Raw genomic sequence first — 129951 nt, forward strand, 5'->3', positions numbered from 1 at the left:
AATGGGGGGTCGAATAGAGGTGGTTAGGTGAATTTTTGAGAAGTGAGGTGATCGAAAAATGGCTGCAAAGATGGAGGTTTGTGAAGTCTAATGGTCATCACTTTTTGGCGAATGGAGGGTGGGGAAAGGTGAGGAGGAAGCAAGGAAAGGAAGAGGGCTATTTTAGGTGGAAAGGTAGCTAGAAAAAGGTTAAAAATGTCGGCAACGACGTTTGCTAATGTGCGTCGCCCCTGGCTACAATGCACCAGTCATTATACATGGATGCTACAGTGTCCCACATATGTGTCTGTCACCCACCTTTGGTTTCAAGAGTAAAATAACTATTTTATCATTTGATCATTACATTAAACGATTTTCTGTTAATTTAAGGGTCAAACTATCAAATTTATGAAATCAAGGTGAAAACCTAGGATGGGAATATTGAAGTTTACTCTAAAAAAAAAAAGCTATTGGTTGATGTGCCATCTCATCCGCAATTCAATCATCACATAAATTTGTATTTGTAAAAAAGAAAAAGAAAGTGTGACAAAATTGCATGCGCATGAGAAGCATACTATTGCATGCATGTTGATGTTGGTGATGTACGCCTTAAGATTAAGAGACAATCACAAGTTTCAGAAATTCTTTACTTGCATGCCCTCCTTTAAACTCATTTTCCCGAGAAAATAAAAATAAAAATAAAACAGTGAAAGGTCAAACACTTTGCTTGCCTTGTACTTTTAGTAGCAAATGTTACTTGTTGATTCCAATCTCAAAGTTACCTGGTTTACTTATTATACTTTGTCTTGGAAAATGAAACTTTGGGCCGCACGCATGTTTAGTCTAACGCCATCATACTGCTATGGATAATGCCAGAGTGCTTTTGTTCTTGCCATCAATCTTCGGGTTATTTACAAACAAAATTTGGAGGAAATCTTTTCAAACAGGTCCCACTTGTGTTGTGCTTTTGTTCACTTAAAAAGAGTTCCGCCTGGGATTTTTCCAACAACGTCATTTGGGCTTAGTTTGGAGCCCAAATTTCTTGCACTTACAAATACTCAGTAATTAAAGATCAACTTTGATTGCATATTTCATATGTGAGATGGGGTATTTCAATCTCATTTTGTCTTCTAACCCTTGATTCAGAGCTTTAGAAAATTTTCTTTTTAATTATTTTATTCATCTCATCAGTTGTGAGCTTTTCATTTACGTGTGTAATTGACTTGAGATTGTGGGTTAAGCCACTAAGGAGTGAGTAGGGGGCTCAAGCCCCCACTGACTTTGGGGAAATTATAATTATATACTTATACTCTATGTTTTAACATTAAGACCCTTTATTTTATTTAATCAGAATAGCCTAAATTCAAGTATTTTCACCACTTTTATTATTATTATTAGTTTTTCTGAAATATCAACTATATTTTAATTTTCTATCTTGTGAATAGAATATACAAATAAAAGAGTTCCTATTATATTAATCTCAAATTGATTTTTCTCCTTTTTGACCTAATTTATCTTTAGTACATGCACATGATAATACATATTCCCAAATAATAATAACTTGTCAGATGATTATACATATCTAGTATTTCCTTTCATTAAGAATTTTAGTTTTAAAAAAACAAGAGTTTTATTATTATAAACGGTTGTTAAAAATTTTATAAAATTAGGAAGTTTCCTTTAATGCAACTCCTAAAAAAATAAATGCACGTTATAAAGCATAGAATTTTTTTTTTTTTTTTTTTTGTAAAACAATATAGTATTGATACTTAACGCTCAAACAACTCTTTTACTAAAGTAATAATGAATATAGTAATAATAAAGGTAGTTTCCTAACGGGACATTTTAGTTAAATACAAATTATCACCCTTTAATTTCTTAAATCATGATAATAGGAGAAATTTATTTTTTATTAATTGCACAATCTGGATTAAAGTAAATAATTGTTTATCTATGTTGATGCTGTAATTTAGATTTGTGGTAGAACTATATATAGTTTGTATAAAACGTATTTCAATATGGATGATGATAAATAAGAAATAACAATATCAAAGAAAAATTATTTTAAGTGGTTGTATGCTGAGCAAATCATATTCCACTTTCTTCTATTGCTTTTTGTGTTTTCTCTTGCACAAGTACGACTTACGAAGTTTGAATAAAATTAGTCTCTTTTTGAGTAGAGAATAAGCTTATATACTGTTACAATATAAACTTGTAATAAAGTTAACCGGCAACACCAATGTTGATTTTATTTTATTTTCTAGGCATGTATTAAAATGAAATTTCAAATTTTAATATCTTTGTATTAGATTGTGTGTGGGTAATGGTATAAGCGTACTTTTTACTCATTAGGGATAAATTATCATTTTGTAAGCTACATTGTGATAGCAAAAAAAAAAAAAAAAAAAAAAAAAAAAAGCAATACAGAACAATGGATTTAGGATTTGATTAACATCTGAACTATTTAAAAATCATTTCTTTGTGTGATTGCAGTTTTAATAGGTGTTACCATCCATCTATTGATCTAGCATCAAATATTTGAGTTTTATACAAACTCCTCCGTAGATTCACCTTGAATTGTATGTATTTCTCTTGGTGCAATGTGCATCAACAGTGTGGCAAACAAATCGTTATATGAGTAGTGTATTTGTACACTAAAGAATATTAAAATAATTACAATCTGCTTTGTTTTAATTAAACTTAATAACTGATTTCTAATTAAATATCTTGTAAGTAAACGTTCTGTATTTTTTTTTTAATATTCACACTATACTTTCAGATAAAAGAGTTTTAGTGAGTGTTGAATAACTAAATAATTTCATTTTTATATGTATTAAACTTGGCTATGTAAAATTATCTCTAGTATTTGACGTCGTTTGAGACTTTTGGTGTATTAATAAGAGTTTAGTTCGAATCTCACAATAACTAATAGAGCTTCATTGGAAGTTTACCTTCGTTAACTTCAGGCCGAACACCCTTGATACAACAAAAAAAAAAAAAAGAGCAGGGGTTTTTTAATTATGAGGAAAGTTTTTTGAATTTTACATGACTTAAACATGGATGTCAAGAAAAATAACATACATTGAATTCTTTAGCGAAATGAGTTTTGGATGACTTATTTAAATACGAAAACAAGAAGACTCCTAGGTCTAATTTCAAAGAAAAATTGTGTATGAAGAACCTATCATACAAAACTCTATGTAAATCTTAGTCTTGGCAGTAATTCCACTACATAAACATATCCAAAGAGTTCCATATTATAAAAGAATCAATAAGTTTCAATGGCCAAGAATTCCATAATCGTAATCTTAAACCATGAAACCCTATGGCTAATCTAATAAACGATCAAATGAATATATTTCAAAAAGTTGAGCAAATTACCATATTCACATGTCCTTGTTGATCCTATAATTCTTCTCTGTTTCTTTTTTCCTACTGTTGGATGGTAAAACATGCAAAATAGAGGATAAACACACGTGTCCCCCACGTGGGTCTTCACCTAGTAGAATAAGCTTGCAAGGGAAGGCATAAAGCCGCCCTTGCCAAAGCCAAGGGCCCGCTTGCATGAAGAGAGCTTTACCAATAAGAATGCAGCCCAATCTTCTTCTCATGTGTCCGTTTGCATGAAGATTACTTCACCCATTAAACAAGAATGTGGCGCCACATATCTAGTTGCATGTAAATTACATCACACCTAAGATTATCTCTAGAACACTATTAAAAAAGGGTCCTCACCTCGCACTAGAGATATCAACATCATCTTACTCTGAGAACTATTTTCTTTGTAATCTTAGCAATAAAATATTAGTGGACGTATATATTGCTTATTACTTTTAAACCACTTTAAAAATCGTTCTTGTCTATCTTTTATTCACTCTTTCGCATTTATTAGCATATCACTCATTTTTCACACACAAATCTCACTAAATCCATCCATTATAGGATCTTACAAAGATCATTTGGATAGACTTTCCGAAGGATTGCGTATTTCTTATTGGTGTCAAAAACCGCATAAACACAAACCGCATAAACACCTAGGGTTTGCTCTTTTTTGTCACCATGATGTACGTAAAAAAAATAAACTTGGGAGGCTTAATACAATGTATATACTTAGGGCTAGGGTTTATTTTCTTAATCTTTTAGTAATATTATTTCTTCATATACACGTATTTCCTAATGCCTTTAGAAAATACATATGCTCTTTTTTTTTTTTTTTTCCCACTTGAAATAGGAAACATCCTTAAATTCCACCTAATAAATAATACCTTTTCTTAGGGGTGTTACATTCATGACCCTTTGCACGCCAGAAATAATATTTTCTTCTTCCTTTTCTATTATTACGATGAAGGTGATTGACACTTTTGAAGATGCTGTATGTTGATGGTGTGGTTGCACCAAAGAGAAGTAAGTAGAATCCGTGATGTGAAAACTACACAAGAGATTGTATGAAATCTGCTATTTAATGCGAGATCAAAAAATGAATGAAAAGCACAAACAAAAGATTTTAAAGTTTGCTTTTTGTGTTTTTCTGCATACAATTGCAACTTGCGCAAAGTATGAATGAGACGTCCAAAAAGAGATCCTCTAATTTGGGTGAAAATTCAACTTATATATTGTTATAATAGCAAACTTGTAAATAAAATTAACCTTAAGGGGGAGTTTGGATCATATAATTATTTTTTATTATGGGGGGATATAATATTAAGGGAAAAATAGACCACCTTGAAGATTACTGAGAATGTTTAGGAAATGTGTTTGATCGGTTCGAATAAATTGGTGAGTAATATGTTTGGTTGGGAGGATAAATAGGTGGGTATGTAATATAGATTACTAAATTGCCCTCATTTTTAAATATTAATATAATATTATTATTTTTTGAATAATTTTTTTAACCCCCTACTTTTCGGATTTAACAAAAACACCTCAGCAACCAAAAACATTTTAAACTTAATAAAAACACCCCTACCCACCCCAAGCCATTGCTGACAGCTAGCCACCACTATCGACAGTGCCATAGATATGTCTGTTTCACGACCAAAGACCTGGCCATTTCCGACCATGGATCTGTGATCCATAGTCGGAAAAGGCCTCACCTGTAATAGTTCTCTCTAGCTAGTATACTTAGGAAATATATAAAGTGAAACTCACTAAACATATTATAGGAAATATATATGTACATAAATATAAGGTAGTGGGTCCAAAACTAACTTTACTTTCATGTACTTTCATATACAGATTTTTACATCAAGTAACAAAATCACACAAAAATAAATTCGACAGTGTTGCCAAACCCTTTCGCTTTTTGACGTTCCCACCGACCCCTTCTCATCTACTACTTGCAAACATTGAAAACAACTGGGTGAGCACTAATGGCTAGGGTGTTCAAAAGAACCGATTGGAACAGGAACTGGCGGGTACTCGAGATTTGGTTCCGGTTCCTATCGGGAACCGGCCGTCAACGGGTAGGTTCCAGTTCCAAATTTTTGGAACCATTAACCATTACTATATGGTTTCAGTTCCTATAGTATAGGAACCGGAATAGGAACCGGGAACCGAGACTAGTATAAAATAAAATTAAAGAGTAGGGGGTTAATAAAAACTTTTGTAGAAAAAGTAATGTGAATACATTTATATTTATATTTCATAACATTTAAAGAAAGTTGATTTGACTTTTGAGAATCTATCTTTACAAAGTAATGGAGTTTGTAACTTTGAATTTATAATTTGTAATTTTATTTTTGTTAACAAGTGCCCGGGGGGGGGGGGGGGGTATGGGTATTTGTAAGTTTTTAAGTGTTTTTTTGTCATTTTAAAAAATTTTGGGGGGTCATTGTAATTTTACAAGGTACCCAAAACCGGAACCTATAACCGTTCTAGGTACCTAGGAACTGGAACCGTTGATTCCGGTTTCGGTTCCAAATTTCAACGAACCGTTAGTTCTGATTTCAAGGAACCGTCGTTTCCGATTTTAGTTTCGGTTTCTTTAAAAAATGCAGGGTATCCGAAACCGAACACCCCTACTAATGGCTTAGTAAGTAAACCTACTATGCTACTCTTCTATCTCCATTGCTCATATTCTGAATTTCTTTCCTTACATCAAACTTCTCTTTTCTTCTCTGCTCTTTCTAAAACTCTAGTTTCTCATTTACTCAAGATAGTGGGAATGATATCATGCATAATATAATGCATATGCACAAATGCATAGGGTATGCATTTTCTTTTATGTTTCTCTATTTTCTATTTCTTTTTCTGTGTTTCTTTCATTTCTGTTTCTCTTCTTTCTTTCTATTCTTTGTTTTCTATTCTTACTTTGTATTCTTTCTTTCTTTTCTTTTCTATTCTTTCTTTGCTGATCAGACTCGGTTGAGGCATGAATTCAGAACCCTGACCGTGTGAGTGTATTCTCAAATTCTTTCTGGGTACAGTCCTCATTCACATGCACTTCTAACGAATTTTACAAATTCTTCTTTCTTATTCCGAGGTCGCTCACTGAAGGCGGCGTGCATGTGGGACTAATCACTCACAGGTTCTCCATTGCAACAACCTTCTCTTCTCTTCTTTAAAATATATATATATTTTAATAGGTTTCTTTCTTTCTCTTTGTTCTTTAATGCTCTTTAATGCTCTTATAAGTATATATATATGCATGTAGATGGGCTTATGCTTGTTATTCTTTCTAAATTTACATGTTTAGATGCAAAAATGCAATATAGCATGTGAACATGTCATTCTCTACCATCCACAAACTCATATCAAGAAAACAAGTAATCATATTCATGCATACACTTCTCTTTGACATTTCATCAAACAATTAGTATGTACACATAAACGCTAAATTGGCTACACTACTATATCTCTCTCAAGCCACCAATATTTGGAGCAAAACTCCTTAAAATCAACATCAAACCTGGCCAAGAAATCACACTTCATAATTCTACTCAAACTTTTTCATGATTCATTCAACCTTCCACCAAACACTATATACTCAAACACTATTTCTCATGGCTGAATTCTAGCCATCATTATGTTAGAGTAGGTGCTCTAGAGCCAATCAATTATTATGGAATTGATTCTTTGTAATAATGTTCATTGATTAATAAAAGGCATTTTATTATATATCGCGTAAATCATCATTGTATATATTGATATATGTCCTTAGAATGGTAGAACCATGATGAGAGTATCAAGTGTTTCAAATCTTGATAGTGAGAACCCTATGAGTACATATGGTGGCCATTCTAGAAACGTCTGTAGCTCTAGTATTATTCTGAAGTAAGGGCATAGATAATACGGTAAGACTATCATAGTTTTGAACGACCCTGTCAAATGGTAGTAACTGATCTTACTTGTCAAGGTTGTTTGGTGACAACCTAGTGCAATACATGGGTGCTTGTTGTAGGCAAGTTCACTGGACTGACCCACCAAAGGATTCCATATGGATGGTAACCCCAGTGTCTGTGAAACAAATCCTCTAACGAATGGTGGTGCTTGTGATCATTAGACTTGAGATCACCGGAGCGCCTTATGCACCGATTGATGTAGTTTGACACTAGCCCAACACAGTTCTATTCAGAGCTGTCAATACGGTAGTGATTGGCTGCATCAAGGAGTGTATCAAGACTATGGTGGATCGACAGAGGATTCATCACTCCCAAGTACGGAGGAAGTTATCTCACGGTGCAATTCAGTAAATGGTAATGACACTAAAACTGTGGCCATAATGGGATTGAGTTGTTGCTTTATCCAGTTTATAATTCCGGTCATTGGTCCAGTAACTGAATATATACATATCGAGAGTAACTGAGATTGACACTATTTCTATGCCTCGGTCTTGTTGAGATAACGGATGATGAAAGGATTTGATTGTATGATAACCATATCGTTGATAGGTAGCTGCTTCGCTGAATCCGAGTCTATCAGGTGGCCATGATGCTTTGCTAGGGGCCAATCTTGGTATGTGTGTAATGAGACGATTAATTGGTGTTAATCGCGATACTACACACTGTCGGTATGATAAGGAGCCTACGGGTCACACACATAGAAGATAATTTAAGAACCAGTTTATAAGAAGGGCATTTTCATCTTTTTAGGAAAAAAAGTATTTTGGTAATCTCACAGTGAAATTAAATTTTCTAAGGCCGTAACCTTTATTTAATTTGATATTAAAATTATCTAAGTGAGATTACATTTAAATATGTGTTCGCATATATTTAAATAAATTATCATTATTGTTAAATGTTAATATATATATAATTGAATTTAATTAAGATAATGGTAATTAAAATTAAAATATTTTAATGGGGCTGTTTGGATACAAGGGGTGTTTGGGTTGGTACCCAAGCCCATTCCATGATGGAATAGGCCAAAGTGTGCACTATATAAGTGCAATACTTTGTGAATTAAATTAAGTTTTTCATTCAATCATTTAGACTAAAAAATTCCAGCCCCTTCTCTCCCATGCCAGTTTGCCTTTTTTGTTTGAATCAAATCTCTTTTGATTTCATCTTAGTTCTTAAGGCTAAAGGTTATCTTCGTGTGGACTACATTGGTTCGATCCCATTCTTGGATCGGTAGCGAAATCCGTTCAGAGACAAGTTGGAGAGCCTCCAAACGTGGGTATGATTTCTTAAACTCTAAACTGATTTTTCTGCAGATTCTAATATAATATATAAACTGTAAATTTGTATTATGATCTTGGATCTAAGGAACAATCTATGATGTAAATAATTTTTGTTTTCCGCTGCCTTGTATGATTGTTTCCTAACACATTCAACATCTATTCCATTAACAATTCTCAACATATAAACACATACATACATATATGAATTTCTCTTCACAGTCATTGCACAACCATAACTAGGGTTGAGTTTACTTACCTTAGATATGAGCAACCCAAACACTTTAGTCTTCCTTTGATACAGCTCTCTTTCTCTTAAATCCTATGAACATAAATTATAAGAATTCAACACTTTAAAAAATTAATCTCACATCTTAGTGCAAGAATCTTATCTAGGGATGCTTACGATTGAAATTCCACCAAAAATGAACCAAACTCTATGACTTTCCTTGGAAATTGATTGAAGAAATTTGAGAGAATTTGGGTGGAGAGTGGCGTGAATGGAAGGAAAAGTGGCTAGGATCTCATTCTTGCATCCTTAATATAACATAATAATACTGCTAGATTCCCATTTTACCCTTGCACTTTCTATAAAATTCCATCTATGTCCTTTAGTCAATTACAATAATGTCCTCACTTCCATTGCATTCTCCATGTAATTCTACTTCTTTTCACTCCCCACACTTTCAACTAATTATGAGTGGAATGACCATTTTGCCCTTAAGCAAGTTTTCCAGAATTTTCTCAAACATTCCAGAGAGTTCTTTGCCCTGGAGAAGTTTGTATTTTTTGCCATGAATTTGGGCAAAAAGTTCATTGCCGCGGCGAAGAGTGAAAATGCCAACTTCAATGCTTTCACCTTGGAATGAGTAATACAAAGGGCATTAAAACATAAAGAGAGATACATACCTCGATGTGGGTGTTACATCACTTGCGCACGGCTGGCCATATTCGATCGGTTGTACGCCATTATGGCAACTTTTGGTAGCCTCCGGCGGCGGCTGGCAGTGGTGGCCAAATCTGGGTACAACAAAATTTCGTGGCATTTCTATAAATAATGACAATAACAAGGGCAATGTCATCCGGAAAATTTAAAAAGTGAGGACAAAAGGGTCTGCATGAGTGAATTAGATGTTTTGTAAATATTAACAAATATAAGATTAATTTGGACTAAATGCTCAACTGTTTAGGGGCAACAGGGGACACAAAATTAGATTACCTGGGAAAAGTTTTAATAACTAGGGAAGCTAAGGGTATTTCTTAGTAAGGGTTTTTTGTTAGGCGACGGTGAAGATGTTTTCAATCTGGTGTTTATTCTGTGTGCACAATTATTTAGTTCTTTTGGAAGAAATAAGGCAAAAATAATCCATTACAAATTGAAAAGCAAGGAATGCAACCTGGATTGTAAGTGACACAAACAAAATCTGTAAAAAGTTAATATCATCAAGTGTACACTGAGTATAGAGGATTTATAAATTCATTTGCATAAGTTGAATTGCAAGATTGTGTTAGACAGTGCTAATCCAGGTGATTGATATTTTTGGTTATTTCCATCAGGTTCAGTCTACCAATTGGCAGATGAATGCAGAAATATCCATAATTTGGACATCAAGGGTATGTTTGTTTTAGTATTTTGGATAGTATTTTTGCAAAAATAAGAGTTGGGTGATAATAACGAGGTAACATTTAAAAATTATAAAAACACCCCCTAGGTTTGTTAATTTACTAAACACCCCTGTAATAAAAACATTAAAAATTATAAAAACACCCCCACCCACCCATTAAATACCGGTACCCGACCACCACCGTCGGAGGATGGCCAGCTTGATCTAGCCGGTTGTACGCCGAGATGGCATTTTCTAACCAGATTTACCGTGGATTTGATCGGAAAAGACCATATCTACTGCTAGATCTGGCTGCGTTTGGTCGTCAACGACGGCCAAAGATATGGCCATCATTGATGGTCAATGATAGCCATATCTTGCCATCGTTGACGACTAGTTACGACCAAATATTTGGTCTTTTTTTGCCAGATCCACGTTGGATTTGGTCGAAAAAGGCTATATTGGTGTAGTATTGGCTAGATCCAATCGGTAGTGTATCATTATACCAGATTTTGACCACCATCCGACGGTAGTGGCCAGAATCTGGCAAATATAGGTGGATAGGGGTGTTTTTATTAATTTTTAAATTTTTTTTAAAGTGTTTAGTTAAATTAACAAATTTAGAGGTTTAAAAATAATAAAATAAAATAAAATAGAATTTTCAGAATAGAAAAATAAGTGGGTACTTTTAGAATTATAAGAATAAGGTAGTGTAAAAATATTAAAGCGCACGGAGATATTTCTTGCAAAACGTTATTGACAAATGTTGACACTTGTTACGAATTTTACCAAATAAAAAAAATGAAAGGTAATGAGATGTCCTGAAAAAGAANTGCGCAAAGTATGAATGAGACGTCCAAAAAGAGATCCTCTAATTTGGGTGAAAATTCAACTTATATATTGTTATAATAGCAAACTTGTAAATAAAGTTAACTTTAAGGGGGCATTTGGATCATATAATGTTTTATTATAGGGGGATATAACATTAAGGGAAAGATAGATCACCTTGAAGATTACTAAGAATGTTTAGGAAATGTGTTTGGTTGGTTTGAATAAATTGGTGACTAATATGTTTTGTTGGGAAGATAAATGGGTGGGTATGTAATATAGATTACTAAATTGCCCTCATTTTTAAATATTAATATAATATTATTATTTTTATTATTTTTTGAATAATTCTTTTAACCCCATACTTTTCAGATTTAGCAAAAACACCCGAGCAACCAAAAATGTTTTAAACTTAACAAAAACACCCACCCCAAGCCATTGCCGACAGCTAGCTACCATTACCGACAATGCCATAGATCTGGCTGTTTCACGGCCAAAGACCTGACCGTTTCCGACCATGGATCTGTGATCCATAGTTGGACAAGGCCCCACCAGCGCACGACTAGCCATATCCGACTGGTTGTATGCCATTATGACAACTGTCGGTAGCCTCCAGCGGCGGTCGACAGCAATTGGCAATGGTGGCCAGATCTGGGTACAACAACATTTCGTGACATTTCTATAAATAATGATAGCCATATCTTGGCCGTTTGCGCCATTATACCAGATTCCGACCACCTTCTGATGGTGGTGGTTGGAATCTGACAAATGTGGGTGGGTGGGGGTATTTTTATTAATTTTTAAACTTTTTTTTGGAGGTGTTTAGTTAAATTAATAAATTTAGGGGTTTAAAAGTAATAAAATAAAATAAAATAGAATTTTTAAATATGTATTTTCATAATTATAGAAATAAGATAGTGTAAAAATATTAAAACAAAGGCAGATATTTCTTGCAAAACGTTATTGACAAAATGTTGACACTTGTTACAAATTTACCAAATAAAAAAATGAAAGGTAATGAGATGTCCTGAAAAAGAAGAAAAGTGGTAATTATGGGTAGAAACATGCTTTTAATTAAAGTGCTTTTAGAAAGCTAAAAAGAAGAAGAAGAAAGTTTGGACAGATAGATAAATGAGCTGAGCTGAAACTGAAATTGATTTGGTCTTTTGAAATTGGATTTTCTTTTGTTGTTGACATGACAATTCCTTTTCTCTTCTTGCCACCTCCCACACGCCACAACAAATGCCCATTTTGTTTTTCTTTTCGACATTCAATATTTGTATTTCTATATTACTTGCAGATTTTCCATGATCAAGTTTTTATTTTTCAAACTATAAGACGCAATATCTCACTCTTTTATGTAATATGCAATTCATATTATGTTTTGACTTTAGAAATGATACTAATTTTAGTACTTATTCTAATGAATATGTAATTCATATCAATTTAGTTTTTTGACTTAAAATAGTGATACAAATTTTTATTGTTAACTGTCTCTAGGTAATTGAGTGGTTCAATAGAGACTTTTGGATGTATTACTTAAGAAATTATGACTTCAAGTCCTTCTTTAGGTGTTAATAGAAGTAGCCACTGAAACTTTTATCCAATCGATAATTTTAAGGTCTCTAAAGATTAGTTAAGGTGCATATATGTTGGCCCAATCATCCCGACAAAAAATATTGAGATAAGCAAAAGAATTTGATTTGTTACGTTTAGTTCCAAAATATAAATGTGTTTGTTTGTGGGGTCTTTTAAAAGCTAAAAGATAAGGAGAGGAGACATCATATATGAGTTTTGATTTTCTGAAAGTGGGGGGAAGTTTGCAGAAATTCAAAAGTAAAATAAAGTAAAATTATGATAGTGATAGATAATATCTAATCTCATGTTGACTCAAAATCTCCAATAAAATGCTTTGCCTTCATTCATAAGTTGGAGAATGTTTGTCATGATGCATGCTAACTTGCGCATCTAACCAATGCTAAACTAAGCCCAGTAATAAAACACAAATTACACAAAGTCTAAAAAATAAAAAGTGGTACACGCGTAAAGTGTATATATATATATATATATATATATATATATATCAATGACACTTTTTTTTTTTAACATTTCCCCCCTAATATTTAAAAAGAAAAAAGAAAAATGAGTGCCGTTTTATTCTATTATTATTTATTTTATGCATATGTTAATTTTTGGTTATGTTTTGGCCTTTTTGGAATACATACTAAGATAATTTTAATTTTAATTATATTTTATAAAATAAAGAATGTAAAGCAAGTGGTTAGACATAGACAAACATTATAAGCTAACTTTATAGCATTTAAGACAAATTAAGTGCTAGCTTGTAAAGTTGTTGCCTTTTTCTCACTCTCACCAACAAACAAACAAACTTCATCAAAAAGAATTAAACATTATTAATAATAAGAAATAATAACAATTTCGTCCCTGAAGTTTGGTGTAAAACCTTTGGTCCAGTAGAGTTTTTTTGATCTGTAAAATTTTGGTTTAAATAACAATTTCATCCCGAAGGTTGGCTAGCAAGAGGGAGCAAATTGTTTGTTATAGGGACTAATACGTTACCAAAAAATTCTACTGGGCTAAAGGAGAATTACAAATAGTTTGCTAGAATGCGCTGATTGTTCTTGAACTTTGGCCTTGGATGCTTCTATTACTATACTCCATTCCTCGGTTCTCGAGCTCTGACTATGACCCTTTTCCTCTCTGTAAAGCATTAATCAACATTATGGATTAGACAGTCAGAGAACCCTTAAAATCAATTGCAACCGATCTAAAACTCATGGTAATGTTTTTAGTTTTCTTTCTCTGTTGCAGAAGATTCTTTCTTTCCCTGTTAATGTTTTGAAACTCTCAACTTAACCAAGTTTTCAAGCCTCATTTACTTTCCCAGTTTCTGTGTCAGTACCATTGTCTTCTTGTCTTCTCAAAACCCTTTTTTTTTTTTTTTTTTTTTTAAGTCTTTGTCTTTCTTTCCTTGTTTGCTTGTGAGATACCAAGGTTTTGGAGGTGGGTTCTTTTTTGTCTTCTTCACAGACTACCCCATTCACGTTAAATATCCGGGAATGGGTGAGTTGTAAGTATGAAAATATAGTTTCAGGATGTGGGGTTTTGATATTTGGGTAAAATTGAGCTGTTTTGTTGAGTAAGCTTGAGAAATTTTGTGAAGAAGTAAACAAGAAAGCAAGCTCCTTTTGAGATGTCTGTTTTCAGCTCTGAGGGTATTTGTGCGTGTTTTGGATTATTTCAAATTTAGTGTTTTTTTTTTTGTTTTTTACTTGTTTTTAGTGTGCTTTAGTGAAATAATTTTTGTATATAAGGTGTTTGGATTGTTAAGAAAGTGAAAGAATTTAGTTTAAAATCTATAAAGTTTTGATGTGGAGGTGTTTAGTTAGTGTTGGCTTGAGTAGAAACTATGGTCTTTTGAACTGAGCGTAATCTGAGAATTTGGTCTTCGTTTTGGTGTATGTATGTAAGAGTTTAAGTCTTTTATTACTTTGGCTTTTTATTGATATAGTTGAATGTTTTGGTGTAAAAATTCTGAAAATTGATCCTGCATCTTGGCTTGTATTGTGTTGTAGTTTGAAGCTGAAGTGGATGGATTGCTGAAAATTTGTTTTGGTGAGAGATGGGTTGTGCTGCATCAAGCATTGATAAGGAAGAGAGAGTGCAAATATGCAGGCAGAGAAAGAGACTAATGAAACAGTTGCTAGGGCTTAGAGGAGAATTTGCTGATTCTCAGTTGGCTTATTTGAGGTCATTAAAGAACACTGGAGTAACCCTTAGGCAATTTACTGAATCAGAGTCACTAGAGATTGAAAATCTTCCTTATGGCAGTACATTGCGGGCCTCACCACCTCCTTCATTGCCTCCTTCCCCGCCCCCACCACCTCCGTATAGTCCTGACTCGAGGAATGTTGATGATAATCTAAAAGATGAAGTTATGCACGAAGAGGGCATAGAAATCAATGAAGATGGTGGCAGTACCCCGCCACTTCCTGTTCCCCGTTCATGGGAGTACTGGGATCCTTTTCCTTATTCTTCAACTCATGAGCAGTCAAGTAAGTGTGAAACAGTGGAACAATTTGATGAGGAAACTTGGGCAGAAACTAAAACGGACTTTGAGGAAGATGATCAGGAAGAGGAAGTTATTTCTAATACAGTCACTGAGAAGCCACCGCCTGCAGAACTTGTTGCTGATAACTTAACAATGACGAGCTTGTATACTAAAGACGCAGCTGATATGGCCATGGTACCATGGAGGAGGAAGACCTTGGATGGTATCATCAAGGAGTTAGACGATTATTTCCTGAAAGCGTGGGCGGGTGGAAAGGAAATAGCTGTTCTTATGGACATCAAGCACGGTGACACTTTTCTTCCACAGAATTTCAAAGAAAACAAGAGTAAATGCTCTCTCTTTATCAACTGAGCATTTATTTGATACACACATATTGCTGAATCTTTATATTTGGATGGCAGAAACTTGAAAATGGTGAAGTTTACCAAATAAACTTACCTTTATAGTATTTAGTTTGGCATTCAATGCACTCTATTCTTAGCTAGATATTGTGACAGAATTGGTTGTTTACAGTATATGTAAAAATGTATGGATCGGGATAGCCCAAAAAACAAGAACAAAAGCTAACTAAAGACAGATGACATTAAAAAAGTCCTTAAATCCACAAAAAACGCTAATTTATCATCTTATGGTTAATGTAGTATTGTTATTGCTATTAAAACTTTAATTTAAAATTCTGTAGCAATTAGCTGTGAAAGGTTTTCTTTTGTAAAATATTTTAGGACTGAGTGATTTATTATGCTGCAATTATCCACGCTACAATAATTTTGTACTGCTTACTGTTTTTGTTGTATGTATGTGGGTGTGTATTGCAAGTCAATTGTTGAGTTTATGATGATGGACTCTTGCAGTAGTTGTCAAAGTTCCTACTGGAAGTTATCATAACCATATGTTTGGCAGGGAAGAGGAGCAATTCCCCTAAGGTCTTTAGTTCATTGTCATGGAGCTGGTCTTCCAAGTCACTTCAATTTGCACAAGGTGCTTTTGGTATGTGTGGCTCTAGTGAACCATGCGGGCCTGGAGCTCATTGCATCACTCTTTCCAAACTATATGCTGCAGAGCAGAGACTTTACAAGGATGTAAAGGTGAGAATAATATTTGACTCATTATTAGGAACATCTGAGCATGAATTATCTTAAAGTGCGCTTCTTGAAAATATGATTTTCCCCTTGGACTGAGGTTTCATTGTTGCATCTTTTGATTTCATTAACTTAATGAGAAAACTGGCTTGCACTCCCCACCTTTCCGTCGAACATACTAATAGCAAGAGCTAAAAATTTTGTGTTGATGCCTTGATCTTTTGCTTGAAATTGTTTAGAGTGAGTCTGCCAATATCTGATATTCAAAGAAACGCTGGTTTAGCTTTTGTTCGGACCTTTGGTTCAATTTTTTAATCCTGCTTTCTTATCTCTTAAATAAAGTTTTCTTTGGTTTCCCACTAAGGGTTGGTTTGGTAGTGTAAATGATGGATACACGTTCAATTGTGCTTCATTTTCTGTTTCATTCTACTTGACCATCATATTATGTAGGAGGAAGAAATCACTAAATTAGAGCATGAAAAGAAATCCATGTTATTACAAAAACAAGAAGATGAAAACTACAACTGGATCAAGACTGAGAAAACTCGAGTGTGCGTTGAGAATTTGGGGACTGAAATAAGACGCCTGCAACATTCAGTAAGTGAGACGCGTTCATCAATATTGCAGATCATTGAAGAAGAGCTGTATCCTCAGCTGGTTGCGCTAATTTCAGGGTAACATTTGTAACACACTGATATCTATCATACTCTTGGTCAACTGGGATTGGCAATACATTGACATAGGGATGGATGCATTTATAGAACCCGCTACTTTAGTAATGGGTGCAATTTATTTTTATTTTTCTTTATAAAACTTTAGTAATGGGTACAATATTTTAATTTTAATTTAATATTTTTATACTTTTATCTAAATATATATTAGTTATTGTAATTGAAAGTTCTTTCAAATAATTAATAATCAGCAGGTACTTGGTAGTTTGAAAACCATATAACATTAAGTTCATTCCAAATTCATTTGTGTGAAATCATGAATAGTTTGGCTAATGACTTCCCTGCCTCCCAAAGAAATGGCTAACGATAAAGAAGTTTTGAATCACAGCATTGCAGCATTTAGATAAAAGAAGCATGCCAAAAGACCATTCATGTACTCACTAGGTATATCTCCACTGATATGCCAGTTTCGAGGTTAAACTCCCAAAAGGCTTTAGCTATTCTTTGACATTGGTGAAAGCTTAGTGTCTTTGACGTTGGCATGAACATCTTTTGTTTCTTTCAGAAAAGGAAAATCATTTATAATGGATATCTTGGTTGAAACGTTACAGACTGATGCATATGTGGAGAACGATGTATGAATGTCATCAAGCTCAGAAACGTATCTCTCAGCGATTAAGTCATTTAAATGATAATCAAAACAAGGACTTTACTACTGACTCCCATCTACAAGCCACAGCTCAGCTTGAAACGGAGGTCACTGCCTGGTACATCAGTTTCTGCAAACTTACGAAATCTCAACGAGAGTATGTGAGAACCCTGTGTAGGTGGATCCAACTCACTGCTTGCCTTGTGGATGATCAGCGGAGTTGTAACTCTTCTGCAATTCGTCGGCTCTGTGAAGATTGGCAACTTGTTTTTGACAAATTACCTGATAAGGTACTTTCTCGAGGACATTCTTTTGTTATTATTTTGTCACAAGTGTCGCTGCTTCTTCTTTCCATGGAAGTGATTTTGACAGCAATGAAAGGTATTTTTCTCGTAAAAGAGGGATAGAGAGAAATGGTACAGTTTTAAGATCTCTTGAGATAACGAGAAATGTAGGACGCAAATGTAGGACGCATTTTTAATTTTAATATGGAGCTGTTCCATCTTTCCATGTAGGAGTCTTCTACAAACCGTTACACGATTGTCTCATAAAATTTATGCTGTAAACATTATTTCTGTCTAAGATCTATATCTTATAATAACTGTAACTTTCATTTCAAAATTTTGGTGCACTCATCCTTGTAATCTCTAGTTTTCTCTGTTGGTACTGACTTGGGGTCGTAATTTTGTTGTATGATGTGCGTATAGGTGACCTCAGAAGCCATTAAGAGCTTTTTATCAGCCATCCAATTGATTTTCCGACAGCAGCTGGAAGAACGCAGTCTGCACAAAAAGTCTGATAGACTTGAGAAAAGGCTTCAGAAGGAGTTGAACTCTCTTGAGGAGATGGAGAAAAAGCTAGAAGGGAGCTTACCTGATGGAGTTGACCCCTCCAGTTTGAGCCCCAAGCATCCTTTCTCCCTCAAGAGTGCCAAAATTGAAGCTTTAAGGAAGCGAGTTCACACTGAAAAGACCAAATATCTGAACTCAGTCCAGGTTACCAAGGACATGATTACGAATAACCTGAAAACAAGCCTACCCTTTGTATTTGAGGCATTGATGGGATTCTCAAAGGATTCTGGTCGGGCATTTGAGGCCATTCACAGCCGCATCAATCAAGCAACTTGTTCGGATGCATCGGAAACCTCAACAATCTAAACTTGTTTGAATCACAAATGAAGCAGGTACAAAATTATCCAATCAATTAAAATTATGTTGCTTAAATTATCGGTGGCATTGGAGGATGTTGATCAAACTACAACAAAGTTTTGTTTATATTAGAAGATATTGGTCTGTTGATAGTATTAGAAGAATGATTTCGTGCTAATAGGAATATCTTTTGTTATGACCCTTCTCCCCTCCCACAAGCATGTGATTTTATCATTTTAGTTGATACCAAAAGGTGAGAATGTTAGCCCTCTTCCTCCCCCATTTAACTAAACAAATAGAGGAAAATATTGCTACAACCAAAAGCCTTATAGCATGGTCTAAAAAGCTACATTACAAAATTGAGAATAAGGATATGATTGTAAGAAGTTTTACTCTCAATATTTTGTTGATCATTACAATGCAAAGCCACATTCCAAGATAATGGGCATGACTAGCTAGTTTCTATGATTACAATTGCACAATTTAATTACTCTATACAATTGGACGTTTTATTCAATAGCATGGTTTAAAGCCAACTTGAATACCAGAAATTGGCAATGATACTTAACTTTCAATATTGTCCCAATCTAGAGGACTTTCTTCAAAATCATCCTCAAATTCTTGAAGCCTGTATTGACCCAACCTGCCCATCATAGCAAGACCTGAAAAAAGAAAAAAGAAAAATTTAATCAGGAGTANCACATTCCAAGATAATGGGCATGACTAGCTAGTTTCTATGATTACAATTGCACAATTTAATTACTCTATACAATTGGACGTTTTATTCAATAGCATGGTGTAAAGCCAACTTGAATACCAGAAATTGGCAATGATACTTAACTTTCAATATTGTCCCAATCTAGAGGACTTTCTTCAAAATCATCCTCAAATTCTTGAAGCCTGTATTGACCCAACCTGCCCATCATAGCAAGACCTGAAAAAAGAAAAAAGAAAAATTTAATCAGGAATAGCAGCCTAAAATAAAATTTATCAACCAAGTTCAACATTTCGCCAAAAGAATCTAATGGTATTAAGATTGTGCAAGTTTTCTGTTAGGATCTTACATTGGAAGAGAAAAAAGTGGACGTGTGGGTTATAAGGGCATGGACACCCTCTCTGAGTAAGCCGATTTTCCAAGAAGAGTTTTACCCAAACCCATGAAAAACTCATGGCTCAACTTAATTGTTTGAGTTGTTGGGGTGGAGTCCTATCAAATAGTATCAGAGTATGATCTTGCGCCCACGGAACGTAGCCTAAGTGGCAGGTTGACCTTAGCCTTGGGCTGCTACCTCGAGAAAGGGCATGGAAGCCTGAGGGAAAGGTGATCCGCATAGTCACCTACGGGGTAAAGAGGCCGAGGTGGATGTTGGTTGCGAAAGCATGGTGGAATGTTAGGATCCCACATTAGAAGGGAAAAGGGTGGACGTATGGGTTATAAGGGCTTGGGCACCCTCCATTGGCAAACGGGTTTTCCAAAGAGAGTTTTACCTAAGTCTACGAAAGACCCATGACCCAGGGCAATTGTTCGAATTGTTGGGGTGGGTTCTTATCATTTTCATGTTAGCTTATTATGGATTAAGTTGTGTGCTTGCAAGAGTATTGTGTACCTTCAACTATTCTATAGAGAGCTGACCACCATCCTTCTCTGGAAACTTGGTACTGCTGTAGAGACTCATCTATATCTTTATCATGCTTTCCTCCTATAACGCCTTGCAGTGTTATAACTGCATCTTTCGTTTTCTTGAGGATATCATTCTCGTCCGCGATATCCAGCCTTTGAAGGTCATTTTGAGAAGAAGTGAGACTAACAGCTAGAGCAAATTGTGCAGCAGCCGCCCAGCGAGAACAGGCCAGCCATCTCCTCTGCCCATCTTGCCTCTTGCTCACTTCTCTGCCTAACTTGTTTTCAAATACTATGCTTCGTAAATACTGAGCATTTGCCGGCCCTGTACTTTGAACCATCCTTGCAAATGCACTTTCCTCTGTTAATAGCAGCGCCGCTGGCGTATCATGCTCTAGAACCTGAAGGATAGGTCGCAAGTTCTTAACTAATGAATGAACACAAAACTAAATTAAACTCACACAATGATTTGTTATCTGAAATATGCCTCCAGGGATATACCTGGCCAGCATCGAGCACAAGTATGCGGTCACAGTCAATTATGGTGTTTAGTCTATGAGCAATGATCAACATTGAGCATGATCTGAATTCTTCACGGATGGTTCTCTGGATAAGAGCATCCGTTAGGACATCAACAGCTGCAGTTGCTTCGTCGAGAACAAGAATCTTGGATCGCCGCAGCAACGCTCGAGCAAGACTTAAGAGTTGCCTCTGTCCAACACTGAAATTCTCTCCTCCCTCTGAAACCTGGACATAAGTGAAATTGCATCTTGGTCAGCACTTACTTTCCTCATTTAAGAGATGATAAGTTAAACATTAGCTTTGGTTTCATAATTGCAAGATAAAATTTCAGGAAGAGAATTCACGTTCATACCTCAGCATCCAGACCAAAAGAATTCTTCCTGATGACATCTTTCAGATGTGCCCTTTCTAAGGCCTCCCAAAGATCAGCATCATTGTGCTCACTGAATGGATCAAGATTAAACCGTACAGTTCCTTGTGAAACAAACATGCACACCAATTAGAATGATACAATTTATTTGAAGAAATTTTTATTGCAAAACATCACAAAAACATCGAAAATAAAAAAAATGGAGATTAAAAACAGTAAATACCTGAGAAAAGAACCGGGGATTGTGGTATGATACTAAGAACCTTCCTCAAGTCAGTCAGTCCAAACTCAGCAAAATCACAATCATCAATCATAATTCTTCCTCTTTCAATTTCCACAATTCGAAATAAAGCATTAAGCATGCTGGATTTTCCTGCACCAGTTCTTCCAACAATTCCTACTTTCTCACTTGGGGAAACAGTAAACGACAAGCCATGCAAGACCGGAGGAAGTTCAGGCCTATAACGCAGAACAACTTCCTCAAACTTCATTGATCCTGATGAAGGCCAACCGGGTGGAGGGCGGTTGCTCTCAATCACATCTGGAGCTTCAGAAGGTAAATCTATATATGTTCCAACACGCTCGACAGAATTCAAACTATTTTCAGCTCTGCTTGCTTGTCTCAATACACCACTCAACAGATTGGTGATATTTAAAGTATAACTGAGAAGTAGACCCATTGTAGAAGCATATGCAGCTTGGTTCCCTGATTTTCCATTCTGCAGGACTGCAAATGTTGCTGTCAACCAAATCATGAGGCCTCCTAATGATTCCAACCTGATGGTAAGCCAACGGTTCGAACTAGTATTTGCAAGGGTGAATCTGATGTTATTATCCATCGACTTTCCATTAATGTAGGCCATCCTATCATATGCTTTATATGCTCGAATGCTCAACAAGCCATTTAGTGCTTCTCCAAATTGCGCATAAACAGGAGATCTGGTAATGGAATCTAAGCGTTTCACTTCGCGAGATGTACTCTGTAAATAGCAAATGGAGATGGTTATTGAAAGTCATAGAGTCAAGAGCTAGTTAGAAGAAACTATAAGCGCTGGAAAGCAAATTGTTATTTAGTAAAGAATGGGAACAGATTATGTTCCCCTGACGGATACTACAGATAAGATTGAGCTTATATGCATCCTCATATATAATTAAGCATGACATATCGACCACCATCCTCTTCCAGCATTGGAAGAAACTAAGAACTTATATAGACAACTAAAAACTATTGAATAGAGTTTGGTCTTGAAGACCATCCTTTTCCAGCATTGAAATTAAGTTCTTATGAAACAAGAATATCACCCTCATAGTTCTAGACAATTCGATGAAAACACGAATTCCAGTGTCCAACATAATGATTCCTAATAAATACAGGTTATTTATGATGGTTGAGAAAGGCAAAAAAAAAAATTAAAATTAAAATTAAAAAAAAAAATAAAAAAAAAATTAGATGAGAAGATAGTAAATTTACCTGATAATATAGATAAGCTGCATAAAACAAGATGAGAAGTGGCATTATGGCCCATAGTGATATTGTGCTCACAATGCCTATCAACACAAACGTTGAAAGGAGCTGCCACACTTGTCCCACAAACATATTCACAAAATTGGCAACATTGCGATCTATATCACCTAGATCTTTTGCAAACCTATTGATTACACGCCCAGTTGGATTGGTGTAAAAGAAAAGCATTGGAGCTCTTAGAATAGCATTTAGCATGCCATCATGCAGTCTTCTAGCTGCAGAAGACTTGAAATGATCAACCAATAAGAGTTCGCTAGCGTCACAATCACCTGAATCCATCAAAAGAGTATGTTTTAAAACCATGTAACAATTATGAATATTTTAATCTTTTCTCCTTTTCATTCTATTTTAATTAACTGCAGACACACCTGACCAAACCCAAGAAGTGCATAAATGAGAATATAGTATGTGGGATTATAGGTCTGTGAAGTGCTTTGATCTGTCCAAACACTTAACCAAGTGCTACTTGAAATTCGAAGAACTTCAGTCGATAAGTAGCATGTAAATAGTATCATAAGTACCCAAAGGCCTCCTAATGCATTTTTGTACCTGCATATAAGAATAATATATCAATACAAAAGATATCAGTTGAGTTTAGTATGTGGCTGATCAAAACTACTTAAAATTTTGAAGCAATTGAAGATAAAAAAAACAATGCCCTATGTTACCTCATCAAAACATTCCAACTGCCTATTCCTGTTTCCCGTTCTTCTTGCTTAATAAGAACAGATTTCCCTCCTTTCCCTTTCTTTGTGTTGCATGCATTTTTAGCATACTCCTCCTCAAGCACCCCATTAGCAGTTCGTTTAGAGGCTTCATGGTTAACATTTTTGGTGACATCATTTCCTTCCCAATCTTCTTCCGTTTCTTCCATTTTCCCTGCATTTTCCATCAGATTTTGGAATAGCTGGCCATGTTTGGAAAGCTCCTCAAACGTTCCCTCCTCTTTAATCATACCTTCAGAAACCAGAATAATTCTGTCCACTTGCGGAAGAAAATGTAGTTGGTTTGTAACAAGTATCCTTGTCTTTCCACGCAACTCTTCCTTGATGCAGCTGTTAAAAACCTGGTGACCAACATGCACATCTAGGGCACTTAAAGGGTCATCAAATACATATACATCCGAATTAGAATAGACAGCCCTGGCCATAGAAACTCTCTGCTTTTGCCCACCACTAATATTCACCCCTCTTTCCCCTATCTCTGTGAGGTCACGACCCTGAACAAATGAAGGTAAGATAATTATCTGGGCATTCTGGATTAAGAAAGTAGCTGCTAAGATATAAGTTTGTATGTGCACTTACAGGAAGTAAGTCAAGATCATGCTCCAATGCAGTCACATCAATAGCCTTCCAATATTTTGTGGAATCAAACTCAGACCCAAATAGAATGTTTTCGCGTAACTGAGATGACAATACTGAAGGTCAGAAGTGTGCATAGTGCAAAGAGATAAGTTTGAAATTCGCTAGAAAGCAAAAGAAGATTGAAACAAGTAGACAACTATAGAGTATCAATAGAGCATATATGAAATCTGTAACTTACAGTAGCATTGAAAATCCATGAAACTTGAGGAACATAGGCAACAGTTCCTCTCATAACAACATTTGCATCTGCCAAAGGAGGTAACTCCCCAAGCATTGCTGATATGAGTGAGGTCTTTCCTTCTCCAGTTCCACCAACAATTGCGACTAAGCTGCCAACCAGTATGTCTAAATTGATATCTGATAACGTGGGTTTCTGAGACTGAAAAAAATAAAAGAAAAGAAGAAAATTCAGACGCATGTACGAAAGGAGTAAATTTTGAGTATCCAGAGGACTACTGAAATCATTGAGTACACTAGAACTTCCATAATATCAAAGTAAAAGCATGGTGCCCTGAGTGATATATATTAGGCCTTGTCTCTATTAAGCAAGTTTTGTTGATCGGTTGAGCCAGGGTTTTATGGAGTTCCACATCAACCAAGTATTTTGATCTAATATCTTTTCATGTCTACAGATAAACTTTGATAGAACTTAAATATGTAGAACATGAGGGATATTACTTACTTCTCAGTGTAAAAAATTGATAATTTGATACAAATATTCAATCTTTAACTTGTAATGAATCGTGGTATCATCCGGAAAATACCACAAGTAAAATTATACACTAAAAGCAATCATTACCTGAGCTGCAAAAACATAAGCTGAAAAAACATATTAAACTTATCCTTGTAACTAGAGAAAAAAGGGTGCAGAAGTTTACCTTTGAGTCCCAAGAAAAGAATCCATTTTTAATCGATACAGCAGGAAGCCCTGGTTCAAGTGGTGGATTTGGCACTAGAATTCTCTCTTCAGCTAAAAGTAGTTCCTCTAGACGTTGTAACGATACATTAGCATTTACCACCTGAGAAATTACCATATCTATGTTTGAAAAATGGGAAAGTAAACCAGAGACAATTTGAGTGCTAGTGCAATAATATTGTATTCTTGCAGCCAAGTTAAGAGTGTTGGGTTTCTCCCATCCAAAGTTAAAACAATCTCATGTGATGTTTCTACCTAACTATTGGCAAGAATGTGTTGGTTTCAACAAATAATATAAGACAATATGTAAATGTGAAATAACACACGAAGTGCGGGTGTACAAGAGGCGTGGGAAGAAGCACCAGGAGATCAATAGTGTTAAAAGAAGCAACTAAAGTGTGAATTGAAGGTAGTGGGACAGGTGGCGAAAGATTACTGGGGGAGGGATAAATTCTGTTAGGAGAAGAAATGAATAAAGGGAGCAGCAGAGGAGTAAATAGGCATCGAGAGAGAAGTTAGGAAAAGGGGAGGTAGCTGGCCCTCGAAGTCCAGCATATCTGTTTCTATTATATTCTATTATTGGTTTCTCTTATTTTCATTGTTGGTTAATTAAATCCGATAGATCTTATATTTGAGATACTATCTAGATTGGTGTAATACTGAGTTATCAATGAAATACACCTCTTCTGTTATTCTAGAATTCTCGAGGTTGCAATGAATTGCTGTTTGTTTCTGTTATGAGCTATTGTGTGTGTGACTGACTAAGAAGTCTGGGTAGGTTCGCAACAAATTGGTATCAGAGCAGGTGTGTGTGGGTTATGGTAGCAACAAGAATTGAATCTAGGCTTGAAAATGTGGAACGGGAGGTGACAAAATTGGGCGTGGATATGGGGACGATTCGCGAATGCATGGTAGAGATACAGAGTTGGATGAGGAGAAAGGATGAAGAAGAAGCTGGACGTGGGGAACAGAATTCATCCAGAAACGTGAGAAATCAGGAAGGAGAAAATCAAAACAGAGCAAGTGGATCAGGCAGTTTGGGACAAAGTCAGAGTGAGTTGGGAGGAAGGAAACTGGAATTACCCATTTTCGTGGGTGAGGATCCTTATGTCAATAGAAGGCCATAAATTATGCCATAAATGCTGCATTGTTAATAGCTATTAATCTAGGCTGTATATACTCTCATTAATAGGAGAGGAGATTTAGCTTACCATGTTTAGCTTCCTAAAATCACTCTAGATTAGCATGTACAGATTTAAGTTTCCTTGTATAACTGGCAGTCTTGCCTATATAATGAAAGATCTTCTGAAAAGAAAGATAATTCAAACCATTTTGTTATGGATCAGAGCCATTCTCTAAGAAATCTCAGTCCTAGTTTTCTCAGCCATAGCCTTAGTATTTTGGAGAAGTCAGATAATGTTTGTGTCAGATTCACTGGCAAAAATTATGCTGCTTGGAGTTTCAATTGGAGACCTTTCTCAAGGGTAAACGCTGTGGGGACATAAGATGGCAGCAGCAACGGGGGATCTACTGCAGAAATGTCTGTGGCTGACAAGGCAGCTTGGGATGCCAAAGATAATCAAATCATGTCCTGGATTCTTGGGTCTATGGAGCCACATCTGATTCTTTCTCTGCGTCCTCATAGGTTTGCAAAGGCTATGTGGAATTATCTCAAGCAAGTCTAAAACAAGACAACAATGCTAGGCGCTTCCGCAGTTGAGTTGGCCATTGAACATACTCAAGGGGATCTATCAGTTCAAGACTACTACTCTGGTTTTCTGACGTTGTGGAATGACTATTCCGACCTTGTTACAACCAAGGTTCTGCAGAAGGATTGGAGGCAGTACAACTTGTACACAAACCAGCCAAAAAGACCAATTTCTAATGAAATTAGGCCTGATTTTGAATCTTCGTGCCTCTCTAGTTAATAGGATACTGTTCCAACTTTGGAGGCCTGTTTTGGAGAACTCTTGCGTGAGGAACAACGCCTCAATACTCAGAATATTATGGAGCAGTCTCGTGTTGCTTCTAATACGTCTCTGTTGCCTATGCTGCTCATGGCAAGGGGAAGGGTCGTGACATGAGCACCACACAGTGCTATAGTTGCAAGAAATATGGCCATATTGCTCCTAACTGTCCTCAGAAATTTTGTAATACTGCAAGCAGCCAGGGCACATTATTAAGGACTGTACTATTCGTCCTTCACGCTCAACAAGGTCTATCATGCTGTTGTTACTGGTGACTTACAGCCAGCTCTGCCTGCTGCTACTGCTGCCACGTCTGCTGTTGCTTTACAGCCTCCACACCTTTTCTAACTAGAGAAACAGTGCAAGAAATGATTGTGAGTGCATTTCAGCATGGGTCTTCAAGGTACTGGTTCTTCCTCTCCCTCTTGGATCTTAGACTCAGGTGCTTCTAATCATATGACTAATTCTCTCCGGTTTAAGTAATGTCAGAGAATATTGTGGTCTTCACATATTCAAACAGCCAATGGTACTGCTCTACCCATTGTGGCAGTTGGTGATGTATCTTCTTCCTTTAAGGATGTTCTTGTATCACCTAATCTCTCTGTGATTTAGTTTCTGTTGGCCAGCTTGTGGACCAAAATTATGATGTACATTTACTCATGGTGGTTGTGTTGTGCAGGATCAGATGTCAGGGCAGTTGATAGCGAAGGGGCCTAAGCATGGACGTCTCTTTTCTCTACAAATACCTGTTCCACAAGCTTACTCTTTCTCTGTACTATCTTTGCTTTGTAATAAGTCTAGAGTGTCAAATGAAGTCTGGCATAAGCGTCTTGGTCATCCTAATTCTGGATTCTATCTTATTTGTTGAAATCTGGTTTATTGAATAATAAAGAGCACTCATCTTCCACTGTGTTTCCAGATTGTGCAACTTGTAAACTTGGCAAAAGTAAGATTTTACCCTTTCCTTCTGAAGGAAGTAGAGCCACCCACAGTTTTGAGATCATTCATAGTGATGTCTGGGGTATTAGTCCTATTATTTCTCATGCCCAACACAATATTTGTGACATTTATCGATGACTACAGCAGATATACATGGGTGTATTTCTTGCGGCACAAATCAGAAGTTTTTCATATGTTCAAATTGTTCTTAGCTCTTGTTGACACTCAGTTTTCAGCTGCTGTTAAAATTCTTCGGTCCGACTCGGGTGGGGAATATATGTCACATGAGTTCCAATCTTTCTTGCAATCTAAAGGTATTATCTCTCAACGTTCTGTCCATATACTCACAACAAAATGGAGTAGCTGAACGAAAGAATCGTCATCTTTTAGATGTTGTCCGGACAATGCTCATTGAGTCTTCGGTTCCTCCTACCTTTTGGGTAGAAGCACTTACCACAGCAACCTTTCTTATAAATAGACTTCCTTCCCAAGTTTTGGATTCGAGTCTCCATATTTCAGGCTTTATCATCAAAATCCTACCTATACAAATCTTCACTTTTGGGTGTGTATGCTTTATGCATCTTCCTCCACGGACAGAAACAAACTTTTGCCCAATCCATCCGTGTGCTTTGGGATATAGTGTCAACAAAAGGGTTATTTATGCTACGATCCAAACTTAATCGGGTTCGTGTTTCAAGGAATGTGATCTTCTTTGAAAATCAATGGTTTTTTCCTATGTCTTCCTCACTAGAGTCTTCCATTGCTTTCTTGCCTTCTTTGATGACACTTTTAGTGTCCTAGTACTCAGATTGAAGGTTCCAGCAGGCATGGTATACCAGCGGAGACCTCCAGTGCTGCCCCCTTCTGCTCCTGTCTTGCCATCTGCTCCTTTGCGCCGCTCCTCTAGAGTATCGGGTCCTCTGACCGTTATGGATTCCGTCACTTATAACAGGTACTACTACTTCTGCACTGTCTGCCACTCTATCTTCTAGCTATTCCTACTGGTTACTCACAGGCAGTTAAAGAGAAATGCTGGCAGCAGGCCATGCAGGAGGAACTATGTGCTCTTGAGGCTAATAAGACTTGGGAATGTGGGTTGTCCTGCAGGTGTGACTCCACTTGGATGTAGTGGGTCTATTCTATTAAGGTAAGTCTGATGGTAGTTTGGAAAGGTACAAAGCCCGCTTAGTAGCTCTTGGAAATAATCAAGAAAACGGAGTAAATTACGAGGAAACCTTTGCTCCGGTGGCCAAAATGACCACCATTCGACAATTTTGGCTATTGCCGCTTCTCAAAATTGGGGTTTGCACCAAATGGATGTGAAGAACGCCTTTCTTCACGGGGATCTCAAGGAAGATTTTATATGCGTCCTCCTGCAGGTTTACTTTCCACCCCTACTTCAGCAGGGTGCAAGTTGCGTCGCTCCTTGTATGGTCTCAAACAGGCCCCTCGTGCATGGTGAGAAATTTACTTCTACCCTACTCAAGTTTGCTTTTCTCAAAAGCAAGTTGATGCATCTTTGTTTCTTCGCAAAACTGAGTGGTGTTGTCATTCTCTTGGTGTTGTTGACGACATAATCATCACGGGTACTGATTCGGTTCTGATCTCCCAATTAAAGCAGTATTTACAGGCTCTTTTCACATGAAGGATCTGGGATCTCTTACGTTTTTTCTGGTTTAGAAATTACTGCTGGTTCACATGGTATTTTCCGTCACAGCACAAGTATGCCAGGATTTGGTGGCTGCTGCTGGTCTCCAGGACTCTACCCCTCTTGATACTCCCATGGAACTTAATCTCAAGTTGCGCAAAGAAGAGGGTAACTTGTTATCAGACCCTGTAGCCTATCGTACGCTGGTTGGCCGCTTGGTCTATCTTACAATTACTAGACCTGATATTTCCTATGCAGTCAACAAGTAGTCAGTTCATGGCTTCTCCACGACACCTTCATATGGCTGCAGTTCGACGAATCATTCGCTATGTCCATGGACAAGCTTTGCGGGGACTTTCTATCCCTGGTACTCACTTGATCTGTAGATATAGTGATGCTGATTATGCCGGGTGTAGTGACACTCGAGTTCTATTACGGGTTGGTGTATGTTTCTTGGTCCAGCTCTTATTTCTGGAAAAGCAAGAAACAGGACCGGTTTCTAAGTCCTCTACTGAGTCAGAATATAGGGCCATGTCCCAAGCTTGTGCTGAGATACTTGTGCTCCGAGGGCTATTGGGGAACTTGGCTTCTCTCCAGGTGGTCCTACTTCTCTTCATGCAGATAATACTAGTGCCATTCACTTTCAGCCAATCCCATCTCCACGAACGCACTAAACATATCGAGGTTGATGCCACTTCATCGTGAGGCATTTGAAGCTCAGACTATCTCTCTTCCCTCATGTGTCTAGCAACCTTCAATTGGCAGATATTTTCACCAAGGCTCTCACACGGCAACGGCATAATTTTCTTACAAACAAATTGATGCTTATGGATAACCCGCATCAATTTGAGGGGGGATGTCAATAGAAGGCCATAAATTATGCCATAATTCTGCATTGTTAATAGCTATTAATCTAGGCTGTATATACTCTCATTAATAGGAGAGGAGATTTAGCTTACCATGTTTAGCTTCCTAAATCACTCATGTAATTAGCATGTACAATTTAAGTTTCCTTGTATAACTGGCAGTCTTGCCTATATAATGAAAGATCTTCTGAAAGAAAGATAATTCAAACCATTTTGTTACCTTAGGGTGGATCTTAGAATTGAAAGGTATTTTTTCATGAAGGAATCCCTGACGAAGGTAAGCTAACAGCTGCGGCAGTGTGCATGGAGGGGAAGCCATTAACTAGTATCAATGGATGGAAGTCAGGCACCTGTAACTTCGTGGCCATCGTTTAAACTTGCTTTAATTCAAAGATCAGCGGATCTCAAGAGAGTAGCCTTATGAAACTCTTATGGCCCTGAAGCAAAACAGTACAGTGCTGATACAGAAGAAGATTAGAAGCTGAGCTGCTTTGCTGGTGGAAGAGAAAGAGAGATCCCGAACGCTGCGTTTTTGAATGGTTTAAAGGCAGAAATTCGGGCTGAGCTGAGGTTGATCCAGCCCACTTCTCTTCTCCAAACAATATAGAGGGCCCATAGAGTAGAGGAGCGTAACTAGGCTTTGGAGGAGCTTAAGACAGGTCCAGCAAGAACCAATAGGTGGAATGGGTCTGGATTAAATGTGGGTCAAGCAATCTTGGATCCCGAGTTTCAACCCGACCTAACCTGACCCGGGGATTCACTAAAAGCCCCAATTTTGACTGAATCCCTAAAATCGAATTCTCTCAAATTCATTCTCAAATTCAACCAATTCATTCTCAAATTCCGGGCGACGAAACGTAGATGGTACTGCCGTAGGTTCATCGGTGAATTCCTCTCCTCGCGAATACACCTTACAACCTTCAGATCCTTCGACAGAACCATCCACCGCGATGTGAATTTCCTTTTCGAAAAATGACGGAGGCCGAAATACAAAGGAAAAGAGAGAAAAGGGTTGTGCTTCAAGTGTGATGGGAAGTATTTCTTTGGCCATAAGGTGGTGGAAACAGTTTCAAGTAATCCTTGTTGATGAAGAAGAAGAAGATTGGATCTGGGGGACGTGGAAACCAGTGAAGTAGCGACGACAGAACAATCCAAGGTAATGTTGAACTTTCCCTTAGCTCGGTTGTTGGAATCAATGGCCAAAAACAATGAAGTTGAAGGGAAGTATTATGGGTCAGGAGGTTATTATCTTGATTGACAGTGGGGTTCCCACAATTTCATTAGCCGAGAGTTTGTAAAGAAGTTGGCTATTGCTGTAGAAAGAACACAGGCGTTTGGAGTGAGAGTTGGAGATGGATATAAAGTCGATGTGAGGGAGAGTGTAAGGCAGTACGTTTGGAAGTCCAGAGGGTACAAATAATTCAAGATTTTTTTCTTTGACATGAGTAGTGCAGATGTAGTGCTAGGCATGGCTTGGTGGAAACATTAGGGGAAACTACAATGAATTGGAGGAAGTAGGTAATGAAATTTAAATTGGGTGAGGAAACGGTGACAATTATAGGGATCCTGCACTTAGCAAAACAATGGTTTCCTTGAAGCCATGATTAGAACGTTGAGGAGTGAGGGAACTGGATATATGGTTGAATTTGGGCAGCTGCAAAAACAGTCAGATGAAGAGGCCATGTCAGTAGCAAGCTGCTTCCATGTCAATAGAAGGCCATATATGCCCTAAATTCTGCATTGTTAATAGCTATTAACTAGGCTGTATATACTCCATTAAAGGAGAGGAGATTGATTTAGCTTACCATGTTTAGCTTCCTAAAATCACTCTATGTAATTAGCATGTACAGATTTAAGTTTCTTGTATAACTGGCAGTCTTGCCTATATAATGAAAGATCTTCTGAAAAGAAAGAGAATTCAAACCATTTTGTATTCAGTGTTAGAAAAATTCAGATCTGTATTTGAGCCTTTACCGGAATTGCCCCTAGTAGACCCCAGGATCATGCAATTCGGTTAATACCAGATGCCCAACCCCCAAACCTTAGGCCTTATAGATATCCGTTTTACCAAAAAAAAAAACGAAATTGAGAAGATATGGGGAGATGTTAGCCTCAGGAATTATTTAGCCTAGTATCAGTCATTTTTCCAGTCCGGTGCTGTTTGTTAAGAAAAAGGATGGTGGTGGAGGTTTTGGTAGATTATAGGGCACTCAATAAACTGACCATCCCCGACCGATTTCCTATTCCGGCCATTGATGAATTGTTCGATGAACTTGGGGGAGCTGAGGTATTTTCCAAGCTGGACTTAAAGTCAGGCTACCACCAAATCGAGTGCGATCTGAAGACAAGACAAGACGGCTTTCCGCACTTATGAAAGGCATTACGAATTCCCAGTTATGCCCTTCGGATTGACCAACGCCCATCCACATTCCAAGCTTTGATGAATGAGGTATTCAGGTCTTACCTTGGAAATATTCTGGTTTTTTTTGATGATATTCTTGTGTACAGCAAGTCAATGGAAGACCACATGCAGCACCTCAGTCTCACATTTCAAAAGCTACGAGAACACCAATTAGTGGCCAACCGAAAAAAATGTTTCTTCGGCAACCCCAATTAGAATATTGGGCCATTTATTTCAGCAGACGGATTGGCTGTGGATCCCTCTAAAATGAGAGTATTGCGAGTTGCCCCGCCCGAAAGAATTAAAACACTCAGAGGGTTCCTTGGACTGACTGGGTACTACAGACGGTTTGTAAAGGGTACGGTAAAATCGCACTTCCCTGACTACCTGTTAAAAAAGGATGCCTCATTTGGGGTGAGCAACCTCAAGCCGCATTTGAAGCTCTGAAATCTGCCTAACCAGTGTACCAGTGCTAAGAATGCCGAATTTCTCTAAACAGTTTGTATTGAAACGGACGCCCGGGTGTGGGTTGGGAGCTGTCTTAATGCAGGAAGGGAGGCCTCTTGCATTTCTCAGTAAAGGAATGTCTGCCAATTCAAAACTCAAATCAGTTTATGAAAGAGAATGATGGCTATTGTGTTGGCAGTACAGAAATGGAGACATTATTTGTTAGGCCGATGCTTCTCATCAGAACTGACCAGAAAAGCCCCATTTCCTTACTGAACAGAGGGTGCTGAATGAAGACCAACAGAAATGGGTGTTAAAACTACTCGGGTTACAGTTTGAAATACAGTATTGACCCGGCCAGAGAAACAAAGCCGCTGATGTTTATCCAGGCGGCCTGAAAGTGTGGAAATTAACGCCATATCAATGGGCTTTTTCGGACGGTTGGATGAATTGGAAGAGACCATCCAAAAAGATGACAAGTTGCGGCAAATCACCCAGCAGCTTATGGTCGACCCTCATTGCCATCCTCCTTTCAAGTAATGGGTAGACACCTCAGTACTAACAGGTTGGTTGTCCCGAAACAAAGCCTCATATTCAAAAACTTTTGCATGAATTCCACTCATCCCCGATTAGAGGTCACTCTGGATTTTTCAGAACTTACAAACGGTTGATGAATGTGTTTATTGGGATGGAATGAAGAGGGATATCAGACGTATGTGAACTCCTGCAGTGTGTCAACAGAATAAATATAAAGCATTGCGGCCAGCCGGATTACTACAAACTCTCCCTATTCCTGTTCCGGTTTGGGAAGACAACTCTATGGACTTTATAGTGGGACTCCCAAAAGTGCACAATGTGGATATATCCTGGTGGGAGTCGACAGACTCACTAAATACAACCATTTCCTCACACTCAGACACCTTTTACAGCAAAGGAAGTGGCAGCAGCATTATTAAAGATGTAGTTAAGCTTCATGGGTTCCACGAACGATTGTGTCGGATCGCGAGTCTGTGTTCATGAGCCATTTTTGGGGAGAATTGTTCAAGCAGGCTGGAACTAACTTCATATGAGCTCAGCTTATCATCACAGACGGATGGGGGGGTGTAATAGGTGTTTGGAATCTTATCTCCGCTGTTTTGTGGGAAATCAGCCTCGGCAGTGGCCTCACTGGATTCCGTGGGCAGAATTCTGGTTCAACACTACATATAGTAGCTCCACTGGTATGAGCCCTTTCAAAGCTTATACGGATGAGATCCTCCAGCATTGCTGAAATACACAGAACATAGTTCTCCGGTGGATGAAGTTAATCAACAAATGCAGACCGCAACAACATTTTACTTGAGCTTAAGGAAAATTTGCACAAAGCTCAAAACGCATGACAACTTCTGCCAATGAAAAGAGAAGGGATGTCCAGTTTGAAGTGGGAGAATCGCCACCTGAAGCTACAACCTTACCGTCTGAAATCTCTAGCTTTCTGCTGCAATGAAAAGCTAAGTCCCAGGTTTATGGCCCTTTCCAAGTCCTTGAGAAAATTGGATCAGCGCTTACAGGTTAGAACTACCAGAAACTGCCCGTATCCATAATGCATCATGTGTTAACTTAAGAAGGCCAATTTTCCATCACCACATATTCAACCTCTTTCGGATTCGCTGAATGAGGACTTGGTTTAGTTGTTGAACGGAGGAAGTGCTTAAGCTCGCAGGTTATCAATGGGGAAAGGAGGTTCTGTTAAAGGAAGGGGTTACCCCACCATGAGAATACTTGGGAAGAATATGACACCTGAAACTGCAATTTTCTTCATTCCACCTTGAGGACAAGGTGGCTCTCCCTCGGGAGGGTATTGATACAACACGCGAAGTGCGGGGGGTACAAGAGGCGTGGGAAGAAGCACCAGGGGATCAAAGTGTTAAAGAAGCAACTAAAGTGTGAATTGACGGTAGTGGGACAGGTGGCGAAAGATTACTGGGGGAGGGATAAATTTGTTAGGAGAAGAAATGAATAAAGGAGCAGCAGAGGAGTAAATAGGATCGAGAGAGAAGTTAGGAAAAGGGGAGGTAGTTGGCCCCGAAGCCAGCATATCTGTTTCTATTATATTCTATTATTGGTTTCTCTTATTTTCATTGTGGTTAATAAATCCGATAGATCTTATATTTGAGATACTATCTAGATTAGTGTAATACTGAGTTATCAATGAATACACCTCTTCTGTTATTCTAGAATTCTCGAGGTTGCAATGAACTGCTTTTTGTTCTGTTATGAGTATGTGTGTGTGACTGACTGAGAAGTCTGGGTAGGTTCGCAACAAAATGTAAGAGAGGGAAAATAGACAGTACCGACTTAATAAATAGGAAGCATGTTTAAAGGAAATCTAGCACGCAAAACGAGGGAGTGATGTAAATGCTGCGGGTGTCAAACCCCACCCAGCAAAGTGAATGTTCCAAATGAAACCACGCACAGACAACTGGGATGCTATTCAGTATAAAACTGTTAAACTGCAATAGAAGGGATCTAGTTAAAAGAATATAAAGTTATAATGAGATAATCAATGGCCCATCTAAATTTAAATTTAAAACGGTATATTTTCTGCATACTAAGGGATCATCCCTACGGAAATGATACATCATTTACTACTTTGATGCAACTATACAGAACTGCCTAAAGAGTATACTAGTAAAAGGCAGTGACACCATTGATAGGACATTGATAGAAGAAAGAAGATAGTATTTAAGATTGTGTTTCACATCATACCGCAGAAAGTAATTGTGCTTTACGAAACCATGAACATCATCATTTCGCATACTTTGAACTCTAGATTGGAAGCTCTTCTCCCATGCATAGCATCTGAAACATTTCCACATAGTGTTGAAAATCACTATCAAACATAAAACTTTTCAGAAATCTAAAGGCAATGCTTGTAAACAATCATACTTTACGGTGTCATGCAGCCAGAATTTCATTCATGAGGCTGACTCTTTTGTCAGTCCGTTGCAGTCCTTCCTAGTCAGTTTTCGCATTTTGCTAATGACGATTGTCTGTTCCATAAACCAATGAGAAAATTATATAGGATAATTAATGAAAGACGAGAAAAATGTTAAGCTTGAAGAACACTGATTATATCTACATTTCCTGATTTAAGCTTAGTTCAACGAAGGGCACAAAAATAGGCACGAGAATGTCTCACAAATACAATGTTTTAGCCAGGGTAGAGCAGATGTTAAGTGCATGGTGAAAATTGCAAATGGTAATTTACTATCAAAAACTGATATCCTTTACTTATGCTCTAACAGTAGTTTTAGCCTTAGAAAGTAGTAGCATGTACTTTGGTACACACAGTTTTACTAGAAAGTTACTACGTTCATGACAAAACAAGATCTGCAGAAATAATGACAGAGATTTGACAAGGACAGAAATTTCTTACCTGTACTGGGACCATGAGCATTAGCATCAGTGATCCAAGGAGTGAAGCAACACCTAGTTGCTGGTAAAGAAGAACCATAGCTATTGTGATACGGAATGGAGCTGACCATAACCCATGAAGTTGTTGGCTTATTTGCTGAAAGAAGTTAAGGATGCATTAGTAAAAATTCAATCCCCTTTCCCCCACCCCAACCCAGGCATCTGGAAACGGTGGTAAAAAAAAAGGGAAGTAACCATAGCAGAGTTGCAGATTGTGGCAACATCACTTTCTATCACTGGAAATCTTGAAATGTATCACATCATGTTAGATCATTGCATCTGCATTTAAATGTGCCTTGGATGTTTCTTGCTAAGTGAACCAGCGATTCAGTTTAAATTATGTTGCCAATCAAAAAGTGACACTAGGACTATCGTGCAATCATCTAACTCAAACCACCGATAAGCAACTAAGGACTTTATGATGCTGCCATGCTGCTCTAAGATCAGACTTGTATGCTTTAACCACTACTGGAAAGCTTGATAAGTTATCACCTAACCAAAAAGCTTGAATAAATAGGTACTAGTCCAACAGTAGCATTTACTATATAAGTTCTAACAAACACCTTTTTGACCAAAGTATAAGTTGAAAATTGTTGTAGTTAATCATGCAAAATCTTACAGATATTGCATGATTAAGTGTATAAATCTATAATAGGATATTAAGATTGTAATCAATAAATATTAGGAACAAATCTGTAAAATAGGAAGTTAGAATATTTATTTCCTAGATTAAATTATTTATTTTCTAGATTAATTATTTATTTTCCTATATATATTGATGTATAATTTGTCAATACAATATAAAAAATATTACAATCAGTTCTCTGTTTGTAACATGGTATCAGAGCAATTCTAGGTTGGTTTTTTTTTTTCAATTCGTTTTTTTTTCTTTTCTGCCGAAGTGAGCATTATTTGTGAGTCACCCTGGAGAGTGCCCTTCCCGGCTTCGTCTTGTTATTTTCGGAAATTCTGTGTGACTAGTTCCTCAGTATCTCAGCCAGGTCAGAACAGTTTTGTTGGTATCAGTTTTGTTGGTTTCTGTTGGTATAGAGTTTGTTCTTTGAAGAGTTTTTTTTTGTTGGCTATTTTCGTCTTCTTACCATGACTGATAAGTCTATAATTGATATGGTTCCTGTAATGTCAAAAATTACGGAACATAAGCTTAATGGGTCTGATAACTATTTTGATTGGAGTAAGACAATTCGTCTTTATTTGCGAAGCATTGGTAAAGATGATCATCTCACCAAAAATTCGTCTGAAGACGATTCAAAGCAAACATGGTTGAGAGAGGATGCCCGGTTGTTCTTGCAGATACGGAACTCCATCAACAGTGATGGATTTTGGCATTTCTACGTCTTCTTCTGGATGGGTTTATTTGTGTCAGCTTGTTTGGAGCTCAGGTTTTACTCTTCAATCCCCTCTATCTTTAGTCGTAATTTTTCTTTATTTCGTAGTCCTTCGAATTTTGAATGCAAGTTTATGAATTTTCTGCAAAATTGAGAAAATAATTGATGTAGAGTAGTATGGTTAATGGTAATGCCTCATTGCGGTCCCATAGAAATTCTTTCCAGAAGTTTAAATTGAGAAGCAACATAATAATACATTATTATCTTAAACAGACATCCTTCCAAAGAATCAACCCAAAAATAATGAAACAAATGGGCCACAAGATGGCCCAATAAAAGCAGAGAAAGAGACCTCTGCCTCTCTGCTAATCAGAAAAGTACAATGGATATTTAAGTACAAGGCTTCATTTCTCGTGTCGCTAAATTCCCATTCTTTCTTAAGTACACTCACAATAAATACTTTCGTTTACTGTACAACAAATTTTTTTGGGATGGTTAATAACTTTACTGATATTAAGATTAGCTTTGGTTATTATAACAATGAAGAGAATAGTATAACAATGTTGCAATTACTTTGATTGAAATTGCAGTGGATAGTGGGCTTCTGAGCTTTTGGCATCGAGGGGAGGTACGTGCATCAAGAATTGTGTATTGCCGTGGCATATTTTCCTTGTCTCTACACATATGGTTGCTGTGGCGACTGCAGAACAGGTCTTTTAAGAAACTGACATTTTTACAAAGCAGAAGAAGTGTATCAACATGTCTAGAATCCATGGTTGTTAATAGTTTAGGACTGGGGTTAGCCTTGCTTAGTGGTATTATAATTTCACGCTATTTCGCCCAGTACCATGTTCACCAAACTAAACTCAAGTACTCAAATTCCGGGCTTCTCTTCTTGATGAAAGAAGAGAAATGATAGATCGAATAATTATAGATTCATGTAGAAGTATGTTTTATGTGCTAAGTGTTCATTTGTTTTTTGACAGTAAAGTTGATAGATATAACTAAAAGTTTTGGTAACATTGTGGAACAAAATGATGATGGCTCTGAATTTCCACATATTATGTGGAGCTTTTAACTTTTACTGGCAAATTTACTGTAAAGAGTTAAAACGAAAATTTACTATAAAGTAAAACGATTTTGCGGTGCAATGCATATAGAAGACTTGACCAAGAACTTCCAATTTATTATATTTTCAGAAGGAAAAGATAAAGAAAGAAGTCAAGGAGTTTGTTTTATGTGTTAAATGGTGGAAGTACAGTGAAACACCTACTAGAATCTATCTAGTATGACCCTAAAATGAAGGTATTTGTTAATATACTGAGTCACTAGTTTCATTTTATTTAAAAATTTTATAACCTAGGATCAGTGATCCAAGGTATCACAAATCCCACATTGGAAGCGCGTCGGGGAGATCTTAAGCTTATAAGGGGGAGTCCCTCCACCAAATGGGTTAGCCTTTGAATGTGAAACTCTCACCTATGAGACTGGTATCAGCGTAGACTCGATCTTCTTTCAGTGTTCGGTCAAATGCCCACAGAAGGAGTGTCTGCGTGTGATAATGGGTCTGGTTGAGAGTGAGATGGATGAGTTGACAGGGCATCCACGTGTGATAATGAATCCCCACAAGAGTAAGATGGTGGGTAGGCAGGGTCTCCCATTGTGATGATTGGGTGGGGTGTGAATGTTACGGATCCCACATCAAAAGTGTATTCTATTGAATTTTTACTAATTAGCAGTAAACCACAGCAAATAAAATAGTGCAAGAATGCAACAAAATAGTAGAAGAATTGAGAGACAACAGCAAAACACAACGATACAATAGTAAAAAGCAACCACCAATAGCAAAACACAACAAACACAACAGCGTCAAGGCGTGCAAGCACTATCCTTAAAATCATTTCGCCCCTGGAAGGATCTTCTCAATGCAAATGGCTTAGATACAGACCGGCCTCCAGGATACAATGACGCTTCCATTTAAAGTGCCTTTAATAGAAACTTAGAACAGTATAAGTAAAATAGAAGTGGTGAGGAGAGCTGGAAAAATAAAAATGTAGAGGCAAGATGAATTCTCTCAAGTAGGAAAATTGTCACTGCATAAAAGAGAATAAACACCCCCTTTTATACTTGCCTCTACTATGTAACAACCATTTTTTTAATTTTAAGATTGAATCTACCCAACTTTATAACAACCATTTTTAATTAAAAAAATGAAATTGCCCAGCCATGATGAATTGTAAAGTAACTGAAGCAATTGCAATTGCATTCAAGTCATAATATTCCAAAATTTTAATTACATTCAAATCATAACAGTCCAAAAATTTAATTAAAAAATTGGTATTTTGAAATACCATAATAGCCCAGCTTTTATAACAATCCCCCACATATTTCAAATAACCAATCACCACTGATTATAGAATTTAATGTTTATTAGTTGGTGTCTTTCGGACTGTGAACCAATCATTGAGCAACTAAATATGAGTTACAGAAATTTGGTGAAACTAAGTTTCGATGAACCAAAATTTCTTTATGTAATTCAGAGGATTAGTTCCTTATACTAAATTCTCTACATTGTATACTGTTCTGCATGTATCACTTTGGCCCTATGCTAGCCTGGATTTCATGGTGCTCTAAGATGCTTCCTAAGCTCTCATAGGAATCGACCAAATTCCACACTCACATAGGTGAACCTCCATAAGGTGTGAATTGCAGTTTTTCACACCGGTATTATGTTGGCTATGGATTTCATTAAGAGTAATTTTACTCACCTTATTCACTGCAATCAGTATTATCTCGCCATAGGGAGGACTCTCTATATATAAATTTGATAATACTTATCAAGACAACAGGACTTGTTATTACCCTTATGAACCTACTTCTTAGGATCTCCAATCAATAGGTAGGTTACCATCACTCTTGCCTTATGTTTAGGCATAGTCCCATCCCCCTTAACGTGTATTCCACTGATCTCCTACTTAGTGGTTTAGTGAGGATTGGCCAAATTTAACTCGGACTTCACAAAATCTAACTCACTATCCTAGATTCTAGCAGCTACTTTATAATGGTATTTCTTATCCAGATATGTCGCTTTTCCATTAAAATTTTGCTCTTTGCTCTCGCTATTGCGGCCTAACAATCACAATGGATTGATAATGAAACAGAAGGGTAGTTTCAATGGGAAGATCTGTTAAGAAATTCCTTAACCACTCAGTCTCAGAACATACTTGTTCTAAGGCGATAAGCTCAGACTCCATGGTAGACTGAGCATGCAAGTTTGTTTGGAAGACTTCCATGACACACCACCTCCACCAAGTGTAAAGATATAACCACTTGTAGATTTTATTTCATCAAATCTAATATCCAATTGGCATTGGAATATCCTTCTAATATATGTGTTGTACTTCCAAACGTTGGCCCATAATCAATGGCGCCCTTCAAATATCTAATAACTCTATCTAATGCTATCCAGTGACTTTTATCAAGATTATGAGTATACCTACTCATCTAGTGAACGCATAAGCAATATCAGGCCTCATACTATTCATTAAGTACATAAGGCTACCAATGATTTGGGCATATCATTTTGACTCACACTGTATTGTATATTTTTCTTAAGTTGAGTATTTCCATTATAAGGAGTTGAGATAGTTTACGGTCTAAATACCCAAATTTTTTTAAGAAATTTTCAACATAGTGCTATTGTGAAACTTAATACCATCATTTATCTTAATGATTTTAATCCCAAGAATACATTTGTCTCTCCCATATCCTCATATTAAAATTGAGGCTAGAACTCTTTACTCTTAGTCTTAACTATCACATCCATATTAGCACTAAATATTAATATGTCATCAACTAGAGACATATTATCACATAAGTGTTGTCTTCAAATGATTTATAATATACACATTTATCTGAATCATTAATTGTACAACCATTTGAGATTAACACTCATTGTTTTGGTGCTTGTTTAAGTCCATAAAGAGACTTTACCATTTGCACACTTTATACTCATTACTTGGGATAACACAACCCTCTGGTTACTTCATAAATTTCTTCATCCAGGTCTCTATTAAGAAAAACTGTCTCTATTAAGAAAACGTCTTTACATCTATTTGATGTATATGTAATTTGTAATTGTAGCTAAAGCAATTAACACTCTAGTTGATGCTATTCTTTTTACAAGAGCATAAGTGTCAAAATAATCTATACTTTCTTTTGTGTATAACCTTGACAACCAACCTTGCCTTGTATTTATCAATTGATCCATCAGTCTTTAATTCTTTTTAAATATCTTTTGCACCCATTTGTTTTGTTCTTGGAGGCAAATTAACTACTTCCCATGTATGATTACTCATAATGGACTCATTTCATTATTTACTAGGGCGAGCATGGGTAGCGGGTAGACCCGGAACTGACACTGTGTGGGTAGGTTCTGATTCTATTTTTTGGAACTGATACTGTGGCGGTTCCTGTTCCGGTTCCTACATGTGGAGATCGGAACCGAAGCTGGACCTGAAAAAGAACCTGCAGCGATTACCCTGTTTTAGACCCTGGGTTGAAATAAATATCTGAGAAGAATGAGGGTTTATTGTAGTTTACATATAAAAAAATTAAATGGAAAAAGTTAAATTTCTACAATAACCTAATTAATATATACAATTATACTTATTACTATAAACTATACCGTATAAAAATTTAATATTTATAATATATTAATATTAAAGTTTTGATTAATTAAGTGTATAATGGAATTAGGACCAATTAAAAGTATTTTAATGTTATTAAAGAATTATTTTTGAATAAAATAGTTATTTGATTGAATGATAATATAATATCTAATTATTTCCTCAATTATCAGTTCTAAGTATATATGTAGTAAATTAGTAATTAATTAATTATATAAATAAATTGATAAACATTAATCACATTACTAGTTAAATGATTACTTAATCAATTATAACATTACATTATAGTTAATGATTACTTATTAATTATAAGTTTATAACATTACATTATAATTTAGTACATTACTTAATTAAATAATTAGAAATTTAATTAATTATAACATTACATTATAGATTTATAGTATAATTACTTAATTATTAAATATTACATTATAAAAATGTATACTTAATTAATGATTAGTTAATTATTATAACTTCCATTATAGACATTAGTACAATACTTAATTAAATGATTAAAAATTTAATTAATTATAATATTCTAAAGTTATAAATATGATTACTTAATTCATTAAACATTACATTATATTATGATCACATAATTAATTATAACATTACATTATATTATGATCACATAATTAATTATAACATTACATAATAAATGATTACTTATTACTATGACATATATTATAAACATGATAATTTACTACATTAGCACAATCTTATTAAATATTAGAAATTTAATTAATTATAACATTACATTATGAATTTATATTATGATTACTTATTAATTATAACATTACGTTATAAACAAATGATTACTTAATTAATGATTAGTTAATTAGTTATAACATTCCATTATAAACATCAATACAATACTTAATTAAATATTAGAAATTAATTGATTGTAATATTATATTAAAGATTTATAGTATGATTACTTATTCACTATAACATACATTTAGTATGCTCACATATTTAATTATAACATTATATAATGAAATGACTACTTAATAATTATGACATTATATTATAACATTAGTAATTTACAAATTAGTACAATACCTAATTAAATGATTAGTGTTGTAGATAATCCTGTACGTGACATTTTATCTGTGTCGGTTTCTACAATTGCATCCGAGTCAACATTTTCAACGAGTGGTCAGATTGTTGAAGACAGAAGATGTTCTTTAACTGATAAGATGATTGAAGTGATAACGTGTTTACGGGATTGGACTCATGCAGAAAGAAGACTACAACAGCACCCTGAAGATCCCGAACTACTTGAACTCTTTAGGAATACATATTTGAATAATGTAACTAGTGTTGACGATGAAATTGAAGATGAATAATTTAATAAAAAAATTTATTTAATTTTTTGTTTGTGAAGCGTGAATGTGTGAAATGTGAATGTTACATTTATGTTAAAAATTAACATTAACTATTAATTTATTATTTTTTAAAATTAATTAAAATTTTAGAAACTTACTAATCAACCCCTAAAAAATACTAAAAACCCCTTATAAAATTTCGTTTTGCCCCAAAAATATAAAAAAAAATTGAGGGGGGAAAATAAAATTTTTCAAACTCTGTGGGACCGGTCCTAGGACCGGTCCTGGGTCGATGGGACCAGTCCCGACCAGGCCTAAGGCCTGGTCCGGGTCCTGGTTTTTCTCATGGGCCTGGACCGGTCCCAGGCCCATGAGAGACTGGTCCCATTTGGGACCAGTCTCAAGGGACCGGTCCCTTGCCCAACTCTACATTCTTGTACTAGTCTTCATTTCTACGTTTCCTTTTGGGATATTATCAATTAAGGTACAACCTTTTAAGACTAGCTACAATTAGGGGACATCTAAAAACGATAAAACAATTTAGATGTCTTTGATTTTTTTTTCTTCATGACTTTTTTAAGTGAATTTAGTTCTTCAATCTAAATCTAATATGTTTTGAAAAAAAAAAAAAAAAAAAAAAAAAAAAAACCAAAACCAATTTTTTTTTCAAAGGAAATCGAAAAAGCAAAAAATTAAGAAATTAAAAACTAAAAGAAATTTTAATAAAATAAAAAAACTATTATTTTGTAAAAAAAAGATAATTTAAATATTTTATTTATTTTTTTAATTATTATTTATAATTTGATAATTATAGTTTTTATTATTTATTTTATAAACAAAAATAATTTAAATTTATTCAATTACGTCTTTACCCTTATATAAAGTTAATTTTAACCCTAACATTGAATACTAAACTGTAAGGTAATATTTAATGTAAAACAATTTTTTTATATAAATAAATACTTATTTGTATTTATTATATTAAAGTAGAAGATTTCAAATAAAGTACATGGATCCTTGAAAGAAACGGCACTTAATATTTATGTGCAAACATTACACACGAGTTACGAAATCTTCCCAGCAGAAGTCAAAGTGCTGAAAATGGGGTGCAGCTCGGAGCCATTTAATTCAGAAAATTTTAATAATTATATTAATACCCGTACGATATTAATCAATTTATACTAATACATTAATTAACTTTTCTGCTTTTCTTTTCATTCCATTCTCATATAACGAGAAGTTGTTTGACTAAAGGGTCCAAGGGAAAAGCACCCATTCCTTTCATTGTTCCTTTTTTTATAGCTTTCAATTCTTATTGTATAAATATATTTCAAAAAATTAGTAATTAAAAAAAAATTATAATTTTTTAATTTCAGTAAAATTCATTAAAATCTGTACATATTTTAATTAATCAACTTTCTGAAAAAGATATATTCTTTATTTTCTTTTTCTTTTTTATTACATCAATTAGTGGAGTGGAACTGTGGAAGTGCTTTTGCCCAACTCACAATGCTGCATTGGCAGTTTAAAATAGTAGAATACGTTATATTATTATTCATCATCAATCCTTTCCAAATTAATAAACAACTTTTAGAAAAAGCACTTCTTTACTCCACTCCACTGCAAATAGTGCTTGCTTTGGGACTAGTGCTATGGTAGATCCAGAGCTCAGTTGTCGGTGGCTCTAAACAATCCACTCTCACCTCAAACTAAAACTGCAGCCCACAACAAACACTCCCACATGGCCACTCTCTCTGCCTCACTACTTCCACTCTTGTTCATTGCAAGAATATCAGGGCTTATAGTTGCAAGTTTGGTCATTTTATGGGCTCTTGCTTTCCAGTCTAGTTTCCTTCCTCCTTCTTCTTCTCAGGAAGACCTCGTTTATGCGGTAACTACTCTCTTTTTCTGCATGCGTGTTTTTTCTTTCTTTAACAGCATAATTCAAGAGCTAAAAATGGTGTGGGGTTTCCTTGTTTTAACAGGTTCTTCATCCTTTGTTGATGGTGATCGGTTTCATTATCATCAGTGGAGAAGGTAGTGATGACATGTAATACTATATTGCAGTTAATTGTAGCAAGAAAATGCGTGATTAGGAAAATGGGGTTTGAGTGTTGTCTGTTTTTGGTTGTCCAGCAATTCTGGTGCACAGATGGTTGCCTGGCTCTAGACATTTTAAGAAATCAGTACATTTATGTCTTCAAGGAGTGGCTTTAGCTTCTGGGATCTTTGGAATTTGGACAAAGTTCCATGGCCAAGATGGAGTTGTGGCTAATTTCTACAGTCTTCATTCTTGGATGGGTTTAATTTGTGTCAGCTTGTTTGGAGCTCAGGTTTTACTCTTCAATCCCCTCTATCTTTAGTCGTAATTATTCTTTAATTTCGTAGTCCTTTGAATTTTATGAATGCAAGTTATGAATTTTCTGCAAAATTGAGAAAATAATTGATGTAGAGTAGTATGGTGAATGGTAATGGCGTAATGCCCTCATTGCGGTCCCATAGAAATTCTTTCCAGAAGTTTAAATTGAGAAGCAACATAATAATACATTATTATCTTAAACAGAAGCAGATTTATTTAAAATTTTTTTTTTTTTTTTTGGGGGGGGGGGGGAGATGATATTTTCAATAGTTTTGTAACGTGTAGGGTATCATTCTCCTGCAAAAGAATCAACCCATAAAATAATGAAACAAATGGGCCACAAGATGGCCCAAAGAAGAAGCAGAGAAAGAGACCTCTGGCTCTCTGCTAATCAGAAAAGTACAATGGATATTTAAGTACAAGGCTTCATTTCTCGTGTCGCTAAATTCCCATTCTTTCTTAAGTACACTCACAAATGAATACTTTCGTTTTACTGTACAACAAATTTTTTTGGGATGGTTAATAAACTTTACTGATATTAAGATTAGCTTTGGTATTATATAACAATGAAGAGAATAGTATAACAATGTTGCAATTACTTTGATTGAAATTGCAGTGGATAGTGGGCTTCTTGAGCTTTTGGCATCGAGGGGAGGTACGTGCATCAAGAATTAGTGTATTGCCGTGGCATATTTTCCTTGGTCTCTACACATATGGGTTGGCTGTAGCGACTGCAGAAACAGGTCTTTTAGAGAAACTGACATTTTTACAAAGCAGAAGAAGTGTATCTAAACGATGTCTAGAATCCATGGTTGTTAATAGTTTAGGACTGGGGTTAGCCTTGCTTAGTGGTATTATAATATTCACGGCTATTTCGCCCAAGTACCATGTTCACCAAACTAAACTCAAGTACTCAAATTCCGGGGCTTCTCTTCTTGATGAAAGAAGAGAAAATGATAGATCGAGATAATTATAAGATTCAATTGTAGAAGTATGTTTTATGTGCTAAAGTTGTTCATTTGTTTTTTGACAGTAAAGTTGATAGATATATAACTTAAAAGTTTTGGTAACATTGTGGAACAAAATGATGATGGCTCTGAGATTTCCACATATTATGTGGAGCTTTTAACTTTTACTGGCAAATTTACTGTAAAGAGTTAAAACGAAAATTTACTATAAAGAGTAAAACGATTTTGCGGTGCAATGCAATATAAGAAGACTTGACCAAGAACTTCCAATTTATTATTATTTTCAGAAAGGAAAAGATAAAGAAAGAAGGTCAAGGAGTTTGTTTTATGTGTTAAATGGGTGGAAGTACAAGTGAAACAACTACTAGAATCTATCTAGTATGACCCTAAAATGAAGGTGATTTGTTATAATACTGAGTCACTAGTTTCATTTTTATTTAAAAAATTTATAACCTAGGATCAGTGATCCAAGGTATCACAAATCCCACATTGGAAGCGCGTCGGGGAGATCTTAAGCTTATAAGGGGGAGTCCCTCCACCAAATGGGTTAGCCTTTTGAATGTGAAACTCTCAACCTATGAGACTGGTATCAGCGTAGACTCGAATCGTCTTTCAGTGTTCGGTCAAATGCCCACAGAAAGGAGTGTCTGCGTGTGATAATGGGTCTGGTTGAGAGTGAGATGGATGAGTTGACAGGGCATCCACGTGTGATAATGAATCCACACAAGAGTAAGATGGATGGGTAGGCAGGGTCTCCCAATTGTGATGATTGGGTGGGGGTGAAATGTTACGGATCCCACATCAAAAGTGTATTCTATTGAATTTTTAACAATAATTAGCAGTAAACCAACAGCAATAAAATAGTGCAAGAATAGCAACAAAATAGTAGAAGAATAGTAGAGAGACAACAGCAAAACAACAACGATACAATAGTAAAATAGCAACAAACACAATAGCAAAACAGCAACAAACACAACAGCGTCAAGGCGTGCAAAAGCACTATCCTTAAAATCAGATTTTCGCCCCACTGGAAGGATCTTCTCAATGCAAATGGCTTAGATACAGACCGGCCTCCAGGATACAATGACGAGCTTCCATTTAAAGTGCACTCTTTAATAGAAACTTAGAACAGTATAAGATAAAATAGAAGTGGTGAAGGAGAGCTGGAAAAAATAAAAATGTAGAGGCAAGATGAATTCTCTCAAGTAGGAAAATTGTCACTGCATAAAAGAGAATAAAACACCCCCTTTTATACTTGCCTCTTACATGTAACAACCATTTTTTTAATTATTAAGATTGAATCTACCCAACTTTTATAACAACCATTTTTAATTAAAAAAAATGAAATTGCCCAGCCATGATTTGAATTGTAAAGTAACTGAAGCAATTGCAATTGCATTCAAGTCATAATAGTCCAAAATTTTAATTACATTCAAATCATAACAGTCCAAAAATTTAATTAAAAAATTGGTATTTTGAAATACCATAATAGCCCAGCTTTTATAACAATCCCCCACATATTTCAAAATAACCAATCACCACTGATTATAGAATTTAATGTTTATTAGTTGGTGTCTTTCGGACTGTGAACCAATCATTGAGCAACTAAATATGAGTTACAGAAATTTGGTGAAACTAAGTTTCGATGAACCAAAAATTTCTTTATGTAATTCAGAGGATTAGTTCCTTATACTAAATTCTCTACATTGTATACTGTTCTGCAGTTTAGCACTTTATGGCCCTATGCTAGCCTGGATTTCATGGGTGCTCTAGAGATGCTTGCCTAAGCTCTCATAGGAATCGACCAAATTCCACACTCACATAGGTGAACCTCCATAAGGTGTGAATTGCAGTTTTTCACACCGGTATTTATGTTGGCTATGGATTTCATTAAGAGTAATTTTACTCAACCTTATTCACTGCAATCAGTATTATCTCGCCATAGGGAGGACTCTCTATAGATAAAATTTGATAATACTTATCAAGACAACAAGTGACTTGTTATTACCCTTATGAACCTACTTCTTAGGATCTCCAATCACATAGGTAGGGTTACCATCACTCTTGCCTTATGTTTAGGCATAAGTCCCATCCCCCTTAACGTGTATTCCACTGATCTCCTACTTAGTGGTTTAGTTAGAGGATTGGCCAAATTTAACTCTGACTTCACAAAATCTAAGCTCACTATCCTAGATTCTAGCAGCTACTTTATAATGGTATTTCTTATCCAGATATGTCTGCTTTTCCATTATAAATTTTGCTCTTTGCTCTCGCTATTGCGGCCTAACAATCACAATGGATTGATAATGAAACAGAAGGGTAGTTTCAATGGGAAGATCTGTTAAGAAATTCCTTAACCACTCAGTCTCAGAACATACTTGTTCTAAGGCGATAAGCTCAGACTCCATGGTAGACTGAGCTATGCAAGTTTGTTTGGAAGACTTCCATGACACAACACCTCCACCAAGTGTAAAGATATAACCACTTGTAGATTTTATTTCATCAGAATCTAATATCCAATTGGCATTGGAATATCCTTCTAATATATGTGGTGTACTTCCAAACGTTAGCCCATAATCAATGGCGCCCTTCAAATATCTAATAACTCTATCTAATGCTATCCAGTGACTTTTATCAAGATTATGAGTATACCTACTCAATCTAGTGACAGCATAAGCAATATCAGGCCTCATACTATTCATTAAGTACATAAGGCTACCAATGATTTGGGCATATCTATTTTGACTCACACTGTATTGTATATTTTTCTTAAGTTGAGTATTTCCATTATAAGGAGTTGAGATAGGTTTACTGTCTAAATACCCAAATTTTTTTAAGAAATTTTCAACATAGTGCTATTGTGATAACTTAATACCATCATTTATCTTAATGATTTTAATCCCAAGAATAACATTTGTCTCTCCCATATCCTTCATATTAAAATTTGAGGCTAGAAACTCTTTACTCTTTAGTCTTAACTATCACATCCATATTAGCACTAAATATTAATATGTCATCAACATAGAGACATATTATCACATAAGTGTTGTCTTCAAATGATTTATAATATACACATTTATCTGAATCATTAATTGTACAACCATTTGAGATTAACACGTCATTGTTTTGGTGCTTGTTTAAGTCCATAAAGAGACTTTACCAGTTTGCACACTTTATACTCATTACTTGGGATAACACAACCCTCTGGTTACTTCATATAAATTTCTTCATCCAGGTCTCTATTAAGAAAAACTGTCTCTATTAAGAAAAACTGTCTTTACATCTATTTGATGTATATGTAATTTGTAAATTGTAGCTAAAGCAATTAACACTCTAGTTGATGCTATTCTTTTTACAAGAGCATAAGTGTCAAAATAATCTATATCTTTCTTTTGTGTATAACCTTTGACAACCAACCTTGCCTTGTATTTATCAATTGATCCATCAGTCTTTAATTTCTTTTTAAATATCCATTTGCACCCTATTGGTTTAGTTCTTGGAGGCAAATTAACTACTTCCCATGTATGATTACTCATAATGGACTCAATTTCATTATTTACTAGGGGCGAGCATGGGTAGCGGGTAGACCCGGAACTGACACTGTGTGGGTAGGTTCTGATTCTATTTTTTTGGAACTGATACTGTGCGGTTCCTGTTCCGGTTCCTACATGTGGAGGAATCGGAACCGAAGCTGGAACCTGGAAAAAAGAACCTGCAGCGATTACCCTGTTTTAGAACCTGGGTTGAAATAAATATCTGAGAAGAATGAGGGGTTTATTGTAGTTTTACATATAAAAAAATTAAAATGGAAAAAAGTTAAATTTCTACAATAACCTAATTAAATAAATATACAATTATACTTATTACATATAAACTATACCGTATAAAAAAATTTAATATATTATAATATATTAATATTAAAGTTTTGATTAATTAAGTGTATAATTGGAATTAGGACCAATTAAAAGTATTTTAATGTTATTAAAAGAATTATTTTTGAATAAAATAGTATATTTGATTGAATGATAATATAATATCTAATTATTTACTTCAATTATCAAGTTCTAAGTATATATGTAGTAAATTAGTAATTAATTAATTATATAAAATAAATTGATAAACATTAATACATTACTAGTTAAATGATTACTTAATCAATTATAACATTACATTATAGTTAAATGATTACTTATTAATTATAAGTTTATAACATTACATTAGTAATTTAGTACATTACTTAATTAAATAATTAGAAATTTAATTAATTATAACATTACATTATAGATTTATAGTATAATTACTTAATTAATTATAATATTACATTATAAAAAATGATTACTTAATTAAATGATTAGTTAATTATTATAACATTCCATTATAGACATTAGTACAATACTTAATTAAATGATTAAAAATTTAATTAATTATAATATTACATTAAAGATTTATAATATGATTACTTAATTCATTATAACATTACATTATATTATGATCACATAATTAATTATAACATTACATTATATTATGATCACATAATTAATTATAACATTACATAATTAAATGATTACTTAATTAACTATGACATATATTATAAACATGAATAATTTACTACATTAGCACAATACTTAATTAAATGATTAGAAATTTAATTAATTATAACATTACATTATGAATTTATAGTATGATTACTTAATTAATTATAACATTACGTTATAAACAAATGATTACTTAATTAAATGATTAGTTAATTAGTTATAACATTCCATTATAAACATCAATACAATACTTAATTAAATGATTAGAAATTTAATTGATTGTAATATTATATTAAAGATTTATAGTATGATTACTTAATTCACTATAACATTACATTATAGTATGCTCACATATTTAATTATAACATTATATAATGAAATGACTACTTAATTAATTATGACATTATATTATAAACATTAGTAATTTACTAAATTAGTACAATACCTAATTAAATGATTAGTGTTGTAGATAATCATGTAAAATCTTACAAATATTACATGATTAAGTGTATAAATCTATAATAGGATATTATGATTGTAATCAATGCATATTAGGAACAAATCTGTAAAATAGGAAGTTAGAATATTTATTTCCTAGATTAGATTATTTATTTCCTAGATTAGTTCTTTATTTTCCTATATATATTGATGTATAATTTGTCAATACAATATGAAAAAATATTACAATCAGTTCTCTGTTTGTAACATGGTATCAGAGCAATTCTAGGTTGTTTTCTTTTCAATTTGTTTTTTTTTTTCTGCCCAAGTGAGCATTATTTGTGAGTCACTCTGGAGAGTAGCCGTTTTTTCTCACCGCTTGCCTAGGAAGAAGCCTCTTCTGCCGATCGACCATTCCCTGAACTCCGATCACCCTTCTCAGCTTCGTCTTGTTATTTCCAGCAATTCTGTGTGATTAGTTCCTCAGTATCTCAGCCAGGTCAGAATAGTTTTGTTGGTCTCTGTTGGTATTAGTTTTGTTGGTTTCTGTTGGTATAGAGTTCGTTCTTTGAAGAGTTTTTGTTGGCTATTTTCATCTTCTTACCATGACTGATAAGTCTATAATTGATATGGTTCCTGTAATGTCAAAAATTACGGAACATAAGCTTAATGGGTCTGATAACTATTTTGATTGGAGTAAGACAATTCATTTTTATCTGCGAAGCATTGGTAAAGATGATCATCTCACCAAAGATTCGTCTGAAGACGATTCAAAGCAAACATGGTTGAGAAAGGATGCCCGGTTGTTCTTGCAGATACGGAACTCCATCAACAGTGAGGTACTTGGTTTAATTAATCATTGTGAATATGTGAAGGAATTGATGGACTATCTAGATTTTTTGTATTCTGGGAAAGGGAATGTTTCTCGTATTTTTGATGTATGCAAAGCTTTTTATCAAGCTGAGAAACAAGATAGGTCTCTTACGGCCTATTTTATGGATTTTAAAAGGATATATGAAGAACTTAACATTCTTCTACCGGTGAGTGCTGATGTGAAAGTTCAACAAGCTCAACGAGAGAAAATGACGATTATGAGTTTACTAGCTGGACTCCCTTCTGAGTTTGAATCTGCTAAATCTCAGGTTCTTGCTAGTTTTGAGATCACGTCCTTCCAAGACATATTTACTAGGGTTCTTCATACAGAAAGCACTCCATCTGTTCAATCGAGTAGTGCTCTTGTAAGTCAGAATCATGACACTGGGCGTTCATATAACAGGAGCAATAATAGAGGAGGGGGTTCGAATTATCATGAGAATCGGAGTCAGGAGTCAGGAGGGATTGTGTGCTACTATTGTCATGAACACGGTCATACAAAGCGCACGTGCAGAAAGTTGCAAAATAAGGCCCAGAAACCTCAGTCAGCTCATGTTGCCGCTACTGATACTTCTGAGAAGAAGGTTATATTTCAACTGATGAGTTTGCCAAGTTTTCTCAGTATCAAGAATCATTGAAGTCCTCATCTACTTCCATCACTGCTCTCGCCGAGTCAGGTAAACCAAATACATGTCTTATTTCCTCATCTTCCAAATGGGCCATTGATTTTTGTGCCACTGATCATATGACAAGTAATCGTAGTCTCTTTTCATCATATCAGTCACATAATTCCTCGTCTAATGTTACTTTAGCTGATGGGTCAACTTCTTGTGTTCTTGGGTCTGGGTCTGTTAACCCTACTCCGTTAATTTCCCTATCCTCTGTATTGAGTCTACCACAGTTCACTTTTAATTTAATTTCTATGAGTAAACTCACTCAAGATCTTAAATGTTGCATCTCATTTTTCCCTGATCATTGCCTGTTTCAGGATCTTACGACGAGGCAGATTATTGGTAAAGGACATGAATCTGGAGGGCTTTACATCCTTGACACACAGGTGCCCAGAACCATTGCATGTTCAAGTATTTCGACCCCTTTTGAGGCGCATTGTCGATTAGGACATCCTTCTTTACCATTGTTAAAGAAACTATGTCCTCAGTTTAATAAATTATCTTTGTTAGATTGTGAGTCATGTCAATTTGCCAAACACCACTGTCTTTCTTCAAGTCCAAGAGTCAATAAACGGGCCAGTGTCCCTTTTTAAATTAGTTCATTTAGATGTTTGGGGTCCATGTTCTATTATGTCTAAACCTGGATTTAAATATTTTGTTACCTTTGTTGATGAAAACTCTCGTGTAACTTGGCTTTATTTAATGAAAAATCATTCTGAGTTGTTTTCTCATTTTTGTGCTAAAGTTAAAACTCAATTTAATACTTATGTCTAGACATTAAGAAGCGATAATGCCAAAGAATATTTTTCGAGTTCTTTTCAGTCTTATATGAGCCAGCATGGCATTCTTCATCAATCCTCTTGTGTTGACAAACCGTCCCAAAATGGAGTAGCCGAGAGGAAAAATAGGCACCTTTTTGAAACCGTTCGAGCCCCATTATTTCAAATGCAAGTTCCTAAACAGTTTTGGGCCAATGCAGTTTCCATGACCTATTTTCTAATTAACTGCATGCCTTCCCCTATTTTGAATGGTTCTACTCCTTACAGTGTTCTCTTCCCATCTAAGCCTTTGTTTCCTATTGCCCTAAAGATATTTGGTAGTACTTGTTTTGTTCGTGATGTTCGACCCCAGGTAACCAAGTTAGATCCCAAATCTCTTAAATGTGTTTTTCTAGGTTACTCTCGCCTTCAGAAGGGATATCGATGTTATTGTCCTAGTCTTAATAGATATCTGGTGTCACCTGATGTTACTTTCTTAGAAAACACCCCGTTTTTTCCTACTTCGTCTACTTATACACATCAGGGGGAGGACGATGACTTACTAATCTATACTGCCACATCCTTACCGGCTACTCCCACACCTGAGGCTTCCCCACCTACTGTTCCTCCTCCGGCACCACCACATGTTCGTCCACTACCTCCATTTCGCATTGTCTATTCTCATCGACAGGAACTTCTTGTACTAGTTCCTTCGTCGTTAGACCCAGTCTCCAGTGATCCCGATACCTGTGTTCCTCATCAAGAAGACACTCAGACTTCATGTCCTACCCAAGACTCTTCGTCGTTGGATCCAACCTTGAGTGATCTTGATCTTCCTATTGCTCTTCGGAAAGGTAAACGTCAATGTACTTATCCTATATCTTCATTTGTTTCTTATGATCACCTATCATCTTCTTCTTGTTCTTTTGTGGCATCACTAGACTCTGTCTCCCTTCCTGTAACTGTTCATGAAGCATTATCTCATCCTAGTTGGCGTGATGCTATGATAGAAGAGATAAATGCTTTAGATGTTAATGGTACTTGGAACTTGGTTGACTTACCTACTGGAAAGAAGCCTATTGGATGCAAATGGGTGTTTGTTGTTAAAGTACATCCTGATGGGTCAGTGGCTAGGCTTAAAGCTCGTCTTGTAGCTAAAGGCTATGCCCAAACTTATGGAGTGGATTATTCTGACACTTTTTCCCTTGTGGCTAAATTGACTTCTGTTCGCTTATTTATCTCTATGCCGGCTACTCATTCTTGGCCATTACATCAGTTGGACATCAAAAATGCCTTTTTACATGGTGACCTTCAGGAAGAAGTCTATATGGAGCAACCACCTGGATTTGTTGCTCAGGGGGAGTATGGGAAAGTTTGTCATCTTCGAAAATCGTTATATGGTTTGAAACAGAGTCCACGTGCTTGGTTTGGAAAGTTCAGTGAGGCAGTTGCAAAGTTCGGAATGACAAAGAGCAAGTTTGATCACTCAGTCTTTTACAAACAATCGACAGTTGGCATTATTCTTCTTGTTGTATATGTTGATGACATTATCATCACTGGGAGTGACATTACAGGGATTTCATTACTTAAGACATTTCTTCACACCCAGTTTCATACAAAAGATTTAGGAATGTTGACGTATTTCTTAGGGGTTGAGGTAACAAGAAGCAAGAAATGCATCTTCCTCTCTCAAAGGAAATATGTACTTGACTTATTAACTGAGGCAGGAAAATTGAGTGCTAAGCCATGAAGTACGCAAATGTTTCCTAATTCGCAACTTACCAAAGATGGTGAACTATTTGAAGATCCTGAGAGGTATAGAAGACTGGTTGGAAAGTTGAACTATCTAACAGTCACTCATCCTAATATTGCATACTCTGTCAGTGTAGTAAGTCAATTCATGTTTTCTCCTACTGTTGACCATTGGGCAGCGTTAGAATAGATTCTGTGTTATCTGAAAGGAGCTCTAGGACGTGGTATTTTGTACAGAAATCATGGACATAATAATATTAAGTGCTTCTCTGATGCAGATTGGGCGGGTTCCAAGATAGATAGGAGATCCACTACGGGCTACTGTGTTTTTATTGTTGGAAATTTGGTCTCATGGAAAAGTAAGAAGCAAACTGTTGTGTCTCGATCTAGTGCAGAATCAGAATATAGGGCTATGGCCCAGTCTGTGTGTGAAGTGATATGGATATATCAGTTTTTTACTGAAGTTGGTCTTATGGCCTCTTTGCCAGCAAAATTGTGGTGTGATAACCAAGCCGCTCTTCATATTGCTTCTAATCCCGTATTTCATGAACGAACTAAGCACATTGAAATTGACTGTCATTTCATTCGTGAGAAAATACAGCAAGGTTTAATTTCTACAGGATATGTGAAGACTAGAGAGCAACTAGGAGATGTTTTCACTAAAGTTTTGAATGGGGTTCAGATTGATTATATTTGTAACAAGCTAGGCATGATTAACATCTATGCTCCATCTTAAGGGGGAGTGTTGCAGATAATCATGTAAAATCTTACAGATATTGCATGATTAAGTGTATAAATCTATAATAGGATATTAGGATTGTAATCAATGCATGTTAGGAACAAATCTATAAAATAGGAAGTTAGGATATTTATTTCCTAGATTAGTTCTTTATTTTCCTATATATATTGATGTATAATTTGTCAATACAATATGAAAAAATATTACAATCAGTTCCCTATTTGTAACAATTAGAAATTTAATTAATTAAAACATTATATTATAATTAAATAATTACTTAATTAATAATAACATTACATTATATTATAATCATTTAATTAATTATAACATTACATAGTTAAATGATTACTTAATTAATTACAAATTTATAACATTACATTATAAATATTAGTAATTTACTACATTAGTACATTACTTAATTAAATGATTAAAAAATTAATTAATTATAACATTACATTATAGATTTATAGTATGATTACTTAATTTATTATAATATTCCATTATAAACATTAGTACAATACTTAATTAAATGATTAGAAATTTAATTAATTATAATATCAAAATTATAGATTTATAGTATGATTGTTGAATTAATTTAATTAATTGTTTGTATTTTGGTTTTGATTGAGGAATTTTATGTGAATTGTGATGAATTGATTGAATTCAAATGTTGCCCAGAGATTAGAGGATTTATGACTCACATTGGACACAAATGAATGAGTAATCAAAATTTGTTAGGGGTGTATGTGTAAACTTTTAAGGTATTTTTGTTATTTTTTAAACTAATAGGAGGGTAATTGATTTTTTACAGGGTACCCGGGAAAGGAATCAGAACCTGCATTTTAGGTTCCAGTTCCTTGAATTTAAGAACCTGTACTGTGCGGTTCTGGTTCCGGTTCTTTTTTTTGGGAACCTGCACTGTATGGTTCTGGTTCTAGTTCTGGTTTCGATTCTCCCGAAAAATGCAGGGTACCCGAAACCGCTCACCCCTATTATTTACTGTCTCTTTCCGAAGGGATGCATCATGAGAAGTCATTGCTTCTTCAAAAGCTGAGGATCATTCTCTGTAAGAAAGACATGGTAATAATCATCACCAAAACTTTTGGCTTTTCTTACTCTCTTACTTCTTATTTCTAACCCTGAACTTTCAGAAGAATTTTGATGAGTTTTATTTTGAGGTAAAACCTTTTACAATTGATTTTCTTAGGAAAAACATTCTCAAAGAAATCTGCGTTTTTAGATTCAATGATTGTGTTTGCATCATACAAACCAACCTCTTGCTTTATTACCATGAATCTATAAGTAACATTGTTCAGAACATAACCTATAAACATACAATCAACAGTCCTGGTCCTAACCTTTTCCTTTTAGGTTCAGGAATTAGGACTTTACAAAACACCCCCACACTTTAAAATATTTTAGTTTAGGTACATGACCTTTCCAAAGTTCATATGGTGTTTTGCTTGTTTTCTTAAAAGGAATTATGTTTTGTGTGTAACAAGCTAAAAGCATTGCTTCCCCCCACAAATTAAAAGGTGCTCTAGAACTAATCAACATAACATTCACCATTTCTTTTAAAGTTATGTTTTTCCTCTCAGCAACTCCATTTGATTGTGGAGAATAAGGAGGTGTAGTCTCATGTATTATACCATAATCTCTACAAAAGGAATCAAAGTCATTTGACTCATATTCACCTCTTCTATCCGTTCTTAACCTTTTAATTTTTTTATTGAGTTGATTTTCAACTTCATTATTATAAGTTAAGAACATTTTAATTGCTTCATCTTTACTTCTCAATAAGTATACTCTAGTATATCTAGAGTAATCATCAGTAAAAGTTATGTAAAACTATTTTCCTCCTCTGGTCATGGTTTGTTTCAAATCTCTAAGATACTGTGAATTAAATCGAGAAGCTCATTTTCTCGTTCTAGAATTGGTTTACAAGTCTTTTTAGTGGATTTAGATTCCACACACACATCACATTTATCAATATTTGAAATATTGATATTTGATAATAAACCAAGTTCTTTCATCTTTTTCAGATAACTTTAATTCACATGACCTAATCTACAATGCCATAAATCTATTGAATCAATAACATAAGCAGAAGAAGATGCATTTTCATTCATAATGATATTAAGTACATTGAGTTTAAATAACTAGAACAATACCCCTTCCCAACAAAGGCCCCATTCTTGGATATTACAATTTTGTCACCCTCAAAGGAGACTTTCACTCCAACCTTTCCCAATACATAAATAGATGCAAGATTATATCGAATGTTTGGAACATGTAAAACATTACTTAGTCAAAGGGTTTTCCCAGAAGTAAGTTTGAGAAGAATTTTCCCCTTTCCCTAAAAAGGAGTAGAGCGGGAATCACCAAGGTAAACACATTCTTCTCCATCCCTTACTGGTATGTATTCATAGAAAGAATTTCTATCTCCACAAATATACTTTGTGGCCCCAGAATCAATTATCCATTCTTTCTTTTCAGCAATCATGTTCACTTGTGAGACAACCACAACAGCAATAACATCATCTTCCTAAGCTAGATTGGCTTTAGGAGGATTTTTGTTGTCTCCAGTTTTTTTGTATCTGCATTGGCTAGCAAAATGTCCGGTTTTCCCACACACAAAACAGTGTCCTTTCTTTTTGAAATTGTTGGGTTTTTGTTATTAAACAATTTCTTGTTATTGTTTTTAAAACCCTGTGGTTTCTTATTCTTAGGTTGAGGAGAAGCCACTTGATTTTCAACAACATTAGCCTTGGATGTTAATTCCTTGGCCTTAGGGGTGGGAAAAAAAGTTCGAAAACCAAACCAGACCGAAACTGAATAAAAAATTCGGTTTTTTTGTAAATCGGTTTGGTTTCGGTTTTCAAAATTTCATAAATTGATTATCCGGTACGGTTTATGGATTTTTTCAAACTGGTTACCCAAAACCAGATTTTAAAACCGGTTTAAAAAAAAAAATATATATATTTAATATAGGGGAAAAATGTCTTGTCTAATATTGTCAAGAACATGGGAAAGTGTTCAGCTTACATTTACGAGTCAAACCAAACCCAACCCCTAGGCATCTCTCTCTCTCTCTCTCTCTCTCTCTCTCTCTCATTTCTACATCTCATGTGTAGATTTGTACCTCGGGGCTGGTGCTTCTTCAATCTCTCTCCCACTTTAGCCTTCTCCTCTTTCTCTTAACTATTCAAATTCCATTCTCATACTCTCTCTTTCTCGCGACTGAACTTAAGTTCTTTGGCATGGAGAGGAAAGAAACAACTTCCTCATAATCTCAGTTCTAGAAATTTCTTCATCATCAATGAAACTTTTGAGGTACGTGGCTTCTCGTTCCAATCTGTATTTCTGATTAATTTGTTTTCTTGTGTTATTGTATTTAGAACTTATTGTTATGAGTTTTTGTAGACCTTTAGGGCGCCATTCCAAGATCAATCCTGAGATAATCAAATCTGTTATTGCCTCAGACCGAAATACTTTTGATTCAAAGAAGATTAATTTTTTTTTAATTTAAAATTCGGTTCAAATCGGTTAACCGGTTTTTCAAACCGATTATTCGGTCTAGTTTAAAATTGGTTTAAGCACTAATTTGGTTTGGTTTTGGTTTGGATTTTTTCTTGAACCGGTTTTTCTGTTCGGTTTGAAAAATGTCACAACCAGTTCTGTTAGCTGGTTTTTCCCACCCCTACTTGGCCTTATCGGCTTTATCTCTAAGCCTATTCATCTCCTCAATCCTAATATGTACTATCACATCTTCTAAGCTCATTTGCTTCTGCTTATGTTTCATACTATTCTTATAATCTCTTCATGAATCTGGAAGTTTCTCAATTAAACAACAAGCCACAAAAGTTTCAGGAAGAATTATTTCTTCATTTTTCAAATCATTTATCAATAAATGAAAATCATGGACTTGCATGGATACCTATTTTTCTTCTACCATTTTAAAATCTAGGAAGTTTCCTATGACATATTTTTGTGATCCAGCATCCTCAACAACATATTTCTTTTTCAGGATTGTCCATATCTCATGTGCAGTCTTATAAGCGCAATAAACATTACAAAGCTCATTTGATAATGTACTGAGGATAGTATGGCGACATACCTTATTTCCTTTCTTCCATGTATCAAGTTTTTTGTCAAAATTGTCCACTCCAGGTTTTGGTTCTTTTGTTGAGAGATACTTTGCAAAACCGAGCACGTCCAGGTAGTTGAATACTTTTTCTTGCCACCTCTTGAAATGAGCTCTAGCGAAAGGCTCAATTTTGGAGATGTCAGGAAGTGATTTGGTGGTGAGAATTGCAGCGTCCATCTTGATAAAATTTTGATCTTAAGATTGTTGAATTTTAATAATAATTAGCAGCAAAACAGTAGAAGAACAACAGGAAAACAACAGAAAAACAGTAGAAGTACAGTAGCAAAACAACAACAAACACAACAGCGAAACAGCAGCAAAATAGCAATGAACACAACAGCAAAACAACAACGAACATAGCAGCGTCAAGGCGTGCAAAAGCACTGTCCTTAAGATAAGATTTCCGCCCCACTAGAAGGATCTTCCCGATGCAAATGGCTCAGATGCAGACCAACCTCCAGGATACAATGACGAGCTTCTATTTAAAGTGCACTCTTTAATCGAAGCTTAGAACAGTATAAGATAAAATAGAAGTGGTGGAGCTGGAAAAAAATAAAAATTATCTCAAGTAGGAAAATTGTCACTGCATATAAGAGAATAAAACACCCCCTTTTATACTTGCCTCTTACATGTAACAACCATTTTTTTAATTATTAAGATTGAAACTGCCTAGCTTTCATAACAGCCATTTTTAATTTAAAAAAATGAAACTGCCCAACCATGATTTGAATTGTAAAGTAACTGAAGTAATTGCAATTGCATTCAAGTCATAACAGTCCAAAATTTTAATTACATTCAAATCATAACAGTCCAAAAATTTAATTAAAAAATTGGTATTTTGAAATACCATAACAACCCAGCTTTTATAACATATTCCACCTAATGAGTTAACCTTTTGGGTGTGAAACTTCAGCTCGTGACAAAGGACTGAGTTACTTCCATGTTACCTGCTAGATACAATCAACTCACCAATCAAAATTCTATTATGTGAGTGATAGACCAAAAAAATCTAAAATATTTTTCCCTATATTTAGGTTGTAAGATTAATGTCAAAGAGAAGATTTGGGATTTGTTAAAAAAAAAAAAAAAAATTGATGTTAACAAGAAGTATGATTCATCATNACAAAATAAGATCTGCAGAAATAATGAAAGAGATTTGACAAGGACAGAAATTTCTTACCTGTACTGGGACCATGAGCACTAGCATCAGTGATCCAAGGAGTGAAGCAGCACCCAGTTGCTGGTAAAGAAGAACCATAGCCATTGTGATACGGAATGGAGCTGACCATAACCCGTGAAGTTGTTGGCACATTTGCTCAAAGAAGTTAAGGATGTATTAGTAACAACTCAATCCCCTTTCCCCAACCCCAACCCAGGCATCTGGAAACGATGGTAATAAAAAAGGGAAGAAATCATAGCACCGTTGCAGATTGCGGCAACATTACTTTCTATCACAGGAAATCTTGAAATGTATCACATCATGTTAGATCATTGCATCTGCATTTCAACGTGCCTTAGATTTTTCTTGCTAAGTGAACCAGCAATTCAGTTTAGATTATGATGCCAATCTAAAAGTGACACTAGGACTATCGTGCAATCATCTAACTCAAACCACTGACAAGCAACTAAGGACTTTAAAATGCTGCCATGCTGCTTTAAGATCAGACTTGTATGCTTTAACCACTACTGGAAAGCTTGATAAGTTATCACTTAACCAAAAAGCTTGAATAAATAGGTGCTAGTCCAACAGTAGATTTACTATATAAGTTCTAACAAACACCTTTTCGACCAAAGTATAAGTTGAAAATCAAGACCCAAAAATAGAACTTAGGCTCTAAGAAAGCCAAATTATCTATCAATATGCTCTATTATGGGCATAATGCACTGATTTTAATGTTTTGAAATCTAAAATTTTGTAGATATAAGGAGATTATCTACTGAGATAAAATTAATTAGTTCATGATAATTATGATATAGGAAACAAAGGTGTATCAAGATTTATCTTCTAGATGTAAAAAATATAAAAGTAAAGTTACAAGAAACCATACCTGAAGTGCAGTCGCATCTGTTGTGATCATGTTAGTAATTTTGCCAGAAGGGAAATTCTTGCGACTTTCATGAGTTAGTCTTAAAGATTTGTGAAATATGGCAGCCACCTATAATAATAATAGTAGAACATGAGGCAATAGTTTCATATTGACCAACTCATTCAAGAACCTTAATATCACAATCTAGTGCCACCAGCCAAACCAGAACCAAAAGAACAGACTAACAAGACTTAATAACAAAGAGAGATGCTTTTACCAAAGTTGATCTCAGCCGAAAACCAACTCACCAAACATTCTGAAAAAACTGTGCTTCGCAGAGCACACCGATTGACTGATCCAAGTGAAATAAGATTGTCAGTAACGAATATACAAACTATAATTGCAGCATAAGTAATCAGTTCTTCAAGTTCAAAAAATAATGTACATTCAGTTTCCTATTTAAGGAAAAACTGCAACATTTGTACATAGCTCATACAATTACAAGAGAATAAGCACAAGAATTATTTTATGCAGGCATTGAAATTATTCTAGATGCAGGAGATGGCATTCATTTGTTGTCTATAGGACATGGTTTGAGGAATGGAGGGACAAAAATGAAAAGATCACAGATATTTCCTTGAAAAGAATGAACTATAAGTCAACCAAATAACATCACCAGAAGGGATAACAAGGTATTCAGACTCAAAAAGAAGGTACGAAACATGTCACTAGAAAAATAGAAAGAAATAATAAGAGAAAGAGCAAGTAAGAGTCTTACCACCCCAACGAAAATTAAGAAGGCGTAGGCATAACCAATCCAGGCAGGATCACCCCTTTGCATTGGCTGCAAGCCATAACAAGAGATCACAAATTCGGGTTCCCAAAAAGAAAGGCAAATTTGAATCTACATTATTCTGTTAGTATGTACTAGAAGATACTTAGCTAAAGGAGCCAAAATATTTTTTCCCTCACAAAAATAAGCACCTTTAGATATGGTACCTACGAAATTATCAATGAAGTCTTGGCTAATAAAAAAAGCTAACCTGCAAGAGGTGGTTCAACAGAACAGGCACCACAAACTGAGAGAGACCATATACAATCTACAACATGTTCAAAGAAGAAATAGAGTTGCAAGAGATTTGTAAGAAACGAAGTGAATAATATTTTGACATGTAGCAGTCTAGACAACCTTTACAAAACTGCATGATGCAATAGAATGAAGATTTCAGATTTCAGACAAAATATAGATGCCAACATATCCATGTGGTAACAGTGCTTCACATTCGCCAAGCCTCATATGATTTATGTTACTTTCTCTATTTCTTCTTAATATCAACAGTACACCCTAACTCAAAATATATACACACACTAATATAATTACAAGTATACCCTTACCCTTTACACTGTATATATAAACATGGTTTCTAACACTCCCCTCAAGCTGGAGCATATATATCTATCATGCCCAGCTTGTTACAAATATAGGTTACCCTTTAACTAACTAGAGACTTCGTGAAGATGTCAGCTAGTTGTTCCCCTGTCCTAACATGATTAGTAGCAATAACTTTTGTTCAAGTTTCTCTGTACAAAGTGACAATCCACTTCTATATGCTTAGTCCTCTCGTGAAAGACTGGATTGTTGCTATATGTATCGCTGCTTGGTTGTCACACCACAAGTCCATAGTCCCTGGGTCACCAAACCCATTTCCTAAGCAGATGTCTTGTCCATATGAGCTCACAGTAACTTGTGCCATAGCCCGATACTCAGACTCTGCGCTTGACCTAGCTACAACTGGTTGCTTCTTACTTTTCAAGAAATAAGATTTCCTCCAACAAAAACACAAAAACCAGTCACAGACGTCTATCCACAGAGGATCCTGCCCAATCAGCATCTGAAAACCCTTCTACCTTATTATATGACCATGGTCACTGTAAAGAATCCCACGTCCAGGAGCTCCTTTTAGATATTTCAAGATATGGAGGACCGCATCCCAATGTGATGGCCTAGGAGAAAGACATAAACTGACTAACACACTCATGAAAACGCAATATCTGGACGGGTTACTGTAAGGTAGTTACCTTTTCCCAACAATCCGTCTGTACCGCTCTGGATCCACCAAACATCTCTCTATCCTCAGCATTCAATCTCACATTAGGAACCATAGGAGTGTCACAAGGCTTAGCCTCACTTAGACCCATTTCAGTCAACACATCTAACACATACTTGCGTTGAGAGAGAAAAAATCCCTTTCTTACTCCGAGAAACCTCAACTCCGGAAAATACCTTAAAGTACCCAAGTCTTTGTGTGAAATTTGGAAGCCAAACAGTTTTTCAAACTCTGAATGCCAACATCATCACTGCCAGTGATTACAATGTCATCAACATAAACAACCAAAAGAATGATGCCAGAACTCCGATGCTTATAAAAGACAGAGTGATCATAAGCACTCCTATGTAAACCAGACTGAGTCACCACTTCGCTAAACCTCCCAAACCACGCCCGTGGAGATTGCTTTAAGCCATATAAGATTTCCTCAATTTGCATACCTTTCCTAACTCCCCCTGAGCAACAAACCCGGAGGTTGCTCCATGTAAACCTCTTCAATAAGATCACATGTAAAAAGGCATTTTTTACATCAAGTTGGTGAAGAGGCCAACGATTTGAAGCTGCAAGAAGAGAAATGAATAGTCGGACAGAGGTCATTTTAGCCACTGGGGAGAATGTCTCAGAATAATCAATACCATACGTCTGGGCATAACCTTTAGCAACCAAACGAGCTTCAACCGAGCTACAGTCCCATCAGGATTAGCCTTCAATGTGAAAACCCATTTGCACCCAATAGCTTTTTATTTCAGGCAACCCCATTAGAACCCATGTATCATTATGTTCTAGAGCCAACATCTCTTCTTCCATAGCCCGTCGCCACCCATCATGAGCAATTGCTTCAGACACAGAGTTGGGAACAGACACAGAGTCTAAAGAGGCAATAAAAAGACTTGGAAGATGAAGACAGAGAGTGATAGGAAACAAATGAGGAGATAGGATAGGTACAAGAACGCTTACCTTTACGAAGAGCAATGGGAAGATCAGGATCATGGTCAGAGGATGGCGGAAACGGCTCAGAGGACGAGGCAGTCGATAGGGGCAGTGGATCAGATGTTGCTGCAGGAGTCTCATGCATGGGTGAACTCTGCGAAAGTATACCATGAGTGATAGGAGGACGAGATGGTAGAGGACTATGATGGGTAATGTGGTAAACAAGAAAATCATCAGGGGGTGCTCAAGAGAAGTAGATGAAGTGGAGGACTCAACATATGGAGTGGTTTCAAAAAAGGAAACATCAACTGAGATGAGATACTTACTAGGACAGGAGAAAAACAACGATAACCCTTGATATCGGGAATAACCCAGAATATGCACTTGAGGGACCTAGGTTCAAATTGGATGCATGAGGTCTAACATCCTGAACAAAGCACGTGCACCAAACACTTTAAGAGGAAGAGAGAATAAAGGCTGTGATGGAAAAAGGATGGAGAACGGGATTTGACCGCCCAAAACAGAAGAAGGCATGCGATTGATCAAGTGACATGCTGTAGAGATAGCATCTGCCCAAAATGCTGTAGAGACTTTCATGTGAAAAAGGAGAGTACGAGCAACTTCTAATAAATGACGATTTTTGCGTTCAGCAACTCCATTTTACTGAGGTGTATAAACACATGATGACTGATGAATAATACCTCTAGCAGACAAAAAGGAAGAGAAAGGAGCAGAAAAGTATTCTTTGGCATTATCACTTCGGAGAATTTTAATAGATGAAGTAAATTGATTTGTATTTCTGCATAAAAGGTACAAAAAATGGAGAATATTTCAGAACGATTTTCATAAAATACAACCAGTTACACGTGAAAAATCGTCCACAAAAAATAACAAAATATCGATATCCAGACCTTGACAACACAGGGCAAGGACCCCAAACATCAGAGTGTATAACATCAAAAGGGGCTGGGCTCTTTGTTTATCCTAGGGCTATAGGACACTCTATGGTGTTTTCCAAAATGACACGCCTCACACTCAAGGTGTGACACTGACCCGACATTAGGATACAGCCTTTTCAAAATGGGAAGGGGAGGATGACCAAGGCGACCATGCAGTACGGATAGAGATGAATCACTGGTACACGCAATAGGTTGAGAGATAGGATGGAGACATCATCGAGCATATACAGGCCACTTGATACACGACCCCTCAATAATCTGCCTCGTCCCAAGATCCTGAAAATACAATGAGTAGGAAAAAAGTAAACACCACAATTGAATGCGTTAGTAATTGACTAACTGATAAAAGATTAAAAGGAAAATGGGGAAGACACAAGACAGAGGAAAGAGATAGAGATTGGTTGAGATGGGCGGTACCACATCCAATGGTAGGTGCAGTAGACCCATTAGCTAAAGTGACCGAAGACAAATTAGGAGAAGGTGAAAATGAGGAGAGAATACCTGTATCGCCTGTCATATGGGGGGTAGCACCAGAATCAATAACCCGAGTACTAGAAGTGGACAAGCAGACTGTAGGATTACCTAACTGGGTTAAAGTAGTGGTGGTCGATGGGAGGATGACTGGGAGCAAGCATTCTGAGTGAGACGAGGATATTCTACTGCGGAGATAGTAATCTGTGATGGGGTGGGTAAAAGACCATCCTGAGTTACAACATGAGCAAACTTCTGAGTGGCTTGCATAGTCAGGGGCTTGCCATGAAGTTCCAACAATTTTTCTTGACATGACCCTCAGCACCACAGTGAAAGCAAGTACGAGGGCCAGTAACACGATTGTTCCTAGGATCCCGCTTGTCCCTTTGTTACCTTTGTTATCACTAGACTTCATACTAGCTAGGGCCGCATGATCAACATTAGGATCCTTGAAAGTTTCCTTGTCCTTAGACAATCCTCGATCTTCCCCCTTACTAACTCTAAGAAGGCGAGCAAAGACATCCGTAAGAGAGGGAAATGTCTCACCGGTGAGAAGTTGTGTACGAGCTATCTCATATTCCGGTCTCAACCCAGCTAGAAAACATTGCACAACCACTGTTCTTCTTGTGCTTGCATCATTTTCACGTCAGTAGGAACAGGAAACATAGCCCTTTTTTTTCAAAGGCTTGTTTATCTCTGTATAATATTCGAGCAGTGTCTTCTCTTGCATAGTTGCTCGATATATCTTTAATAACAATTCGTGGGCATGAGACAAGTCTTGTTTACCAGCATACAAAAACTCTAGATACTCCCATAACTCTTGACTGTATCACAGTGACCAATCATCATCCACGGACGAATCAAGAGTATTCTGAATCTGATTGAAAAGCTTATCATCTTCATGAGCCATCTCTTTCGAGTTTTACTGTCATCCTCTGTTGCCTAGGTGGATCCTGATTAAATGGTCTCCCAATCAATGCTGGCACATATCGTCGGATTATTCGCTTCCATTGAATATAATTCTTCTTTCCCAATAATTTCCAATCAGTAATTTTGGTGGAGGAAGTGACAATTTCAGTCACCACCTTTACCGTCCGCAGCCATACTGTCCAGCAAAGAACCGTAACTCAACAGATTCACAACAATTCAAACCACCCAATCAAGCACAACAAATCAAACCACCCAAGCAAGCACAACAACTCAAACACACCAGGATTCAGAACAACGCTGGTATCACATTTCAACGCCCAGCCAACACAAAGCATTCCCATTTTCACACAAACACAGCACCATATTTTGGACAGAAGACCTGCAAAAAAAAATTTTTTTTTTTTTTTGCGCCAAACCAAAAAATCAGAGGAGAACCAACACTCAGAGTCAGCACTCGCCGGAAAAACAAAGAGAACAATGAAGAGTAGAGTCAGACGTCGCGGAGAAGAGGGAAGGGGTCTAACGTCGCCGGAAATCACAGAGAGGGGTCAGACTTCGCCGGAAATCGCAAAGAAGGGGTCTGACGTCGCCGGAAAACGCAAGGAAGGCGTCAGACGTCGCCGGAAAACTGAATCACGCAAATGGGAAGGGTCTGACGTCGCCGGAAAACACAAAGAGGGGTCTGACGTCGCCGGAAAAACCAAGGAAGAAGCCAGACGTCGCCGAAAAAACCAGAGAATAAGCCAGACGTCGCCGGAAAACTGAATCACGCAAATGGGTTTAGGGTTTACGCGTTTCAGGCTCTGATAACCATGTTACTTTCTATTTCTCTTAATATCAATAGTACACCCTAACTCAAATATATACACACACAATATAATTACAAGTATACCCTTTACCCTTTACTGTATATAAACATGGTTCTAACAATTTACAAGAAACTAAGATTGTTACACTAATGCTGTAGAATATTTAAAAAAAAAAAAAAAAATAAAAAAATCAGCTCACAAGGAGTAATGTTAAGATGAAGTATCAACGACTTGACATCAATCCATGTGAAGTAAGAATTGATTAATGTTTCTAGGTGCAAGTGAGAATGACAACTTTTGCGACACCTTTTTAGCCAGTTATATGGAGAAAATTCTCCTAGGGAATTGATAAATTTGGAGAAAATCTCCTAAAAGAAGAACAGAGAATGAGCTCGATACTTGAAAAAACCTCCCAACCAGAACCTAAAGATAATGATACAAAAGGAATAAAATGAGATAGCGGAAGACACAGAGATAAAAGCATCTCTGCTCTCAAAAGAGCATTATGTCTAATTGAAACTGAAAAAGCATAAACAATGTAGGTCAATCCATTACCTCCCACCAAGGCTACTATTCAGTGCTCTTAAAAGCCAGGGTTTAGCCCTTTGAGATCTTTAACCCAACAGTTCTGAAACCTAAAAATGTCAAACCATCCCTTTAGTGTCATCCAGTTGAAATATGTACAATACAGTAATGTAAATACTAGCAGAAGAAAATCCAAGGAAAGCAGCAGATGAGAACTTTTCTGTCAGAGTCTCAGTCTGGTCCCAAGTATCTAACTTCGAAACATCCTTTTCAGTAATAGGTTTCTTATATCCCAGCCGCATAAGTGGAGTCATCCATCCAAAATATATGCCTAAAAGAAGGCAATGCACCAAAATGTCAGTGAATAACTATAAGCATCAGGTTATAAAAACCTTCATCTCGCATTACATAAATGGGAAAACCGAATTCTTATAATTATAAGTCAGCTAAGAAACATGATAGATAATTGTGAAACTTAAAACACCTAAAGATTAATGCTCGTTGAATTACAAATGTAGACTGGTGGCAATCCGGCCACAAATGCCTACTATTTCCCCCTTCTACAAAAATAAGTCAGGATATCTTCAACCCTCGAAAATTATGGTTTTCCAAGAAACAAGAAAAGTCAATTCAGGAACTACTTACTGGAAAGTATACTGGCACTCCTCTCAGGACATACATGTTCTCCTCCAGGAAGTGCTTCATATTCAACATTATCGAGGGATTCATCTTGCAGCAGGTTGTAACCCGGATGAGATTGCAAATTGGGAACATAAGCAAAAAGAAGAATCCCAAATAAAACCTACATCAGAAAATAGACACAACCATATTGATTAACAAGCTTTAAAATGAATAAAGAAACAAGCTAAGGTTAATAAAATCTGCTACTATAAAACTTGACCACCTCTGATCACTGAAAAGCAGTTGAGTACAAATTTTATGATGTAACCTCGAAAGACATTTTGAACACATTCTTGGCAGAGTTACATTTGCCCAGAACAAAGTGTTGCAGTGGATTACCAAGCAGTCCCAGTATAGGGACTAGTCAGGCCATTTACTAGACAAGAAATGAGGTCAAGACCCTTGAAGGAGTCCACTATGTAAATTCAGCAAGCCGGGAAACTATAATAGTTATCATGCTGATATTTCTTTGACATATACATTTCAGTAAGTGTTGGTTAACAAGAAAAGCAACAGCCATGCTGATATTGGTTTGACAAATACATGTCAAATATCAAGTGTCCATAACCAGAGAATATGCAGTTTTTGAGGCCCTTGCCTCAAAACTATACTTGACACTCTCTCATCAAAAACAGAAATTTAATAACTCATTTTTGTATATACTCAATTTATCTACTTCTTATACAATTATTTAGATCAGGCCAAAAAGGGCTTCGGGTCCCTGGGTCTTTCACGGTCAAGGAACATGTCTTTAAATAGCCTGAAGCAGAACCCAATTTGGCACCTCAGTACAAAGACCGTTAAGAACTATGACAGTGTAACTGAGCGCAAAGGAAAACAAGAACAAGAAGTGGTGATAGACCTTGTAACCTTCACAAGAGGAAAAGAAAATAAAGAGGAAACAAACCTGGCAAAAGACCATGCTGATGTACAAATAGAGAGTAGATCAGCATTGAGTAATAAAACCATAAATTTTAGTATAAGAGATATTTCACTTCAGAATGAGATTTAGGCGAACAAGTAATTCATTTAGTGATATGGAGAAAAAACTAACCTATTGTAGTAATCCATCATTGGAAGAATGAGATTTAGCACCACAGCATCCCCTATCAAAACATAAATGACTCCAAATCGCACATACCACCTAAACTCACGGACGTATATTTTAGTTTCCAAACCAATCATTACAACCACAGAGCACCAAGCAAGAGCCTCAATCATCAAAGAAACCATCTGCAAGAGAAAGTACAATTACTTTGAATATCTTAAGTAAAGGAGGCCAAAGTATTGCTCGTAGCATATAACTCAAATACCAACAATTAGAATTGAAATGATTTTGTAACATCAGACATTGATCACATATTAGGAAACAAATGTTATTGCCTAACCGTCCAATTAACAAAGGAAAGAGCTTAATTCTGATACGATTTAACTAATTAGATTGCTTTTGGCAATCCATAAACATTGGCATTGTCTACTACACTTTTGTATTTCAAATCTTCAATGCATGAACCTATTGATGTCTAGCACTATCTAGCCAAAGAAAACAGAACAATGGATTCAGCTCGTGAGGTGATTATGGAAAGCAAAGAAAACAGTACGATGGATTCAGATCGTGAGGTGATTATGGAAAGCGTAAAATTTAAAGATAATGCAATTCATGATTTTGAACATTCTAACTAATGTCAGTAGTAGATTGTAGCCAAAAACATCAATTTTCAGTACATTTGATTTTGTGTGCACATGCTAAATTTGAAAGACAAAAGCCACAACAAGAAGCCAGAGAAGCTAAAATGAAACAAAACAACACAAAACAGAACAGAACAGAACAATAAAAAAAAATACAAGAAACACCCACCTCAAAAGGAGCAAGACTAGTCTCTCCATCCAAGTTAAAGATAGAAATACCCATCACCAATCTTAGTAGAGGCTCAGCTGTACAGTAACCTGCCAACAATCCTAAAATATAATTGTAGTAATTCGAACTCAAACGAAACCTTTTGGCTTTGGAACTTTTTCTAAGAAGCCATATTCGATAAATGCAAAGGCCAAAAAGAACCAAATGAGAAATGGAAATGACTAGAGAATCAACTGCACAAGTTGTGTATGCACATCCACTGCTTTTGCCCAAATCCCATTTGGCACTGGCCTACAGTACCATTCCAATGGCTCAAAACCCATCTTTTATCACCTGCAAAAAGATTCACAACTCAAGTTATACATTCATTATATCTTGTAAATTATGATTCGAATCAAATGTGAAATGAGTTTAGTAGATGTACTCACTCAATTACTACAGCAATTGCTTCACTGCTCCACACAATGGACTACCTGCCAGAACAATAAACCAAGTTCATAATTAAAACTAGAAACAAAAAAAATAAAATGATGCTACAAATTGCAGCTAAATTTGCATGATCACAACACAAAATAACATAAAAACCAATCTCTATTTAAACTTTTCCCAATTGCCTGATTGATTGATAAAACGAAAATGAAAGAAAATTTTATGAAAACGCGTGTGGTTGAACTGAGTTTAAACAATAATTCCAAAAACAGTTTTCGAATACAATCTTAAAAACAATATAAAATCAGAAAAGGAAAAGAAGTCGTAACCTTTTCAGAAGTTAAAAGTATTGAGATAACATTTGGACTTTTGAGTTCTATATGGATTTCAAGCCAAAAGGATCATCGTTGTACACAAACTTACAGAGAAAACAGAGGAAAAGAAATAAAATATCGATTTACATGTTTACTATTATCCAAACGAAAGAACCCAATTCAGCCACTCAAAGTTCTAGTTCTATCATCCTCCAAACAACGTAAAACCCTAAACCCAGAATCATTTTTATTTTCTCTATAACAATTTTTTAGCAACCAACCAATCACAACACCACCACCCACAAAACAATCTAACTAACAAGGATGAGAAGAAAGAAGAAAACCTCTTTAAGCTCTAGCACTGCGGTATTTCTTCAGCGTACAAGTAGAAGAAGAAGAAGAAGCGAAACATGAAGAAAAGTCTCAAAGTAAAGTGGTTGGCATGGTCCTTAAAATTTATATTTTTTTACAAATGACACCCCATCCCCATGAAAATAATAACACAACATTACCAAAGTAGAGTGAGTCAATGAAAGCAATGAAGAACTCCTCTTTCTCCCCCTCCATTTTCTTGCTTTCTTCTTTTCATTTTGGCCACAACAAGTATGAAAATTGATAAAACAGTCTCTACAAAATAGGTCGTCATCTTCATGTTGAAACCCTAGCACTGCCAACTAGCCGTTTTACACTGTCGTTCCATGGCGGCCTTCCAAGGCGGCTACTCAAGCTTGCCCGTCGCCTGTGAGTTCCTTGTGAGAGCACCCAAGCTTCTACCTTAACGACGTAGCAAGGCGGCACCTCCAATGGTGAGTTTCACACTATGGCCCACGACTTTGACGACACTAGAACGCCGATTTGGGTCGCCGACAAGCTACCAGAACATGGTGGACAATGGGATTGTTACTCTATGACACTTCCGACCCTGGAATCTTAAGTCATGGGTTTCAACATGAAGATGACAAACCTAATTTGTAGGGACTGTTTTGTTAATCTCCATGCTTGTAGGGGCCAAAGGCTACAACGGCCGACAAAATTTGGCTGAACCTTTCTCTTCTACGACCAAACGACTTTGTTTTCAGTTTACGATGTTGGCACCGTTGCATAGATCCCTGGTTACCGATCTCAATGGTGCCATCGGTGTCGTTGGACTTATCATCGATGACGGTGTGCTGTGCCTAGCCACCGAATTCATCGACCAGTTTTTCCATTTTTTTTTTTTTTTAATTATTTGAACACATTAAGATTAATATATTTAAAATTGAAAAGAACTTATTAAAAGAAGAAACCTATTTTAGTCATTTTACTCCTAAATTAACAGGAACAAACATTTAATAGATTTTAACAAAAATTGATTATTTTAAAAGTGATTTATAAATGATTATGCAAAAGCTGCAAAAATCTCAGACTAAACATTTTTTCTCGAGGTCTTTCAAGGTTTGGTCCACTCTATGTCTATTTTCTACCCAAGTTATCTTAGATTTGAAAATAAAAATATTTTAAATAAATAAATTCATATTTTACATAATAAATACACCTAAAAATATGATATAACTAAATAATTTAATGCTCATACAATCAAACATATATGGTTTTTATAATTTCTTCTCGATGTAAGATATCAAAAATTGTGTATACATCACGGCTTTATACAAACATTAGGCTATATAATAAGGAAACATAATATTTGTTTCACAATTAAGGAAACATATTATTTGTATTTTATTTTGCACTTCAACACTCCCCCTCAAGCTTGTGGTCATAAACCACAAGCTTGCATAATAGATGCGAATGTTGCTTATATACGTGGTTGTCGCATTGATGGCCAAGAGCTGATTCAACATCTGGAGTAGTTGATTGTGTCTTGAGTTTTGGTTGTTTGCTATTGGAAAAATCTAACCGAGTATTTATTTGAATTGCAATGACAAAAAGAGAGGATAGATGAGTATTGTGCTAACCGAATATATGTTTGAATTGTAGGGACAAATAAGAGAGGCTAGTAGAGCGGAAGCTAATTCAATCTGGAAGCTCTAGTATTATGTGAAAATTGAGAAGGCAAAAGAGGCAATTTGAAAAAAGCCGAAGAATGCCCGAGATATCTTAGAGAGGAAAAGAGAGGCACCTAAAATGGTCAGAGTATTCCCAAGAGATATTGTTAGATGAATTTAATTGTATTTAATTGAATTGAATTGTGTATACATAGTCTATTTATACAAAAATTAAGCTATATAATAAGGAAACATAATATTGTTATAATTTTTAAATTTCTTAGAATAAGAAAACGTAGTATTATTTTACAATGAAGGAAACGTAGTTTTAACATTTGCTAAAACTTTCTTGATATCAAGAAAAATTGGTTAAAACAACACCAAAGCCATGGTTAATGAAAAAGGTTAACTATGGGAACTCATTAAATTTTTTAAATAAAATAAATTTCATGGACACTCTTAAGATTTGGTTTAAATTTTCTAAAAATCCATGGACTTTTATACAAAATTTAAAGGAGTATTTGGAAGTTTACTTGTTTTATTATTTATTCGTTTTTGGTGAAGTGGTGAACTTGTCTTATATGTGAAGGACATGTGACTGAAAATAGCTCAAAGCTAACGCACAGGGAACGAAAACCACAGCTGCCTCACCAATGTCTGAAGTTGTTCCTTTCTAAGTCTTATAATTTTAACCAAAAAAAAAAAAATATATATATATTACGAATACAATCTAATCTCAAAAATTTTTCTTACAATTCTAACATGACAGCAGAATTGGTACTATCACATTAATTAACTACTTTAACTAAACATGAATAGTTATCTTTAGATACGAATGGTCGTTTCTTGAGGACAAACTATCGTTCATTCATAAGGAATGGTTGTTTCATTTATAAGGAATGATTATTCATTTTGAAGGAACAACCATTTCATTCATAAGGAACATACATTTCCTATGAAAAAATGGTCATTCGTCCCTAGAAAACGACCGTTTGTGTTTAGTTAAACTTATTTAGTGTATTGAGTGTGATAGAAACTAACATGATAGTTGTCAACTCAAATGTCTCGTTGGGATTGTAAAAAAAGGTTGTGAAATTAAATTATGGGCGTGGTATTACTTTAATTATAATAAATAAATTTGGATGTGATGAGTTCTATGCCCAATATCAATGACATTACTATATGCAATTATTCTCAAATGACCACAAATTTCTTCTATAATTTAGTTCCAAAAAAAAAAAAAAAAAGAGTAGTTATTATTTATTAAGATTACAAAACAGAAAAATTAAGTAAATAAATTAGACGGCTAAAGGTAAATAAGAGGGCATGTTTAGATTAAAAAAAATTATATAAAAACATTTTAATTAAATTTACATGAAGATAAAAAAAAAAATATACCCATGAAGAGATAGGATAAATATAAATCAAAAGTTTTGATATAACAATTTCTTATTAGATGACTTACATATATATAACCTCAATTCTTTTATCATATAATTTGAATGTGGCACTCACGCACGCGCACGCACGTACACACACACACATATATATATATATATATATATATATAACACACACACACACACATATATATATATATATATGTGTGTGTGTGTGTGTGTTATATATATATATATATATATATGTGTGTGTGTGTACGTGCGTGCGCGTGCGTGAGTGCCACATTCAAATTATATGATAAAAGAATTGAGGTGGAGTTGGATCTTTCGAATTTGGATCACGTTAATTGGTTAACGTCAGTGCTGACTTGGGCAATAATTGTATAAAAGAATACACCAACCTTAGCTTCTTATAAGAATATTAAAGGGAAAACTTTTGCTTAAGTACCATAAATACTGGAATTTGAGTACCCATTTTTAACATCTCCTAAAACCCCCTAACTTTTGGAAATTAACATTACCATCCCAATACTAGTGATCCACAAATAGCTTTAATAAAGGACGGGTATATAGGTCATTTATAATTAAAACAACAATGAGTGTTTTCAGGATTGTTATAGCTTAAGAAAGCAACTTTTAAAATTGGCAGGGGTAGCTTTTAAAAATTTAATTATTCTATAATCTGCTTTGAAAATTTTAATTTAATACTGTTGGGCAGTAAATCAACATAGAGTGGATTTAGCCCATGTGCCGAATCTCTCCAACTTGTGTGTCAACCCATGAGAGACTTACTTCAAAGATAAGATTAAAAGTGCATTATCACTTGGCTGTGTGTCACTCCCTCAAAGGATAACTTCATGTGTATATCTACAAAAGATTACTTCACCAATAAGATTTCAAGCTATGATGTCATCTTGACTACACCTCATCTTCACCAGTAAGATTTCAAGCTATGATGCATGAAGGTTTTTCACACCTTATCTTGGCCACGTGTCTCAATGCATAGAGGTAGAGCTGGGCATTTAGGACCAGGTCCAAAAACCCAGTCCTAGTAAGCCTGATCCCAAAACTGGACTAGGCCTAAGGAGGAGGGCTCGATCCCTCCACTAGGCCCTCCTACAGTCCCAAGCCCGGGCCCAAACCATTTTGGTTTTCTCTTTTAGCCCCTTGAACAATTACTAAAACCCCTTGTGAATTTTGAAATATACAGAAATTATAGTGGTTAAATTTTTTTTTTACCAAATTTTAAAAAAGAAATAAAAAAAATTTGCATTTAATAACCGTTGGCTAGCAGCCAATGGTCACATGGCCAATGGTCACGTGGCCAACGGTCAGGGGCCCCTATGCTACACTATAAATATTCCCTAAATTTCTCATTTTTCCACACCACTCAATCTCTCTACTCTCTACTCCAAATCTCTAATCAAATTCTCATTCAATTTATAATTATAATTTATTCATATTATAATTTATTTATTTATATTATTCCTTTTTTTCTATTTTTCAATATCATCTCTTATTCATATTATTATTTAATTTTTTTAATTTTAATTATTTATTCTTTTATCATAAATTCATAATGGATTCTCGAAATAATGCATTCGGAGGATCATCCTCAAATGAGTTTTACGTTTCATCCACCGAAGAAATGCAAGGGTTCGATCCATTTTCACCCTTTCCTCCAAAGGCAGCAACTGCAATTCAACAACCAAACAACCACATGTTAGTAAACGGTCTCATATACGCAGCAGAAACAAAACAAATATTATATAGAGATCGTTTACATGAGCTAAGATCAAGGGTATAATTTTAAAATTCATATTAAATAAAATCTGCAGAAAAATAAATCTGAGTTTAAAGAAAACAAACGCACGTTGGAGGCTCCTCCAAATTTGTCGACGAATGTTTTGCTATCGATCCCAGTGTAGGATCGAACCTGCATAGTCCACACGAAGACAATCTCAAAAGAACCAAAGAGGGATTTGCTAGATTCTCTTTGGCTTCAAGATTAAGAAGAAAGGAAAATCAATTAAATTGATTTCTAGGCAAAATGAATCTGCCGTGGGAGAGTCAATATGGGGGCTGCTGTGTTTTGGTTTTACAAAGAAAATTGAACTCAAATTAATTAACACCATTCTTTTACATTTAACTTTTCTTTTATAGTAAAACCAATTTGCCCTTATCCCATACGGAATAGGCTTGGGCTCCAACCCAAACGCCCCATGTTGCCAAACACTCCCAATTTGATATTTTATTTTTTCCATCATTATCTCAATTAAAATCAATTAATATATATTTAAATATATATTAACATTTAACAATAATGATAATATATTTAAATATGTACGAACACACATTTAAACGTAATTTCACTTATTTAATTTTTCTAACAAATTAAATAAAGGCTACGACCTCAGCAAATTTAATTGCACTGTGAAATTACCAAAATAACCTTTCGCCTTAAAAGACGAAAACACCCATCTTTCTTCTTGGATCTTAAATTATCGTCTATGTGTGTGACCCATAGGCTCCTCATCATATCGGCAGTGTATAGTATCGCGATTAACACCAATTAATCGTCTCACTAATACACAGACCAAGATTGGCCCCTAGCAAGGCATCGTGGCCACCTGATAGATTCGGATTCAGCAAAGTAGCTACCTATCAACGATATGGTTACCATGCAATTTGATCCTTTCATCATACGTTATCTCCACGAGACGAAGGCATAAAAATAGTTCAACCTTCGGGTACTCTCGATATTATGTATTCAGTTTCCAGACCAATGACCCGTATTATAAATTGGATAGAGCAACAACTCAATCCCATTGGCCACAGTTTTAACGTCATTGCCATATACTGAATTGCACCGTGAGATAACTTCTCCCGTACCCAGGAGTGATGAATCCTCTGTCAATCCACCATAGTATTGATACACTCCTTGATGCAGCCAATCACCATCGTATTAACAGCTCTGAAAAGAACTGCGTTAGGCTAGTGTCAAACTACACCAATCAGTGCATAAGGCGCTCCGGTGATCTCAAGTCTAAGGATCACATGCACCGCCATTCGTTAGAGGATTTGTTCCATAGACACTAGGGTTACCATCCATATGGAATTCTCTGGTGGGTCAGTCCAGTGAACTTGCTGCGGTGTAATCGCCTACAGCAAGCACCCATGTGTTGCACCAGGTTGTCACCAAACAATCTTGACAAGTGAGATCAGTCATTGCCTTTCGACAAGGTCGTTCAACACTATGATAGCCTTACCGTATTATCTGTGCCCTTACTTCAGAATAATAGTGGGGCTATGAACGTTTCTAGAATGGCCACCATATGTGCTCATAGGGTTCTCACTATCAAGATTTGAAACACTTGATACCCTCATCACGGTTCTACCATTCTAAGGACATATATCAATACATATTGCAATAATAATGATTTACGTGATATAGAATAAGATGCCTTTTATTATTGATTAATGAACATTATTACAAAGAGTCAATTCTACAATAATTGATTGGCTCTAGGGCACCTACTCCAACACCACATTCAGTCGGGATAAGGTGCAGCCAAACACAAGCGCGCTGCGACTCAATGGGCACGAGCATGGCCCAATCCCCTCGACCATAAAAAAGGGTCGTGTCGGATGTATGGCGACACTTCACCAAATCAAAATAGCCAAAGACAAATGGGGAGGGGGAAGAATCGTGTGGGGTATCTAATTTCCATGAAACCATTATTGGCGCTGAGAAGGAGACTTCGACAGTGTGACGACACTCAGAGAAGAAGCACCCCTAAATAATGTAGTTGTCTAGTACATTTTCAACAAGATCAGGTAAGCAAATTCGAACTCAACTTAATTTTAATCCACAATCCTCAACTCTCGCAACATGGCAATATAATACATATGTTGCACGAGAGGAAATAGCAAGATTCATAGTTGTTACGAACTCTCCCATTTGTTTATCTGAAATCTTTATTCTATTCACATGATTAAAACTGCATTTTGTCCAGCATATACCCCTATTAGTAGAAGTACAAGTAGAAGAGATATACTAAAACTTTATAAAAAAAAATAAATAATAAACTTAAAAGCGAATTTCAAAAATTTAGGAATATGTCTATTGAACTTACCTCAGACATATGGGCTTGTAGATCAAAAACAGATTTTTTAACTGTCACAATACATTTCTTAGATCATATTTGGGGTTTACAACAAAAATTGATAGGTTTTAAACCATTATATGAAAAACATAGTGTTGACACTATTTATTTTACAATTCTTGAAGTTTTGCAAGAATATGTATTAACTGATGGAGTTGTAGCACTAACACTTGATAATGCAGCTGTTAACACCGCGACAATCTCTTTATTTGAAAAGAGATTGGATCCACGTGGTGAAGACAAATTTTTTTCACTAGAGATGTGCTTGCCACATCATCAATTTGATTGTTAAAATAGGTTTATATGCTATACATTCGAAGATGGAGAGGGTGTATGCGGCTATCGAATTTATCGTTGGCAATAGCAACAAATGATGGCAGGAGTACGTCAAATATTGTAGGCAAGAGGATCCAACGGTTCGACCTTTGAAGTTATGTATGGACATGCCTATCTGTTGGAACTCCACCTACTTGATGTTGGAAAAAGCTTGGCCAACTACAGGACAAATTACAGATTTCATCAACCGGAAGAACTATCCAGAGGAAGTTGTCAGCTATGATGATGGGCGGTTTGTGAATTTTTTTATTCATTTCTTAAAAATATTTATGATTCCACTAATACATTAAGTGTTATTTATTATCCGAAATTTCTAAAACTTTTGCTAAATATAGATATAATGCGTTTTAATGGAAATTGTTTTAAAGATGGAAGAAAAATACGAGAAATATTGGTTAGATATTCCATTCTTATATGGATTAGGTCTTGTTGTAGATCTTAGGTTTAAATTACATGTGGTTAAATGTATTATTACTGAGATAAGCCAACATTTAGGACATGATAATACGTCTTATTTGACTGACTTTAAGCAAAAATTGGAAAGCCTTTTTTCCTTATATCAGAACAGGTACAATGGAAGTGAAAGTAGAACGTCCAGGAAAGACGATCAGGACCCTAATGAAGACCTCCATCAAGGATTGAGCATGTGGACGTATATGGAACATGGCGGAAGTAGCAGCTCCAACTTGTACATACATGGACCAAATGAGCTGAATCGCTACCTACAAATGGACATGTCCTACATGACGAAGAAGGAGAAACGTGAGATGGATGTGCTTCAATGATGGAACCAACATCAAAGTCAATTCTCCATTGTAGCCCAAATGGCACATGACATTTTATATGTGCTGGTTTCAACAATTGCATCCGAGTCAGCATTTTCAACGAGTGGCCAGATTGTTGAAGACAAAAGATGCTCTTTAACCAATAAGATGATTGAAATGATAACGTGTATACGGGATTGGACTCATGCAAAGAGAAGACTACAACAGCACCTTGAAGATCTCAAACTACTCGAACTCTTTAAGAACACAGATGTTAATGATTAAATATTGTTGATGATGAAGATGAATAATTTAATTAAAAAAAATATGTTTAATTGTTTATTTGTAAAGCGTGAATGTGTGATTGAGTGAATATTACATTTATGTTAAAATTAACCATTAATTAATTAATTTATTTATTATTTTTTTAAATTTAAATTAATTAAAGTTTTAAAAACTTACTAATCTATCCTTAAAAATTACATAAACCCCCTACAGAATTTTATTTCGCCCCTAAAATAAAAAAAAGATCGGGGGGAAAATAAAATTTGGTAGGCCCATAAGAGCAAGACCGGTCCGAGTCCTGAAATTACTCATGGGCCTAGGACCGGTCTTAGACCCATGAGTGACTGGTCCGAAATGGGAAAAGTCCCAAACAAGACCAGTCCCAAACGGGCACCTAAGATCACCCTCAGAACACTATAAAAACAGTGTTCCCACCCCAAACTTAAAAGACATCATCTTATTTTCACAAGAGCATTACAGAAATAGTATTTCTAGAACAAATTCTCCTTGTACACACATCAATAAAATAACAGTGGATGTAGGAATTGCTCAATGCATCTGAACCACTTTAAAAATCGCTCTCGTTTTCTCTATTTATTTCTACGCATTTATTGTTTTGCATTTCATTTACTTCATACGTAAATCTCACTAGACCCATGGGTTCAACATCATGCTTGCTATTTCTCACTCTCTCATAGAGCCATTTGCACAAACTTCCCAAAGGCTTGCGTACCTGTTGTTGGTATGAAAAACTGCATCAACATTTTGATGCTAGAAGGAGGAACTTTGCCAAGCTCTTCTTGTCTACTAGCACACATCATAAACACATAACTAAGGGGAAATAAGAGGAAGGTAAAAACGTTCTTCTCTTTTCATTGGCATATCACAAAATATAAGTACAAAAGAGAGGAAAGAAAACTGGAGCTAGCGAGAAGGAACTGGAGCTAGCGAGTTGGGTTTGACCTCGACCTCGAGCTAGCTGACGACCTCGAGCTAGCTGATGACCTCGAGCTAGTTGCCCTTGAGCTAGCTGATGACCTTGAGCTAGTTGATAACCTCGAGCTAGTTACCCTCGAGCTAGCTGATGACCTCGAGCTAGCTGCCCTCGAGCTAGTTGATATCTCGAGCCAGTTGCCCTCGAGCTAGCTGATGATCTCGAGCCAACTACCCTCGAGCTAGTTGTCCTTGAGCTAGCTAATGATCTTGAGCTAGCTGACGACTCAAGCCAGCCGCCCTTAAGCTGGCTATTGACCTCGAGCTGATGACTAGATTTAGTCCCTTGAGTTAGGACAATGAGACGTTGTTCTTCTGCTCCCATACTCCACTGGAATTCTTTTGTCAAAAAGACTACACAGCCTAAACTATATGTAGGGTTTTAATTGAACAAATTGCGGAATAATAAACAAAAAAAAATTTGTTCAACATCCGTAATCCCAGATCATAGGTTGAAGTTTATAACCATTCTAAACAAATATATATATATGGGATTATGATTATACCTTCGATCAAAGGCTCCTTCTCTTTGATTGAATTGATTCACTTTCACTCCAAATTAGTAATGCACAAACGATATCCACATGAAGACAAGGATTTTCTCAATTGATTAATTTTCTAGATTAATCAAGGAATTTAGGGCACACTCAAAGGGGGGCTCATGGTTTTTGAGAGAGAGAGAGGGTGTCTAGGGTTTTTTCTTTCAAGTGAATGAATGTGTTATGTTTTAAAATTTTAAGTTGACTTATATAGTGCAACTTAAATAAAACCTTAATCCTAATATGAATAGCAATCTGCTTATTCCTTTAGAATAATATAACCACACAACCAAACAAGGCAATTTAGATATTTTATTTAATATTATTATTTTCTTAAAATTAATATATATTAAATATATTAATATTACATTTAAATATACACATATATTTAAATATATTATCTCACTAATTTAATTTCCACATAAAATTAAATTTAGACAACAACTATAGTAAATTTAATTACACAGTGAGATTACCAAAATACTATTTCATCTCAAAAGACAAAAATACCCTTCTCATTTTTTAATTCTTATTATGTCTTCTCCGAAAGCTTCTCATCATATTGGCAATGAGCAGTATCGCGATTAACACTCAATTAATCGTCTCACTAATCACAGACCAAGATTGACCTCTAACAAGACATTATGGCCACGTGATGGATAGGGATTCAGCAATACAACTTCCTATCAATAGTTTGGTTACCAAGCAATCTAATCCTTTTATCAACTTTTATCTCATCAAGGTTTGAAGTACATAAATAATGTCAACTTCAAATGTATTACCTTGATATATTCGTAATCGGTAATCAAACTAACGACTTAGAATCAGAATTGAGTGCCTACTCAATTCCACTATGGCCATAGTTTTGCGGTCGTTGTCATTTATTAGAATACTTAGCAAGATAAATTCTCTTGTACCACAGTCATAGTGTACTTCTCAATGTAGCTAACCACTTGTGCCCTAATAGCCCTAAATAGGACTATGTTAGGCTAGCATCAAACTACATCAATATTTACACACAACGTTCTGGTGATCTCAAATCAAAGAATCACATGCACCATCCTCCATTAGAGGATATATTCCATAGACATTGGGGTTACTATCTATATGGAATCCTCTGTTGGGTCTATTCAATGAACTTGACAAATGCAAGCACCTATGCGTTACACAAAGTTGTCACCAAACAACTTCAATATGTAAGATATATTATTATCTTTCGATAGGGTCGTTCAACATTATGAGAGTCTTACTGTATTATTTGTGCCCTTACTTTAGATAATACTAAGGCTACAAACAATTTTAGAATGACCATCTTATGTGATCATAGGGTTTTTAAAATCAAGATTTAAAGCATTTGATACCCTCATTACGATTTTACCATTCTACAGGCATATACCTAGCTAAATGTATATAAACTTAATGATGTAGTTGAAAAGCCTTTTATTGATATCAACATGCTTTTACAAAGAGTCAATTATTACAAATGGATTGGTTCTAGGACACCTACACTAACACTATATGCTACAACGACTATACAATCTAAGGTAGTTGGAACTTAAGTATGATATAGTTGAAAAGCCTTTTATTAATATCAACATGTTTTTAAAAAGAGTCAATTATTACAAATGGATTGGTTCTAGGACACATACACTAACACTATATGCTACAACGACTATACAATCTAAGGTAGTTGGAACTTAAGTAGGTCATTTGTGCCTCTCTAATCTACCTGGAAATTTTTTCGATGCTTGTATGAGTCAATTACAACTTTTATTGGCGACTCTAGCTGGCTAGCAAACTCAAGCTGAGACCTCAAGCTAGCGGCCCCAATGGTCTAGTCTGCATTCACTGAAACAGGGTAACAAGCTAATACAACATGTGTGAGGCTAGCGTTGTATCTCCATAAAGGGAAGCATTCAGATCACAGGCTCATGACAATCCCTCTACAAGAATAAAGGTTCATCAATCAGGATATAGACCATACACTACGCAGATGGCAACTCCTTAATATTACTAAAGTTTCTTGAATTAAATGCTCACACGAGCGAGCAGAACCATAATTGTACACTCGAATAAACAATCAATGCCATATGCACATGCACAAGCCACAAAAAAAACCCAACGTGTAGGCTCACACACAGGGAAGGCAGAAGCAATATATGTAGCAAAGATTAAAAACTACGTGTGTGAGTAAAGGTTAAGGGCGCTTATGTGAGTAGAAAGTTCGCCGAGACCAAAGTAAATCATTAGGGAGATATCCTCAACAAAACCACTCATGGTGCAAAAACTGTCCAAGCAGAATACATGAGTTTTTTAAGTCCGAACTCGAACTCTCAAGATTGGGGGGATATTGTTGGGCAGTAAATCAACACAAAGTGGATTCACGCCATGTATCAAATCTCTCCAACTTGTGTGTCAACCCATGAGAGACTTACTTTAGGAATAAAATTCAAAGTGCATTATCACCAGACCATATGTCACTCCCTCAAAGGACTACTTCATGTGTAAGACTACAAAAAATTACATCACCAGTAAGATTTCAAGCTATGATGTCGTCTTGGTCACGTGTCGTGATGCATGAAGGTTTCTTCACACCTTATCTTGGCCACGTGTCATGATGCATGAAGGTTACTTTGCACCTAAGATCACCCTTATAACACTATAAAAACGGGGCTCCCACCCCAAACTTAAAAAACATCATCTTATTTTCACAAGAGCACTGTAGCAATAGTATCTCTAGAACAAATTCTCCTTTTAACATCAATAAAAATAATAGTAGACGTAGAAATTGCTTCGTGCATTCGAACCACTTTAAAATCGCTCTATTTTCTCTATTTATTTCTATGCATTTACTGTTTTGCATTTCATTTACTTCACACACGAATCTCACTAGACCCACGGGTTCAGTATCATACTTGCTATTTCTCAGTCTCTCATAGATTCTTTGCGCAAACTTCCCCAAGGGTTGCATACCTTTCATTAGTGTGAAAAACCACATCAAAAAATACATTATCCATATTAAAGTTCTAAAAAGACAATTTTGTCCTTCATTTTTTATCATATATTCGATTTCTATTCTTAGAAAAACCTAATAGCTCCCTTAATTCTCAGCCACTATTGTCGATCAATTAACGGTCAATCCATCACCAAAAAATAAAATTCCACCGACTTCTTTTAGTCATTGCTTAAGAGTATTCATTTGAAGACCAACCTAAAGGTATTATGGTTCATTTCCTTGATTTTGTTATAACCTAGGGTTCCTAATTGTTAGATTCAATTTGTCGAGAAGAAAACTAGATGAAATCCTTAATTTTATTTTTTTCTCCAATTAGAGCAATAACTTTTTATATTCTAGTCACATCATTTGGCATGATTGATTTGTTAATAGAGCAAACTTTTTTTCTCTTAATTTCATTCTAGAAAAAAAGGAGCAATGCGATCACAATAACTTATTGGCATTTAATCTTGATTCTATTGGCTCATCGACAGTGCATTACTGCTTTCTGCTATATTTGGTTGAATAACACTATGTAAGTTATTGTGTTTTCGGTACAAAACAAACACGAAATTGGAAAATACATTTGCAAAGTGCAAAGTTCATTTTGCTTGGTTTTATGGGATATGGTGAGTTGTTATTGCTAATTTTGTTTTTTGATAGGGTGATTTCCCTTGTAAGTCTTGTAGAGACAATTTAGAGTTAGAATATATTGTTTTGTATGTTGGGATTTGTACCTTACAAGCATATTCATTTTTCATATATATGATGAATAAGACATTATTTATCTATGCATTGATAAAGTCATATTTTAAAATTCCAGGACTATATTAATGATAAGAACTATTTATATGAGAGATTCATATAAAGGAGATATAGTTCTTTGTTAAAGTCCGAAAAGTTTCACAACCTATAAATAAAGCTGGACAATTTATAAGGAACATTGTTGTGTCGTTTACTTCAATTAAAGGGGTGACTAGTCTCAAGTAATTAAAGGTTCGACTTTGGGTAATACGCATTTGTGCATTTGGAATGCATTGAACAAGACCGCGTGAAATTCAAAGCTTATGTGTAAATATCAAAACTAAAGCTTAAAATGTCACAACATGACAATTAGACATATAGATCTTAATCTTGAGTGAATGAAGAACTATTAATTATGTCATATTCTCTTTGCTTAGAATAAGAGGGGGGATCACAATTTATGTTGATCGACATACTCGGCTAGTTGGGAAAATATGTTTATTATCAAGGAGAACTTTGATTCATAGATATGAATTTCATCAGTAGAGAATATCACAATGTAGTATTTTCCAAGTTTTTGGATAATAGCCTTGGCCAAGCAAATTGATATGTATTATCAATTAAGATTTAAATAGATTTAAATATTAAGTTATTCATTAGCTGGGAGAAATTGTAACTCATGGGATCAAGATATGATTTGAGGGGTATTTTTGGTAAGTTTACCTATTTCAAATTACGGATACTCTATGAACGGTGAGTATGTAAAATTGTCATATGGACAGAGTTTTATGAATTTGTTAATTAAAGTTTTTTTCTTAAATGATTATTTGATTAAGAGTGCAACCCTAATTCTATAGTAGTGTGAAATAAAGTTAAAAGAAAATTGGATCATAAAATATTGTCTTGATCCTAATTCATTAGAGCTTAATTAAATATGTCTGTTAAATCTGTGACTTTTTTTCTTTAATTTACCTAATATGCAACGGTCCCATTTATAAGAGATCCAATCCTTTATCAGGACAAAGAGTTTTATTCTCCTGATGGAATTTATTTCCATAAAGGATATACGAAAGCTTAAATCGAAACCAAAATCTAGCAAATAATCAGGCTTAATATGAAGCATGTATAGGAACCTTTTAGACATATTTAACTAAGCTCCAATGAATTAGGATAAAATTTTGTTATGCTTGAAAAAGGAGGGCTGAGTCTTGTCAGCATAGGATGGTCAGAACTTGGGAAAGTTCTGAGACCGTTCACACGCACCCACTTCGCATAATGACATAAGGGGCATGCTCCTGTCAATGTAGTGGGTAGATGTCAGGCTAGCGAATGGTTGGATATCGTCCATGCATCCAATCCTTGCAAAAGTCGAGGAAATCACTTGGGCAGGTGAGCAATGGGACGCAGAGAAGAATTTGCACGGTATCCACCCACTTGTAGAATTAATAATCATTACCTTGGTTTATCCCACTATAAATAGAGGCCTTCTCTCTCATTTGCGGGATTAGCTAATTTCACTCTAGAATAGCTAACTCTCTCTCTCTCTCCCTTGTTCTCTGTCTCTCCCTTGTATTCTCTAAGCTGTAACTTAACTCACTTAATTCAACTTGACCTTATTCATTAATACAATATTAGTGGACGTAGGATTTGCTTTTGAGCATCCAAACCACTTTAAACATTGCTTTTCACCCTTTATTTAACTAAATATTCTCATATCACGTGCGACTTCTAAGTCCGCTTAGCATTTCACATGTGTGAATAGTTAGTGTTAAAATCAAGCATCAGCAGTTTGGCGCTAGAAGGAGGGCCTGATTTAGTACCTGCTCTTCATCGAAGAAATCTCTGACTAATCGGTCCCGTAACAGCAAATGGCCCGCGACTTCGAGTTTGAGCGAACCAGTCATGGTAATGAAGCAATCCCCCAGGTACAGGACACTTCTCCGGAAGTGCTACCAGTCTAGTAGAATATCATGGGGGATATTCCTTTAAGCTCATAGCCCGACCTAGCCGTCATGAATTACCTGGAGAAGTTCAATAATACTCTTCAAATGGTCAGCCGAAGGTTGGACTGATTGGATCGGGTCATGCCACCCGAATCGAATGAAGCGGTGCTACCGCCAAAAATGCCTGCAGGTGGCGTGAAAATGTAGAAAAGGGCAAAAGCCCATGCCGTGCGTACTGTAGTGCGCCAGAGAAAGGGAAAGCAAGTGGCGCACAGCGGACCTAAGGCTCTGAGGGACTAGCGAACACTGATCGCACCCCGAGTAGATTACCCATGGCATTACGACTCGGCGATATGTTGCAACATGAGCTGTCCCACGCCACGTCGCACAGGCATTCCCACAAAAGTGCAAGGCAAGGAGATTCCTAATATCGCCAAAAGGATGACTTCGATCGTCATCGTGCAAGGGATTCCCATCGTCTGCGGGTCAATTCGTACCACCGCGGAGGTCAAAAAGATTCCCCGAACAACTTGATCCAATCACACAGCTCTAGTCAACATGTGCTGAGATTAGCTGAAGCATCCGGCCAGGGTGAGGAAGAGTCTGATTTGTGGTCTTTCTTTAACTGCAACCGTGAGGGTTGAACCCGCAATAGTGAACCCTAGATAGCTCCGCTACCTCAAATTGAGGAGCTATAGTGAACTTTAGATCAGCTTAAGGCTTAACAAAATAAGCAAGGTCAGGTCGCAGAGGCGTCTCCCTTTTCTCCAGTAGTGTTAACTGCTCCCCTCCCGTCGAGATTCAAAATGCCGAACATACGAGCATTCGATGGGAATTCCGATCTGTAGGATCATTTGTACGAGTTCAACGACCTCATGGAACTCCAGCAAGTCTCTGACTTGGCAAAATGTCGTTACTTGGTGGTAACCCTTACCTCCTATGCCAAGCGACGGTTTAGGCCGCTCCCGACAAGATCAGTCAGCTCATGGCCTCAAATGAGCTCGACATTTCTGAGGCACTTCCAGGCAAATAGGAAGTTCTCAATGCCTCTAAGCTACCTGAGCAACATAAGGCAAGAGAGGGATTCATCCCTCAAATCTTACATAGATAAGTTCCATAGGGAGCTCCACAAAATGGCTCACACTCCCGAAGAGTCTATTCGGACTCTCATCATTACGGGTGTTTGCCCGCATATAGACTTGTGGAAGGAACTGCAATATGAGGATGATGTTTCCCTCACTCACTTCTACAACCTTACCGAAAAATACCTCAACATTGAAAGTTCCGTGGCTGCTCTCAATCGCCACAACCCCGGTCCTTCGAGCAGTGCTCCCAACCGGGGAGAAAATCGGCCGGCTAATCGCAGATGGGCTAATGATGATCAGCGAAAAGAAAAGAAGCAGCAGCACGAGCCTAAGAAATCTTATGCCCCAGTTCCTCGTTGTGATCGCGACGAGAGTCAATATACTTCTCTAAATGCCTTGGTAGTAGCTATTCTGGATAAATTAGAGGAGGCTGGTTTGCTCGGAAAGCCCAAGCCCATGAAAAATTCCCCTTCAGCCAGAAACAATAAAAAATATTATCGCTATCATCGAGATATTAGGCACCACACCGATGAATGCCGGGCCCTTAAGCAAGCAATTGAGGACCTCATTAAGCAGGGACACTTCAAGGAATATGTCGATGATTCTGCTCCTGTTCGATAGAAAAATCAAGAAGAATCGGGAAATAAGTGTTGTGGTCGTGAAGGTATCTACTGTGCAGGGATCATCTTTAGAGGACCACACCTCGCAGGGAATTCTCAAGGTGCCCAAGAAAGGTATGCTTGCGTAACCCGTCATGACCCCATAAGTGTGATGAGTACGACACTGCAACCTGCCAAGGTTCACAGGGAGGAGGAAATCACTTTCTCTGAGACAGACGCCGTGCGATTGCATCATCCCCATGATGATGCTCTCGTCATCGCGCCTGAAATAGGTCGGTACGAGGTCCATAGAATGTTGATGGACAATGGAAGCGTCGTGAACATCTTGTTCCAGCGAGCCTTTGAGAAGATGAAACTGGACGAGGCAGATCTGAAGTCTGCCTCTATCCCTCTGTATGGTTTCACCGGGGATCATTTGATTCCTAAAGGGACGATCTCGCTCCAGGTCACGCCGGGAGAGACTAATGAGATGACCAAAATGACCGAGTTCTTAGTAGTGGATTGTCCATCCACTTTCAATGGTATCTTGGGACGACCTCTACTACGAAGCTTCAAAGCAACCACTTCGATCTACCATCTAAAGATGAAGTTCCCCACCCCGATAGGGATAGGGGAAGTAAGGGGATCTCAACGTGCATCTCGCGAATGCTATGTAAGGGCAGTGCAGATAGCGTGTAAGGGAAAAGGAGCTCTAGTTGGAATCCCTGAGCAGCAATGGCGATCAGCAGGATCGAACCACAGCCTGGCCCAATTAAGAATAATATGGATCCTTGCATCCAGGAATACCTTTACAGTGGCCGGTTGAGGACTTATTTGAGGTATTAGTTGATCAAAGTGAGCTGAGCCGAGTGTTGAGAATTGGAAGTATTCTCAACCCCTAGCTCACCGACGACTTGACCAGCTTTCTTGAGGAAAATACCGACATATTTGCGTGGACTCATGCCGACATGGTCAGGATCAGTCCGAATATTATATGCCATGCCCTGAATATAGATGCTGAGGTCAGGCCGGTCCACTAGAAGAGAAGAGCAATGGATCCCTAGCGATATGCTGCCTTGAAAGTTGAGACAGATAATCTCCTCCTAAACGGATCCATCAGAAAGGCACTCTACCCGAGCTAGGTTGCCAGCCCGGTCTTGGTAAAGAAACCTAATGGCAAATGATGGACCTGCGTTGACTTCATCGACCTCAACAAAGCTTGTCCGAGTATGCAATAAGCCTTTAAACCCCTAGGTCCCCCTAGTGGACAAGTTGTAGTCTCGAGAGGGTTTCAACGATGTTACCCACAAACATCCTACAAGTCCTAACACATAATTGAAAAGAAAAACAAAACAATGATTTCTTGGATACATCAATAAATATGTCTCATACAAAGCATATACATATAGCAAAAAGAATAAGAAATAATTACCCCCCATCTAGGAACACCTTAAACATCAATTTCATCTTCATTCTCCACTCTCAACCACATAGTCATACCACAAACCGTCAATCCTAGCCTTAGAGGCAGTCTCATGTGCAACTTCCATAAAGAAAACAAATTTTTAATCCCATAAATATGAAAACTTTAAAAACACAAACTCAATAGACCTATTTTTCAGATCACTCTCCATTAATGGAGAACAAACGCACAACTTTAGATTATTAGGATTTCATTAAGCTTATATCATTAGGCTAAGGTATTGAGCTATGAAAGAATGTAAATGATTCAAGCAATTAAGAGGAATAATCTTACAATTCAAAGAACACAATCGCTCAAAACAACTTACTCTCTCAAACTCGAAACCCTTTATTTTTTTTCTTTTATTGCATCACTCTCCCCAACCACAATTGAATCTTTACCCTTTTTATGCTTCCTTATTGTTCATTTTTTTTTCTTTTCTTTTTTTATTTGATTTTTTTTTTTAAACACATAACTGAGGAAGCAATGATATCACCAAATTTCCCCTTTTTCCCACACAACAACCCCCAACCTGTTCTTTCGAGCACATCATCACAAGATTCAATAACAAAGCTCAAAACCTCACACATTTCACTTTCATCAATTCAGATCAAATCCTTTTAAAAGAATATCAAAGGTAGGAAATGTGTATAAAAGTTATATGGGACAAGTTATTGTGGGTAAAATGAAGAAAATCAAGGCTAAATATATACAACAAGGCTCAACGGAGTGACTAAGGATAATAACATATAAGGTTGGCTTGAAAGGCACAAACGGTCCAAAGATGGCCTAAGTCATTTCTTTAATCATGCGTCGTCTAGGATTCCACCTCAAGTGATCATCAAATAGGTTCTAGAATTTTAGGGATCTCATAAAAATTGTAGGAAGATTACACACAAAACATCTCTAACTGCTAGCATCAACCAACCAAACAGACCAGATACCTGAGAGTTTCAAACTACAACAAAACCAACATCCAAAATAATTCTTTGACTAGGGTAAAAATTGACCTTTCGTATTCACTACATGTCATTGCAATCATGTTATCTCATAGACATTTGACATATTTTAGGAAACACAAAGATTCCACAAACTAACAGCAAATTTACAGGCATGCATAAACATGAATTCATAAACATAAATTTCATACTTTCCCACCCCTAACCAAATTCCTACATTGTCTCCAATGTAGCCATCAACACAAAGTAGAGGTGAAAAGGGAAAGAAACGAGTTACCCCACCTTGATTAACAGATCATAAAGCACTAGAAGTAACTCCATTGAATGCGCACCCCATAGTCAACATGAAATCTACCTACACAAAAGAAAAAACACATGATGTCTTGGAATAGAATCCATGTTGTCGATTAGTCATCAAAAAGTTTGTGGAAATTAAAACAACACACAAATAAAAAAAATGAAATCACATAAAAGTAAATAAAGTTTAAACTGAAAACAAAAAAAAAGTTTAATAAAAATACTGAAAAGAAGCCAAACATCAACATGCATAAAACAAAAATTAAACAAGCAAAAATAGAGAAAATTAAACGCACAAAAGCAACATAAATCAAGGCAAAGTCACTAGAAATCACAAAACAACTTAACAGTCCCTGGCAACGGTGCCAAAAACTTGATGGATACAAAGTTTAATGCTTTGCAAGTGCATGAATGGCAATCGTAGTATAGTGCACCACTAAGGGTCGATCCCACGGAGACTGGAAGTGCTCTCGTGATCCTAAAAACTATGCCTTGTGAAAATAACAAGAATTGAAATAAAGAAAACATATAAATGAGATTAAAGTAAATCTAAATCTAACTATCTACAAAGAATCCTAGGGCTCTAACTCCATCATAATTATCAGGCTACAAGTTCATCATCAAACTATTGTTCTCTCTGCTTCATTCTAGGGTTCGTACATCATCGGTTTCAACCTAGTACTTTCATCATTCAAACTAGCTAATGGCATGTAGCCTAGTCTAAATAACAAAGAAACCAATTTGCATAGACACAAATCATCCATTCACAAAGCTAATCAAGATAGGCATGGCGTCTCTCGTTTATAAGGAATTACCATGGCCATTAAGAATAACCTAGTGTTTCCACCAATTAAGCTAGCTAATAGCTTATAGCCTAGTTTAATAATGAAAACCCATTAAGCACAAGACAATCTTAAAGACAAAAACCAATCTATACTTGGGCAAGGCTACAAATTAGTCACTCCACACACAATCTTGTCTCATACAATCAATTAACTAGCATCAAGGTTGATCAAGCCCTAATATCAACTAAAGATTGAATTAAAACATAATTAATGGATCTAGAACATAACAGAATAGATCAAACAAATAGATTAACAACAAAACACAAGCCTTTAATTAGATTACATCAAATCCTTAGAAAACAAAATACAACATAAAGGAGAAGAAACAACAACACCTGGAACCATAATCATGAGGAACAAGGAGGAGGAGAGGAAGAGAACCGCCTCTCCTCTCCTCTCCAAGCTCCACCTTTCCAAGAAGCCCTAAATGTATTCTCTCCAAAATGTGTATTTCAAACTAAAAACTCCCTAAGAACGGACCAAAGTTGCATTTATATAGTTTTTAGACAAAATGGCAAACTTGTAAATATTGGTCACTGAAATTAGGGTTACAAATGTGACTTTTTTACATTATGCATGATTTATGCCCCAACGCAGTTTATTTGCGCTGCGGCACTGTTGAATTGAGCCTTGATGCATTTTAGTTGCGTCCTAACACATTTCTAGGTGATTTTTCCTTCGACAAAAACACTATCACGTTGTGGCACGAATGAATTGCGCCATGACACAATTTGGACTTCGTCAACATTATGCCATGGCTCAGAAAAGTGTGTTGCGGCTCAGATGCATAATTTCACTCTTTTCTGCTCACCTTGATTTATTCACACTCGACGGGTCCAGGATGTCCGAACACCAACACAAGCATGAATAATCCATTTTTTTGCACCTGAATACCTGAAACACAACAAAACTGGTGATACTGGGAGATAACAAAAGAAGCAAGGAAACTCATCCTAGATAATGCGTTAAAACTTAAATTCCTTACAATTTCACCCCAAATCACAAAATAAATCCGCATTTCCAACACTCAACAGGTGGCGGTCGGGGGCGTTGATTAATAACACATAAAATAAAAACAATCAAATTAAATCCAAGATCAAAAGAAATGTGAGAACAACGAGATTGAAAGATCATTCAGCACCACAAACACATGTATTGCAATTTTAGAAAAGCACCTCCTAACTTCCTACCATTTTGATTATAACGGTTTAGAAAATATCACAAGCTTGATAAATTCAGTTTCTCCTAATTACTGTGTCATTGGATTAAACAAGCTCTTAATCCAATTCTCTATCTATCAAACAACCTAGAATGAGTTCTCTAAATTTAATTTAATGAAAGCATTAAGAGATGAGAAACGTATTGAATCAAGGCTAAACGCACAAGCTTGGTTTAGTTATCTTGAGTGTTTATTCCCATTGCAAGCAATTTACCACTGGATATCTAGATTAATTAAGCGATTATGTACTTAATAATCCAAATTGGTAATAGATATATTAACTAAATCATTCAATTGCACACTTAAAAAATCAAGAGAATCCACTAAAGCATTAATAATAGAGAATAAAACACATTATCAAAAGAAGTAGTAAGTACGAAATTTGCAGATTTTATTAATTATCACAAGATATTTCTAGGACTTTAAAATCACGCCCAATCACAAGAAAATTAGCTACCCATAGAAAATAATAAATCCAAAAGAGTATTCATGAGAACAAACAATAGAAGGGAGTAGGAAAGCTTAGGAAAATTGGGTTTATCAATGGTGTTGCCATAGAATTCCTTGTAATTGCTTCTTTCCTCTCTCCATTCTTGCGTCTCCTTTTTCATACCTCAATTTCCTCTCCATTAAAAATTGCTAAAGATATCTATTTATAGTGTCGAGGTTCCAAGGGTACTTTTGAAACAATTCTAGGTGAATTAAACTAAGAAAATTCGGATAAAACTTACTAAAAAATGCCTAAAACTCTTCCACACGGGCCGCGACACCCCTTTTTCCATGTTGTGATGCATCTCATTTGTTCACGCACCCATTGCGGCCCGGGGGGGGGGGGTGTTGGGAGGGGGAGCGTTGATTGATATCATAGAAAATTGAAACAATTAATTAAAAGCAAATAAATTAAATTCAAGGTTGAAAGAAATATGAGAATAACGAGATTAAAGGATCCTTCATCACCACTGAACATGTATTGCAATTTAAGAAAAGCACTTCCTAACTTCCTGCCATTTTGATTATAACGGTTTAGAAAATATCACAAGCTTGATAAATTCAATTTCTCCTTATTACTGTGTCATTGGATTAAACAAGCTCTTAATCCAATTCTCTATCTATCAAACAGCCTAGAATGAGTTCTCTAAATTTAATTTAACGAAAGCATTAAGAGATGAGAAACTTATTGAATCAAGGCTAAACTCACAAGCTCGGTTTAGTTAACTTGAGTGCTTATTTTCCATTGCAAGCAATTTAACACTAGATATCTAGATTAATTAAGCGATTACGTACTTAATAATCCAAATCGGTAATAGATAGATTAACTCAATCATTCAATTGTGCACTTAAATAATCAAGAGATTCCACTAAAGCATTAATAACAGAGAATAAAATACATAATCAAAAGAAGTAGTAAGAAAGAAATTTACAGATTTTATAAATTATCACAAAACATGTCTAGGACTTTAAAATCACCCAGTATCACAAGAAATTAGCTACCCATAGAAAATAATAAATCCAAAATAGTATAAATAATAGAAGGGATTAGGAAAGCTTAGGAAAATCGGGTTGATCAATGTTGTTGCTATAGAATTCCTCCTTATTGCTTTTTTCCTCTCTCTATTCTTGCATCTCCTTTTTTGTACCTCAATTCCCTTGCTTTAAAAATTGCTAAAGATATCTATTTATAGTGTCGAGGTTCCAGGGGTACTTTTGAAACAATTCTAGGTGAAGTAAACTAAGAAAATTCAAATAAAACTTATCAGAAAACACTTATAACTTGGACTCCTCCAGACGGGCGCGACACTCCTTTTTCCATGCCGCGACGTGTCTCATTCCTGTCACCCATCGATAGCCTCACTGCCGCGGCACACAATTTGTAATGTCACATCATGTGTCCTTCATATTGATGCAAACACGAGACATCACCACTATGACACAAGATTAAATTCCGAATGTCGTGGCTCATCTCTTTGTCTCAAATATAGCATCATAACTCCAAAATCTGGCAAAGTCATGAAGATATGGATTGTAGAGTTTCGAGTCAGATTTTCGATGCTTTAAGACACGTCCAAATTTGAGGTCTAAAGCTTAAGTTATTGTAGATGTAAAAATCTACCTGTACGAAAGAAGGGTCTAATCCAGTGAGGTTGAGGCCACTAGTGATCCGCTACACCTGCACACGTAGAGAAACAAATGCGTGAAGTGAACGGGAAACTCCGGGGTGGTGTTTGCTATAGACACTCCGACGTTTAAGTCAGCAAGGCTGAAAGAGGCTAGTATAGTGAGGGGTAAGGAGTAGAGAGGTTACCGAAAGTCTAGTCAGAGACTGTGACTATGGCAGTGATGTGAAGCTCTCAAGTAGGAGCTTCAGATGTGAAAGTGTAGTGTAATCTGTCCCTTGTGAGCGGGCTGGCCTCTGTTTATATAGCAACTGTCTGGTCTCCCAATCCTGGTGGAAGTAGGAGTCCTAGTGTGACTCTGATGCAAACCCTAGAAGAGTTAGGGAGGCGATGAGCTGTCTTACCAACGTCCGAATAGGAAGGTGATCTAAACAGGAAAACCACTTTGAGTAGGAAAGTGATCAGGAACAGGAAAGTGATCAGTGGGGGTCGTGGGCTCTGAACTCGCCTATAGGCCTAGGAAGTGAGCTGGAATTGGGAGGCCCGTGGCCAGATGGTTTGGGTAGGCCGTATCTCATATCAAATGGGACTAATCTAGCTTGTTCCTCTTTGGGATTGGGCCTGGTCTCTTCCTCATTGGTAGTCCTGTTTTTCAGGACGATTTTTGGCCCTAACAGTTTGTCTCCCACTCTCTAAGTTAAGAATTTCTTAAGTCAGAGAGTAGGTAGCGATCAAGGCGCACTCGGTCTTCCTTCTTGGACAAACAATTATCGGTGTGGATAATCCGATTATTACAGGTATACTCCTGGTCGGGTGTCGTTGGGTATCTGTTCATGATCCGGAGTATGCCATCATTGTAAGGTGGTGTGCCTGATTGGTGTGAGGGGCTGAAGGGAAAGAGATAACTAGGCTTTGGGGGCTCACGTGCTCGTTCGGTACGTTCGACCGACTAGAGGGGTGAGCCCAGAAATGGTATGCCAACACGTTTTGTTTTCTCCTTAGCTAACCAAAGTCTTCTGATGGCAATAACTGCCTTTGCGATTAAAAGTTAACAGGTCTTCTCCCTACAAGCACTATAGCTGAGGTGTTTGCTCGGCATGCTGGGTCGACTGAGTTAGGGACCATATTGAATTGAAAGTTCGCTCGGTCGGAGTACGTGGGCAATCAAGTGGATGTAAAATGCGGGTCTCGACCAGGGGTTCACTACTCATCTACTACGGAAGAACGAATGAGTAGGGCATCCTAGTCTGGTCTTCTGGAGAACAAGTGCAGGCCAGGCCGCTCCAAGCTGCTCGGCCAATGGGGAGGACCTCTTGGACTTGTGAGGATTGGATGCATGTTAGGGTCCAATTTGGCGGTCGCGTGCTGGCTCGGTGAGGGTGCCCAAGCGATCGAGCATGTCTTTCGTATGACACTGTAGTTTCCTAGGTTACCTGGATTCCTGCCACACGTACGGTGTTGATCCATCTTCGTTCTGGAGGTGGGAAAACGAGGGGTCTTTCTGATCCTTGGCCACTCATGGGTCGCCACGTGTTGGCCTGCGTTAGATCTCTTTTATAAAAATGAGTTCGCAGACTCTTCGTCTTCCATTTCTGTTTTTCCTTTTATCTGCGTTTTGAAAATTTTTTCCTCTTCCTTTCTTCTTTTCGTTTCAGTTTTTTTGAGCAGCGACGGCCTTCTCTCTGCAGTGTATCGTTTTACGGTAAATCTTCTTTCCTTTGGACTGATTTCTGGTTTGTTTTCGTTATTTACTGGGTTTTTGGATGATAGGGTGAAGTTTTTGAGAATTCGAGTAGTTTTGACTGGTTTTGAGGAGTTTAGAAGTGTTGGCATTTTTGCTTTCTAGAATAGGCTCGGATTTTTTGGTTTCTGGTGTGTTTCCAGCAAGATGGCTAGTTTTTTGGTGTTTTTTCGGTCGTTTTGGATGGAATCAGGAAGACGGAGTCGAATTAAGTATCGTTTGGTTCGGTCGGTCGGTCGGTCTGACCGAGTGGGGAGGGAGCGTGCGAAATAGATTGAATAGGTGATCGGTCATCTAGACCAAGTGGGTGATTTTGAGTTAGTGAATTGGTGGGCAAGGGCAAGTAGACCGTGTTGAATTTGAAGGCGAGTCAGCCACTTGGGGCGAGTGGAGAAAGACTTGAATCTAGGATCAGCTCGGTCAGTAGGGAGGGTCGACCGATGTTACAGGGCGATTGATAGCCAGGTTTTTTGTTCTGATTCGGTCAGTAGCTTGGGGTGAGCGACCACTTAACCTTTATGACTTGAAGAGTGAGGTTCAATCGGTCGATTAGCTGGGGTGAGCGACTATCTAACATTTAGCCTCTTGGAGTTTCAAAGGTTAGAGTTGGCCGGTCGGTCGGTGGCGAAGGTCAACCGAAGTTTAGGAGTTGAGTTGTCGGGTAGGTCAAACGGTGTGGTCGGTCGCTCAGGGCGAGCGACAGTTGTGTGGAGTATCTTCCCTCGGTCAGTCGCTCAGGGCGAGTGGTTCTTTAACACTTAGTTTTTTGGGAATTCCGAAGCTAGGACGAAGTTGATCGGTGGGGCTGGGCGATCAGGTCATAATGTCAGATATCGAATCAGCTAGCTCGAATGAAATTATAGTTGATACTGGGGATGAGTATGAGCGTGCCCCCACCATAGTGATGATACCCAAAGAGGGCATTTTGATTGGGATACCGACTAGTCAGTGTGGCTACCCCAAGGACGAGTGAGGTTGGTTCGAGTGGCTGGGGCAGGCATGAGAGAAGTAGGGAAGACTCCGAAGGGGCTGGTAGTCCATCTTCTTCAAGTAGTAGCTTTAAGGAAGAGTCGAGCCAACAGGGCAGCGAGATTTTGACTAGAGACTATCCGCCCGTGTTGAAGGATAGTGATGTGTGGCACATCCAAACCTTGTATCACATTCCGAATTCAGTATCCAGGCACTGAGGTCGTTCAAGCGGGTCGACTAGGAGGCGAAGGGCTGGATTAGTGTTTACGAGAAGTGGTTTCATGATGGGTTGAGGCTACCCATCCCTCGCCTCGTTTGGGAGGTATTGAACCACTTTATGATTGCCTCATCTCAGCTTATGCCGAATGCTTAGAGATTGCTGATAGCTTTGGAAGACCTTTGTGTTCGAAACAAAGTGAGGTTCGGGTTGCACGAGCTGCTGTACTCGTACTTCTTAAAGGAGAATGATAAGGAGAAGGGTCCGTATCTGTTGAACTTGAGGCATGATCGGTCTTACCTGGTGACCGACCTACGGTCCGGTGATAAGAACTGGAAGGACCGATACTTCTTCCTGAGGGGTCAAGTTATTTTTGGAGAGAGCGGTCAGGGCGAGATCCCGATCAGCTGGCGAGCTACTGGTGAGAACTTAGTTGTTTCTTTTGTACTTTTGATTACTGAATCTTGATTATGTTTTTTGTTTGCAGAGCTTAAGTTAAATCAGGCTAGGCAGAGCGGAGACGGCTTAGACATTATGACCCAGAAAGTGTTAGCCATCCCGTTGGAGCAGAGGGACTGGTGAGTTGTGCTAGTAGAGTCCAACTTGAGGACCAACATTCTTTGGGCCGGAATAGAGGCGATCCAGAGAGGTACTCCCTTCCCTTGCTAAAGCAGACTTGGGATGTGCTCCTAAGTCGATATTGCAACCATATCATTTTTGGTGAGTCCGGGCTGAACCCACTAACCCTTGGAGAGTTTGCACTTGCAGAATCACTGACGAAGAAGTTGACTATCCTGAGTGCGAGCGAATCTATCACCCGACGCCGAGAGAAGAGGAGGAAGAAGTCCTTGGCCAGGGAGGACATGAGAGCAGAGGATGTGTTAGCGACGCTGCCGAGTCAACAGCCTGTAACTGAAGCTGGGTCGTCCCAAACCACAGTCATGGACAAAGAGGCTAGGACGATTACATTCACAGTTCCAGCTAATGCATCAACTTACTCTGATGCGACTACCATGAGTAAGTTGGCCAACTCATTTTTGTTTCCGACAGACGAGGTGAGTTTGAACCAGATGGGTGCAATTTCTACAGCTGATTAGGGGGTAGCCAGCGCCGTTCAGGTATGACAGTAGTATTCGATAATTTTATTCTCGAATCTCGTTCTGATGGCAATGTTTTGTTGTGTAGGTACTCACTAGCAGTCTTCATCTGAGGAAGTCTGTCGTGGCGCAGGAGAAACGGATACAGGATGTATCCATGGCCAACACCAGCTTGCAACAGAAAGAGACAGCAGCCCGAAAGGCCGAGCAAGAGTTTCAGCAGCGTCTTAGGGATGGCGAGCGTGAGTTGGAGCAGTTAAGGCGTGAGTTGGCCGAGAAGACCGCAGAGATCGAGTCTCTTAGGGAGCAGTGTAATTCCATCGCCAATGATGCTATCATCAAGGCCCGCGGTGAACTCATGTTTGAGTTTAAGGAAGGGAAAACTTCTCACTGGGATCCGGACGAAGACATCCAGCTCATGTGAGAGTTGTTGAAAGAGGTAGCCGGTCATCCGGGTGGGCAGGACGAGGAACAGATACCTGACCTTGCTAGTCAGTCGGGGCCATTGGATGTTGGGGATGCAAGCAACCAGGTTGCTAGGATAGGTGCTGGCGGTGCGAACATGATGACCGAGTCGGAGATGGAGGAGGCGACTCGTACTGAGGATAGTTAGCCTAGTTTTTCCTTGTATTTTGGGGCCTGCGATGCCCTTTTTCTTGGTGTGTGCCATTCTTTTGTATTTTGAACTGAGCCGTTTGAGGCTATCTGTATTATACTCGGTTATTCTAACTTCTGATGCTTTCTTTATGGATGAATGAGTTCATTGTTTCTTTACTTGTAGGTGCACCAAGTTGTGTTTGTTACTTTAGTGTGACCTAGTGGCTAAGGCATGCAAGCCTTATGTTGGGTTAGGTTGGTGTTTTGCTTATTGCCAGTGTAAGAACCATTCATTCAGTCTGGCCGACCGAGTATAAAGTCTCTTGGATTGTATGAAGTCAATCCGGAGGTGTGAATTCTTAGGTCGGATGGGTCTGACTCGAAGGTGTGAATTGTAGATCGGGCTGAGCTGATTTAACTGCGTTCCTTTTTGGATCGGGCGAGGCCGACCGAAGATGATTCCGTGAACCGAGTGGGGTCAATTTGAAGGTGTTTTCGTGAACCAAACAGGGTCAATTTGAAAGTTTTTTCGTGAACCAAGCGGGGTCGATTCAAAGGTGTTTTCATGAACCGAGCTGGGTTGATTCGAAGATGTTATCATGAATCGAGCGGGGTCAATTCGAAGGTGTTATTGGCAGATCGGGCAGGGTCGATTCGTAGGTACGAAATCATGGATCGGACAGGGCTGATTTGAAGGTGTTATTGTGAATCCAGCAGGGTCGGTTCAAAGGTGTGATTTCATGGATTGGGCGTGGCCAATTTGAAGGTGTAATCTTGAATCGACAGGGTCGATTCGAAGGTGCGATTTCACGGATCGAGCATGGCTGATTTGAAGGTGTAATCGTGAATCGAGCAGGGTCGATTCGAAGATGCAATTTCGTGAATCGGGCATGGCCGATTTGAAGGTGTTAACAATAAATGATCGACCGAAGTCGATTTGGAGATGAAATATTTCTTAATAATACTTCATTAATATTTGGCCATGAGGCCGACTGTCTAAGAGGAGGTGGATATGCCCCCTCATCCCTTTTACAATAAACAAGGAAAACAGAAAAAAGATAAGTTCACCTAGAAGTAGTAGCATTTGAGGTGAATGACATTCCAACTGTTACTGATGTCTTTGCCTTCAGGGGTTTGGAGTTTGTAAGCACCCTTCCCTACTTCTTTGGTTATCTTGTAGGGGCCTTCCTAGGTGGGGCCGAGTTTACCAAAGTTGATCTCCTTGGTGTTTTGGAAGACCCTGCGGAGGACCCAGTCGCCTATCTTGAAAGTCTGGATCCTCATGTTGCTGTTGTAATGTCAGGCGGCCTATTGCTGATAGATCGTGTTACGAATGCTTGCCCATTTGCGTAGCTCGTCGATGGTGTCCAAGTTCTAACAAAGGTTCTGGTCGTTTGATTCCTCATCCGCCCATTGGAGCCTGATGGACGAGACTGATACTTTGGCTGGGATGACTGCTTCAGAACCGTATGTGAGGGAGAAGGGGGTCTCACCCGTTGACAAGTGAGCCGTGGTTCGATATGACCAGAGGACTCCGGGTGGCTCATCTGCCCATGCACCCTTGGCTTTTTGTAATTGCTTCTTTAGCGTCTGGATGATGGTCTTGTTTAACGACTCGGCCTGACCGTTAGACTGGGGGTTGCGAGGGGTTGAGAAGCTCAATTTTATTCCCCACATGTCACAGAAATCCTTGAAGCCTGAACTGATGAACTAGGATCCATTGTTGGTGATGATCTCCTTTGGTATCCCGAACCTGCAGATGACATTCTTCCAGATGAAGGCTTTTACCTCTCGGTCTCTAACTTGTGCGAAGGCTTCGGCTTCAGCTTCAATCCATTTGGTAAAGTAGTCTGTCACGACTAACATGAAGACTCGTTGTCTGGGTATAGTCTGTAGTTTTTCCATGATGTCCATTCCCCACTTCATAAAGGGCTAGGGTGTGAGGATGAAATGGAGTCACTTTGGTGGGAGGTGTGAGACATGAGCAAAACTTTGACAACTGTCACACTTCTTCACATAAGCGGTCAAATCGGTGCGCATGGTCAGCCAGTAATATCTAGCAGTGATCACCCAGTGTGCAAGGCTGCGTCCCCTAGCATGGTTTCCACATTCGTCTTCATGTAGCTCGGCAAGGACACGTTGGGCCTCCTTTAGGCTTGTGCACTTGAGGTAAGGGCCCGTGAATGATTTTCTAAGGAGTTGGCCCTCATGTATGGTGAATCTGGCGGCTCTTGCTTTTAGACATCGTGTTTCGTTCTTGTCAGCTATGAGTTCATCGTGTTCTAAGTATCTCACTATCAGAGTTATCCAGCAGTCAGCTAGTTCAGCACCCATGGCTTCCTTGGGTAGCTTGTTTAGTTGTTGTCCCTTCCAGTTGGCAGGCCACTGCATGAATAATAGAGGGATGGATGACTGGGAAAAGCATTTGAGGGTTGAGCCGAGATTGGCAAGGGCATCAGCGTGGGAGTTCTCCGCTCTGGGGATTTGGACGATGGAGAACTCATCGAATTGGGCCTGCAGCTCCTGGACCATGCTCAAGTAGGATGTCATCTTCGAGTCGCATGCTTGATATGTGCCTTGCAGTTGATTGACCACAAGCTGGGAATCAGACTTTACCTCTAGTTTTTTTTCTCCAATTTCTTTGGCTAAGGAAAGTCCAGCTATGAGGGCCTTATATTTGGCTTCGTTGTTCATGCACTTGAACCCACACCGTATCGCCCGCTGGATGATGTCTCTTTCTTGCGCAACCAGTACCATTCCAAATCTGCTTTTATTTACGTTACTCGAGCTGTCCACTAAGAGAGTCCACTTGGAGGGTGATCCGTCGTTCATGCATAACAACTCACTTTCTGCTTGGGTGGTGGTATTCGGGGTGAAGTCAGTAATGAAGTCAGCTAAGGCTTGGGATTTGATGGCGATGCGGGGCTGGTATGATATGTCGAACTCACTAAGCTCTACTGTCCACTACAGGAGTCGGCCTGATAGCTCTGGCTTGTGTAGTATCTTCTTGAGTAGGAAGGAGGTGAGTACAACTATTGAGTGGCGCTAGAAGTATGGCCTGAGCTTCCTGGATGCATGGTTGAGGGCGATGGCTAATTTTTCCAACTACCTGTACCGTGTTTCCGCGTCAAGGAGCGACTAGCTTACATAATAGACCAGCAACTGCTTCGTTTCTTCTTCCCAAACTAGTACTGCTGAGATGGCTGTCTTCGAGACCGCTAGGTAAGAGTAGAGCTTCTCCCCGTCCACAGGTTTGGAGAGGAGTGGAGGGGAGGTTAGGTACCTCTTCAGCTGTTGCAAGGCTTCTTCACAGGAAGCGGTCCACTCGACCTTCTTGGACTTCTTGAGAGCATGGAAGAAGAGATGGCATTTGTCGACTGGCCTGGAAATGAAGCGGCTTAAGGCTGCTACCTGTCCTGTGAGGCGCTGGATGTCTTTGATGCAAGTTGGAGATGGTATACTAAGGATTGCTCTGATTTGTCGGGGTTGGCTTCTATCCCTCGCTAAGTCACCATGTAGCCCAAGAACTTACCTAATGAGACCCCGAATGAGCACTTGGCTAGATTTAGCTTCATGTTGTACTTCCTGAGGATGGTGAATGCTTGGCTGAGGTGGTTGAGGTGCTGTTCAGCCATTAGTGACTTAACAAGCATGTCGTCGATGTATACCTCCATGGTGTCTGCGAGGTACTTGGCAAATATCTTGTTGACTAGCTGCTGGTAGGTGGCCCCGACGTTCTTTAGGCTGAATGGCATTACCTTATAGCAACAGGTTCCCTTTTTTGTGATGAAGGTTGTCTTCTCTTGGTCGTCTGGGTACATCAAGATCTGGTTATATCCTGAGAAAACATCCATGAAACTAAGGAGCTCGTGACCTGCAGTCACATCGACTATCATGTCGATATGTGGGAGCGGGAAGGAATCCTTGGGGCAGCTTTGTTTAAGTCTGTGAAGTCGATGCACACTCTCCATTTCCCATTCTTTTTCTTTACGACCACGACATTTGCCAGCCATTCGGGGTAGTAGACCTCTTTGATCATACCATTGCTCAAGAACTTCTCGACCTCTTTGTTGACAATTCGGTTACGCTCTGGTGTGAATTTCCTTCTCTTTTGTTTCACTGGTGAGTGATCTGGGTCTACCTTGAGCTGGTGGACCATTGCTTCCGGACTCGGTCATGTCAGCGTCGGACTAGGCGAAATAATCTTAGTTCTATTTAAGGAATTATATCAGCTTCTCTCTTGTCTCGGGCTTGAGGTGGGACCCTATATGTGTCTTTCTCTCAGGATCATCTGGATGTATCTGTACTTCATCCAACTCTTTCATAGATGGTTGATCCGGCTCAGTCGATGGGGTTGGATGAGACTGTAATTGCTATGAAGAGTTACCGTTGCCTTTGAAGGCATTCTTGTAACAATCTCTGGAAGTTTTGGGGTCACCCTTGATCTCTTATACCCCCCACTTAGTTGGAAATTTGATCGTGTGGTGGAAGGTAGATAGGACTGCCCGCATGTCGTGGATTCAAGGTCAGCCCAAGATCACATTGTATGGTGAGGGGCAGTTGATTACCAGAAAAATGGTCTGTTTGTTGACTCCGCCGGCGTAGATAGGGAGGATGATCTCCCCGATAGTATACTTCTACTCAGAGCTGAAACCAACTAGCAGTGTCGGCCACCTGTTGATGTTTGCCTCTTCTAGTCCCATAGCCTTCACCGTTTCAAGGAATAGAATATTTGCTGAAGAGCCTCCATCTACGAATGCTCTTTTCACTAAGATGTTGGCAATCTGTAGGGAGACGACTAGAGCATCGTGATGAGGAGCGGCCAAGGTGACTGGCTTGTCATCTTCAAATTTAATTACCTGATGGGTGTGTGACCGTGAGACCAGATGGATGGATTGGACTTCATGGTGATGGTTGGCTCTAGCATATCGCTTGGTTGATGAGTAACTTACCCCACTGATCTCTGATCCTTCGGAGATGAGCGAACAAAAACCTTTTGGTGTAGGTTCTCGCGGAGGTGGTGATGGTTCTTTTGAACTTTTATGGCTAATGGTGTTCTTCCCCTTATCGGTTAACAGATCCTAGAGATGTCCCCTCTTTAAAAGTGCAGCGACCTCTAGTCGTAAGGCAATACAGTCTATGGTGTTATGCCCATGATTGTCGTGGAACTCGTACCATTTGGTATTGTCTCTCCTTGCCTCGGGATTGAGCTTGCTTAACAACTTAACAGTGGATCCCATTCCCTTCATAATCGCGACGACCTGGGTTGGCTCGACATTGAGGCTGTATTCCGATATTTTGTACTGGTTCGATCCAAACTGTCTGCTCTCAGTTCTTGTCGGTTGGCGATCATACGATTTCCTGACTCTGCTCGAATTACGTGCTGGGGGTTGGTAGCGGTGCTCTGCTGGCCTGTGCTCTAGCTTCTTGTCACTCCATCTTGAATTGCATTTGCAGTGAATCGTCCAGTTTATCTTATCCTCCTCCCATCTTATCTGGATCACTGCCCGGGCTAGGGCGTCTTCCATTGTGGTGCAACCTAGCTTTGTAAGCTCTTTGTATAGTTCTCCATCCGGGAGGAGACCCTTCCTGAAGGCATCCACGGCTGTCTCAGGGTTACATGCAGGGATGAAGATCTTCTCTTTGTTGAACCTGTTGACATACTCTCTCAGTGGCTCACCCCTTCTCTCACCCCTTCTCTGGTATACTCTGTATAGGTCAGTCGACAACTTCTTGAGTTTCTTGCTGTTGGTGAACTGTTCCACAAAGGTGTCGGTGATTTGGGCGAATGAGTCGATGGATCCATTCGGGAGATTCGTGTACCATTGGAGTGCTGGGCTGGATAAGCTCAAACCGAAACTTTTGCACATGCAGGCTTTCCTAAGCGGTCGGGGTATTAAGACGGTGAACATCTGTTGCTTATACGAGGCTATATGATCGTCCGAGTCGGTTGTACCGTCGTACAGTTTCATGTTGCGGATGGTAAACTTCTGAGGCATGTCGACTAGGGCAATCTCATCCACGAAAGGTGAATGCGTGTAAAAATAAGGCCTGCTCTTCTTGGTTGGGACCGGCATTCCTAGGATGAGTCTCATCACTGCTTCCACATCCGCCAATCTCTTGGCTAGTATCCGTTCCATAGGAGAAGGAGACGCCGCTAGGTTATCCTGCATGACCAGGTTAGCCTTTGCAATTGTCCTTGGTATATTCCGTTGGGTCATCCCTCGTGGGGTAGTCTGACGAGTTGTTCTTCGTGCGTTCCCTAGTAGCATAGATCTTCATTTATTCCTTCCGATTAGATGACTCCCATGGTAACTGTTCTGGTGTTTCGCCCTACATGAATGGTCATGGGAGTCCTTTGATAGTCATTCGATTGGTCAAGATGGATGGGCTCGGGTGCTATGGTTTGTTTAGTTTGGCCATTCATCCTGTGACGATGAGCCGACCCGAGTGCAGTATGTGTTGGGATGGTTAACTGGAGGTAAGGTGAGATGGTTAGATTGGGTTGGTCTTGTGGATGAGGGCTTTCTGCCACTAGATCATCTTGATCTTGACGCTGGGATGAATCGACTGAATGATGTTCTACAGACATATCTTTATCTCCATGAATTAGGACAGAATCGTCGACTGCTGATGAGTTTAACGGACGCGACCTTTTGTCGGAGACCGAGGATCAGTGCTTTGGAGTATGGAGAGGTTGCATGGACGGAACAGGGGCGCATAACCGCTTGGGGGGTGCTTGGCCAGGTAGACTCTAGATCATAGAATTGACTCACCTTCTCCTTAAGAGATTGGTTTTCTAACCTGATGGATGTGTTATCGGTCTGGATTGCATTGTTCTCGGCTTCCAGTATGGTTACCTTGTTCGAGCTTTGTTGCATGAGAGCAGTTAAAGCCTCCAGTTTGGCCTCGAGGCTGGGATTAGCATTGTCGGAGTTGTCAGCCATGAAAAGTTCCTCTACGTAGCAAGGTTCGTCAAGCCAAATGATTGCTAGAGGCCCCATGGTGGGTGCCAAACTGTAGACGTAAAAATCTACCTGTACGAAAGAGGGGTTCGATCCCGTGAGGTTGAAGCCACTAGCAATCTGCTACACCTGCATACGTAGAGAAACAAACGCGTGAAGCGAACGGGAAACACTGGGGTGGTGTTTGCCATAGGCACTCCGACGCTCAAGTCAACAAGGCTGAAAGAGGCTAGTATAGTGAGGGCTAGGGAGTAGAGTGGTTACCGGAAGTCTAGTCAAAGACTGTGACTACGACAATGATGTGAAGCTCTTAAGTAGGAGCTTCGGATGTGAAGGTGTAGTGTAATATGTCCCTTGTGAGAGGGCTGGCCTCTGTTTATATAGCGACTATCTGGTCTCCCAATCCTAGTGGGAGTAGGAGTCCTAGTGTGACTCTGATGCAAACCTTAGAAGAGTTAGGGCGGCGGTGAGCTGTCTTAAATAGGAAGGTGATCTGAATAGGAAAGCCACTTTGAGTAGGAAAGTGATCAAGAACAGGAAAGTGACTTCGAATAGGAGATTGATCAGGAACAGGAAAGTGATCGATGGGGGCCGTGGGCTCTGAACTGGCCTATAGGCCTAGGAAGTGAGCTGAAACTGGGAGGCCCGTGCCCAGATGGTTTGGGCAGGCCGTATCTCGTATCAAATGGGACTAATCTGGCTTGTTCCTCTTTGGGATTGGGCCTGATCTCTTCCTCATTGGTGGTCCTGTTTTTCAGGACGATTTTTTGCCCTAACAGTTATCACAATAATAGCAAAGCATGTTCTAGAATTCGCGATTTGCACTCAAATCTTATTGTTTTATTCAAACATTTTTTTTTAAGCACCTATTCCTTGAAAATACACCAAACATACCCCTGATTCTGAAAAACACATTTATAAAACAATTAAGTCGAATTATATAAATTAAACCTAGTTTCACACAAATGATATCAATAAATCACCAAGTATAAATGTATTTTCAAACACTTATCACTCATCGTACACATATTCTCCCTACTACCCTAGTATGTTGACAAAAATAATATTATGATCTCACCCTTTACTTTAATAAAAAAGAACATGACATAACCTAGAGTTCTTCATTCACTTAGGATTAAGGTTCATATGCCCAATATCCAAGGTGTGAAATTTTAAGCTCTAATTTCAATATTTACACATAAGCTTCGAATTTCACTCCACATAGTTCAATGCATAAGTGTTTATCCAAAGTAATCCATTTGATGACTTGAGACTAGTTACTCCCTTAATTGAAGTAAACGACACAACAACCTTCTTTATAAAGTGTCCAACTTTATTTATAGGCTGTGGACCGATTCAAACTTTAATTAATAATTATGTCTCCTATATATAAATCACTTTTATAAATAGTTCTTGTTAGTACATGTGCTTGAACCTTAAGATATGACTTTGTCAATGCGTAGATGAATAATGTCTTATTCATCATATTTGTGGAAAATGGCTTTACTTATACGGCATAAATCCTAAATTTATCCATTGTGGCAAAATTAAGATGTTCAAATATTGCGAAAATGTGATGATATGTTAGGATAAATTGTGAGTTTTTACTGTTTGCATTTAATTTTTCAAAGACAATGAAGCAAAAGATTTAATAACTATTAATATAATTTGACTAAGGTGGTTTCATTTGTTAACTAAATGGTAGTTTCATCTGAATTGGTGAAAAAGATCATATATTCCTTACTGGAAAGTTGGACAATGAAAGTTACAACTGTTGAAGAACCCAAGGATCTCACCTAGATGAAAATGGATGAGCAAATTAGTATCTTGTTAACTTTTGAGACGAAGAGAAAACCAAAATAAGAAGAAAGCAAACCAAGGAGAGAAGTTTCCCTCAGGACAATAAATGAAAAAGAGGAAGGTGATTCTTCCATGGAAGAAGATGAAATCAATTTCTTAGCTAAGATATTCACTAGATTTCTTGGTAGGAACAAAAGATTTAAAGGAAGAAATTTCCAAAGGTTTAAACCAAGAAATGAAGATGAGAAGGGCAAATCGAACATAATTTGTCATGAATGCAAGAAAGTAGGCCATATTCGACAAGATTGTCCTCAACTCAAATAGAAAAAGAAAGACAAAAAATTCAAGAAAAAGGTCATTGCCACCGCAGAGAGTGGAAGTGATGACTTTAGTGATGATAGCTATTCAAATGAGAAGTAAGTCAACCTTTATCTCATGGTCAAGGAATGCACTACAAGAAAAAGTACTTTTTGCAACCAATTTTTTTTCAACTAGGCAAAAATAGTTGCAAATACCCCACATTTAGTAACTAAATTCCAATCGGTCGCCCAAAAGGGAATAAAATTCTAGGGTCCATTTATTCTCGCCCTTGGCATCTAAAATTAATATTCTGCGACTAATTTGATTTGTTGCCGAAAATACCACATTAGCGACTAATTTATTTGGTTGCCAATTCTTGCGCGGTAAATTTTCCAGACATTATAACACAATTGGCAACTACAACAAGAGATTCCACAACTAAAATTTTTGTTACATAAAACAATTATTTGCAACTACTGAATAATTGCTAAATTAGATGCAAATATTTATTAATTAATTTGTAACTATTTTTATTAGTTACAAAATAATACAATTATCGAAATATCCAAGCTCCTAACAATAATTACAAAGGGCCCAAAGTACATTTAATAACTAATTATTTTGTGCATATTACAAATAGTTGCAAAAACTCATGTATAGCAACTAAAATGTATTTAGTCGGTAGAAGTTGATGAATTTTTTTGGCCTCCACTTTCTAGGTAAAAGGAAAAAAATAATATTTTAATTTGTGACAAAAATTATTGTTGCATAACTAATTAGTTAGTTGCAAATTATCTTCATTTGACAAAATGTATGGTAAATTTTGTGAATGAGTTTGGGCGCCTCATGTTCACGCTTGAAATAAATTGAAATTTTGGGTATGTTATTTTGGCAACTAAAGTTATAGTTGTTAACAAGATTTTTTTCGCAACCAAAATGTTAGCCACTAAATATTGTTTATTAAAAATGATATATACTACTAGTAACCAAAATCAATTAGTTACAAAAAGTTTGCAAATCAGAAATTTGACAATGGCAACTACAACATTAGTTGCAATTTTTTTTTTTTTTTGGGAACTACTAAAATATTAGTTACTATTGATGGTTTATAAAACATGAAAGTTACAAATGGTGACTAAAACTTGTTGTTGCAAATAACTAATCAAATAAATAAATGCTTATGTTTTTAGAAACATTACAATGGCTATTATAATTGTAATGAGTGCTTTAAATTAGTTTATTTTGCTAATAAACAAATGGTGTTTGATAATATCTATTTATTTTCTCAATTGGGTATTTAAGTTTTTTGTTTTATGGATACACGCTCGAGATAGTTTCATATTCATCGATTTCTTCAACTAAGGTTTGCATTTTTATTCACCTTCTTGTTCTTTAGATCTTCGATTTTATATTCTATACATTTATTTCTGTGTATCTTTTGGGTTTTTTTTTTAACACTATTTTGTGGGTTTGTTCTTTCGATCTCTTTTTGATTTGGGTTTTTGATTTGAGTATGATTTGGATTTTTGATGTCAAGAATTTTAATTCTTGACAAATTGTTGACAGTTTATGAACTGTCAAGAATTTGAATTAATCCTTGACCGTTTTGGATGATTCTTGACAATTATTAATTGTCAAGGAATTAGTTAAAAATAAATTTTACGAATCTTGTTCTTGATTGTTGTAGTCTCAATCCTTGACAGTTTTTAATTGTCAAGTATTAAGTATATAAAAAACAAAAAAAAATTTGCCTAAAACTTTTGCTTACCCGCTATTTCACTCATTTGTGCAAACCCTCATAGTCAACCTCCTTCCGACTCTAGAACAAACGTTCTAGTTTCTACCACTCCCCTTCAGTAGACGACGACTCATTCACTGACTCTTGTGCTTATTCCGTGTCTAATTCGACAAAGATTGTTAACTTCGGTGAGTTTTGGCAAGGTGTATCCCGAACAGCCAAATGTAGGGGTGTTTAGAAAAATATAGAAACTGAACTAGTTTTCCATTTATTCGGAAACCGGTTCAATTTTGGTCCATAGAAAACTGAATTTCCAATTTTATCAAAAAGGTAAACAATTTTTCCTTGAAATAAAAAAAGTAAACAAATTAAAAAGTCCCTAAATCCTTACAATTAAAGAAAAACAAAACCCCAAACCCGGTTTTAGGGTAAAAAAAAAAAAAAAAAAGTGAACAATTTTGCACAGGAATTTTTGAATCTTAAAATTAAAAAAATAGTAAACCCAGTTATACAAAATCCTCAAACTCATTTTAGAGTAATGCTAGTCTTACTCTCCCTTCTTACTCCTTTCTCTTATGAACCTTAAAATTAAAAAAATTAAAAAAATAGTAAACCCAGTTATACAAAATCCCTAAACTCATTTTAGAGTAATTCTTACTCCTTTCCCTCCCTTAGTCATGTGGTAGCCTGGTAGGTGGGTGTAAGAAGAGAGAGAAAGGAGTAAGAAGGGGCATTATTCCTCATTTTACCCTGAGACACAAAACACTCCACTTTTCCACTCCGTTCGCATCTTCTTCTCCATTTTTTCCCTGAAATCTGGACTTCTCCAGTTGCCACTGCAACACCTCTCCACTGATTAGATCTCTCTCTCTCTCTCTCTCACTTACCACCCACACGAGCGCCCAAAGACTCCAAACCCAAATACCCTATCACGCAATCACACTCTCCAGTCTCCAGGAACTTTGTTTCCCTGCTAGAAACCCAGCTCCGCCGCGCCACGACCACGGTAACACCATCTAAACTCAAACCCGTAACACGCTCTTCGATTTAGGTAAGGATTTGTTTCTTGTCTTTTTCAATTTGACATCGTCTGGTTAATATTGTTATGTTTTGTTACTGATTTTTGGTTCATTTTGCAGGAATAAGCCAGTTCTCTTGTGTATATCAAAATCTGACGAAAGTAAACAGGTGAGGATTGTTCGATTTAGTTATTCCATCATGGAGTTTTACTGTTATTCCTTGTTTTGGTTGTGAATGGAGAACATGATACATGTGGCTTCCTTTACAATCAACTTTTGAGTGTTTAGGTAAATATAATTATTATTTTTGGTTTTATTTTGAAGTTAGGAAGATGGTTTCTGTGGTTGCTTGAGTTCATAAATAATTTAAAAGTTTTTGTTTTGTGGATAAGATTTAGTGTCATACGCTAGAGTGGATAAGTTGTTTTGCTTGTTTGTGATAATATTCAGAGTCATATTCTGTGGTTGCTTGAGTTCATAAACAAAACTTCAGGCTGCTTGTTTTGGCTGTGTTGTTTCTATTGTTATTTTGTGCAGTTGCTTGTTTGTGATAATATTCAGTGTCATATAGGCCTTCTTTTGTTTTGTGGATAAGTTATTTTGTGCAGTTGCTTCTTTTGTTATTTTGAGTTCATAATCAAACAGTTCGCCGTGTGCATTTATTATCAATTTTGATTTCATTTTTTTCGTTCTTATTTTGTTTCATTTTATTCCTAGGGTTTCATTTATTTATTAATATATTTATTAATAGGACGAAGCGTGGGGTGTTGGGAAGCTGAGGAATACCAGGCTGGCAAATTTGACTGGCTATTGCTATGTTGGCGACGAGAGATTGCTTTTGGCTGAGTACCTGCCAAATGATACTCTTGCTAAACATCTTTTCCACTGTACATTTTCATTTAATTGAGCTATTAATTGAAGTAATGTTTACTTAGGTTTTTTAGAATTCATTATTGCCATTATTATAATAGCCTTACCTCTGCTTGTTAGATAAGGATTTATAAAACAAGTAATTTATTTGGATATGTAATTTATTTGGATATAGTAGTCATTAAACAAGAATATCATGCTATTAACCAACTGGAAATATTCTCAAGTTCTTTAATGACCTTTGTTTTATTGGATATGAAATCAGGGTTCTGAAGTTGGCTAGTGCAGCTATTTTAGTGCTCAAGAAGTGTGGTTGATCTACAAGAACTTGAATTCTGTGCAGTTAATCTGTGTTAATGCAGACACATTAACGGGTTCTTACATGCATGTGTGTTATCTTACTTTGTTTATGTGGTCTTCTTTCCTGTAGGTTATTAATATATTATGTTGTGTATTATGTAGTCATTGTGGCAATCGTGCTATGTTGAGATAGAGACCACTTGAGCAAAGAAATTCTAGTTGGTTTTCTTTTTGGAAAAAGGAAGAGAGGAACACATTGCTTGCCAAATTCCTCCGCATGAATGAGTTGAAAGACCAGGTATGCTCATCTTGGTTTGCTCCAATTGGATCTGCAAGTGATTATCCACTTTTGTCCAAGTGGGTTTTATATGGGGTGGTATGATTAGAAGCCATTGATTTTATGTTATCTGGTTTTATCTCGGAAATAATTGTATCATGTTGTTGATAATTTATACTTTAACATTCTTCAAAATTTGCAGTTAGGTAGTGACAATGGAGGTTCATCAGATGAAATCTCTCATATATACTCTTTCTGGGCCACATTTATTGGCCTTTGCATTGCGAACTATGTAGTGGAAAGATCAACAGGGTGATTAAGAATACCTTGCATGATACAGGTTTTGGTTTGAATGATATTATAATCTCTTGAAAGTTTTTTGTTTTATGGGTTATGCCTTTTTTTGCATTTCTGACTCTAATGTGTTTCTGGTCTGCTTCCTGTTTTATTGATTTCTGACCATCATCAGGTTTGCTTGTTTTTATCTAATTGTATAATTCTTTTAGTTTAGAGAGTTGTGTTCTTGGGGATTTGATCGGTCCAATACAATTGTTTCATGACACTCGTTGGAGCGTCGAGAAGGGGTGGGTTAATGAACAAGCAAGAGAGCTATATGTAAGTTCATCAGGTCTGAATTATCTAATTAATGTTGCATGAGTTGTGTAGTTATGATTGTATCTATTATTACTAGATTTCTTGCGCAAGAGACTCCTCAATTCAATGCTTATTTGTGTAGTAAACAATGTTTTGATATAAACATAAATTATATATATGTAGTAAGAAATATAATCATAGCACTCACTGGGCAGCATGCATGGATGAATGTTGATATATAGTTCTCTTTATAATAGATAAATTTCAGACTAATTATGAGGCAATTATGTACTCATATAACATTAAACACATTTGATTGTTAGAAAGCAACTTGACAATGCTAAATAAATGAAAACTTTGTCTGTTTTAGAGTGTTCTCTATATAGCCACAAGAAAGAAATAAAACTCAGCTGAATCATGATTAATTTACCTATGAATTTCATTCATGAGATATTAGTGGATGAGACATTATGCATATAATTCATATAAACACTGAATATTTAGTAACTATTGTATAATTTTGGGCATGTTAAACCTCAACTATTGAGTATTGACTGCACCACAGAAAATGGATGAGATGCAAATGAGGTGTTCATACTATATGCTTTCAATAAATGGTGTTAAATGTTATTATATTGTATGATTAATCCCAATTCTAGTTGGACTTATTGCTTTATGGTATGAATTGATGGCAGGAAAAGATGATTGAGATGCAAGAGGAAACCCAGGCGGGGGAAAGTGAAAGATCTGAAGCTGAAATATGCGAGGAAGTGCTTGGTAAAGCTTCCGGCTTCAACCATAATTTTGCATTCTCAATGACTCAGCAGCATATATATATATATATATTATATATATTATATATATATATTATATATAATATATATATATATATAATATATCTAATTTATATGAAAATATGATATTTGATGTTAGTGATCAGGTTTTTATATATTGTGTCACAATTATTTTGTTGATGTTGAATATATAAACTAAGTCATTTATAAAGAGCAAAAATAATGTTTTTAAATGTTAATTAATTAGCTATTAAAGTATTAATTGCATAATTAATACAACACCTAAGACTAATCAATAATACTTTATTAAAATAATTAGTTTCCAAAACTCATATACAATTGGTTATTATATTATTTAAATGTAAAAAATAAATTTTAATGACTAAATCATTAGTTACAAAATGTAAGAAACCAAATTGGGCATATATATTTCCCAATTAAAAATGAAATGCTTTTTGTCACTAATTATTTTCTTATAAAAAAACACCTTTTGCAACTAATTTCAGAGTAGTGGAAAATAATTTACCATATTTGGATTCTACATTTAGTGTTTAAAATTATTGGATTAACTACCAATTTTTTGTTACAAAAAGATATATTTGTCCATTAATAAAATTAACTACCAATTTTTTGTCATTAAAAGATACATTCGTCCATTAATAAAATAGTCATGAAACATTTTTACGAAATTACCCTTACACCTTCAGCGTCTAATTTTTGTGGCATTCACAACTAGTTTTTAGTCACTAAAAAATACATTCTTCAACTAATTGATTAGTCGCAATACAATTTTATCAAATCACTCTTACACATTTAGCGTCTAAGTCAGAGGACTATTTCAATTAGCAATTAGTAACTAATTTGCTAGTCGCTTAAAAAAACATTTTCGCGTCTAACCTACTATTTAGACGCCCATACTTTTTGCGACAGCGATTTTGCAACTACATGACGACTACGAAATTTAGACGTGTAAGACATTTAGCGTCTAAATTTTACTATCGGCCTCTAATTTTGCTAGACACTGAAAACCATTTTTCTTGTAGTGATGTGATTCGGAAGAAGATTCTGAATTTGAGGTAAATGACTCTGAACATTACCCTTTTGATGAATTACAATGTGCATTTGAGTCATTAATGAAAAAATTTGAAAATGTTTGTTCAAGAAACTGTGTTTTAAAGAAACAAGCATGCATGTTGAAAAATGAGCATGAAAACCTCTTGAGTGAACATGAGCAACTCAAGGAAGATTTTGATTGTGTATCATGTGATAAAATTTTCTTGACTAGAGAAGTTGATGAATTGAAATCATTTTGTGAAAACTTGCAAAAATAAAACAGTGATTTTAAAAAGTGAGCTTGAAAACACAAACGGAATTTTGAGCAAATTCACTTTGGGAAGTAAGAGACTTGATGAAATGCTTGCTTCACAAAGATTGCTTTTAACGAAGAAGGTTTGGGTTATAACATGTTTTCAAATCTTTTAACAAATCAAATCAACATTCCATTAAATCAAAAGCATTTAATAGGAAATATAGCTTTTGCAAATATGTTGGTCATAGAACACACACATGTCCTATTAGGAAGGACAAACATTTTGTGGTGAAAAAGGTTTGGATTCCTAAGAGAATGATTAAGACTAACTCCCATGGACCCAAGAGCATTTGGGCACCAAAAAGTACGTGAATGTTTTCATTGTGTAGGTATGTCTCGAAGGGAAGAAGCAAGGAGCAAACAAGTAGTATCTTTATAGTGGATGCTCAAGACATATGATGAGAGATAATAGCTTGTTCATCATGTTGAAGCCAAAGGATGGAGGAAATGTTTGGTTTGGTGATGACTCAAAAGGAAGAGTCATTGGAATTGACTCTATTGGTAACAAGTCTCTAACCATACATGATGTGTTGCTTGTTGATAGATTGAAGCATAATTTATTAAGCATCAGTCAATTGAGTGATAAAGGTTTCAAAGTTGTTTTTTAGCCCATGTATTGTGAAGTCATTAAGTCTAGCACTAATAAGATTGCATTTATAGGTTATAGACATTCAAATGTATACATTGTTGACCTTGGTGATATTGCATCCAAAGATCATTATCTTTTGCTGATAAAATAGGAAGATAGTTGGTTGTGGCATAAAAAGATAGGTTATGCTAGCATGGATCTTATTGCAAAACTTTCTAAAAAAGGACTTAACTGAATGGTTTGCCTAAGCTTGTTTTCAAAAGAGATCATATTTGTGATGCATCTGCAAAAGGCAAACAAACCCTAGTGTGTTTCAAAACCAAAACGTTGTTCCAACCTCTTGACCTTTACAATTGTTGCATATGGATTTGTGTGGTCCCATAAGGACAACTAGTCTAGGAGGTAAGCATTATTGTTTTGTGATTATTGATGATTTCTCACGATTTACATGGGTATTGTTTCTTGCACACCAAAATGATGCTTTCAAATCATTTTTGCAGTTGATTAGGAAATCGCAAAACCAAGTTGGTTATGCAATTGCATGCATCATGAGTGATCATGGAAAAGAATTTGAAAACACTGATTTTGAATCTTATTGCGATGATCATGGCATACCTAGGACTCCTTAACAAAATGGAGTGGTTGAGAGGAGAAATAGAGTTTTACTAGAAATGACTAGCACCATTGATGAACAATTTTAATTCCTTGCAAGTGAACGAATCGATATCACAGTATAATACGCAATGCAAGGGTTGATCCCACATAGATTTGTAAGCACTCAATTAATCCTAATATACTATGTCTTAATTAAACAAATAAAATTAAGCAGATTAAAGAATAAGTGATTAAAACTAAAAGTAAAAAGAAAACAGAAATTAACTATCACTAACTAAACTTAAATAAAACCAATAAAAACATATTAAAACCCAATGAACTAAAACCTAGGTATCCAATTTCATAATAATAATGTAATTTTACGTCAATAATCAATTTATTGTTGTCTCAATCTAATTTCTAGGGTTCATGCTTCCATTATTAAGATATTACCGTTTGGCATCCAGATTTAACCTATTATCTTTAACACTAAACTAGCAAGGGCATGTAGTCTAGTCTAATAATTAAAAACCCATTAAGAACGAGAAACACCTATAATAAGAACCAATTTGCATTCGATAGGGCGTGTGCACAAACACAAATTATTCATTCAAAAGAGCTATTCAAAGTTGGCATATGGCGTTTGCCTACCATTGTCTCACACAATCAATTAATTCACATTAAAGGTGATCAAGCATTAACATTAATTAATTAAGGATTAAATTAAGAACAATGAATGAAACTAGAATTGAATTGAATTGTTTAAACAAAGAAAATTAATAATGACATAAAACGTTCAAGATAGGCTTGAATCCCTAGAAAATAATTTAGAGTCACATGATCATAGGAAAATCAAACCTCAAAAACTTCAAAAACTTGAAGTACAAGAGAAGAAGATGAAAAACCTAGGTAAAATCTCTTGTCCTTCCTAGAATTAATTCCTCCCAAAGTTGAAGTCCAAGCCTCGGATCATTAATGCAAGTACAAAATCATCATTTAAGCGTCTAAAATCCTGAAAACTCATACACGTACCGGTAATTCTAGAAAATATAGATATAAAGAAATTCGCAATAAAGTTAGGCAATATAGCCATAATTTTACCAAACACTATCCATAGAATCACTAAATATGAATGCATTTCTGGCACTCATCACAACCCTCGCCCAGTTTCTTACTAGTCCCTAGCAACCGAAGCGATCTAGATAATGTCTAATTCCAACTAACCTAACCTAAACCACTTTCGTAGGTTGACACGATTGCATTTAGCATATGTAAGAAGCCTTTAAACCCCTAGGTCCACCTAGGGCTGCCAGGAAAAAAAAAAAAAAAAAATCAAAAACCGAACCGAACCGAACCGAACCGGAAACTGAACTAAAAAATAGGTTTTTCAGATTAAATGATTTGGTTTCGGTTTTCAAAAATAACTAAATCAAATTTTTGGTTCGGTTAACGGTTTAAGGGTAATATTAAACCGGTTAACCGAAATCGGTTTTGAAAAAAAAAAATATCCCTACTTTTTTCCCTCACTTTTTCTTGGGTATTGGGTTGGGTATTGGGTATGCAGACTGCAGTCTGCTTCGCCTGCACATTTTCTTATGTCTGCTTCTCCACTCAATTATTTTTCTTTTCGTCTTCTTCTCCTTTCACTACTTTCTATTTCTTTTCAAACTTTTCAGTTTTTCTTCTTCTCTTCCTCTCCTTCACCAATTTCCTTTTTCTTTTTCATATTTTTCTCTTCCTCTCCTTCTCCACTTTTCCTTTTCTTTTTCGTCTTCTTCTCCTTTCACTTTTTAGTTTCTTTTTCTTTTTTGTCTTCTTCATTTCTTCTCCTTCACTACTTTTCTGTTTGGGTTTGGATAAAAGGCGAGAAGAGAATGCCATGATTGGACTTCAACGTTCTTCTTCTTCGATGGTTTGGTATATTTTTAGCTTTAGGGTAAGTTTGGAAGCTCTGTGTCTGCGTTTTTGTTTATGAGATGTCTCAATCTGTGAGACTGATTTTATGCGTCTCAGGTGTTGGTTTGTTTGTTATGTAAGCATTAAATTGTGATTTGGCGTATTTGAAATCGACGGCTGTGAGGCAGCCATTTGGTGTCCTTGCTATTCTAAGAATCTAAAGAGTCCAACTTCAATTTTTTTTTTTTAAATCGGTTTATAAACCGGTTAACCAATAACTAAAGCGATAATTCAGTTCGGTTAATAAGCGGTTCAAAGGATAATTCGGTTTGGTTTTGGTTCGGATTATCCTTTGAACCAAAAAACGGTTCAATTTAAAAAGTGTGCAATCTGGTTTGGTTAACCAAATTTCCACACCCCTAATACATATTGATCATAAAATATTCTTTATTTTCCCAAATAGTTTTGGCCATGGGCCACAAATGTAAGACTTAGATACCAAAAGTCCTTAATAATTCAGGTATTGGTTTAGTTATTCCCATATAAAACAAATAGAACATATTACAAATTTCAAATCCCATAATACCATAAAAAATAAATGAATTATTATTATTATTATTTTGAAAAACTAGGCAACTTCAAGTTTTTTTTTTTTTTCTTAATCGAGAGTATTCAAGTCAACTTATGTTCACCTCAATTAATCTCTCAATGCCTTAAAGTTAACAATCAGATAAGCTTCTAGTGGCCCCTCCTATTAGGGGTTGAGATAAACGAACTCAACCTCTTAAATAGTATACCCAGAAATCTTAATTGATCACTCAATCACCAAATGGTGGTTTTTAGAAAAGAAAAATATAACAAGGAAAAATGAAATTTGGTAATCTTATATTGCAATTGGCTAACAATATTATGGATGATAGAATGTTATAAAGATTATAGCTAAATAGTAAGGAAAGAAAAATATATTGATCATAAAATATTCTTTAATTTCCCAAATAATTTTGGTCATGGGCCGCAAATGTAAGGTCTAGTTACCAAAAGCCCGTAATAATTCAGGTATTGGTTTAGTTATTCCCATATAAAACAAAGATCAAAATAAATCCAAGTCAAATTCATAGGATTCTTCTTATTCAATCATAACTACTACATCCATAATTTACTCATCATCAGCCTTTTCATAGCTCAAGCTTGGTGGAATGTAGGACCTGAACACCTGCTCCATGTTAGGCGTTTCCTTCAGTTCATGGCAAGCAACTTCAAGGGCCGTGTTGCCGAAAGATCTATAGAATTTCTTGCTACAAACATAGGTAAAGAGCAAGGACAATATCGGAAGTGGAATTATAAGCGGAGTAAAATGGAATTTCTTCACTCCAAAGTAACCGAACATGGTAACCTGGTAGAGTAGCAATATCTCTCCTTGCATGGTAACCTGGTACCAAGTGCCTCATAAAGGACTTGTGTTGAACAAGCATGGAAGATGGGTGAAACCTGGAAGACAACCTGAATATATTCCTTCTCCATTTCCCATTGAAGCATCAACTCGTGTCTTAGCTGTATCTACTTGAGGAAATCTTTCTAAATTAAAAAGTCTGAATTTTTAACAGATTTTTTACTTAAGTTTTATTCTTCATTTGATTTGTATTTCTACCAGAATTGTTTATAAACGAGTAATTAATTTTAGTTTCTTAAATTTACCCGCAATCAAGACTGGATGCGGCAAATTTATATTGAGGGTCGATGTTCATATAATCAAGTAAAAATAAAACTAGATAAATGGAATTGATGTGATCTGTGCTTTTGACGTGTCAAATGTGACTGGATCTTATTCTTTATAAATTATGAGAGTTAAAGAGCCACGAATGTGACCATAGTCCTCTTGGCACAATAATATATGTATATCCTACATATCACAAATGTCAAATCCCATAATACCATACAAAATAAATGAATTATTATTATTATTATTTTGAAAAACTAGGCAACTTCAAGTTTTTTTTTTTTTTTTTTTTGGATATCCGAACCAACTTACACGTACCTCAACTAATCTTTCAAGGCCTTTAAGTTAACAACCGGATAAGCTTCTAGTGGCCCCTTCTATTAAGGGTTGAGGTAAACGAACTTAGCCTCTTGAATAATACACCCAAAAATTTTAATTGACCACTCAATCACCAAATAGTGGTTTTTAGAAAAGAAAAATATAACAAGCAAAAATGAAATTTGGTAATGCTATATTGGAATTGGCTAACAATATTATGGATGATAGAATGTTAAAAAAATTATAGCTAAATAGTAAGCAAAATGGAATCCATGTTTTTAAGCCAAACCTTAAATCTTCATAAAGAAAGAAAAATATATGATGCATATCAATCATAAAATATTTAGGCGAAAGAAAAATATATGATACATATCAATCATAAAATATTTAGGCAAGGCAATGTTCCCCGGGATTTCGGGGACCCAATATGGAGCAGGGAAGCCCCGGTTTTTTTGGGGATAGGGGCGGGGGTGGGGGGTGTTTTAATCCCTGTCCTTGGGGATGGGGCGGGGGTGGGTGATGCCTTTCCCCCGCCCCACCCCGTATATAATATATAAAATTAATATATATATATATATATATATACTTTTCACTAATATCCTTATATTTCACTTAATTACACAATTATCCTACCTATATAAACCCATATTTTCCCAATTCCCCTCATCCTAAACAATTGAACAAGAACAAACCCCAACCCATATTCATGTATAATTAATTATATCTAAACGATTAATTTAAGTGTTTGTCATGTGGATAAGAATTAATTATTGTGTTTGGTAATGTTCAAATTAATTTATGTTTATATAAAATTAATGGAGTGGGGACGGGCCTCCAACATTCCCCTTTGGGGCGGGGAATGATTTTGAGGGCGGGGATGGGTATGGTGAATGAGATCCCGCCCCATTGCCATGCCTAAAAATATTCTTTAATTTCCCCAATAATTTTGGCCATGGGCCACAAATGTAAGGCCTAGATACCAAAAGCTCTTAATAATTTAGGTATTGGTTTAGTTATTCCCATATAAAACAAGAATAATGTTACATTTACACCACCCTTTACACCATGACCATTTTACTAATAATAATTCTATTATAATATTTAAAATTCAAAATAATTAAAATTTTGTGTGGATGTTACATATGCCACACCATGATGTAATGAAAATAGTGTAAAAGGTGGTGTAAAGATAACATTACCCGTAAAACAAAGATAAAAAAGTAAATCTAAGTCACATTCATAGGATTCTTCTTAAATCATGAACGAATAGAGGAAGAAAAAGTTTCTGAATAATGCTCTTAACTTTCATTTATTTACAAGAGAGTTTATATACAAAGCTTAGCTCACTAATTACTGACTAACTGACTACTTAAGCAACTAATCCAACTAATTAAACCTGACTTATTAACAACTTAACAAACCAGCTAAAAACGTGTGTTAAAACTGATAACTGTTGAATTACATAAATACCCCTTCCAATTAATTCCTACATCCCCCCTCAAGTTGGAGCTAGGTGACAATCACTAAACCCAACTTAGACAAGAAATATGTAAAATGAGGAGCAGTAAGAGGTTTAGTGAAGAATTCAGCAAGTTACTGTGAAGATGGAATGTGCTGGGGAGTTATGAAACTTGCCTTGAATTGATCCCGAACCACATGACAATCAATTTCCAAGTACTGAGTATGCTCATGAAAAACTGGATTGGCAGTGATGTGTAGGGCAGCTTGATTATCACTCTAAAGAATAATGGGTAAGGAGAAAGAAATCAGCAAGTCTTGAAGCAAATAGGAGATCGATTGCAACTCACAAACTGTGGCTGCCATACTCCTGTACTTAGCTTCTGCAGTGGACTTAGAAACTGTAGTTTGTTTCTTTGTCTTTCATGAAATAAGAGAAGAGCCAAGGAACACACAATAGCCAGTGAGAGACCATTGGGAATCAGGGCAAGAAGCCCAATCAACATCACAATAAGCTATGACTGTAAAGGAAAAGTGAGCTAGAAAAAATAAACCTTTAGAAGGAGATCCCTTGAGATACTGCAGGATGTATAAAGCAGCATCCCAATGTTCTTGGCAAGGAGAATTAACAAACTGACTCAGCTACTAAACAGCAAAACTAACGTCAGGTCTTGTCAAATTAAGATACAATAAACGGCCAATTAATCTTCTATACTGATCAGGAAAAGATAAGGGATTGGAAGATTCTGAACTAAGCTTGCAACCTTTGAGAAAAGGAGTAGAAGCAGGCTTTGCACCAACCAGACCTATGTCTTCAAGGATATCCAAAATATATTTCCTTTGATTGATAAAAGTTCCCTCTGAAGAGCGAGCTATTTCTATCCCAAGAAAATATTTGGCATGCCCTAAGCCTTAACTGCTGCAATATCACTTTCATTAGGGCCCATTACTAAAACATCATCAACATAAACAATTAGAGCCAAGAAACTATCTGCAAAAGGTTTAATAAAGAGACAATGATCATACTTGGATTGATCAAAACCGTAGGCTAGTAACTTAGTGCATAATTCATGATTCCATTGTCTGGAAGCCTGTTTTAGGCCATATAAGGATTTTTTTTAGTTTGCAAACCTCTCCATTTTGTGCCTTAGAATAACCACCAGGAGGAAACAAATAGACTTCTTCATCCAAATATCCATGTAAGAAAGCATTGTTAATATCTAATTGGTGTAATGGCCAAGAATAGGCAGTAGCAATGGCCAAGAAAATTCTCACAATAACAAGCTTGGCAACCGGAGAAAAACTTTCCAAATAATCCACCCCATAAACTTGATTGTAACCTTTGGCCATAATCTGGCCTTGTATCTATCTATACTCCCATCAGGCTTAAGTTTAATTTTATAAACCCATTTTGTGCCAATTGGTCTTTTTCCAGGTGGTAATGGAACTAATTCCCAAGTATGGTTGGATTCTAAAGCATCAAGTTCAGCATTCATAGCTTTAATCCAAGTAGGGTGTTTGCAAGCTTGATGATAAGAAGTAGGTTCTTGGATTGTTGAGACATTAGCTAAAAAATTTATATATGTGTGTGATAAACAAGGAGGATTAATGTAAGGGTAAATTGGAGTGTATGAATTGAAGAAAAATGAGATTTATCAACAGTTGAGATCTGTTGGGAATTATGACAATGCAGCACATAATCATTCATCCATTTTGGTGGCTGTTTAGATCTAAAATTGTGCCTAGGTAGAGAATGTTCAAGTGGGATAGGCTGTGAATGCAGTTCTACATGATTAGGAGACAAATTTTCAAGAATTAATTCATCAGTAACAAGTTCAGTATGCATAACAGTGTCAACTCTAGGTGATGAATGAGTTTCTAACTCAGCAGAAGGTATAGTATCAGACCTATCAAAAACAGATGTAAACTGTGGGTGAGATGTGGCAGGTAAACAAGTATTTTCTGTAGGGAACAAGTCTTCAAAAACAGAAGGAATTAGTGGCATACATGAAGGCTTGTTTGCAGTAGAATCAGTAGAGAAAGGAAATAGATGTTCAAGGAAAAATACATCTCGAGAAACAAATATTGTTTTAGAAGACAAATCATAAAGCTTAAAAGCTTTTTGACCTTGACTGTAACCAATGAAACAACACCTATTAGCTCTAGGTGCAAATTTATCCTTGTGTGGCAATGTATTGGTTGCATAACAAAGGCAACCAAAAACCTTGAAAAAATCATAGGTAGGAATCTGTTTGTATAGTAGTTCATATATGGATTTCCATTGAAGGACTGAGGTTGGTAACCTATTAATGATATGAGTTGCCATGAGAATGGCATGATCCCAAAACCTAACAAGCATATTAGCTTGAAAAATCAGAGCTCTAGCTACTTGAAGTAAATGCCTATGTTTTCTTTCAGCAATACCATTCTGCTGAGGTGTATAGACACAAGTTTTCTGATGTATAATACCTAATGTATGAAATAGTTGCTAACAATTAGAATTGAGAAATTCAGTTTCATTGTCTGTTCTAATGCTTTTAACTTTAGCATCAAATTGGGTTTCTACAAGACGAAAGAAATTTTGCAAAGTAGTGAAGGTTTGTGTTTTATAGGAAAGGAGAAAAGTCCACACTGCCCTATTGTGATCATCAACAATAGTTAGTACATAATGTGCCCATGTAACAGATTTTACTTTATAAGGACCCCATAGATCCAAATGAAGTAAATCAAAAGGTTTAAGTGATATGGTTCGACTTATAGGAAAAGGTAACCTGGACTGTTTTGCTTTGTGAGACACATCATAATCTGAAAAAGATGCATCAATGGATTTATCAATAAATTGTAAATGATGCAATGCATTCAAGGAACTGTGACCAAGTCTCTTATGCCAAAGAGATAATGAGAAATGATCCACTTTATTAGCAGAAAAAGAAATGTTACAAACATGAGCTAAACACTTAGCTGATATAGCTTGTGTTTCTTTCTTATTACAAGTAGAAAAATTCCTAAAATGGAGACTGTTTTTGTCCAGAATGTACAAATTCCCAACAAGTTTCCCAACTGCTAATATTTCTTCATTTTGTAGGTCTTGCAAAACACAATGTTTTGGATAAAAGTTAAATTTAAGATTTGCATTAGCAGTGAGTTTGGGTACTGAAAGTAGATTAAATTTAAAAGATGGAACATGCAGAGCATCATGCAGGGTCAGTTTAGAGTTTAATAGGATGTTTCCAATATGGTTCACAAATTTTATGGTTCCATCTGGTAAATAGACAAGTGTAGGTTTGGTTACAGGTTTTAGTGAGTTCATAAGTTTCAAATCAACACACATATGGTTTGAAGCACCTGTATCAACAATCCATGTTCCTACTTCTAAGCAATCAATAACTTGTAAGCTATAATTCATACCTGCAAAGTCCCCTAGTTGAGCAAAGTTCACCTGATTATTTTCCAATTGCATTTTCCCTTTCATCAACTTCATAACCTCCTGTTGTATAATATCAGTGAGAGATTGTCCCTGCAATCCTTTCTTTCCTCTTCACCACTTTCCTCAAAATTCAAAGGAGAATCCATCATCTGTGCTACCATTGCTGTACCCCCAGCGTTGGTTTTACCCGGCTGACCTTCCAGCTCTTTATACCATTCTGGATAACCTATAATTTTGAAACAAAATTCTCTTGTGTGTCAATTTTGGTTACAAAAATCACAGTGTTTATCAGCATTCCTCTTCCTATTTTCCTGTTTATTCTTATTTCCCCCACTATAGTTACTACCACTATTTCCATACTTCTTTGCTGAATTATTCCCTTGATTCATCTGTGCCTTAGCAAACATGGCAGAGACACTACTTGAGTCTGAAAAATTGATATGAACCTCCCTTTGTTTTTCAACTTTTAAAGCCATAGAATAGGCCTTATTAACAATAGGTAATGGTTCAAGTACTAAAATTTGGCTTCTTAACTGATCATAGGAATCATTAAGCTCCATAAAAAATTGCATCAAACGATTCAGAGAATTAATATCATTCATCCTTTTTCCTGATCGACAACTACAATCAGGAACTGGCAAAATGAAATTCAACTCATCCCAAAGTTTTTTAATTTTGTATAATACTTCGAAATTGTCTCATTTCCTTGTGACACTGAAGCAATTTCCCTCTGAATTTGATAGATCAAATGTCTATTGCTTTCACCATAATGTTCCTTAAGTTCATCCCATAGTTCTTCAATAGTAGATGCATAAAGAAAAGCTCCTACTGTGTCACTTGAAACAGAGTTCAATAACCATGACCTAATCATGCAATCAACCCTTGTCCAAAGTTAAAAACTATCAGAATCTTGTTATGGCCTAGAAATTTTCCCATTAATAAACCCTGACTTCTGTTTTGCACCTAATGTAATTAAAACTGATCTACTCCATGCTAGATAGTTTTCGTTACCTGTAAGTAGAAAATTCACCAGTTGCATGCCTGGATGATCCAAATTTTGCATTATCATATAATTTTTTCCATTGTTCAACTCCATTTCTTTCAAAACTGAACTATCGTTGGAGTTCACTGGTGATTCTCCAGATCCAGTATTACTTGATTCTCTCATCATGTCAAGTAATCAATTCGGAAAGCAAAGCTTCAAGAGCTCAAAGAAGATTCA

At 36.6% G+C, this 129951-nt stretch overlaps 4 protein-coding genes and 2 long non-coding RNA genes across 12 annotated transcripts; 2 read left to right on the forward strand and 4 right to left on the reverse strand.

Moving 5' to 3' along the window:
* Window positions 1-13719: 13719 nt before the first annotated feature.
* LOC116124132 (nitrate regulatory gene2 protein) lies at window positions 13720-19067 on the forward strand. Of its 7 annotated transcripts, none has more exons than XM_031409841.1 (6): window positions 13720-13828; window positions 14625-15446; window positions 16022-16206; window positions 16651-16874; window positions 17483-17810; window positions 18228-19067. In XM_031409841.1, the coding sequence occupies exons 2-6, from the start codon at window positions 14672-14674 to the stop codon at window positions 18675-18677; spliced, it is 1962 nt and encodes a 653-aa protein (XP_031265701.1). In that variant the 5' UTR covers window positions 13720-13828; window positions 14625-14671; the 3' UTR covers window positions 18678-19067. The 7 variants fall into 7 exon arrangements, with proteins under 7 accessions (XP_031265701.1, XP_031265702.1, XP_031265708.1 ...); XM_031409842.1 differs by lacking the exon at window positions 13720-13828 and adding an exon at window positions 13847-14214; XM_031409848.1 differs by lacking the exon at window positions 13720-13828 and adding an exon at window positions 14244-14264.
* Window positions 19068-19473: 406 nt separating this feature from the next.
* LOC116124133 (ABC transporter C family member 2-like) lies at window positions 19474-25119 on the reverse strand. The gene is given in 13 exon segments (XM_031409850.1): window positions 19474-19602; window positions 20276-20690; window positions 20791-21036; window positions 21164-21285; window positions 21405-22161; window positions 22653-22927; window positions 22930-22975; window positions 23075-23255; window positions 23375-23585; window positions 23664-23925; window positions 24011-24109; window positions 24249-24449; window positions 24949-25119. Coding segments are annotated over 13 exon segments (3069 nt in total). The 5' UTR covers window positions 25105-25119; the 3' UTR covers window positions 19474-19504.
* An 11110-nt stretch (window positions 25120-36229) lies between these two features.
* Window positions 36230-64499, reverse strand: LOC116124135. The gene is made up of 6 exons (XR_004127167.1): window positions 64383-64499; window positions 64118-64183; window positions 63617-63691; window positions 63361-63468; window positions 62493-62627; window positions 36230-36286 (listed from the first exon to the last, which is right to left on the reverse strand). It is a non-coding gene; the product is annotated as an uncharacterized LOC116124135 (long non-coding RNA).
* Window positions 45666-47468, forward strand: LOC116124134 (probable transmembrane ascorbate ferrireductase 4). Its single transcript, XM_031409851.1, has 4 exons — window positions 45666-45963; window positions 46058-46109; window positions 46209-46405; window positions 47048-47468. The coding sequence occupies exons 1-4, from the start codon at window positions 45814-45816 to the stop codon at window positions 47399-47401; spliced, it is 753 nt and encodes a 250-aa protein (XP_031265711.1). The 5' UTR covers window positions 45666-45813; the 3' UTR covers window positions 47402-47468.
* A 5691-nt stretch (window positions 64500-70190) lies between the features above and the next one.
* On the reverse strand, window positions 70191-71694 carry LOC116124128 (ABC transporter C family member 12-like). The gene is made up of 3 exons (XM_031409833.1): window positions 71660-71694; window positions 70717-70873; window positions 70191-70402 (listed from the first exon to the last, which is right to left on the reverse strand). Exons 1-3 carry the CDS (start codon window positions 71672-71674, stop codon window positions 70191-70193), a joined length of 384 nt encoding a protein of 127 aa, XP_031265693.1. The 5' UTR covers window positions 71675-71694.
* A 213-nt stretch (window positions 71695-71907) lies between these two features.
* LOC116124137 lies at window positions 71908-74553 on the reverse strand. The gene is made up of 4 exons (XR_004127168.1): window positions 73698-74553; window positions 73039-73083; window positions 72611-72943; window positions 71908-71985 (listed from the first exon to the last, which is right to left on the reverse strand). It is a non-coding gene; the product is annotated as an uncharacterized LOC116124137 (long non-coding RNA).
* Window positions 74554-129951: the final 55398 nt, after the last annotated feature.

The sequence above is a fragment of the Pistacia vera genome, unplaced genomic scaffold (genome assembly GCF_008641045.1).
Source record: "Pistacia vera cultivar Batoury unplaced genomic scaffold, PisVer_v2 Contig15, whole genome shotgun sequence".
NCBI classification, from domain to species: domain Eukaryota; kingdom Viridiplantae; phylum Streptophyta; class Magnoliopsida; order Sapindales; family Anacardiaceae; genus Pistacia; species Pistacia vera.

Bases quoted from the DNA above. Each gene is read 5' to 3' on its own strand.
- LOC116124132 (XM_031409841.1), top strand. From the start codon at position 14,672: ATGGGTTGTGCTGCATCAAGCATTGATAAGGAAGAGAGAGTGCAAATA. The intron at 15,447-16,021 runs GTAAATGCTCTC...TATGTTTGGCAG, and splicing joins GAATTTCAAAGAAAACAAGA to GGAAGAGGAGCAATTCCCCT. The intron at 17,811-18,227 runs GTACTTTCTCGA...ATGTGCGTATAG, and splicing joins TTGACAAATTACCTGATAAG to GTGACCTCAGAAGCCATTAA.
- LOC116124134 (XM_031409851.1), top strand. From the start codon at position 45,814: ATGGCCACTCTCTCTGCCTCACTACTTCCACTCTTGTTCATTGCAAGA. The intron at 45,964-46,057 runs GTAACTACTCTC...TTGTTTTAACAG, and splicing joins AGGAAGACCTCGTTTATGCG to GTTCTTCATCCTTTGTTGAT. The intron at 46,110-46,208 runs GTAGTGATGACA...TTGGTTGTCCAG, and splicing joins CATTATCATCAGTGGAGAAG to CAATTCTGGTGCACAGATGG.
- LOC116124128 (XM_031409833.1), bottom strand. The intron at 70,403-70,716 runs GTAAGTAGTTCC...GCCTTCTTTTAG, and splicing joins GAGTGCCAGTATACTTTCCA to GCATATATTTTGGATGGATG.